Raw genomic sequence first — 144179 nt, forward strand, 5'->3', positions numbered from 1 at the left:
ACCCTTGCACCATGGTGCACCAAGGTACCTGCGTTGGTGCACGGCAGAGCATTGTGCCCCGGAACAGGGGAAATGGACAGAAATGGGCCGTGTCATACAGATACAGCGCATTCCTGCCCTTTCCTTTTGCCATAGGGCATGGCAGCAGGAAGGCCAGCGGCACTGTCCCACGTCAAAAGCCCATAAATAATGCCCTAAAGAAGTGGTGTGGCCTTTTATGTATGTGAGTACCACTTAGGGAATCGGATTACTGTGTACTGTGTAAAAAACTCTCTGTCAATTAGGAGACTTAGAGGCATATGTACAAGGAGTCAACGTCGCATTAGAGGCACTTTTCGTACGGTTTTGCTGCAAGATTGTTATTGCCTTATGTAAAGCTGCCACTAACCTCTGTTGCAACAAGACAGCATTGCAACAATTTTCACTACTCCCTTCTTGCAATACCATGGATGTGCTGTATTCACTGGACAGCACCCCATGACACAAGTAATGACAGATACATCTGGAATCCTGATGCATCTGTCTGTGCTAAAGTCTCGCATTGCTGCAATAGTGTCACAACCTTGATGCAACTCCAGCAATGCATGGGGCCAGGTGGAAATTGAGTTTGTCCAGTAGGATGCCGTCAGTGAATGGGAGAGCCTGGTGTGCAATGAGGTCGACAATGGTATCGGAGAACGGGTGTCCTTGGCCCGGGAGGCCCGCAGATGAGGGTGCAACAGAGGCTGGAGTTGGAGTTGGTCTGGAATTGGAAGTTGAGGTGTTCCATGGTCAGATAAGGTCATTAGAGTTCATGGCCAGTTGGAGTGTGCTTCTGTAGGCGATGGCAATGCCTCTTCCTGGATGGTGGGGATGGTCTTTGCAGGTGATTTAGTAGCCATCAGTTATGGCAATGTCCAGTCCGGAGCAGATGTTGGTCTTGGCAGGCGATGTGGCTTCCTGGGTTCATGGCGAGGAGGGTGCTGACGTTGTAGGGTTGGAACGGTGAACAGTCAAAATATTGAGTCCAAAATATCGAATGGACATAATGTCGAGTTTTAAATATAGAATGGACAAAATATCGAATGGACAGAATATAGACATCAAAAATATCGTTTTGAAGGTAAGTAATGTAATATCGAATGTTAAAAATATAGAAAGTTAAAATATCGAAGTATATAATATAGGTTATTAAAATTATCGATTTTCTAATAATATCACATTTTTTATAGTGTTTTTTTATGTTATTATATGTGTGAAAAGTGTGTATTTATGTTATAATTAATTTTAATTAATGAATTTTGTTTTTATAATTTTTGCGTAATTTAATTCTGTAGCGGGTTGTGGGTTTAAAGGGGAATAGGGTGGGAAGTAATTTAATTATAATTAATTAAATATGTAAATGTATTTATTGGTATTAATTTTTAATTAATTGTTAATTAATTTATATTTGGTAATTAATTAAATTTTAATAGGTAATTAATTTTAATTATTTGATTAATTGCTAATTATGTTAATTTTACTAATTTATTTTCTGTAGCGGGTTGTCGGTTTATAGGGGAATTGGGTGGGAACTAATTTAATTATAATTAATTAAATATGTAATTTTATTTATTGGTATTCATTATTAATTAATTGTTAATTAATTAACATTTGGTAATTAATTGCATTTTAATTGGTAATTAACTTTAGTTAATTGATTAATTGCTAATTATGGTAAATTTACTAATTTATTTTCTGTAGCGTGTTGTGGGTTTATAGGGGAATTGAGTGGGAAGTAATTTAAATATAATTAATTAAATATGTAAAATTATTTATTGGTATTTATTTAGAATTAATTGTTAATTTAGTTTTTATGGGCAATTAATAACATTTTAATTGCAAATTAATTTAATTTAATTGATTAATTGCTAATTATGTTAATTTTACTAATTTATTTTCTGTAGCGGGTTGTGGGTTTATAGGGGAATAGGGTTCGAAGTAATTTATGTGTAATTAAATAAATAAATACATTTATTTAATTGTATTTAATTCGATTTAATTTTTAATTAATGTTTAATTATTAAATAATTAATTGTTAATTTGTAATTAATTTGTATTAATAGGTAACTAACTGTTATAATTAATGTTAATTAGTAAATTTAATAGATTAATTATTATATTATAATAAATTGGTAATTACTTTTAAATAATTTTTTATAGATATTAATTTATATTTTTTTAAATAATATATGAAGTATTTACTTTCCCTAATGTTGCATTCTCTGGAGTGGGAATAGTAATTTTAACCCTTACGCTATCCAATGCTTTCCCTACTGTTGCACTCTTTGGAGTGGGAATAGTAATTTTGACACCTTCGCTATCCAACGCTTTCCCTACTGTTGCACTCTATGGAGTGGGAATAGTAATTTTTACCCCTACGCTATCCAACGCTTTCCCTACTGTTGCACTCACTGGAGTGGGAATACTAATTTTTACCCCTACGCTATCCAACGCTTTCCCTACTGTTGCACCCACTGGAGTGGGAATAGTAAATTTTACCCCTACGCTATCCAACGCTTTCCCTACTGTTGCACCCACTGGAGTGGGAATAGTAATTTTTACCCCTACGCTATCCAACGCTTTCCCTACTGTTGCACCCACTGGAGTGGGAATAGTAATTTTTAACCCTGGGCATTGTACGCGTAGTCCCGCTACGCGAAGCTCCGCGAAGAGGTTCTCTCACTACACGAGCTTCGTGAGCGTGCGTAGTAGCTTGCTGGTCCCGTTCGCGAGCCGTTTTTTTTTCTCGGGAGCGCGTTGTGCGTGTTCGGGGCGCGGTCTGCGTGTTTGGGGGATTGTAGCGTGCAACCTTACCCATGTGGTGGGCTATGGGCTCGGCCATCTTGTTTTTTTAAATTGTCCCGCCCGCCCGCGTCGCCTATTTCCTCTTCCAGGTCACGTATAACGTGTTCGCGCGGTGCACGTCTTGTTCGGGTACACAACTACTTGTTCACGCTGACAAAGTGCGTGTTCGCGTGAAATCGAGCGCAAACTTACCTACGTGGTCGCGATGGGCGCGGCCATCTTGTTTTTCACACTCTATGCTATGGTTCTGGGCCTAGTTTTCTATCCACCTTATATCTGTGCAATCTTTACCTATTTTCACAGTTTTTCTTACTTTTTTTTACTTATCATCTATTTCTCTCTGTCCCTAAGTTTATATTTTGCATTTTATTTCTACTTTTACACCTTTTTTTAAACTTTTCTACTGTTTTATTTTACTTCTTTATTTAAGCTCCTACTTCTTCCCCCTAACTTTTTTCCTTTTGTTCTAACTTTTCTTTTCCACCTCCACCCTAGAACCATGGCAAAGGGGAGCAGCAGAACCGGCTCGAAGGGCAAGGCGCCTGCGCCCAAGAGCCGGCTGCCTTGCAGAATGCGACCTGCAGGGGTGCAGGCCCGGAATCTTTTCGGGGAGGCGGAGGTGGCCGCCCTGGTTTTTTTCATCCAGCGCCGCCTCCACTTGACCTTGGCAGCAGGCGGCAGGCCAGGCTCCGGTTACCTCCCAGAGGAGCGTCACCGCCGGTGGGCGAAAGTGCGCCAGTCAGTCTACCGTCGCTCGGATATCCGGCGCACCCACCAGCTGCTGGACCACCGGTGGGCAGACATTCTGGACAGGGAGCAGGACCTATTGGAGCTGCTAGGTGTCGAAGTCGTGGGGCTTGGTGAGTAGCTAGGAATATTAATATTTTAATATATATTATAGTAGTATAAGTATTGTGTATAATTCTTGGACGAATAAGTAACACGGTTACTGGTGTGCTTAGTTACATTGCAGATCAATTCCGTCTCAAAATCTTCTGTTATTGTATGACACAGGTGCTGCTCGCCACTTCTTTTACTGGTTTGTAACTTAGCGCTAGCTTGGGCTGCTGATTATTGATGTTAGAGTTTTTAGAGAACTGAAGTTAGTTAATGCTATTGCTAGAGTCTAGTCCTTACATTGTCCTTTAGTGAAATAGTGGTGGATGGATAGTATTTTTTTAAGGGTCTGCATGACGCCTCCTCTGTCACTGAATGCTTAGTTAGTTCTTACTTACCCCACCGCTCTATAGAACCGGTTTGAAGTTTGTTTACTGAGTGGTAGGCTTAGCAGCAATAGCATGGTCAGGTGAGTCAGTAGCAGTTCATATGACGCAAGCAACCAACAATTCCGTGTATGCACAAATTTATGCATGTGTCCTCCATCTCATCATCTATGCATGTTTGCGGGCAAAAATAAAATTGAAATGCCGACTTACTGAACAATTGGCCCTTCTGGATTCTTGAATAGGTGGTGTAGGTCAGGTGGTACTAGCTTTGTTTGTATATTCTGCAATCAGAATGTTTATGGAACATTTGATTAGTGTTCTATAAGTAGACGGTCTGTGGATCCTGCAAGCCAGTAGTCATTTATACTTCGAAGTCAATTTTATTGGAATTGTTGTTCCCTAAAATGTTTGAGAGGATTTTTGAATGAGGTCTTTGTTTCACAAGCACTTAATGTTTCTCTTTCTTTATTATTTCTTACATGAACAGCACCACCCAAGGGCAAGAAGACGGGGTCCGAGTTGACGGGGCAACCGCAAGAGCAGCGCTCCTCTACCGAGGATCCTGCTGCTGGCCCCAGTAAGTCCTACAGTGCTTATATTATTAACAATTATATTTCTCTAACTTTTTAACGCACCTTATTTTTTCCAACCTACTAAGCCTCCTTCCTAATTCAATGTTAGCAAAACCTTCTTTGGTCTTAAATTTGTTTTCCAAATTTTGGGTAACTATCCAATGCCATCCCTGACTTTCAGTTTCTTCAAACTGCCTCTTCCCTAAGACTCTCTGTGCTACTACTATTAGACTGTGTGTAGCTAAGCTTGCCCTGTTGGCCACTGTTTAGTTAAGGTATTCTTTTGAATAAAGCTGTGATAGAATAGCTGTAGCCACTGGGTCCACTCCTGTCTTTTGCGTTGTCCTCTATAATCTCCAGTCTTTGTCAATTCCCACCAACAAAATGCACAACCAGATGTTTAGCTACTAATTTTTGTTCAGTTAGTATACTACTACTACTGTTGTGGTTATTATTCTCTGCACATACACATACAGAACTATGCACAAGAAAATAGGATGTTGATGTTGGTGATAGGGAGGTTGGACCTTACACCTTACACCCTAGTCACAGAACTCAGTCAGAAGAACCCACAATCCAATGACCGTCTACCTACCTAAGTGGTAAGTTATATTCATTACTTATTTGCATTACTAGGTGGAAGGGGGACATTTTGTTCCTCCCTGTGCTCTGAGACTTATTAAGAAAGTATGAATTTGAAGTTGTACTGGACAATATACAATGGTTGAAGAAGACACCCTTTGTAGCATTACCAGTGTGAGTTGAGTAAACAAGGCCTCTTCCATCAGACTCCAACTCAGCTGTGAAAGTTATGGAGAAGACTAAAAGTCAGATCAGATGACCTTGAGGGATGTGTTGAACAAAAAGGGAAAGAAGTGAACTAGGGTGGAAGGAGGAAGGACTAAAGAGATGTAATAATAAGACTAACTACCATAGAAGGATACTTTGGAAGGTTCATTCACGTGGCTGATATGAATCCGAGGCATGGGTTGTTGAAGGATGGGTAGAACTGGAAGGTCAAAGAAAATGCAGGCCTGGTTGGGCAAAACAATATGGGTGCATGGATACAGTGGATAGAAAGAATCATGAGCGGAGTTTGTGTCAATGAAACCCAAGGCAAAGAAGGAGTGGACGCATGGGTGGTTGCTGGTGAAAGTGAAACCAGCTAAGCCGATAATAAAGAATGATAGACATTTACTTTTAATGGGTGGATGCCCCCTAAATGTATTGTATTCATCATAGGTGAAGACTGTCACTGGAAGCAGAGTCTTACTTTGATAAAATAAAAGGAGATACAAAAAAGACTTTTGTTCTTATGTGTACTCAAGGCCACCCAGTACTAGGGCAAGTATAATGCCGGAAAAAACTTAAACAAATGCTACAGGCAGGGTAAGCAGGAGGATAGATTAGATAGATACTAAAAGTTGACACCAATTGTATGTACTGCGCTTGGTAGTGCTACCATGCCACAATGTACTGTTGAATTAATTTTGAAGAGTTTCAGTTACAATTCTGTTTCTTTTTTAATAGATACTCATACTCCTTTCCCAAAACCATCACGGAAGGAGTTGGCAGCCAGGGCCCGGCAAAGGAAACTGCAGGCCATTGTGGAGGAGTACCGCAAGCTGGGGGCTGAGGCTAAGGAGGAGGAGGAAGAGGCGGCGGCAGCAGCTGCTGCCTCTTCCAATGCGTCTGGCCCCAGCAAGGCCCCACCTGCAGCAGTACGGCGCCGCGGCCAGGCAGCCGCTCACCGCCGGCAATTAACATCTGCCACCCCCACACAGCATGGATGCAAATGCAAATGTAGGTGCCGTGCATTTCGGCAACAACTTCTCCTCCGGGTGACCAAGCTGGAGGACCAATTAGAGGAGCGCGTCAAGATTATAGTGGACAAACACCTCAAAGCCCACCAATTGTAATGGACCCTGTTGATTTGCCCCTTTTTGAATACTTTTGTTGGTGGGTGGGAATTGAGTGTTGGGGTTATTTTTGTGGGACATTCTTTGGACTTGTACATTGGTTGGGGTTAGGGTAGGGATAGGGGTGGGATAGGAGGACTAGGAGGATATTTTTTGTACATGAATAAATGTTATTTATTTTCAACTTACACATATGATATGATGTTGTTTTGTGGTGGGGTTACTGTTGTACATCACAAGGTTTACTCTAGATGCAGGGCAGCGGCCAGTGTTTGATTGAAATACTTTATTAATTGACCACATGTGTAACATGCAAACAGATAGATGCTGTACCCCTCACTCAGTTATATTTGTCCTATTAGTACTACCAGCCTCTCCTCCATTATACCTCCCAGCAAACTTCTCTTCTTACCTGTGATTGATGATGATTACGTTTGGCACCGCATGGGCTGCATGGTTTTCCAAGACAACAGAGAATATGCTGTGGTTGTGTGATAGTAGTAGTAGACTAGACACTGGCACTAGCATTGGCAATCAAAAACAAAGAGACAGTCATTTGCCTGAGAGAGAATGTGAGAGAAGTAGAAAATTACAGTACATAATATGAACAAAAAAATACAAACAATACTGCAACTGCTAAACGAACTCAAGGAAATCAATGGTGTCGGGGACTGTGCCACGTAGAAGATAACTGTAGTTGCATTGGAGTCATTAAAACACAATACAAATCGTAAACTTAAATGCTCTAAAATTAAATTTAAACAATGCCAGCAATGATTTACATTTATTCGTTGGGTCACTTTGGGAAATTAATTGCCTTGTACACTAGTACATAAAGTGAGCTTGGGTGGGCAAGCAGAAGAAGATCCTCACCCTGCCTCGTTGACATTTGATTTCATTAGTGTTGGTTTCACCACATCTGCCCCAGCAAGCGTGTGATCAATTGTTGGTGTAGATTTAATGTAGTAACATAACACCTCAATATAAAACCACACAGCCCGTGGGAAGAGGGTTAGGGTTTGATGAATGGATGGGAACGGGGGTTTGGGGAAAGGTTTGACAAAGAAAATCAGTACGCATGGAGACAACAAAAGCAAAACAATGAAGACGATGATTGCTGATCCACAACTACCCAATAAATGTAAAGTCAAGTAAGAACAACAAAATGGATGCATGATGAAGGTTTATTATTAACTTGATGGTTAATAATAAGTGGTAATTACTTAACTACTACTACACAATTCAAAGGAAGTACTTCTTATATATGTTATGAATATGACTTTTGCCTAGGCTGTATGCCCTCTGAGAAACCGTAATACCTGATGTAGCGGGCTGAAAGTTAGCAAAGAAAGTTAAGAGATAGTTTAAGTGAACAATCAATTACTAAACACAAGTGTAAAATAAATGAAGAGGAAAAAGGAATCAAAGAAAAATATGAAAATTATACTAAAATTAATGTATTATCCAGGGCCAAATGTGTAGTTGTATCTCGTCATTCATTTTTTTCCTCCCTTCCATGGACACTGTGACTGATTGATTATATCATTCTTGGGCGCCTCTGGCTGGATGATGATGAGGAGGATTGGTAAGGCAAGTGTGAGTTGTTGCTCCACGTATAATAGCGCTGGTTGAAAGGCCGGCCCGTAAGTGTTGAGGAAAGTAGAAATGGGGTATTACAAAATAAGTTAACAGAATGAAAACATAAAAATCAATTACGGTGTAGTGCAAAAAAGACAAGACTCGTGAGCGAGAAGATTTTCAGACTGAGGCTGCTTGGATACATTGATTAACTCTACTCTTCTAGTTGCACAGCAGTCATCGAAAAGAACAACAAGATAGGAGCCAGCACAGAACAGTTACAGGGCCACACCACAACACCGGGCCGTGAGTCTGTGGCCCAAACTCCATTTACCTACATTTTTCACAGTTTCAGACAAAAGGCATATACATCAACCTAGCATTTTCCAAAACAAGTGATTAATTTAAATCAATGTGCCAATGTCAGTCAATCATACCACTATTCTATTCCACCACTGCACACACATGTAGCCTAGGTCTGCAGTGGTTCTTGTTGATTGGTTGTGTGTTTACCTTGTATTCCACTTCCTGAATATATTCAATCAATCATCTCTGATCAAACTGACTGACAGCATGCAAAGATGGTATGGTGGTCATCATCATCATCATCCGGTGTGGCACGTGTACGTGTTCTCCAACAGACCACCAACAGCAACTCAGTCTGTAGTGACTGACTACGATTAAGTCCAGACTGCACCTGCAGTAGTAGGAGTACAATTGGATACATATTATTAAACAACATGGAAACATTGACCATCACTTGAGATACAAGTACTTTGTTATTATATTAAACTACTAGTACATTTCTACTTCATGCACATTTGCTCTGAGTCAGCAAGCAGCCAATGCAATGTATGGCATCATTCATTTCATATACCTGTCTTTCTCTTCTTTGTGGCTGTCAGATCACAGATGCAGCAGAGTCTTCTGAAAGTGATGACGAGTTTACTTTAATTTTGGAGCCCTGCTCAAGTTCTGACATTGAAGAGTTGTGTATGCCTGCAGACAGAGGTGTAGCCCCTTAAGACAGTGATGCATTTCAGATTGGAAACAAAACAGAAGATGGCTATAGTCGCGTACGTTTCACTTGTTATGGAGGGACTGTTAGAGGCTACATTATTGCACTATTGTCCATCTACATCCAAAGTATGGCAAAATAGAAATGTATTTAGGGTGAGTCAGGAAGATGGAGCAGGACTCTGATGAGTGGAGTGCACAGTAAATGCTCAGATGTGCAACTCCAATAGGTAATTAAAAGAGAAAGGAAGATGGTGTAGGTTTTGAAGTTTGAGTCAGAAAGACAGATACACACAAATAAGGAAGGGAGAAATAAAGGAAGGGAGAATGTAACAATTTCAAAGCCTAGTTGTCAGGGAAGAGGAGCTCGTCCTCAAACCCTGGTAGTTCTTCTGACAGAAGTAGGTCCTGTAATCGACTACTTATTTCTTCTGACTCGCTCTCCTCTTCCAGCTCTGATTCACGTACTTTGTAGTCTAGTGGTATCAAGTGCTGATTCATTTTTATCATGGTTAACCTCTCCACGCTTTTGGGCGAGAGACTGGTCCTTCTCACAGTCACATTGGCACCAGCAGCACTGAACACACGCTCAGAAGAGACACTTACAACAGGGCAAGCTAGATACTTTATCGCCAGCCTGCTGAGCACTGGCCATTGGCTTCTTGTCCTACACCAATACACCAATGGGCTTTGCTCCATGAACACCTCTGTTGTGTCATCCAGATAGGCCTGGGCCATCCGCTCAATGTTCATTGGTGCTCGGGTTTGCTCGTCCTCCTTTTGCTTTGCGACAGCAACGGACTTACCCATCCATTTCTGTAGAAACAAAGCAGCTATTTTTTAGCTTGTGTCTGATGAATCAGATCCTGTTGGTGTGGTTGTTGTTATTGTTTGTGTTGGTGACTGCTGGGAAGCAAACGCACTGCTCACATGCTGTGAAGAAGAACTTGACTCTGTAGGATGCTCAGTAGTACTTGCACTGTCCTGGGCTGGCACTGGCAGGCCTCTAATTGAGAGCCGTTCATTTTCTAAATCAGTGGCTTCCTCGGCTATTACAGTTTTGTACTTGGAAACATCCCCTTCTGAAAAAGGAATTACTGCATTACTGTTTACAAATAATTTGTACCGTGGATCCAAAATTGTGGCAGTAATGTTATGTTGATGTGACACAATCTTATTTTGAATCCTTGTATTCTCAGATAAGCGGCCAGCTAAGGACTTCGCCAAATTACATGCTTCAGGTTTTCCTTCAACACCTTCGTATGTTTCAGACACCTCCTTCAGCTCTTGCTCTAGCATGTACAACAATGGGATAGCTTGGCTCATAGTACAGTCCTCCCTGCTGACTGCACGTGTGAAGACCTCAAAACGAAGTAGCATCTCTGTCAGGCATTTAATGAGGTCCCATTGCCACATCTCAACTGTCATGGCTTTAATAACACTTGGATCCCCTGATCTTCTTGACATTGTCATGACATAAGCATTAAGTGGTATGTACTGCTCAAAAAGCCGATCAAGCATGTAATAAGTAGAGTTCCAACGTGTTGGTACCTCCTGGATGAGTGCTTTGACTGGCATTTTATACTCACGTTGAATGACCCGTAGCTGCTTCCCGGCATTAAAAGAATGATTGAAATGCGTGCAGACTCTTCTGCAAATGGTCAGTAAGTTGCTGACTTTGCTTTCATTTTTCAGAAAGTCTTGAACCACAATGTTAATGCAGTGTGCCAAACACTGGACCCTGAAATAGTGACCATCTTCCATGGCCTTAACTACATTACTGCCACTGTCGGTGGCAACAAAACCAATATTGAGGCCTCTTGGTCACAGCCATTCAAAGACCTTGCTGTTGAACTCATCCAAAATGTTTGCAGCAGTATGCGATTTCTCCATAGCAAACATGGCTACAGTAGCATGTCTGCGAGTATCATTAAAAATCTCAGTAGTGTCAATGCCTGTAGATATCTTGTCTCTAACACCTGAAAAAGGGATCCAGTGTGCAGTGATGCACATGTAATCAGTGGCTTGGCAACTGGTCCACATGTCTGTTGTCAGGTGGATACTATGCACAGCACTCTGCTGCAAGGCTTTTCCAAGCAATTCCAACACGTCGTGGTGTAGTGCTGGAACAGCAACTCTGGCAAAATAGTAGCGGCTGGGAACATTCCATTTTGGGCAGAGGGTTGTCACAAATTCCAGGAAACCAATCCCTTCAACAAAAGAAAAAGGGAGAAGGTCCAGAGCTAACATTTTAGCAAGCTTAGCATTGTACAAACGTGCTATTGGGTGGTTGCGCTCGTACTTTCCCTCCTGCCTAAACATGCTAACAATGGTACGCTGCTTGGTATTTCTTTCAGTTATGCCCAATGCTGTCATTCGTGTCGCAGACTTCGCACCCGTACTCCTTGGTGTCTCCGGGTTACTACTCTTACTCTGGTGCCACAGAAATGTTGCTGATGCGGAGGATGTGGGATCTACCACTGCAGTGCTGGGGAGTGGGACAGGGGTACTTAGTGTACCACTACCAGATAGAATGTCTCCCTCTTCTTCCTGTTTGACCCGTGGACCTTCTACTGCTTCCCCACCAACATTAATGGTTCCTGATTTTATGATACATAGGTGGTCCTCCCACCTGATTGCGTGGTGTTTTTTCATATGGGTCATTTGGCCTCCGGTACCATAGTTTGTACCAAGCTTACCACGACTAACAGAGGAATGACAAATGGAGCATATAACAATGTTCTCCTCATTTGCGATAACTGTAAAGAAGTCCCACACTGGGGAGCTTAACTTTTGTCTCCTGCTAGAGGTGCCACTTCCAATGCCGGATGAACTGGAGGTTGTGTGGTGAATTTCACTATGTGGCTGCGCAGTAGTACCACTACCTACTTCTGCTGAGGTGGAACTTGTGCTGGATGTAGGACGCTGCCGGCTGTGTGCAAATGTAAAAATGGAAGCTGGAGGTAGTTTTGGTGTGGCCTGTGTTGGTGGTATGTGTGCTACATCCCTAGTCGCAGCCATTCTTGATAGGGTTAAAAATGTTGGTCTCCATGTCCTCCGGGCCAGGAGTAATGCTTGTGATGACTGGGTCTGACTCATCATCACCATCATTATCCGGCTGCTCAACATCGCACTCCATAAGTGGTAGGCTTCCTGGAACCTTCCTTTTCCCTAGCCTGGTCTTCTTGGGATGTCTCTCCCTCTCATGCTCAGATTGTTGTGGCTCCCAATTGAGGTCAAGATCATCAGAAGGGATGCTTGGCGAAGAACTCGATGGACTAACCCTCCTTTTCCTTGGTGGGGATTTGGAAAACAATAGATCTCCTGCATGAGGTGCTGCCTCTTCTTGCTCTGCATCAGGCTCAATTTCCTGAACTGCCCCGACTTCAGGAGGAACAACAACTACTATTGCCGGTGGTGGTTCTTGAACAACAACTATTGCAGGTGGTGGTTGTGGTTGTTGTTTTCGTTGAACATCTACTATTGCGGGCGGTGTTTGTGGAACAACTACTATTGCAGGCGGTGGTTGTGGTTGTTCTTTTCGTTGAGCATCTACTATTGCGGGCGGTGGTTGTTGAACAACTACTATTGCAGGCAGTGGCTCAGGTTGAACATCTACTATTGCGGGCGCTGGTAGTTGTTCACCACTTTTCTGCTGTGTTCCCTCTTGCGTGGAATATGTACTACTTTGAGAAAGCGATAAGTTCAGGTCAGGCACAGTATCACTGCTTTCCACCATTAGGCTGGCTACCTCTTCCCCACTCATCTGCTTGAGCCTGGGTTGGTGGCTTGGGCCCACTGATTCGGAGGTGCTGGCCCCAGCTTGGACCCCGGTCACTGCTGCTGCAGGCGTACTTGTTTTTTTCCCAAAAAAGGTTTTCGGATCAACACCAGACTTAAGTGTCACTTCCTTCTTCTGTTCTTTTTTCTTCTCAGCAACTTTCTTGGTCTTGGAGGACCTGGTACCTGCTTTCTTTGGGCCCATCTTCTTCAGATGTCTGCAGCAGCACTCAGTTGCACACGTTGCTGAGAATGATGTCTGGTCAGGTTAGTCACACCACACATGACGTAGTACAGAAGGACGTCCGTCTGGCAGCAGAACAGGCGATGAATGATGACAGACACCTCCTCTTCAGTCTTGTGTGCACCTACAAGCAAAGAAGGCAGAACAACATCAGTCAAATGTGGATTTTGTTTAGCTTTAATTTTATTTACTACTAGAAGTATTAGTACAACCAGTTAAAGTAAGAATAGCGAAGAACTAAAATGCAAATGTAGGGGAAGTGGAACTTGTTTATCCTTAATTTGTGCATCATTTTGGATGGATGCAGCATCAGTGACCTGCAGCAGATAGCAATGGGATGTGAACAGTAGTAAGCCAACAGGAATAATGGCAAGACACAGGCCAATTTGTCAAAAACAAAACAGCACACTACTACTACCACCACAGCTCCACATGGGCACTCTCATCACAGGTACATGGGTAAAGGCCAGAAAACAATAAACTCAAGCAGGCCTATATCCCTCCCTATATGGCCAGAAAAAGGAGGATGCCTGCATCACAGCTTAATGCAAAAAAGAAAATCCCCATGGCTACAAGGTTTGAAAGTTACACAACAACACAAACAACAAAGGCATGTGGAGTTTTCACCCAAACAGTTAACTACATCCCAAACACCACATTTGAAAATTCAATGCATTGCCACCCATGCCCTAAATGATGTTAAATTCAACAGACAAAATTGAAACCGCTACATAAAGCATCCCCGCTGACTATCTCTAGGACTCTAGACCTACTGGCAGAAAAAATCACACAAGTTTGTAGGCCTGCGGCAAAAAAACTAAACCAGGATGGAAGGTCACACAAAATGGCCGCCCCCACATGGCCTGGCCACCCCCAAAAACATAAAAAGAAAGAGAAGACAGACAATACATTCCTATGGCAAAAGGACAATGCTTGGCTTGACAAAATGGCCGCCAAGCCGCCCACATGGTCAGGCCACCCTCAAACAACTAAGTACATAGAGGACAGAAACAGTAAGTGGTCCATGCTCCAAAAAGTACAAGCAAATGACAACCTGAGGAGTTTCTTTTAGCAAAATGAACAGCATCTACATTTTCGGGAACGTTTTAGGCAACTCGAGAGATATTGCTCGCGAGAATGCAAATTTGGCCTGTTCGGCAGCGCGAACTGTACAAAACGTCGTGATCGCACCCCGAGCACACATATTGAGCGCGTGAAGAAGACAAAAACTGTAAGGTCGCGTTGTAGCACTGTGCAAAGTTACCAAAACTACGCGAGCTGAATTCTAGGGTTACTTAGTGCACAGAAAAAGCCATATTATTCAACACACACCCAAAACCTGCAATTCAACACCAAAAACACATTTTTCTAATTAATCCAAAGCCATCCATGACCTACATGATGTTACACTTACAACTTAAACACCCCTATAACAGTTGAACAACTTTCATGCACTCATGATGATGAGGACTCTAGTAGTACCCTTGGGCCTACTGGCACAGTAGGCCACAAGCTTGGAGGCCCATGGTAAAAACACAGAGGCCACTACTAGTACCAGGAAATGGCCGCCACGACATGGACAGGCCACCCCCAAAAACATGAAAAGAAAGAGAAGACAGACAATACATTCCTATGGCAAAGGACAATGCTTGGCTTGACAAAATGGCCGCCAAGCTGCCCACATGGTCAGGCCACCCTCAAACAACAAAGTACATAGAGGACAGAAACAGTAAGTGGTCCATGCTCCAAAAAGTACAAGCAAATGACAACCTGAGGAGTTTCTTTTAGCAAAATGAACAGCATCTACATTTTCGGGAACGTTTTAGGCAACTCGAGAGATATTGCTTGCGAGAATGCAAATTCGGCGTGTTCGGCAACGCAAACTGTACAAAACATCGTGATCGCGTGCCCGAGCACGCACATTGAGCGCGCGAAGAAGACAAAAACTGTAAGGTTGCGTTGTAGCACTGTGCAAAGTTACCAAAACTACGCAAGCTGAATTCTAGAGTTACCTAGTGCGCAGAAAAAGCCATATTATTCAACACACACCCAAAACATGCAATTCAACACCAAACACACATTTTGCTAATTAATCCAAAGCCATCCATGACCGACATGATGTTACACTTACAACTTAAACACCCCTATAACAGTTGAACAACTTTCATGAACCCATGATGAGGACTCTAGTAGTACCCTTGGGCCTACCTACTGGCACAGTAGGCCACAAGCTTGGAGGCCTATGGCAAAAACACAGAGGCTACAAACACAAAATGGCCACCACCACCTGGCCAAGCCACCCACAGAAAGTAAATGAACTCAAGCAGGCCTACACTAACTACATGAACTACTAGGGTTACCTAATTTTACAAAAAAAAAATTAAATTCCACTACAACAGAGTATGCAATTAAATCCAATGCCATCCATGATGTTTTACAGACACAACAGAAACATGGGTGGACCCGTGGGTACCTCTAGGCCTACTGGATGAAATTTCAAACACATACAACTTGGCCCCTCATGAAAGTACAGGCCTCCCTCAAAATTAATTTTTAAGAAAGATTGAGAAGCACAGAAAACTGTAGTTAAAAAAACCCAAACCAAAAAAACATTTACAGTACACCAATTCTCATTTCTCAAACTTACTTGTAAAAGAAAAGTTCAAATCCAAAATTCCTCAATAAATGCAATTAAATGCTATGATGCAGCAGACAAACACAAAGAGTGATCCTTCCAGCTCCAATTCCAAATGAAAGTGAACACCACATGGACAAAGCACTGGGAGGAGCCTGGTGGACAGGAACAGGAAGTTGGAGAATCAGGGGCACTTCCTTTCTCTTGAAAAAAAGAGTAGAAACAAAAAGAGGACTCCTAGCCCAAAAAAATACAGCCAAATCACAATCTGAGGGGTTAAATGAACATTTTTGAGTAGATTTTAACATGCTAGAGAGATATTTTGTGCCAGATTGCAGTTTCTGCGTGTTCGGAAACGCGATCTTACCAACATGGCGCTGCAAGGAGGATCGCGCGTCCAATGACATGTTTGCGCGTCTGAATGACGTAATCGCGTTCTCAAAGTCACATGGGATTGTGCGGACAGATTCCAAACATCGTAGCGAATGCGACCAGGAGAGAAAAGCGAGAAAGCAATTGCAGAACCATGGTAAGTCATTACCGCGCACGCGAGAATGCTATTGAGCGTGCGAGGAAGAAAAACTACTACGCTACGGTGTAGATTGCGAAGTAGTCGACAGCTTTGCGCTCTCCGCGAAGTGCGAAGTTGCCGAAAATTCGCAAACTCTGCGAACGGAGCGTAGTTCTCCGCCCAGGGTTAGTAATTTTAACCCCTACACTATCCAACGCTTTCTCTACGATTGCACTCTTTGGAGTGGGAATAGTAATTTTTACACTTCCGCTATTGTACGGTAATAATATTGGATATTATTTAAATATTTTATGTTACTATATATATATATATGTTTTAACAAATATGCTAAAAAAAAAATTTTTTATAACTTTCATTAATTATTTCATTATTATAAGTTAATTTAAGTATTTGTAAGTATATTTTAGAAATTAATTTTTAATTTTAATTTAATTTATCATTGTTTATAATAAAGTTGATATTTTTATAAACTATATTTTAGTAAACGATATTTTTTACTAGATATTTTTGTACTTACCTGTTTGAAGATACAAACTCGATATTCTGTCTGTCGATATTTTGTCAACGATATTTTTATAGTTGATATTCTGTCCCTCGATATTATGTCAGTGATCCGGTTGGAACGTCCAAGAAGATGGGTCCTTGGTGCACAGCGCGGTCCAGGGGCAGACGGACGCATACGGGCTTGCCTATGGCTTGCCTTTGGCAACTGAGACTTCCATCACAAAGCAGGCATTACATCATAATGTCTTTACAAAGCAACTTCAGCAATGCAGGTGCCTTTACATCGCATTCCAATACAAAGTGGCTTTTGACACGTTCGACCATCGTATTGTGATCGACCGTGTCAGGAACGCTGGTTTCCAGGGTCCTGCCCTTAAGTGGCTTTCCTCCTTCTTGAGCAATCGGACACAAGCGGTGCAGTTTGCAAATTTCTCTTCTAACAAAAGAGACATTACCTGTGGGGTTCCTCTCTTTCTCCTCTTCTTTTCAAACTTTATCTTCTCCCCCTGATTCACTCTTTGAGGGAAAGGAATGTCAGTATTTTTAACTATGCTGACGACCTTCAACTGGTGTTTAATGTTGATTCATCCCCATCATCTGAGTCCAACATCCAAGACACAATGGTTTTTATAAGTGACTGGATGAATAACAACCAGCTGAAGTTGAATCCTGATAAAACTGAGGTTATCCTCACCGGTGGGTTGGCTAACCCTTGGCACTCCAATTTTTGGCCCCCTAAACTTGGTAATCCCCCTACCCCAGCTGTCTCCTCAAAGAGTCTGGGGATTATTATTTGTAATGATCTGTCTATGAAAGCCCAAATCAGCTCAGTAGTTTCTGCTGGCTTCTTTCAGTTGCGGAAAATAAAGAAGATCAGCAGATTCCTGAACAAGGAAGCCATGATTGCGGTCATTCTGACTTTAGTGATTTCCCGTCTGGATTATGCCAACTCATGATTATACATGGGAATTCCAGCTTACCAGCTTCAGCCTCTTCAGCTAGTTCAAAATCAGGCGGCCAGGCTGATTTTTCATCAGCCTAAATGGCATCACGTCAGCCCTCTAATGAAAAGCTTACATTGGCTCCCAGTGAGCAAGCGGTGCATTTTTAAGATGGGCTGCACTATTTTTAAAGCATTACATGGTAATGGTCCATCTTTCATCTCGGAGTGTCTCCATTGTTACACTCCCTCTGGTAACCTCAGATCTTCTCATCTCAATCTGCTGCAAAATCCACTTAGCCAATCGGAAGAAGTAGGGTGGACTTTGGTTCTCTGTTCTTGCACCGCAACTTTGGAATTCCCTTCCTGTGGCGCTAAGGTCTTTGCCCTCTCTTGCCCAATTCAGGAGGCAGGTTAAGACCTGGCTGTTTACCCAAGCATACCCTGATTGAGCTTCCCTCTTGCCATGGCTTTTATCCTCACTTGAGCGCCAAGAAACCGTTGGTGTACGTGTGCCTAATATGTGCTTTTAACATAACATAACAAAGCAATGTGAGGTCAGTAATGGGGTATTTTCAAGTTTTAGGGTGGGTATGAGTTTCGGGTGTCAGAGATAAAATGAGGGGTGTATTATGGGGTACAATTAAAAATTTGGTGTGTGTTTTGGGGTCAACCATGAAAATTGGAGTGCGCACTTGGGTCAAATATGAAAATTGGGGAGTGCATTTGGGTCAAATATGATTTTTAGGGTGCGGTTTGGGGGCTCAAAGAAGAGTTTTGGGGTTCAGGGTTTACTTTGGGCTGTAAGGGTTAGTTTCAGAGTTGTACTCACTGAAATGCGAATTGTAATGTTTACAGCGACGGCTCGTGGAGGGAGTTACGGTGGGGCAGGAGGGTGGGGAGGGGGAGGGGCAGGGTGGAGGTTGCTAAAAACTGGCATATGGATAATTGCAGGTAAGTAAACAATTTAATTAATAAAACGAATTTCGTAGTGCGCCTTGCATCGCAAAATGCAATGCAGTGCGAGCTACGAAATTCGTTTTATTAAGTAAATTGTTTACTTACCTGCAATTATCCATATGCCGGTTTTTAGCAACCTCCACCCTGCCCCTCCCCCTCCCCACCCTCCTGCCCCACCGTAACTCCCTCCACGAGCCGTCGCTGAATGTTTACATCTCGCCAGTCCAACACCTTCCATACTGTTGCAATATGCCTAGTATTAGTATGCGTTGTAATGGAATGCAAGGTAATGGTAGGGATTGTGATTCCATATATACCTTTGGCACACCAGTGGTACGCCCGTTGCGCATGGCCGCACAGCAGCCGCCATTGAGAAGTGCAGCGGGGGGGACTGGACAGCTGGGAGGTGTGAAACCCCAGAAAGAAAACCGGATTGATCTTGGACACGGGGGGGGGGTGTGTGAGCGGGTGTTGTAAATATTTAAATGAGAGAAAACTAAGCTTGAGGCCGGGTCCTATGTCTTTGTTGCTCCTGCTCTCCTGAGTCTGCTTCTAGGAACAGGAATTAGGCAGCCAGGCTCCCTCCACAAAGCCAATCTTGATGCTGCAATGTGGCATTGGGATTGGTCATTGGCGCTCGGACGAGGCTTTCAGCAAGGGGCTGGAGGGGTGGACAAGTTGTCCATGCAGGCTGTAATGCAGGCTGTAATGCAGCCTGCATTGTGAACAGGATAGTGTGCATGACTGCTTTGGGCGGCCTGAGCGGGCCGACAAAACAGTCACTGCACACTTGAGTGTGCATGCCACTCCGCCCCTGCCCTGCTCCGTGAGTGGAGCGGCCGTACCCACCCTCTCGCCTGCAAATGAAAAATGGCACTATTACATCAGGAAGTTATCATCATGTGATGATTGTTCCTCTTTTTGCACTGCTTGAAAGCAGTGGAGCGACGCTCTTTCACCATATCGGATGAGCCGCCACTGGAGGTGCGTCATCAACAGGTGCTAGGCCTGGGCGACTCGAACCCTGGGCCTCCTCAGCTACGCATCCCACCTTCTCCTTATCTGGACCTTGACACTGTGGCACAATCCTCTAAACTCTCTCTAAATCTGTGATTCAACCAGCAGGAGCCTCAGCCAGGTGGGATTTAACATGCCTGGGTGCAGCAGTTGCAGCCAAGTCCACTGGTGAGCCTCCCAATACAGTTGATGCAGCAGGGCCCCCTTAGGCGTGAAGTTGCAGCACTCCCGACACACAAGTTTGGCGCAGCTCAGGATCCTCATCCTCCAAGCGTCCAGCCAGCGCAACATAATCCGGCCTGTGATGTAGAGAGGCGCGGCACACCTTTGGTAATCCCCTCAGAGCACATGGATGTAGTGGTGGATCGTAGTATACATTGCAGACCTCGCTACATTGGTGCGCAGGAGCGCCTTTACCATTCACAGCTCCAAGGGGTGCAAGGAAGTCTTCTCACACAGGTCAGCAACGTGTCTCCATGTGACCGGCCAGACTTCACCACCATGTATAGGCGATCGCTGCGCCTCAATGTCTACTGCCATGGCTCATCAACTCCTCAGCTCCTCCCCATCCCACTCTAGGCTCAAGACGCAGGTCCAGCAAGGCATCCAGGCTCCAGACACAGGTCCAGTGAGGCATCCAGGCTCTCATTTGGTCATCCTGGACATTGGGTTGCTGGAGGGGGTTGCTTATGTGTACTGCACTTGCAGGGCCGGACTGGGAACTGAAAGCAGCCCTGGCTAATTTTCCCAGACCAGCCCTCATCTGGCGCGTAACGAGCGAAAGCAACGGGCGAGTAGGCATGAGCGAATTTTGCGGATCTCGCGTTCGCGAATTTTGCGGATTTGGGGATTCGCAATCCGCAAAATACGCGAATTCCCGCGAATTTGCGGATTTTTTTTTTTGTGTTCGCCCGTGTTTCTGCCAGTTCGCGAGGGTTTTGTACACTTTCGCAAATTGCGAACTTACCTGTCGGGTCGCAAGTTTCGCGAACTTGTTGTTTCTACGTGTCCAGCCTGTTTGGGACACTCTTCTTCATCACTGCCACTCTCTGTCACCACTGCCACTCTCTGACTACTCATGCCACCCTCTGGCCCACCCATGCCACCCTCTGTTTCATCACCACACCCTCTGGTTGTCCAGTGTACATTATTTTCGGCAAAGCAAAGCACACCTTCCCTGCCTCAAGTGACCTGAATTAATTTGGGGCTGATTAATGTGTCACAGAATATTTTTTTAGCTGGCACCTGCTTCCTTAGTGCGCCCTGATTAGTGATCTTTTGCACTTGCTAAGTGCTTTCATTGTTGCAAAATTAGTTACAACACCTGCCCTGCCCCAACTGACAATAATGAATTAGGGGCTGATTAATGGATTTTAACTTCCAGCCTGGCTCCTGCTTGTCTCCCTTAGCTGTAATTCAGGACCTTTGTGGCATATGTGTAACTATTCTGAGGTTCAGAGCAGGGTCACATAATAGTTTCAACTGGCAACTGAACTCTGGAGGGGCCCCTCAGGAAGCACTACAGGAAATGGCTACTAATGATGAGCCTGAACTTTTGAACCTGGTAAGTAGTTACTTTCAGTTTTGCTAAGATCGTATTTCTGCAATTTTGCACTTATTCGCGGGGCGCGAACTCACGCGAACAGTGCGAGCAGTGCGAGCAAAATCCGCTGCTCGCGGATTTGCGGATTTTGCGGGAGATTCGCAAATCTCGCGGATTGCGGATTTCCCGAAAATCCGCAAAATCCGCGAGCGGAACGGATTTTCCGCCCACCCCTACGGGCGAGCCTGACAACTACAAGGGGGTTTGAGGATTTTCTGCCCCCAAGAAAAGTTTGGAAAAAGACAGACTAAAATGGCCAATTTTACAGCACATTTTCTATTACATATTCAATTGTATGAACTTTCAAAGCACCGTAAATAGAAGATGATGACCTTAAAGAGCACCCGGTTACACCCACGCAGTCAGATCATGTACCCATAGACATTCTTTCAGAGAGCACCAAAAATAGACACGAGTAGTGAATCAGAGAGAACAAAGTAAAAGTGAGACTAGCCCCCACATGGTGTGTAGCGAGCAAGCGCAGTGAGCAAGCCCGACGACAACTAGGGGAGTTTAGGGGGTTTTCCCCAAAAAAATGTTTGGGAAAAAGATCAAAATGGTGAATTTTACAGTACATTTTCCATTGCATATTCAATTGTATCAACTTTTAAAGCACAGTAAATAGTGGAGGATGACCTTAAAGAGCACCAGGTTACCCACCCAGTCACAATATGCACCTGAAGCACACATGCTGTTTCCATGAGTTTTCACATTAAAGCTAGGCCTGCTGACTTTATCAATGTTTGTTATCAAAAATGTGTCGTAAAGGAATTGAGAAAACTCATCTTAACTGGATATTTTCATACCTTGCTGCCAGAACCAGAATACCACCAGAAATAACAGTTTGATTCCACAAGCTAGCTGACAGACAACCCAATATGAAAGTGTTCTCCTTTTCCAAGCTCTTTAAAGAGAGACTAATGATTACTAAAGAAACGTACATAAAGATGGTGCTGAAACAAGGATAGACATAGGCAGTGCAGCTCCCACAAGATATGTGGTGGGAGTAGAATAGAGATGCTTTGAAGAACCCAGGGATGCCAACTGTGCCGTTTGCACATCTGACTGTCTCTTGCTTGATCCATCTGACCTGTCTGCCCACCTCTTTCCTGTGCAGTCCTAAAATCTTTAGATGTCTCTGTTGACCATACAGCTCTTTCCCAGGGGTGGTCCTGGGCAGCTGTCTTGAAAGTGGCATTGTCTTTCCAATGAATGTGTGTGGTGTGACCTCTGAGGGTCCAGTTGGGGTGAACCAAGGTCTGTGGGAAGCTGGGACAGTGCACAGTGATGAAAAGCACAGTTCCTTCTGGTCCTGCGGTTTTCCAGTATGACAATGTTTGTGTGTTTTGAACAAACCTGAGACTGGCAGGAGGTGTCCTGTTACCACATAGGAAAGAAGACAGATGCATCTAAGACTGGAACGAAAGAATAACCAATACACAGGAAGACACACAAATAGGTAGGTCTGCCTGAAGACCTGCTTGACATGCAATCACACAAGAAGCCACACAAAGAACAAATAAAAAACACAGGAAGAGAGAGTGAGGACAGGTAAAGGGGAACACAGACAGAGACGCAGATGACAGACAAAGAAGGCAGACTGACATAGAGAAACGACCAAAAGACAAATCTACAGGACAGATACAGAGGAATACGGACATAATCTCAGATTATAGACTGGTGCAAAGGTTATACCAATCTTTTATTCACAACCTAGGGGGAGGTGACATTTCAGCATAGAGACAGGCAATTCTATGAGGAAGCGGCAATTTACTTTAATACACATCATGTGTCTTTGAAGTTTGAACAGATCTTGATCCCAGCCATCCACATCCAGGCGACAGCCAGGCAAGAAAGGGCGCTGTGCTAACCGCTGTGGGGTAAGTGACTGCCCTAACCCTGCCCTTTGTGTTTATGACATGAAGCGGGGTTAGGACTAGCATAGGCAGACTCTCAGAGTGGCTTAATCATTCTGTGCTCGTCTGTGTGTGTCACCGTCTCGGCTCCGGGAGTCAGGACCGGCAAGGCCCAGGCAACAAGCAATATACGACTAGTCAAGTCCCGGCCAATGGCCATCCCATTCCAATCTACCCTAACCCTCTCCACCTCAAACTAACCTACTCCAATCTATATTGAGATGAGTTTACAATGATAACATATAATTGACAAACACTGCCGCCATCTCCTTATTGGGCATACAGATCTGGATATGGCAATGGCATGGATACCTTGCGTAATCTGTATTGCCTTATTATGACTTGATTTCGTACCAATTGCAATAAAAACAGTCCTTAAAAAAGCCTACTCCAGTCTACTGCATCTAATTCCACCCACTTCAATCTACACCACTCCAATGTATCCAAATGTCCTCCAATTTACTTTTCTCCAATCTACCCCATCCTAACCCAATCTTATCTACCTCACTCCAATCTACCCCATTCCAATCTACCGCACCTCATCCATCACACGCCTCTCTATCCAACTCCACTGCAATACAATCTACCCCACTCCATACCAATCTCCCCTACAATATACCCCACTTCAATCTACCCCCTCCACTTTACTCCAGTCGACCGAACTCCACTCTGGTATACCCCACTCCAGTCTACCCCACTCCACTCCCATCTATCCCAATCGACCCCACTCTTCCCAATCTACCCCACTCTTTCCAATCTACCCTACTCTTCCCAATCTACCCCACTTCATCACAATCCACCCCATTTAATCCCAATCCACCCCACTTCATCCCAATCCACCCAATACAATCTACCCCACTCCAATCTACCACACTGATCTACCCAACTACCTAATGCCTCCCCATTACAATCGACCCCAATCAACCCCACTCCCTTCTACCTGACTCTACCCTCACTACACTCTACGCCAATCTTTCCCACTCCACTCTACCACAATCCACCCTATTCCACTACCCCAATTTACCCCACTCCAATCTACCTTACGCTACTCCACACCACTCACTTTTAAACATGTTGAACAGTAGCCACACTGGTATACAGCATGGCTGAAACACATTGCCAAAGCAAATGGCTCTTGCATAGGCAAGACCTATTGGCTTTGCCAGTGCTTGTCTATTAGTGGCCTGTGTACAATGCATATGCAGAATTTCATGGTAAAACGGAGGAACGTCTAGTTTTTAAGATAAAAATCTAGCAGCATTAAGAACTTTTTGGAGTAAAAGGCATTAACCTAAGTATTTTAAATGTCATGCTCCGTGTTAGACTAGCATGCTAATTGGTGCCAGATTTTGCAAATATTAAAAACATGTAGGAATTGTTTTATCACATACCAAGGCATAACGTGCATGGGATCCTAATGGCGACCGATTTATACGTTAGCCACTAAGCTAGCTGACTATGCCTTTCAATGTATATATTATGTTTTTTTTTGTTTTTTTCTCTGCCTTTTTTGGCAGAGCTGTTCATCTCTACAGCCTCATATACCATGAACATGAACACAGCGCTGTATTTCCTCGTGCCGCCAAAAGTCCCATATTAGGCCCAACTGATCATTTTCTGGCTCCGATCCGGACCTTGCCATCCGAACTCGGCATTCAAGGTGCTCTCGAATTCAGCAGATGTTTCTACTTTTGAAACCACTGGTGGCACTGGGGCTTGAATGAAGATTATCAGGGAGCATTATACACCATGGAATAGAGAGGAAATACAGGGTCAGTTAGCTTTGGTGGAGTAACCAGCACCAGAAACCCAACCAAATTCAAGCTACTGATGAATCTGTGGGGCCCAAAGGTGCACCAGAGAGTTCCAAACCATCTGTAAAAGCTGCAGCATGGTCACCTTGAAGTTTGAGATTTGCTGCAGAGCCTAGTGTGGCCGGTGAACTTGCAGGACAGTGGCTAGAAAAACTGGAATGGGATCAGTCAGATATTAAAGCTAGAGTTATTTTATGAGACTATTTTAGAGATACCTATTCTCTTTAAATTGGGACACATCTGTCAAGGTTACTAAGACAGCCAGGTGTTAACTGAGTCTGGTATTTGTAGGTAAGTTGGGCTTCCTTTTTAACTGTTGAGCTTAACAAACGTCTGTGGTCCTAGCCTGATTCTGGAGCCTCACTTATGCATGCCAAGGTTTTGGCCACACCAGGAACAACTCTCTTGGACCCTTAGGGCCTGTGTTTAGGGTCTATCGAGCCTGCAGTGAGGATACCACCGGGATCATCAAAGGCCCTGCCATGGTCAGTAAGGAAACATGGAATAACACCTGCCGAAGACCCAACAAGGAATCTGTTGGTAGGTTTTCATTTTTCAACCCCCAAGTCAGTATACACACAAAGGCCTGCGTCTATAGTTATTTAATATGCACAAGCCTGGCACAAGCCTGGCAAAGAAAAGATGCAGCATGATTATAGCAACACCGAGTATTACAACTTCTATGTGGTATTTAGCTCACATCTCTATTCATGATTATTCTCTTTGTAAGCAATTAAGATTCAGAAAAGAACACATGAGATACTGAATCAGAAAAAAGGGCCTGCCTCCTGCACCCGTTCGTATTCGTTGCAGAACAGTGAGAACATGGGCATTTGACATCTGCACACTCTTATAAAACCCCACCCCCCCTCCCTGCTCGGATCATTAATTCAAATGGCATCAGCACCTGTCTTCCCAAAGTGAGTTCATGATCTTAGTCCATGTTTTCTATATGTACGCAACATACGTTGTCATTGTAACAGACCCCCAAATGCAGCTAAGTGTATCTGTTGCAGCAAAGAGGCCAAACTCTGAATGGGCACGTAAACAGGTTTATTGCCTTAGACCTGAATAGGTGTGACGCACATTGGCTCACAGTGTGACAGAAGGATGAAGAACTGATCCATTCCTCCCCATGTAATGCCTGTATCTCTTTGGTTAGGAGAGGTCACACAACTGCCACTGGTGTAAGCGGAAGCGGCCCTCTCCACCACGAACATGGGTCCATATTTTCAAAATGTTTATCTGCTGGCACAAATTACAAATCCCCTGAAATTGTGGGTAATTTGAAAATCACACAAACATATGTGTTCTTACACGGAGAGAAGCCATTAAGGGCCATGTCGCATGTTATAAGGGAGGGCAGTGTGAGCCATTATTCCCCAGGGGACATACTTCTTCGGGGCCCCATGCCCGTGCTACATTTGTTTATAGATTGTAAAGTAAGCCTACTTTCTCTATTTATGAATAACAAGTCAACTAACATGGCTAATACCAGTAGACAGTGCCAGATATTCCGAGTTTCTTGACCCGGGCTCCACAAAAACATCTAACATACCTGAGGGTCATATCTGAGACTCCACTTTAGACCTTGAAATTTGAACCACAATTGCAAAGTATTAAATAACTCTGTTTTGGTGGAGTTCGGTTTCGCAACGATGGCGAGTACCCAGGCTTGTATTAGGAAGAGCTGTGGTCTCAGCCAATAAAATTCCTTGGCAGACAAGAGTTCGACGGCAGTCAGTGTTGGGGCAGGAATGTCTCGTGCATGGTAAAAAGATCAAATGCTTCTCTGCTCTAAGTAATCCAATTGCATATGAAACTAGGATCTTGATTTTGTATTGACCCTAGCAGGTGTGAAATCTTGCATACACACAAACCCATCCTCCTCACAGCAATGCACTTGACTGCAGTACTTCCTAAGTGGCTGCAGGCCGCCTCTATACCTTTTGTTTTAATCCCGGCCCGGCCGCGACCCTGCCCACAGACTTGTGCCAATGCCATGATGAAAATGCAATTTGCAAAAATGCACTCACCTGCGGGCGGCGGGCTGGCGGCAGTCTGCATACAGTCGGCAGCAAGCAGCAGGGAGGGACAGTGGGACAGGCAGGCAGGGGCTACAACAAATAATTAAATTATGGGGTGCGTGTGGTAAGCGTGCCTAAATCTCTGGCTGGCTTAGTTGTTCTGGAATGCTCTGACTCACGGGTCACGCGTGCGAACCCTAATGCGCATGTCATGTTACCACCAATGCCGCCCCTCCCCACCCTATGGTGCGTAAACTGAGACTGCGCAGACGCGGCAGCGGAGACATCTGCGCCGCGCACTGAGCGCGACTCACCCCCTATTTTAAAAAAATTATTGATATTGATTACATTTGCACTAGTATAGAAAAGAAAGTCCAGATTTATTGATGGTGTGCTTTTTTCCCCCCTGCACGAAGCGCTGAGCAGCGAGGAGAGACGCAGACTACTACTACTGAGCTTCAACTTCTCTATTTATTGACTAACGCAGCACGCACGCCGGACCAAAAACAGGACCAACAACAAAAGGGGCCCCCTGACAAAAAACCGGCCCCCACCCCTGGTAGCCTACCGGGGGATTGCCCGGTGCCCGGCATTGCCAGTCCGGCCCTGTGCACTTGGCCCTGGCTGCTCCATTCTGCATTTCATTGTTTTTTTTGCCTTTTTTCTATTGGCGGTTGACTGATAGGCTATTTTTTCCATTAGAGTAAAAAAAACTCATGTTGGTCTGACTAACGTGCATTGTTTGCCGCAAAGGGGCCTTTCGTTGGTTTTCGCCCACTAACGCCGGAATTCCTATCGCCATCGTGCTAATGTTAGCAGCAGTTTTCAATCCCTGAAGTTATTGCCATGTAACAACAGCTTGTACATACGTCGCTAACATGACGATAACGTTCAGCAGTATATGGTGGTAAGAAAACTGCCGCTAGCTAAAGTTAGCTATAGTTTTCACAATTCGTTGTACATATTCCACTTAATGTGATAACAGTAGTCAAAAGCAGATGTCAAAAAACAAATAGTTTGGAAGCTCTGTTAATGCTTGTTCAAAACCTTCTCTCATTAGTTTTTAGAATTCTGAGTGCTACTTATATGTTTTTTTGGTCTGTGCTTTCCTCCATCTGCTAATTCCTGCTTTAGATGAAGGGCATTTGTTTCTTTTAGCCCAAATTGTATGCATAGTTAGGGTAGGAAAGTGCATTTTCTGTTTATCTTGGCTGGATCTGCTGCCATTTTGACTCTAGGGTTGAGAGCCTGATACAAAGTGTTCTGGTGCATTTGGTCCAATCCATAAACATGGTGTAAAATTGGATTACAATTGGCATATTTACCTTTTAAGGAAGGCGCAGTAACATGGGTCTTAAATGCACTAGTGGCATAGGTGTTATATTGACTGTAAAAGTATTCCTTTCAGGCCTGCCACTGCCGCCCTGCAGTCACTGCAGGCCTCATGGCAAAGGAAACGGTTTTAGCATGTATAAACCTAATTTTGATATTGGCTAAATTGCCCATAAAAAGCATGTTGGTGGTCAGAAGACCTAAGCGCAAAATGTGAAGAAGTGGGGCATTTCTAATATTTAATTTGGCATAGCTATGCAGTGAAAGGACAACACGACTCTTTTGGCTGCTTAGGCTATATTAAAACTTTGTCATGGCATATGCTTCTAGGCTAATCCAAGACATCATGAATCGCAACTAATGTCCAATCAGCAACAACCCTTATGTTATTATCTTCACATTTCCCGGTTTTACTAACTTAGTTTTGGTAATTTTATCGATTTGCTTCTTGTTATTGTTTTTGTGCTGCTTAAATAGTTAACAAACTTTTCTGGGGAAAAGGGTCTCTAATGTAATCATGATAATCCAAATAAGTTGAGCAAGTAAGCTTTATTGAAAACCCACCAGGGAGGCAAGTCATCCAGCAGCTACTCCAGCCAGTCCAGGTTGCAACTGCATGGCTTGAACATCAACATTCCCCAAAACCCTTACCAACATTCTTCACAAGGAATGCTGCATTTAAAGGAGAAAATACAACACATCTCCCTTATTATAATAAAACAAGTGAATTGAAACAAAGAAAAACAAAATGGCTAAAACTAAACTTAAGAAAAATGTAAGAGAGAAAACAATAAGAATATAACAAAGAAACATTTAGCATGCTATGAAAATGGAACAATGAATCATAAACAGAACAATGAATCAATGAATCATTAACACAAAAAGAAATCTTGTGAATACAAAGATGAGCCATTTAACACAATAATCTTGTAAATACAAAGGAGGTCTTCTGATTCTAGTGCCGCGTGAAGAAGTGTTCCACGGCAAGTTATCAAAACAATTCCTTTTCATAAAATTATCAGGACAAACCCTCTTACCATCCTCCTTCGCCCAATGCGATAAACGAGACATGCTCCATACATCACCCCCTCAATCCTAACAACATTTCTCATGACTTCCACAATTCTTTTTGGTCCAAAATATTTTGATTCACCCTTTGGTGACCATACCGCTTTCTTTATAAAAACAGAATCACCAACCTTCCAAGAAACTTTTTTAGCTCCTTTTTTAACCCCTTAACTGCTGCCGACGGCCAACGGTCGTCACGAGCACTACCTCCCCAGTGCTGCGCACGACCGTTGGCCGTCGAGCCAGCATTCGTTCTTCGAACGTTCAGCACTGGGCGCTGAACGTTCGAAGCTCTGATGAGGTTAAAATCAAATCTCCTTTTGTAATTGTTTTGGTAATTTTTAACTCTCCAATTATTTACAACACAACCTCTGTCTTTCACACTCAACCATAAAGGATTCAATTTTGAACCAGCCACCCTCCCCTTTAAACTTTTAAAAGGTGATATGCCTCTCACACTGTTAGGAGTGTTCCTGTGTGCCCAAAGTTAAAAAAATTGGTCATCTCTTGCGATGTAAATTGTACCCCATTGTCAGACACAGAACATCGGGAACCACTTCACATGTAAAAGCATCTTTCAAAAACTCAATAACATTTTTACTTAATACAGAACTCATACAACATGCAGATAACCATTTGGATGTATAATCCACTAAGACAACAACAAATCTCTCAGAAGGCGCTAAATTATCAAAAGGACCAACAATGTCCAGCATTAATTTCGACCAAGGACGTTCTGGAATAGCACCAGGAGAAAGTGGGGTGATTCTCACTTTCTTTGACTTATCATTTCCTGCACAAATGTTGCAATCTTTGACAACAATCTCCACTTCATCATCTAATTCAGGCCACCAATATGACTCTCTAACTCTAGCTTTGGTAAGGCTGCGTCCAAGATGTCCCTCATGAGCCAAATTTACTATCTTCTCTCTCATCAACAAAGGAGGAACCAATCTATCACCACGAAACAACTCTCCTTGAGTAATGTGTAATTCGTCTCTAACATTCCAATAACCTCTTGCCACGTCACTAACATCTTTTAACATCGGCCAACCATTTATAGTAAAATCCATGACTTCCACTCTAGCTAAATCCTTAGAAAAACAATTCTTCGACTCCTCTTCATTTAACGCTGATTCTTTCACCCATGCTGCACAAAATCTGAATCATGCACCATGATCTTTTCCAACGGTAACCTTGAAAGAAAATCAGCAGGTATATTCCTAAGACCAGGAAGTATTCCACACAAAAATTGTAGTCCATAAGTCCTTCAACCCACCTCTTGATCCTGGGAGTGGTGCACTCAACATTCCGACAAGCGAACAATTGTACAAGAGGCTTATGATCAGACCTTACAATAAAAGGTAAGCCCCAAAGATAGAACCTAAAGTGTTTAATGGCCCAAAAACAAACAAGAGCTTCTCTCTCTATCACTGAGTAACGCTCTTCAGCCCCCTTAAGTGTCCTAGAAGCAAAACCTATTAGTCTCTTTGTGCGATAGATAGGTACCAAGGGTTAAGTCCATTGTATAATTTGTAATATAATGACTGCTGGAGCCCAAAGCACTACTTAGAAGCTCATGCCTGGCACTATTACATGTATTAAATGTCAGTGCCCCCTTTACCAAGGTTGTAAAGTCCTGAATCCACCTCAGTCTTCTTTCATCCACTGCCAGACACTTTCTATCCCGTTATCTCATTCGTGCAGGTAGGTTCCTAGTTTCTCCCTCAGTGACGGTTTTCTGTCTTTCGATTCCTCTTTTTTGTTTGTGTGTTTTTTCTTACCTGGATGTAGAGAAATGTCTGATAAGGAAATGTTCCGGTTCTCAAAAATGAGTGCCGGTGGCCTCCACGGGTGACCGCCGGCTCAAATTAAGTACTAGTTAAAACCACTTTTTTTTCCATCTAAACTGTGTTTTGAATAACCCTGGGCAGAGCCGGCTGAGCGGCACTAGACGGAGTTCCACAGAGTTGTGGACCAACTCCGCTCCACCGGCCGCCTCCACCCCCCTAGGAAGAATTACATTAAATATACATTAAAGGTAAACAAAAATAAACACTTACCTTGACTGCAGCGTCCCCGGGTTGCCTTTATATGCATGCGCATTTCTCGCAAGGACACATACATTGTCACTGTCATCAGATTTTATTACCAGACTTTTCAGAAGTTTTTTGAGTCTTGGAAGAACAACCACTTGTGTGTCCACTCTCTGGTTCCCCTGAAGCAGAGACAGCATATTCAAAATCGAACTACTGCATGCTTGGAGGTTACTTTACTTAATGTGTGCTGCTGTTTTTTGCTTCTTTATGAATATATGACCAAAGCAGGATGCCCTGATGCTGTATAAATTCATTTTGCAGTGTGGACCTGAAAAGTGTGTGGTTTCAGTCAAATAATCCCCCCCTGCCCTCCTTTGTAAAGCCCCTTTCTATGATTCACATTGCTTGGTACCTTCCTCCCATTATGACCGGTTGCCTTTTGTCATGAAACAACTCAATTATAGCCATTGTTCATATGAGAGAATTTCTGGTACCAACAGAAACAGCTGTAGCCGATGTCTTTGTTTCAAGTCTGGCCTGTATCATTATTGTGTGCGTGTGGCCGGGTCCAGTAGGTAACTGGCTGTATGGGTTTGGCCCGCTGCACGATGGTCAATGTTTGACGTTTTCTTACGAACTACAAATTTCTCAAAGTGAATGCAATGAAATCACCTTGTTACCGGATTTGACTGAGCACTGGTGGGAAGCAGCTCTCCTAACATTGTTGCCTGACACTGAAGGATTTTGGAGGGACAACCCCACAACTTGCCGGACCCACTGCGCGGGTCCCGCTACGCCTGAGGACCCTGAGAGGCTCTGGGAGGGGTGTTGTGCATCTTGGGGCACCTTCGTGTATCGGCAGGGCTGCGAGCAGCCTAGCAGGGACTCCATTGCCCAGGAGTCCCTGCGTTCTACACCTGTGGCCGCTCTCACTGCCGGCCACGCCCCCTGACTATCGCTGAAAAGTGCTTCGCTTTTTCCACCCAGCGGGACACCTTGTTACCGGATTTGACTGAGCACTGGTAGGAAGCTCTCCTAACATTGTTGCCTGACACTGAAGGATTTTGGAGGAACAACCCCACAACTTGCCGGACCCGCTGCGCGGGTCCCGCTGCGCCTGAGGACCCTGAGAGGCGCTGGGAGGGGTGTTGTGCATCTTGGGGCACCTTCGTGTATCGGCAGGGCTGCGAGCAGCCTAGCAGGGACTCCATTGCCCAGGAGTCCCTGCGTTCTGCACCTGTGGCCGCTCTCCCTGCCGGCCACGCCCCCTGACTATCGCTGAAAAGTGCTTTGCTTTTTCCACCCAGCGGGACACCTTGTTACCGGATTTGACTGAGCACTGGTGGGAAGCTCTCCTAACATTGCTGCCTGACACTGAAGAATTTTCGAGGAACAACCCCACAACTTGACGGACCCGCTGCACGGGTCCCGCTGCGCCTGAGGACCCTGAGAGGCGCTGGGAGGGGTGTTGTGCATCTTGAGGCACCTTTGTGTATCAGCAGGGCTGCGAGCAGCCTAGCAGGGACTCCATTGCCCAGGAGTCCCTGCGTTCTACACCTGTGGCCGCTCTCCCTGCCGGCCACGCCCCCTGCTCTGTCCAGGCCCTATTTTACTGGGCGGAGTACCCGCTGCGCGGAAGCGCGCGGGTGCGACCGGGGCGAAGACCGGGCAAAGAGCGGGCCGTTTGAGGCCGTTCGAGGTCTAAGAGGTCTGGGCTGGGCCATTCCCCTTGGTTGGACCGTTGAGTATTGCGATAAATCACACTTGTGTCACATCATTTTGTTAAATATCCATTATGAGTACACGGGGGTAGTCGCAGCAAAACTGCTAAGGGCCTTAATAAACCCAACGAGACCCTAGATGATTTCCTCACAAAGACCAATCTGGCCATTGAAGTGGAAATCAGTAAAATGCAACATAGGGTTTCCTTAGAATTAGAAGCTGCGAGAAAACTTTCCCTCAACTTAGCTTCCTCCAAGAAATCATCTTTAGGTGACCTTGCCCTAGCTCTCACCCCTGAGCGTACGTCAGGCCCCCGCCCCTTGCTAACATTGGCAGATATCCACCATCCCCCAACCACATCCCTACCGAGCCTACTCTGAAACCAATATTACCACCTCTAAAGCCCTTGGAGGAGCTTGTACCCCCCACCCCGGTGGCCGGTATAGGCTCCCCCTCTAAAATTGTCTTGCCCAACACTGCAGTAAATGCTAAAAAAGTTGCCTTACAAAAGAAGAAATGTCTTGCTAGATCTACTTATGCTCGCAAAAAGGCAAAAATTGCGAGATCTCGGTTTTTTAATAGTAGACGACCATTGGGCACATTTGGGGTAGGGGAAGAAATATCCAAAATCAACACTGTCACACTGGGCAAGGATAACGCCTATGATTTAAACTGTGTTTTGCTTGATCCCCCGGTGGTAACTCTCCCAGACAAGAGTAAGGAAGGGTCAATAGAGGGTGGGTTGAGTGTAGTGGAGGGGGATAGGAGGGGGGACGAGGAATTCCTTAAAACTGTTTGGGACACACTAAAACAGTTACTTACCCCCCTGGAACTTAGACTTTCCCGAATGGAAAACCACCTGTTAGAAATGGATAGGACTATAGTTGCATTGGCTAGCTTTAGTCTTAAACAAATGGAAGCTAGGTTTTCCCAGGGTGAGGGTTTTACCCCTCAGGTGCAGGAGTCAGAACCCCCGGCCCCTACACCCCCAAGACTGAAACCTATACCTAAACCCCGTACCAAAGTTGGTGATACCGTTGCTACCATTTTAAAACCTATGACCACCAGCGTTTGTCCCCCCCAGAATGCAGCACCATCTAAACCCAGGTCACAAGCTGTCGTACACCAGTCTAATCAATTGGCAAACAAGAAATTACCACCTCATGAATCTAGTCATCCAAACTTTCGCGGTGGGTATATTGATCTACCACCTGAGGCTAGCCCTTATGTCATAGTACTAGCTGGTGTACCTGTTCTTGACCCCCAAACCAAAGAGAATCATTGGTCCTTAAAACACAAGGTCATACATTGGCTTAATACAAACAGACAGCTGCCAAATCACCAAAGAAGTTGGGTATTAATGGTGCGTAGAGTACCATGGGTTGGGCCCACGCGTAAATCCATTGCTGGCGATTGTATAGTGGTGTCATTTGCAGACCCCCATACAGCTCAGCATCTCTGTTCATGGGCCCTACATGAAGAAGACCCCTCTGTTGTTGTTAGACCCCTCACCTTTTTCTATCCTCCTCGACAACAGTTTGAAATGGGGGGGTCTTGGTCAACGGTTCAAAAATCTAGACAGAGGGGACGTAGGAATGGTTGGCAAAACCAAAATAATTGGTGGCAAGGGGTTCCTACTACTAATATGTTTGGTTGTCTGGATGAGGTTGACTGACTTGGGGGGATTGATGCCTTCATATACTCCGTGGAACCAATTCCGACTGCCCCGAACACCCTGCCAGTATCCTGTATGGATTGTTCTATACCACAATTAGGTCCAAAAACAACACTGGATCATGTTATTACTCCCATTCCGACTGAGTCAGGGGCTCTAGGACAATTAGAGACTATTACCCTCAGTAGTCCAGGTAATGCAATCAAGGTGGCCTCATGGAATATAGCAGGATTGAGGGGTCGCCTGGATAGCGACGATTGGGTAGACTTCATTATTACACATGACATCGTTGTCTTTCAGGAGACTTGGTCAATCGATCCCCTATTTAGGGTAGGCTTCCTAAATTATTATAAACCAGCCACACAGGGCCCCAGGGGTAGGGCTTCAGGAGGTCTTACTATATGGATTAGAAACTCCTTGGGCTTCAGCGTTAAGGAAATCCTGGTGGAGAATGCTGACCTCCTTTGTATTTCCCTGAGTAAGGACAATTGTAAGGATATTGTTTTAATTAACATCTACGCCCGAGGTTGTCAGGGTGGGAGGAAGCAACCCATTCTTAATGACCTGGAACACCTCCTGAATAAGTATCAAAGTGATCATCTTGTCTTAGTGGCTGGTGACCTGAACTGCTCATTCGAACCCATCCTGAGTCTAGCCGAGGATGTGGGGATTGATGAAGACACCGCCTGGAATATCCCCCCGTTAGCTATAACCAAGGGTGTTAGGGGAACGGAGGCTGCCCTCCACTGGCTGGGGCTCTGCCTGGAGTGGGGACTTCGGGCAGTGAATGGCCGTAGTCCGTCTGACAAGCTGGGGAAGCCAACCTTCGACAATGGGATTAGTGCAAGTCGTATTGACTATATATTGGTGAATATAGAATCCTGGTCACACGTAATAGATATGTTAATAGAGACCAGGCCAGAGAGTGATCATAATCCTCTCTCCCTGGGGCTCAGGGTTCCTGGATTAGGTGTCCCCCAAACAGAAACAGCTTGTATAACATCAGACCTAGTCCTGTGTGATAACAGAAGACGGGTCAAATGGTCAAGAGCCACAGCTGACCAAGAGCTCATCTGCCAAATAGAGGAGTTGGTCCTAGACACAAGAAATAGGATGACTGCATTATCTCCCAATAGCGGGGAAGAGTTCATTACTATTGATCTTCATGAGAAATGTTTTGCGGCTCTTAAAAACCTTCTCACTAGGCCATCTAAAAATCAGAAAGTCAATCCACACAAAAGATGGTATAATAAGAACTGCAGAGAAGCCCACAGCAAACTAATAGCAGCTGTTAAAACCAGAATAACCCCTGATATCAGGAAAGCTAGACAGTTTTATAAACACACCCTTTGGGAAGCTAAGAGGGATTGGGACGATTCGTACTGGCTAGATCTCCTCAAAGCCTGTGAGTCGTCTAACCAAGTTAAATTCTGGGAGATAGTTAGATGGGGCAGGGATTCGGATTCCCAAACCCCTGTAAATCATGTTTCCGCTATGGATTGGGTGGAATTTTTCTCCGCCCAATTTAAAGATACAAATACTGAACAGGAGCTGGCAATTGAGCCTACAGTGGGGATAACACCTATATTGTATGGGGATAGGCTTACTTTCTGCACCTCAGACACTGTACGTGCCCTAGGTTCTGTCCAGTCTGGTAAAGCCCCAGGTTTAGATGCCATACCAGCGGACCTTTTTAAATCGAACCTTGATCTGTGGGTTCCATATATCATAACTCTAGCAAATTCTATCGCAGCAGGGGCAAGGGTACCACAATCCTGGAAAGGCGCTGAGATACTTCCAGTTTATAAGAAAGGGGACCGATCATCACCGAACAACTATCACCCCATTAGCCTGATCGACTCTATTCAAAAAGTTGTGTCAAGAATGGCCCTAGCTAGAATACAGGGGTGGATCGAGCAGAATAACATACTCTCCCCCATGCAGGCAGGGTTTAGATCAGGCACCAGCACCCTAGATCAGGTGTTCCGACTTACCATGCTGTATTGGAAGGTGGTTTTCTTGGGCGGTGGGGTCATCTATGCCGCCTTTGTTGATCTTAGGTCGGCCTTCGACTTGGTCCCTAGGGCAAAACTATGGGAAGCCCTCAGTCTCATGGGTCTCCCACCTGAACTTTTAGAACTAGTCAGGCGTTTACATGAGGATAATTTTGCCCAGGTAAGATGGGGGAGACAGGGTCAGGTGACCAACAGCTTCCCAGTCCAACGAGGGGTGCGCCAGGGCTGCGTGTTGGCCCCTACCCTGTTTCTCCTATTTATCAACCAGGTGGTTGCATTCTTTAGCGATACGCAAACAGACACACCTGCCCTGGGGGGATTAAAATATCCCATGTTAATATTCGCCGACGACACCCTGCTCCTTTCTAAAACCCGGAGCGGGTTACAGGTAGCCCTGAATAGATTTGCTGAGTTTTGTATAAACAATGACCTACAGATCAATGTCAACAAAACCAAATTCATGGTTTTTAACAAAAACAAACCAATTAAAAGTTCGGTTTCTTTGAATGGTGCCCCAATTGAACAGGTCAAGGTCATGACATATTTGGGCGTGACTCTTGATCACCAACTTACATGGAACCCCCAGTTGGAGGTTTTAAAACTTAAATTTGTTCGCCTTACAGGATGCTTGTTGCAGGAACAAAAAAAAACCTTGACCAAACGCATCATACTAGCGGTAAAAATTTATGAGGCCAAGGCCAATGCTGCTACCCTGTATGGAGCGGACATATGGGGTCACAAAGACTTGTCAGCACTAACCACAGCACAGAATAGGTTTCTGCGGAACCTGGTGGGGCTTCCACAATCATCACCAATAAAACCATTACTTTTAGATCTAGGCTGTAGACCTCTGAATGAGATGGCGCAGTATCGTCTCGTAGCACTCTGGCGTCGCCTTTGGACGACCCCAGAGCTTAGTCTTTTCGCTCATGAATTGGGTGAGGTCAAATCATTGTGGGGTGCTCACAAAATCCCATGGCTCCGGGAAGTAAAACAAATTTTGTATTCAATGGGCCTCCCCGAATTATGGCTACATCCTGAATGCTCTAGGTTCCCATCCAAACAAGAATTTAAAGATCAGTACTGGGCTGCAAAGTAATCTGCACTGGTCACTCTTTCGTCAGACAATAGCTTAACAGGACTTTTTTTAACACATAAGGTAACACCGTCCCTTGAGCCCTATTGGGACTTGATCTGCAAAACCCTAGACCGTAAACTGTTTCATCAGTTTCGGGTGGGCACTTTGCCGACCAACTCCTTTACTGCAAAGTGGGCGAAGAAAACAAGTAATAAATGGTTTTTTTGTCCTGACCAGGTAGAAAGTATTGGTCATCTGTTTTTCGCATGCCCAGCATATCGATCGCCTAGATTGAAATGGTTGAAACCTATTTGCAAAACCTTAAATTGTGGGGGAAATCGTGAAGCCCTGTTGAAATTACGTGATATACGTATTGAAATGTCTGTGATCTGTGTAGCCAAATTTTTGGGGTGGGTGTGGCTGATTCGTGCAAAGAAATCGAAAACTCTTTTAAATTAACTTATTATGAAATGATTGTATGTTGATTGAGACACATTCTTTTTTTTAAATTTTGGGGGCTTGTTTGTAAAGGTTTTTTAAATATTATATTGTGTATGCTGTCTTTTATGAATTTTATTCGAAATAAAGACAAAATGAACAGAACTGAAATCAGTGTAGGCAAGTGTGACACCTGTGATTCGTTTCACTCTTCACAGTACCAGTTGTCCCTCAAAGTTCAGTTCATTATTGCAATGTCTAACATTCATGTGTCACTTTTATGCAATCTCATCAGAGCACCATAGCAGTTAAAGATGTAGCATTGTATTTAGTTCACTTATTTGAAATAAAAGTATCAGAGTTGACTGCACTGAAATGCCTCATCTTGCGCAAACTGTCAGTGCCCGAAACACAGATTGACAGAGTTTTAAACAGGTGGTCTGGCCGCATTCAAACAAATTAAGCTTTTTAAATTATGGGACCCCAATATATATAACTGTGGGCAGAAAGTGTAGAAAGAAACTGACATTATTATGTAATACCCAGAAGAGGTATAGAGCAGCCCTTCCTAAGTTACTTTGAAATAGAAAGCAGGATGTTGGTTGAGCTTTTTCATATTTGTGAGCTGTAAACTGTAGTGGTACTTGAAGAAGCGGCTATCCCAGAGTTATGGGATGATGTAATTATCTTGCAAACAGGCTTGTTTTCCATTCTCTTCTGACCTGCATATGCTCCTGAATGCTTCGAATCATTGCCAGTAGCAAATTCCAGGGATTGTTCTTTTCCACTGAGAAAGCAGAGCCTTCTTTAGATTCCTTATTGTGCAAACCTGGAGTAAAATGTCCTCTTTTGTTTGAATTGCTTGAATTTAACTTGTAGGCATACTGGTTGAAATACTTGGGAGGTTCTGTGACTAGTGGACAGTACATTGAATATTGATATTCTAGCTGTTGATAGTCTGTAGAGTGATTACAGGACTGGAGTCAAGTGTTCTCATTGGTGAAGGCGGGCACGTTTTGCAGCATTTTGAATTAGTTGTATTTTACGGATGGTGAACCTGTGTATAAGCTGTTAGCATAGTCAAGCTTGGACATTGGTCAAGTTTTTTTCAATTTATTTGTATAATTTATATTGAATAAAGAGAACATAAGGAAGTAAAACAAGACGTGTAAAGAGAAATATAACAAGTACATATGACCTAGTCAAGTATGAGGATAGTTTGTAACATGATGCTATCCAAGCTATGAAAAGAAGCATAATGGTTTCATTGTGTAGAAGGTGCTCTTTGTAATCTTACTGAAATGTGGTACCAAGGATATGTGAAGATGAATAATCACGAAGGTGGTAAATTTCAATAATATTTATTCTTCTTAGACAGCAAGTAAGATGAGGTAACGGGCCCAGAGATACAGCGTCAACTGACACATAAAGAATGCCCAACATTCCAAGTCCAAGTAAGAACATAATATGAGAGCACTATGTACTAAACATTCTTTACCATATATAATTGAATAGTAGGGACAAGGAAAATATACAAGTACAAGTAAATACAACCATTTCACATTAACATACCACAGGATAGTTCCTTGGGCTGTATACTTGTAGGCTATTTATATATGTATCATTTAAAATATATATGTTAAACAAATTACATATACGTTTGTTAAAATATTTTATTATTTAAAGGTTCCTAATAAGTTAAATATAAAACATAAATTACGTATTTTCAAAAAATTACAAAATAATACATTTTTTATAACTATTTAGTATATAATTAATTTAAATTTTTTTAGGTGTAAATCCACACTAGAAAATAGTGACATATATTGTTATGCTGAGGTTTAGTAGCAAATATAAACAGAAATAAACATAAACTTGTATAGTTACCCAGTGGCAGCTCCTTCGCTATGGAGGTGGAGTGTCGCCCCGCAGCTTTAAAGCAGTGCGCGAAGTAGAAACATGACATGATAATAAAGTTCAGTTATTATCATTTTTTTGTTTTTGCTGCTCTGCAGGTAGGCTTGTGGGCTGTGCTGCTCTGCTCTTGGAGCAGGGGAGGAGTGGTTTACCCACTGGTAAGTGCGTAAGGACTGTTTGGTCGGCCCCCTCGGGCTCCCCAAATTAGTAATGCGCACTTTCCCTGTTCTCCATGCAGGCGGCATTACAGCCTGCATGGAGACCATACCCAGGCTCTGATTCCCTGGTTGAGCATCGAACCAGGACACTCAAAACCAAACTCAATGCTGCATTGCAGCGTTGTGATTGGTCAGGGGATACTGGGTGCCTACCAATCACAACGCTGCATTGCAGCCTTGAGATTGGTGTGTGCTTCCTGTTCTTCAAGGAGAGCAGGAGCAGACACACAGGACCCGGTGGCAAGGTAAGTTTATATTTGTTTTTAATTTTTAATTATGCGCACACTCTCACAATCACAACCCTCCCGTGACACCCCACGACACCTCACCGCCCACGAGCCATGCTGGAAGCCACTGTAGTTACCATTGGGAAAAAACCCTAAATGTGGATTCCGGGAATTAAGTGTTGTTTGTGACACCCTGACTGTGACACCCTGACTTTGTGCCTAATGTACTCTCTCCCCGTAGAAATAATAACTTTCGGAAAGTGAGCATTGAAGTAAAACTGGACTTCCCTAAGCAAGATTGTTAGTATTTAGGAATGACACACTGCTGGTGAGGTGGGGTAAAATGGCTCAGAGTAGGGTTTTAATTAGAGCCTCGAAGGTTTCAAAACTACATACAGAATTTAATTATAAAATGGTAAGTTAATTCCTCACAAACTGTACCAGACTTGAACAGAGGAAAAATACCAGAATCTCTTATCAAAGCATAAGCGCTGTTTTCACTTGATCACAGTGTATCCTGGAATGAATCCTGCCTAACATAGCTGGGACAGTTTGTTACTAGATTTACTCCCAGGCACAGTGAGTACTTTTCATCTTTTATTTTTCTATGATGCTGATATAAGGGATGTTAGAACATTTTAAAGAATTTTGCTTAAGTGCATTGTTTCATTTTGTACATTGGAAGAATATATACAGAAACATTTACATTATTGGCAGCTCAGTGGAAGTTTGCATATACACTATATGTATTGGTGATAAATGTACTCCATGAGGACAAGAGAAAGAAATAATCAAGTGTAATGGTCATAAATATGAAGATTAACAATACAGTTGGATGTATTTAATTGTTAAGGGGAGAAAATGTAGAAGTTTATGGATTTGCAAACATAGGGTAGTCTCTATATGAAAGGAGATCAATGAAAGAGGAGTATACATGTACACAAGATGATCAAGAAGACACCATGATCTAGGTAACAAGCAGGTGTGATGATGAAAGCAAAATTCATGGTTTATCAATATTATTCTGGAATGAGTGGATGATTTTCAGTTGGTTGTTCACAGATGTGAAAGATACGTCCTGACTTTTCATGACAATCTCCACTTGTATCGGCATTATCAAGATCCTGCAGAAGATCAAGCACTCTCTGTCCCTGCAAGCCCGGAAGCAAATTGTGGTTGCACTAATAGCCTCTCGGCTTGATTACTGCAATGCCTTATATGCAGGAATAAATAAGTGCCTACTACAGCGACTACAAACTGTGCAGAACGCCACGGCTAAGTTTGTGTTGGACATGCCTAGGAGGTCATCAGCCACTGTCACTTGGAAATCCTTGCACTGGCTTCCGATTGAAGCCAGGATCTCTTTTAAGGTTCTCTGTCTGGTTAATGGGGCCTTGACCAGAAAAGAGATGGGAGGACTAAAAGATCTGTTGGTTCCATATGCTCCTTCTAGAAACCTCTGTTCTTCCAAGAAGCTTTTTCTATCAGTCCCCCGAGTCCGAAGAGCTAAGTGGGGAGGCAGGGCTTTTTCCAGCCTTGCTCCTAGATGGTTGAATACTTTACCCTGGGAAATTAGGTCCCTGCCATCGATGCAAGCTTTTAGAAAGGCCCTGAAGACATGGCTTTTTGCCAAAGCTTACCCTTAGTTTTTGGGATCTGCCTTTTATGATTCTTTTTGATAGGCGCCTTGATGCCTCTGGGCAAAGTTGCGCTACATAAGTTTTTATTAATTTCATTTCATTTCATTTCATGAGAGGCATGTGTAACAAGGAATCAAGTGCTTCGATACCCCTCTAGGGTCATCTACATTTCCATTTTGCAAAACACAGGACAGGGAAGCAATAGGGTACTTGCTGAGGTGGTCATTTCCCTGAAAGGTGTAAAGACCGATTGTGCGTAGCATGCTTGTTGCATTTGTTCCCCACTGTGCCAACTCCCATGGCATGAAGAGGGAGGTATTACAGAGAGTCTTTTACCTCCAATGGAACCACCAGAAACCAAGTTCTAGTTCCAATGCATTATTTCAAGGGAGGGGAAGAGCTTTGGGACAACATCATTTACCCATAGAGTTTGCTCTGTACCACTTAAGAAAAAAGGGGAAAGTCTATCTTACAATAGTGGCTGAGCTGCACAGGTAAGACAGCTAGATTCAACCAATCAGGCATCCAAGGCTGACCTGGAGGAGGTGCCAGGAATGTCCTGGTTTTGTGAGAGAAAGAGATGGAGTTGATTAAAATTCTAATCTTGTGATTTCAGTGTGCTGATGTCTCTAGAGGTAACTGAGTTTAAACTACCTCATACTGTATTTTGTGTGTGAGGAAACATAAAAAGGGTCTAATGATGACTTTCTTGCCAATGTGATAGTTTCTATATCTCCTTTACAATTTATTGCCCATGGCTGTTTTTCTGTGTACTGCTGGCCATCAATTCCCTATAGGAGGACTGGGATTAGCGGAATGGGAGACACTTTGCGGAATTCTATATATAATGTCCTCAGGAGAACAGTATGCAGGAAGATGTATTCTCAAGTGAGCATATGTGTTACTTCTCCGAACAAATGGAATACATAAAACTGTGTTTAATACCATTTTCTTAATTATTTCTCTATATGCCTGAGCTAGAATGTATGTAATGGTCAGGAGGGATACAGGGTCCAACATGTTCACATTCAGCAAGAAGCTGCCTCGCTGATTGTAGATGTGCTGATGGGGAAATTGTGATTATGGACTGGTTATCCATGATTGGCATATTTGATTTACTTTTTGGTCCCTACTAAAAGTCCACAGAGTGTGCCCCGTCCTGTAAATTAAATGGTACTAGAGGGCATGCAGCACTGTTTGTGCCACCCACATAGACTTAGACTACCACGTTGACCTGGCAAGTACGCCACTTGCCAGGCCCTAACCTTCCCTTTTTCTTACATGTAAGGCACCCCTTAGGTAGGCCCAAGGTACCTCCAGAGGCAGGGTGCTGTGCATGTCCAAGGTAGGGCATGTAAGGGTGTGTGTTACATGTTCTGATAGTGATTTACTGCAATTTTCGTTTTTCACTGTTGAAATGCTGGTTGTCCCATAGGCTATCATTGGAGCAGCACTGCAACATTTTACATGCTTTATTTTAAATTGGGAACAGCTAGATTTTCTGAGCTCAGAGACTCTTCCAACAAAGACTACAAAGAAAAAATATGTTATAAATATTAGACCTTTGAAGGACTGGGTTCTTTAAGACCCAGCGGTGCCAGGGGACAACACCTGAAACCTTCGTGGGTAACCTACTCCGGCGTACGAATGACAGAGACACGGGACACTTCCTTCGGCGTCAAAGATTCAAGGTTTATTTGCTGCAGGGAAACACAGAAATCACGGAAGTACAACGAGTGTAGTTCGGGGAGACTGCTTCAAATTGGTTCTTTGGATCGCTCCTTTTATACACGATTCTCCCATAGGTTTGCATAGCAGACAAAGGTTTACAACCCGGTTCCCACAATTATCCCCGAGAGGGGTCGCTTTGGTCACTTTGATACTCATAAGGTCCGGAACATAAGTGCGGAAACATTTGGCGGTTCCCAACTGTAAAAACCCATCTTCCCACCATTAGTACATTCCAATCAGCAGTAAAACAGATCAAAAAAGGAACAAGGACAGGTGCAGAGGAAGATGGAAACAGTGGGGAGATTGGAAAGGGTGTAAAAGGGGAGGCATCGAGAAACACGAGCTACAGGCATCAAAGGGACGTGCCTAATGAGATGCACGGCTGAGACAATAAACCGGCACGGCGAGATGAGCCTCGAGCGGGGCCATCTGCCTTACAGTATCATCCCCCTCATCATAAAGACATTTACAAAGGACATGTGTCTTCCGCAAATATCTTGGGAGTCCCAGGGTCGCGGAGCGGACAACGTCCGTTCGCTGGCTACTTGAGGGCAAGAGACAAAATGGATGCCGTATCTAAGATGGAACCCGTGGGTACAGATGAAGAACCCACGTAGCAAACGAACGGTTTAAGTTAGCACAGCGAAACTGCGCACACTTACTAAACTCGTCATTTGCGGTTCGTAGATACCAGACTCGACTATATTCGTACGAGTCGAAAACACCACTTACAATTGTCACGGAACCTCAGACGCTCCTTTTGCCCTCATGTAGGCAAGCACTAGTCGGAATCATACTCGATATTCATCAGACCATCTAGATGTTGCTGTAGCATAGCTCTGTCCAACCGAGTTCCATTGGTAACAGGCGGCTGTCTCATACACGCTGTAGCGCAGAGGCCACATAAGGCAGGACCGCACTGCACACAAAGGCAACACGTGAACAGGAACGCCACAACAACTCCGATGATCATCAGAATCTTCCAACCCCAAGTCGACATCAGGCCCCAAAACCACCCAAGTAGCGTCCAATCCCCTAAATCCACGTGTATGGATTCAGAGATCTTATGCAACTTTGAGATGGCTTGATAAACAGTCGGAGCGTTATCAGGAATGAAAATACAGCAGCTCGAATGGATCACCTTACATACCCCACCTCGATCTGCTAAGATCACATCTAAAACCATACGGTTTTGCAACATCATAAGTCTATCCGCCTGAAGTTCGGTGGTGATATTACCAAGGGCACTGGCAGTAATATTAGCTGTCGATTCTACCACTCGAGTCAACTGTCTCAGGTTCCTACTATTAACCATAGGTCCCCAAAACGGGAGAAAACCCTTGAAAAAGTCTCCTGCCTCTTGACCGGCAGTATCCTCTTCGCTAATTACGCCTCTCACAACTCTAGTCTTGTGATAATCTGCATCTACAGTGAACGTTGGAGGCAACAAGTTTGCGATAAAACATGAGCCCATGAAGTCAGAGGGCAACCATGCATACGCACGATCATGACAGACAAAGTAGGTACCCTTGGCAGCCAGAAACACAGGGGACGAGATCATCGGCAGCATGTAATTTTCAGCGCAAGCACTCTCTCCAAGTCAGGCTTTCGATCGTCGGCCACGACCCATGAGACAAAAATTACCAATGTGGGGTACGACCCATATCGGAGGCGAGCTTTTAAGCTGGTTATCACTCGTGAGCGCACTGTACTCGACCTTACTCAGGACCCTATAGGCTTGTACCTCTTCCACTGGAATGAGCGACGGCTCATAGATATCTCTATCTAAGTCTTCTATCGCTATAGACAAAGGCTTATAGTACGAGCCAGGGCCAAGGTAGGGAGAACGTGGCTCTCGATTGGGTTGAGAATCTAGCGCGCTTCGAAACATTGTTTGAAATGCTCGAGCGGACCCTTGGGAACTATACGGTAACACCAGATATGGAATTCCCTTATCCGTGGTATGTGGCATCAACCCACACACCCAACAATTAGTAGTGTTAACCACTAACTGATGCTGGTGAAGGAGCTGAATAAAGGAATTGTTGCGGAATTCTGCACGTCTAGCCTGTTCGTGTTCGGGTAAGAAGTGAAAAGAATGGGGAGATGCAACAGTGGTAGATTGAGGATTAGAGGTAGGAGTAGGTATAGCAGGAGATAAGAAACAAGACATCATGTAATACACCCCACCCGCCAATAATGCAGAAACAATCAAAAGCAATACGAATATTTGGAACATAAAACATTTGGTACGACTAAGTTGTTGCAACTTGAATCTTTGCGCTTGAGCTTCTTCCAAGTCCATCAGCTTCGAAAATGCCATCCCCTACGACCGTCCGCAACGTTTCTTGATGCACTTCGTTCTGTGTAGCAGTAGTCAATCCCTAGGAGTTCCCAGGAACCGACGGTCTTTAACCTAGTGTCAAGACCTACTAACCAGAAGGAAGTACACGCGCGGCCCTACGGCCTTTGTTCACAATTATGTGTATGCAAAGTGTCTCTCAGCTGTGGAAGCAAAAATATGAGGAACGAAACTCAGTGTATATATACAAAAATGATTACAATGATACGAGTGTTCAAACTGATCGTGGAAAACGGGATAATGCAATTGTCAAGGGACAGAACAGGATCTTTTATTAGTCTTTAGTGCTGGATCGCAAAAAGTATCGGGTTTTCCCAGGACGTGTCTGTTCGTCAAACAAAGGATCCGTTGAAGAGACAGCGTTCTGTTGATCAGTTGAATGTTCTGGTCTTGAGTCTTTTGATGACAAATGTTCAACAGTGTCTTTCTGCTGCACTGAGGATTCTCCGACAGGTTGTGCGTCGCTGAAAGGTACAAACGCCGGCAATCCTTCGGTTTCAGTTGATGCAATGCCTCTCCTCACCCACGAGTCTGCCGGCAACGGAATAGGGACCTTTTTGGTATGGGTGGCATGCACCCAGTTTTTCCGACCCTCTAGACGAACAGCAGTTCTTGTGGCAAGGAGGACCTGGTAGGGTCCAGTGAATCTTGGCTCCAAATTCTTCTTGCGCGAAAAATTGCGCGTCACCACCCAGTCTCCGGGCTGGAGCTGGTGGCCTGGACCCTCCGTCTGCGTCGGTAATGCTTCGTAAACCTGTTGGTGAATTAACCTCAGTTTAGCAGTCAAGTCATGAAGATAATCGATCAACATTGGATACTCAAGGTCACAGAACACACCCGGTCTAGGGACCCCCCAAACATTTGCAGGACGACCGAACACTATTTCATAGGGACTGAGCCCTACTCGGGAGTGTACAGTTGCCCTTGTTGACAATAATGCTAAGGGTAAAGCGTCAGGCCACGAGAGACCAGTCGTAGCCTGAATCTTCGCTAGCTTCAGTTTAAGGGTGCAGTTGTACCCCTCAACCAAACCAGCTGACTGGGGATGATTGGCGCTATGGAATTTCTGATTAATTCCAAGGCCCTTACACACACTCTTCATCACACTCCCCACAAACTCACTTCCGTTATCGGACCACACAACTCTAGGCATTCCGTACCGAGGAAAGTATTCCTTCAGTAGGATTTTCGCAGTGGACAAGGCAGTATTATCTTTGAGGGGATAGGCCTGGATCCATCGGGAGAATGCGCAAACCACAACTAAAACGTATTTCAGGTTATTGCATCGCTCCATATGGATGAAGTCTAATTGGATCACCTCAAAGGTACATGAAGGGGGAGCAAAACTACCGGGAGGAGTTGGGGTTCCCTTACCAGGATTGTACAACATACATACCATACAGTTCTTAACCAATCGTTCAGCACATTTCGTGATACCATCATTCTTCCACACAGGAGACAACAACTTGCAAATACCTTTCGCGCTAATATGTGCTAACCCATGTGCCATTGTCACAACAGCTAGCACATATGCATCCGGTAGCATCCATCTTTTCTGATCCGATAAGTCAATCCAACAACCATTCGCATCCAACTTTCCCGTACTTTCTTCCCACTTCATCTTTTCAGTCTCGGTGGCCTCATTCTGAATTGCTTTCACGCTCTCGATAGTGTCCTCACACATACTCGATTCTGTAGGCCACCTAACCGAACTCGTCACATACATTCGAGTGCTAAGATTCCGGGCAGTCTCTTTAGCAGTCTCATCCGCAAACGCATTACCACGACCAACATCATCCGTCACCTTACGATGCGCACTACATTTAACAATCGCCACTTGCTTATGCAACGTAAGTGCATCCAAAAGATCATTCACGAGCTGGCCATGCTGAATCTTCGTACCATGCGATGTCAGAAAACCCCTCTCTCTCCACAATCGTCCAAAGCTATGTGCGACGCCAAAAGCGTATTGGCTGTCGGTAAACACATTCACACGTTTCCCTTTCGCTAACACACACGCTCTGGTGAGAGCGATCAGTTCTGCAGCTTGGGCAGAATTCTGATTTAATCTTGCAGTCTCAACAACAGTATTCAACGATACAACAGCATATGCAGTAGTCACATCGCCATTCGGTAGTTTAAAACATGAACCATCCACATACAGCGTTCCATCTGGGTCTTCCAAAGGAGTGTTTTTAAGGTCCACTCGACCTTTTGTTTCCTCTTCTGTCCTCAAATAACAGTCGTGTTCTGTTATTTCATCTGACTCTGAGCTAATTGGTAACAAAGTCGCCGGATTCAGAACATTGCAACGTTTTATCTGAATGTGGCTTGCCAGCAGCGTCAGCTCGTACCCAGACAATCTCGCACTCGTCAAGTGCTGGGTTTTCGTACGATTTAAAAGAGTGTCGACTGCATGCGGAACCATCACCGTAAGCATATTATCCATGACCAATCCTGCTGATTGTCGGATGGACACCGCAGCTGCCGCTGTTGCTCTCAAACAACTCGGCAATGCTCTAGCTACCGGGTCCAAGGTCGAGGAAAAATATGCACATGGACGTTGCTTACCACCAAAAGGTTGCGTTAGGACACTCAACGCACAACCTTCCCTCTCGTGAACATATAATGTAAACGGCTTGCTATAGTCAGGAGTACCTAACACAGGAGCCGAACACAATGAGTCACGTAATTCAGAAAAACTTTTCTGACATTCTTCCGTCCATGGTAAAGGAGTTGAAACATCCTTGCACGTGAGAGCTACCAATGGTTTCGCTAGCAATGAAAAATTTGGAATCCATTGCCTGCAGTACGACGTGATACCTAGAAAGGCACGCACATCTCTTTGGGTTGTTGGCACAGCCATTCGCGCAATTGCTGCAATTCTCTCTGGGGCCAACCGCCTTCCCTCCTTTGACAATAAGTGACCTAGATAGGTTACTTCTTGACAACAATATTGGAGTTTAGAAGGTGACACCTTGTGATTTAACTCGCAGAGATGTTGCAGCAGCGATACCGTAGCAATTTTGCAAATGTCCTGAGTATCTGCAGCTACCAATAAGTCATCGACATATTGGATTAAGGCCGCACCAGCCGGCAATGAAAACGCATCCAGTTGACCCTTCAAGGCTTGACTGTAAATCGATGGACTCTCACAGTAGCCCTGAGGAGCGCGTTTGAACCGGAAGCTGCGTCCACCAAGAGAGAAACCGAAAAGGTCTGTACTCTCTTCTGCAATGGGAATGCTGAAGAACGCATTCTTCAAGTCAATCACCGAAAACCAAGATGCAGAAGCTGGAATCAGAGTCAGTAGTGCCGTGATGTCAGGCACAACGGGGAACTGAGGAATCACAATTTTATTCACCTCCCGTAAATCGATAACAAAACGATAAACAGGTGGTTTCGAAGGATCAGTACGTTTTAGAATGGGCAGTACAGGGCTGTTGCACACGTTTCCCCGTGTTTCCTCGATAACGTCTTTCTCGATCAAATCATAGATGATCGCTAACAATGCTCGTTCACCATCAAGAGAGATACGATACTGGGGAATACGAGGCAACCGCACATTAGATTTCAACTGAACAACATAAGGGGAGATGTCAAGCAGGCCCACATCGTTGGGACCTGTTGCCCACAAAGATGCAGGAAGAGAACTCAATTCCGGTGGAAGCTTATCGAGAGACAAGTACATAGGAGAGACAACCCTCTCTCCCAACGTAAGCTTTACACCCGCAGGGGAACAATACAGAGTTGCATACAAACGTTTAAGCAAATCCAGACCCAAAAGATTTTCACCACAACTCGTGGTCAAAATCATCGGAGCTTGCAGCTCACGAGGCCCAATTGTAAGGGGCAGAGGGCGCGAAACTGGATTGCTAACGGGGGCGCCAGAGAATCCAACGGAAACATTTGTTAAGCCAGACAAAGGTGCGCCAGGGAGTTTCGAATGCTTTATGGAACTTTTCGCTGCACCAGTGTCCAACAGAAAAGGCTCAACGACGCCCGATGTAGCAACCGCGACGTAAGGCCCTCTCTGATCAACCGGAACTGATACCACTCCCTCTCCTTGTCCATGGCTGTCCTAATAATTACTGTCGTCAGTTCCCTGATCGACGTAATAATCGTCTACATTGTACTGCGCAGATCGTCCTTGCGATGATCCACGTTGATCAAAACAATTATCGGAATTTGATGAGTTATCTGAACGGTCATTCTGAGCACCACGACCCCTACCGCGTGACGTCTGCTGTGAACCACCACGACCTCCTCTAGATGAATTACCACTATTACGATCGTTTAGAACAGGACAATTGAATTTGATATGACCCTCCTGTCTACAATAGGCACATTGATTGTACCCTAACGAAGATCTTTGGGAAGAGGAGTCATTACGAGATTGTGATCGGTTCGATTGCGGCTGCGACCTATTTTGTTGTGAAGCATTCTGATTCGAACGTGGGGGATAGGCTTGCTGTAACAACACTTTAGTTTTGAGCTCTTTCGTCTTTTTATCAGCACGGTCGTTCTCTTCTTTCTCTCTATTCTCATAATACTGTGCCGTAGCCAATATTTGAGCTGAAGTAGAAACGGCCCACGCACTTTCTGAATTCTTTAATTTATTGCTCAAATCAGGCAATAAGTTTGAAACGAATTTGTCCACAAACAACCGTTGACCACCCTCAGTGCTCATATCCTGGCCACTATGGTCGATGAATGCCTCCTCGAATCTCGTAAAGAAGTCGGAGACACTCTCGTCCTTCTTCTGTCTACAAGCTGACAATTTGTCCCAATTCACCCTCATAGCTGGCATAAGAGTTTTCATAAGCGTAATTATTCTTTGAGGAAGAGCAGCAATCAACTGCTCGGGTTTAGCACCACCAGTTTGCAAACCATCCGCCGCTACAATGGCAGCCCAATCACCACCTAATTCGTTTGGATGATTCTCCTGACGAATCTTAGCCCATACCGGTTGAGGCCCGACATTGCCGAACAACATGTCGATATCGGCAAGATTCATTATCGTAGCGTCTACGAGCTGCGATAATTCTTTATAGTACCCTGCAGGATTTTTGCGAGGGTCAGGCAAAGATTGCTTCACCTGTAACACTTCTGATCGTTTCCATGGGAGATGGATCCACACTCTCTGGAAATGTGGCAGAATAATAGGAATAGCATTAGCATCACCTGGCATCCATACTGGTGGAACTTCACGCATAGGAAATTGACCAGACTCATCTGGCTGTCTTTCAACATCCTCAACAAACAAGGCTTGAGGTATAGGAGTGGGACGAAAAGATAGCAACCGTTCAACCGCACGTCGAACGTTGGTATCCACTATCAGTCCAGTCGAGAACTGAAGCTGCAAAACAGACAAAGCGGTCAGCACCTCGTCAGGTGCGTCGGCCGATATCTGATCGCAAAGAACCTTACACATTTCTTCGAACACGAATCTTTGGGTTGGTATATTGAATTGACAAAACGTATCGAGTACAACACGTGGTGGATTTCTAAGGGGATGAGTCATCCAACCCATCGCCATATTATATAGCGAAGCGCGTTCCCTGTTACCTGGAAGCTGACTACGTCTCTGAGGACCATCGGAACCAGCGGACCCAAGAACAGGTCCGAGCGAATGGAAGAAGCTAGCCGCAAGAGGAGAAGTACGACTATGAGCAGAGGGAGAAGTATAGGACACAGGACTAACAAGCGAAGGAGTAGAGACAGAAGCAACAGCAGGAGTCAACAAAGCGGGAGCAGTAGCGGGAGCAGGAGTATGTGGAAGCGGAGGAGCAGTAGGGATAGCAACAGGCAAAGGAGCAGGAACAGTCGGAAGAACGGGTGCAGGTTGAGGAACAGGTGGAGGAAGAATAGGTGGAAGAATAGGTACAGGGGGAACTACAGGAGCTGTGGTACCCTGTACATACGGAGGTGGCGACTTCATAAGATAGGACATTAAAGGATCCTCAACTGCTTCTTCCTTCTTTTCCGACTCCGTAGGCAAAGCAGGATAGCATTTATCTATAGTCATGTGCTGTAGTCTATCAAACACTTCCTTTTCCTTAACCTCCTTATCACGCTGAAATTGTTCTGCTTTCTTAACAATGGTAGCAACACCATCTCTCTGATTTCGTTTAGTCTGTCTGATTTCTTTCTGTCGGGCTTCTTTACGCCACAACCGAAAGGCATCAAACATCGAACAATTTAGCCTCTAAGTTATCTAGGATCGGGGTCTCAAAGCTACCGTGAGGTGGCCAACTAAGGACACCGTCCTTCTTTGTATAGCGAATCCAATATTCATTAAAAGTAATCGGGCCTAGCCCGTGTTTGCTGTACAGTTCATAAGTCGGAGTTCCAACCGGAGGTATCGGACACGAGTCCTCCAGTTGGGAATCCGCACCACAACGTCCGAAACAACTAAACAAAGTACTGCGACTAGGCATCTTGCACACTAGTCGAGTTTCACAAACTTCAAGGGTTACGGGATTTACCAAGTCCCAGTAAAAGCAAAAACCCTCGGTTTTTGGCGGCTGCAGTCGTCAAACAACACAACAAAGTACCAAGACTACAAATGCAATGGAACCATGCAACCACTAAGCAACCACAACCAAGAACTCTGGGAGCGACCCACAAATACTTAACTCAAAGATCGATGGCGTCACCAGGAAGGCCCGTCAATTGTCTCGCTCTACCAAGGTCTACGCCAGGCGCCAAAACAGGTCTACAGTCAGGGCAGCAGTCCGTCGCAGCCGTCAGGAGGCGGGAATCTTCGCGGGAAAAGTCTTCGGGCCACTTGTTTCGACAACGGGATCGATGAAGCGGAGTGCACCTTCCCTCGGAGATTTCACACGAAGTTCCTCACGATCGTCGGGCTTGGACCGGTACCACTGATGCAGCCCCAGGTTGGGCGCCAACTGAAGGACTGGGTTCTTTAAGACCCAGCGGTGCCAGGGGACAACACCTGAAACCTTCGTGGGTAACCTGCTCCGGCGTACGAATGACAGAGACACGGGACACTTCCTTCGGCGTCAAAGATTCAAGGTTTATTTGCTGCAGGGAAACACAGAAATCACGGAAGTACAACGAGTGTAGTTTGGGGAGACTGCTTCAAATTGGTTCTTTGGATCGCTCCTTTTATACACGATTCTCCCATAGGTTTGCATAGCAGACAAAGGTTTACAACCCGGTTCCCACAATTATCCCCGAGAGGGGTCGCTTTGGTCACTTTGATACTCATAAGGTCCGGAACATAAGTGCAGAAACATTTGGCGGTTCCCAACTGTAAAAACCCATCTTCCCACCATTAGTACATTCCAATCAGCAGTAAAACAGATCAAAAAAGGAACAAGGACAGGTGCAGAGGAAGATGGAAACAGTGGGGAGATTGGAAAGGGTGTAAAAGGGGAGGCATCGAGAAACACGAGCTACAGGCATCAAAGGGACGTGCCTAATGAGATGCACGGCTGAGACAATAAACCGGCACGGCGAGATGAGCCTCGAGCGGGGCCATCTGCCTTACAGTATCATCCCCCTCATCATAAAGACATTTACAAAGGACATGTGTCTTCCGCAAATATCTTGGGAGTCCCAGGGTCGCGGAGCGGACAACGTCCGTTCGCTGGCTACTTGAGGGCAAGAGACAAAATGGATGCCGTATCTAAGATGGAACCCGTGGGTACAGATGAAGAACCCACGTAGCAAACGAACAGTTTAAGTTAGCACAGCGAAACTGCGCACACTTACTAAACTCGTCATTTGCGGTTCGTAGATACCAGACTCGACTATATTCGTACGAGTCGAAAACACCACTTACAATTGTCACGGAACCTCACCTTAAACCCCAGAACTTTAGATTACTTCCGCACTAAGAGGACCCTGCAAAGCAGAAAAGCTGATGAGCTGTCCGGAGGAGTACTACCCTTTTGCTGTGTATTGCTTTGCTACGTTGGCCTTCAGTTGCTGATTCTGTCTGTGGGCAGTAGAAGGACTGGACGTTTGCCTTGCTGTGGTATCCTGCTTAAGAAGATTCGCCAAGGGCTTGAAGTAGAGCTTGCTTCTTGTTGTGAAGTCTCAGGAACAAAAAGACTTCACCTGCATCTTGCTGAACAGCACCTGGACTCCTCTGCTGGACTCCTGGTTGCCAAAGGATGCCAATTGCAGCTTCTGAGGCCTTGACATCATGTGGTGGGTGCTGCAACCCAAGACAAACAACACCAACGCTCTCAGTGCTTCCCGCTGATGCTGCTACCTGCACCGAGGTTGTGGGCACCACTTGTGAAGTGCATAGTGCACCGTCATGCCTGCATCGCTGCCCGATGCCTGCAGAAGCCTGCAAGTTATCGATTTCTCCGACGCCATCACTGGTCACCGCCAGCACCTACATATCAGCATCGTGGAGCCGATAACCAATGTGGCTGACTTCCCAAACTCATTGACACCTGTACTGTGGGACGGAACAGGCACCTCATTGCTGACGCAGCCTAACCCTCACTGTCAGCCCAGATGCCACGCCTCACCTCCCGGCAGACTCAACACCTTGCCTCCCCTGGAGTTGGCCTTGCCTTTGCCATCAACATTTCAACTCCGAGACGCCTAGCACTGTCTTTTTACTTTGTTTTCCAAGTTACTGTTGTTTGGGGGTCCATGTGACTCCGTGGCTGGCCCGTGAACCTCGCGGTTGGTGCTGTATTTTGAATCTGTGCCTGTCACCACGTTGGAACTATATGTTTCTATGAGCTGTATTCTTCCAGTAATCCTTTTAAAAGTCGTATTTTGAATTGTGTATGTTGGATTTTTGTCATTTGGTCTTGTTTGGTTTAGCTAAAGTTGTCTTATTTTTCTAAACTGGTGTGTTGCCCATTTATATTGTTTTCACTGTGTTACTATGTGTCTGGGTGCAAATACTTTACACATTGCCTTTGGGATAAACCTGTCTGCTCATGCCAAGCTGCCAAGGTGGTAAGCAGGTGTTATCTAAAGTGTGTAACTCCCTCATCCTGACTAGAAGCAAGGGTCCATACTTGGACAAAGTTGCATACCTCTGCCAGCTAAAGACCCCAATTTTTAACAAGCTCAAAAAGAGCAGGTGTGATCATGTAGTTAAGGAGAAAGATTCAAAAGTGACTGAAGGTGTGATGGTGGGAAGTAATGGTGGGATCCTGCGTCTCTACTGTGGAAACCTGGGATCTTTACAAAGTAGAGTGGGCTAAAGTTCAGAGCTTTTGAGTTGATAGATATTGATCTTAGAATGTAACAGACTTGGAAATTAAGCTATTTGAGTGTAATTTCAATGGGGGTAGGGGGGGAAGTCAATGAGTATGGACATACCACATTCCAAGCAATTGATAACCACTACTTTGACTATTTATTTTAAATTTATGCTAGTCATAAATTCCTTGACTTACTGTGCATAAAATTAGTGGGGTTGCAAGTCTAGGTTAAGACTGTTGTGAAGCAAAAGCCAAATGATTTGCCCATGGCTATTACGTATGACGGTATGAGCAGAAACCTTCATACTTTAAGTCAGTCTGCATCACTTTGGACTGCTACCATTTTGGTCCATTGTTGATAAAGAGAAAAACTCAGTTCAATTACGAATCAGCTTTATTTGCTGAGTAATCATTCAGTTTTGTATTTGAGTTAAACAGTCCATGATGTATTCGGTAGTTAAATCATTTTAGTTTTTTAAGTAAGATCTGCATGTGTAGCATGTAACCATCTTAAGAGAGCAAAACGTTTTAACAAAAGGTTGAGGATATGTTTCAAAGGATGATAGATAGTACTGGTCCTTTAAGGGCACTAAACTGTGACTTTTTAGGCTAGAAGTAAATGTTGTTTATCTTGGCAATTTAGCTGTGTCGTTCAGATATGACTTGAATCATTGTAATATCATCCAACACACAACACCATTGCCAAAATTATGTTAAGAAGCAGATCATGATTAATCTAAGGTTAATGAAGGATCCAGAACGACCAGAACGTTGATCATTGTCGTTTCTGTGCTGTGGCTTAGTCCAGAATGAAAGTTATTTAGTGGTTCCTTTTCATGTATGTATTGATTTAGTTACTTAGCAGCAAATTTTTCTACAATGTGTCAAGAAAGATTAGGTCAGTAATAGGACTTAAGTTGCAACTGTTGCCCAGGTCAGCTTTTGTGTGTTTTTAAAGATATTTCTCTTATGTTCTCTTATGGGTCGTCTTTAAGGAAATATGAAGTGTACTTTGCCTAATGCACACTGTCATCATCTTTCCATGTAAAAAGAACAGAGAAACAGAGAGATGTTGGTATGTTAGGACATAGAGGGTGAAGCAGTTACCTGCCAAAGAAGATTATTTCTTTCACAATTTTAGAACGGAATGGTTTGATAGTGGCTACATATTGAAGTCGATTCTCAGGCTTGAGGCATTAACATTATGGAGGTGGTATTTCATTCTGAATTATATGCACCTTTTGTCAAATAAATGTGCCAATTCTTTGCAACTTTCAGCAATTAATAGAGAAGACTTGGTTGTATTATTACCATGGCAAAGGATATAACTGGCTAGTTTTTTCTGCTTTAATTTGATCTTGGGGAATGTTAACTTGGGTGTTTGAAAAGTTGGATTGGAATTTTATCCAGATTTTTTTTTCTAAGGCTGGTGTTGGGCATTTCTTACGTGTGTGCAGTAGAAAGTATATTTGTTATCTCTCTGAATTTAATTAGGATATCAGACATCTTAGGTATTTCCTATCCTACTTACTTTTCTAGGACAGAAATGGGAGCTAGAATGTCTATAATGGCCAGGAGAGAGGAATTGTAATGCTCAAGTTAGGAGGTATTTTTCTGTTTTTGATATATAGGAGTTAGTGTCGTGATTGAATAACTCAGTTCATCTGAGGAGATATATATTTAGTGTCCCTGACTCAGTCATGTTAGGGTTTAGATTAGGTTTTTCATAGCGATCCAAAGGGATTTCATGACAAAAGGGTGATGAAGCGATCAGGCCAGTCAATTTTGATAAGGGTGTCTACTGTCATGCCTGTATGTTTAGAAAATCTGAGGTCTAGAATAGATCTCAAGCCCTTGAGCAGGCTTTGGCAATAGTTGCATTAGTTAGTCTTCCCTCAGAACCTAGAACAGTACTGTTAATGGATAATCCATAAAGCCATTCCAATGGTTGTTAATATGTGTTAAAAGCCCTAGAGTTGGAAGAAAAGTCGATGAGTTCCTCAAATAAGGCTTTCTTATTACTCTTCCAGTTTTTTCAATAAGCCAGTAGATGTTTTTAGTGGTAATCTAATTTGGTCTGGTGAACAGAGAATTCCCTGGGTTTTTTTTTATTCAAAGTGCTACACATATACACTGTGAACATGTGGCAGCTGTGAACTAAAGGCTGAGCCATTATTGGAGATATACTATGAGGTCATAGCTTGAAGACTTGACACTGTACATTGAAGTATGCCATCTAGTATACCATCATTATCTGTCTGACCAGAGGGGTCACAGGTCCAGAAACGGAACCAGTAGATGGAAAACTTGTTGGAAAAAGTTGGGAACTTGTCTCGTCCTTTACATAAAGATGTTTGCCTTGCTTCCCACATTACAGTGTGTTATTTTATATGACATACAATGGCATGCAATTGTTGTCATTATGAAGGACAGAATAAAATCCCATTCAAAAGAATATGTGAATATCTGCAGTGAAACTGAAAATGGATGTTTCTATTGCGGTGGAAGGCTCAGTGGGCATGGGAAATGGAAACACATGGTTGTTGATAATCGTTTGTAGATGTACTTGTTGATCACTGGCCAATTTTAAATTTCCAAAGCACAAAAATGGAGCCAGTGGGAATTGCAAATCCTGCATGACTTGATGTGTCTTCCACTACTTCCCCCTTAGCATATGTCTCAACAAGAACAGTAAAGAGCTAGGACATAAATTATTGCAATCATCTTTACTGGCAACTAGGCATCCTTTAAACTTACTTTTCCAATATCTCCTTTGATGTGTACATTAACAGGCTGAGTCCTGGTGACAATTATTTGAACAAGGACATGGGGTATTGAGCAAAGACTTTGTGTAGAATATGGTGAGGATGCATATATTTTGGAACACCGTCCTTCCTCCGAATCCAGTGGTCTATGCTACTTGTTCAATTTAAACTCTTTCGGTGGACTCTGCTATACCACCAATGATTACTATCACCTCTGTGGTAACAAACATATGGATTATTGTATGGGGCAATCAGAATGGTACCTGTGATTGAGCTCTTACTGGTATGTCCCTAAACCTGGATTCACCAGGTATGCCATACCATCCAGAAGAAGCTAATACCTGTGATGCCAGCCCATGTCAATTTGATGGTATTTTTAGAGGTGGCAGTTGAAGTGCTTGGCTTCTTTGTATCATATTTTTTAAGGGCCATCATGAAACTCTCAGTTAAAAATTAGGATCAAGTTAGGAACCCAAAAAATGTTCTACTCAGAGATAACATTAAATAAAGAAGCCAGTTCATTAGACTTGAGCACTGCTTGTACATGACATAATTTGATGTAGACATGTTTAAGATTTACTCCTAGATATGTTTCCATTGGAAATCTCCCACATGAAATGACCTCTATTTATCTAATCATGACAAGTCTAACATCGAGTATGGGATATGGGGTTGTCAACACCCGCTCAACGACCCACAATAAAGCTCACTTTATCAGCATGTAGAAATCAAGAAAGTGACTTGTGGCCCAGGATGCCTTACAGATAAACAACACACAGACATCTAGTAAATGCGGTAGAAAGAAGTCTATGTAATAAATAATCTTGGGCCATCCCTGGGCTTCTTAAACCCTCACATCTCTATCACACACACACAGACCCAAGAAAACCAGGAAGATAAGTGATCCAGCGGGTTACAAGAAACAGGTACTCCAATACCATATATTCACCTTGGGACATAAACACACATTCACACTACCTGGTTTTAAACTGTTGAGGTCAATTGTTTTTACTTTTTATCATTTTAGATTAGCTTTCTCTTTATTCTCAAATAATCTTTCACTGATCAAAAAGTTCTTTCCTGGGAGGTGTAGCTAGCAGCTGAATGGAATGGCCGATTGTTAGTGTGGCTCCAAAACCCCAACCGTCTATCCTGTACTTAATCCGACTACAATCCTCTAAATCTTGTCCTAAGCAGGATGATCCCCGCTTGGAGTCCTATGGTGCCAGCAGGCAGCGAAAATCCACTCGTGGGAGTGAAAAAGGTGCCAGTATCCCCGAGCCTTTCAGGGTTCGAACCCAAGATGGCCGCACTCCCCTGCATTAACGAGTGATTCGAGAGATGCGCAAGGGGACTGGCGGAGCACGATCGGGGGGGCGGCCGTCCCCGGAGAGACGCTGGAGGTAAAAGATTGATGTTAGGAACGGCAATCTGTGTTCCTTCTCTGTTTCCCAACTAATAGCTTACAGGAGAAAACAGCTGTGTTATCCCTGGTGCAGACTCCATCATTTTCCTTCCCTGATACGCTCCAAATAAAGATTATTGTTCGTCTTCACCCCATCCAATATGGCGTCTATTCCCAGTGCGATCTCGTAGGTTAGCGGTCTAGTGCTCCGCAACTATTTTCAAGTTTGTGCTCGCGTTCCCTGAATGCGATGCACTTCAACTGAACATTTCAGTGAGGAGGTTGTGTTTCGTTATTCCTTTCACAGCATCGAAGTATTTTCCTCAGGGGCACTTTAAATTCCGTTTATTATCGCCGCCTGACAGTCTGGAGATTTGAAGAGTTCAACGACATTCCTAGTCCTTCTGGAATTCGACCTCATGAGCATTTTCAAGGCTATCTCTGTGGTGTCTTGAGTCCTGTATTTGTACTCCGCTATTGGTGAGTCAACCTTTGTTTATACTCGCCTAGCTATTGGGAAGACAGTGCATAGGAGTTAGTAGCGCTGTTTCAGGACATTTAAGAAAGAACTTTGCAGTGCTCCACAAGAGAATTGTCTCTTCCATACTTTCTGGTCACTTTGAACTTTTGAATGATGTGACTGGCAGCTACTTAGGCAGAGCAGTCTTCCATGCTATAAAGCATTTGCTGCGCAGGAAGGCAATAAGGAATCTCTAGGCAGAGTCTGCTGTTGAATTGATGCTAGCTTGTATGTAGGAATATATATATATATATATATATATATATATATATATATATATATATATATATATATATATATATATATATATATATATATATATATTATGGTTACCAACAACCTTCAACTGCCTGTCTAGAAAGTACCTACAACTACTCCTTTAGCTCTGCATATCCTTCTGTTCACCAGCAGCATTCAGAGAGAGGCAATTCCACTGTTCAGCTCAGGTAAAGGTTTAGAGAGTGTGGGTGGTGGTGGAAGTTATGAGTCAAGGCTAGAGAGAACCAAAAAAGTAAATTCTGTTATTTTGTAATTACAGATTCCAGGAGAAGCAGGCATTGTAGTGGAGCCTCTCTTGTTATCCCATTTTTCCCCCTTCTCCCGTCCTGCTGGTAGTGAATTTATTCCGAAGGGCGGTGTGACGAGGCTGCATCGGCCCCAGCAGTAAGAGAAGGCTCCAACCTCTATGTTCATCTGGTTAGAGACCCAATACACACCGACGGTGAGTGCTGAGCCACAGAGGGGCCCCACCGATAATGATGACTGGTGTCCAGTGCAGAGCACGAGCCCACTGAGAGTCTAATTGAGACCCCGGCTCCTAGGGGTGCAGTGAGCCTGCATCATTACTGGCATTGGAGCATGGCACTGAGACGTGGGCGTGAGGAATCAGCTCTGAGAGGAGGCTGAGCTCTGCGAGTATCGGAGCGGAGCCATGGCACATACCGGTGGTGAGTGTTGCGACACGGCGAAGGCCCACCAGAGACCGAGGCTGAAGGGTGCCGATGGGAGGCAAGCTGGATAAGTGACTAATTGAGGACCCGGCTTCTAAAAGTGGGGTAGGCTCAAATGCAATACCAACCCAGGGAAGAGGCGCAAAAGGAAATGGGCACATCAGCTCGGCTCTGCACGTCTCACATGGGTATATAAGCCTTCACATGATTCCATGATGGACTATAAGTGGATGAAGGTCGTTGTGGGTGTTTTCTCAGAACTAGCATTGGAGTTCAGAGCATCCACCAGACGCACCGACCAGGCCAGGCAGGGGGACTCGCCTTGATCGCTCCGGAGGAGCCTCTGGGGTACAGAAGGCAGGCAGCAGCGCCATGTGTTGAATGTGCAATCCTGCGCCAAAGCAGGGTTCAGATAGCAACATTACTGATCCGGCGGCTGGGGGGCAGGAGCAGTACCCTGGACACAGCATCAGTGTGCTCCAGCTGACTATGAGGCACTACCACCTACTGGGGTGGTTGAAAGGGCTCACCAGTGTGATGGGTTGAGACAGGAGCCCCCTACACAATCTCGCTGGAATACAGAGGTTCTTGGCCCTTCCCTGGGGCAGAAAAGAAGGGTCACTGGCTTAGGGAATCTGACAGGCCGGCAGTGGGGGAGGTAACCCCTGCATAGGCGAAGGCAGGTACTGGACCAACACCCACTGGCAATAAAGTCTACCATAATACGTAACAGCCCAAGATGGCAAGTGGGAAAGGAAGCAAAACACCTGTGCAGGCTAAGCTAGCTAAATTTGCCAGGTCAAAGACAGGGGAAGACAGAAGTGCAGACGTGCATGGATCTCCGGCAAGCCCAGACCAACAAAATCCACAGAAGGATCGAACACTCCAAGACATCTTGGCAGCCATCACAGGAGTACGTTCTTCCCTAGAGACACTGTAAATATGGAAGTATCCCTGGTAAGAGATGACCTCAGGAAAATGGATTCCAGGCTTAAAGAAGTAGAGACAGCTACAGCTGCTCTGAATTTGTACACCACCTTGTTAAAAAAGCAGGTGAGTCAGCTACAAGAAAAGTAGATAAAGATGGAGGGCCTACTGAATGAATACAAAGGCAGGGCACTTTATAATAACATGAATTCTAGGAGTTCCAGAATGGGCAGAAGGCCCGGCGACAGACTTATTTGTAGAGGAGCTAATTTTGAAACAACTACAGCCAAAAATACCATCAAGCTACTTTTCCATAGAACGCCCCCGACGGGTCCCCGGAGGTAGGCCTCGGCCTGGGGCCCATCCAAGACCAATTATAGCCCAAGTCTTCAGTTTCAGTGATCGCAAAGTTATTCTCCAAAAGGCTCGAGCAAACCCGCCGCTTAAATTGGAGGATAGCCAGATAACCTTCTTCCTAGGCTTTCCCACCAAAGTACAAGCTCAAAAACGTAACTTCATGGTGATCAAACCACCCCTTAGAGACAAAGGAATAACATATGCCATGCTCTTCCTTGCAAAACTCCGTCTTGGATCAGACGGCAAGACATGGTTCTTCTCTTTCCCAGAGGATGCTTGGGAGTGGATAGAGGGCTGGCGCAGAGTGGAGAAACTAAATAAAGTTCGCAATGGAGGACCCAGATCAGGAAGATCCGACAACAATGCTCAGCAAGGGAACAAAATCCACCGTAGAGAGACAGAATCCACTTCACGCAGATGAGCAGACAAGAATGGAAACACGACGTTGGCTACCTGTAACCCTCTCGGGGGATCTTGAGATTACAGTGACATAAGAGATGTATATGGCGTTTTTCACTGCTGCATAAGAGTGGAAAACTGAGAATTGGGCTTTAACAAGAGGATGGGGAAGGACTGCCTCTATGACGCTGTATGGCTGTACCGCGGGGCGGGCGGGGTGGGGATGTCTCCTAGATACCCAGTATACCATGGATGCATCCTTACACAATGGCGGGGTAACATAGCTGCACACCAAGTTCCTCTTATAGATTAGGGAGAGCGACAGGCACTCTGCCTTGTTAGGGAGTGGGTACTTCGAAATCCACTTGCAGGGGGGCAGAGAGAGAGGAGTATGGGAGGGATATAGGGGGCAGGAAGCCACAGGGAGGGAAGGGGGGAGAATGGGGGGTATGGAGTTGAGGGTCCACAATATTTTTATGTTATGAAGATTACATCAACAGACAATGCTGACATTTATACGGAGGAACCTAGGACGTATTTTAGACTTATTGAGTACACAATGGGACAAAAGTGCTAAAATATTAAGCTGGAATGTCAACGTGCTTAAAGATAAAGTCAAACTTAATGTCATCCTGCAATATATCAAACGGCGGGCCCCTGACAATATTTTGCTTCAAGAAACACACTTGGTGGGAAGTTCCTGTAAGGAGTTAAACAGGTGGGGTTACAAATTGGTAGCACATGCAGGATTTACTACTAGCTCACGAGGAGTAGGAATCATGGTAAGAAACTCCTTTCCCCTTGCTGTGAGCTCCGCCTGGGCAGATGACCAGGGTAGATACATAGGAGTCACAGGTTTGTGAGAAGGACTCACGCTAACACCTATGTCGGTCTACGTGCCACCTGGCCTCCAAACCACCATATTTAGAGACCTGGGTACTCTCTTAATTTCACTACCAGAAGGTCTACTGGTGATTGGGGGGGGCCTTCAGCTTAGTAGTCTTGGGCACATTAGACCGACACCTACCATGTGAGCTTGGATCATTTAACAGATAGCTACCTGACTTCCTTCAGGCGCTAGGGCTGGTGGATGGGTGGAGGACATACAAACCAGAAAGAATACAGCACATTTTCCACTCCAGGGCCAATCATAGCCTTTCCCGCATTGACTATATCCTAGTGCCCGCCTCACAAGCCGCCCACATCCACGACATCAGACATTTTAGCTAGAGAGATCTCCAACCATTCCCTGATATGGGAACAAATGAGCCTCAGTCATGCAAAGGTGGGGAACATTGCCCCCATCAACCCGTGGTATCTCCGAGATCCTGAAGTTCGTAAAGCACTACACACAGCTATTGACAATTACTTCCAAGAAAATGAGGGGTGCGCGAGCTCCAGGAGCCATTCGTGTCCCCTCTCACCTGCCCTGTGAAGAACTCCTGCATGTATTGCTGAGCCAGCACCCTCCCCAATAGCCACAAGCTGAGGAGTGGGAGCGGGCCCTCAGCAGGCCCCAGAGAAACCTGAAGAAGCCGTAACATCGCCGGATGGGGTCTTAAAATACGTGACGTTTCCTCAGGTACCGGGGGGGTGGTGGATGGGGGGAGGAAGAGGCGAGCCTCCACTGTACTGTCGCTGTAGTCTGGGCGACTTTGGACAGTTGCACTGAGGCTGCCGGTTGCCTGTGAGCAGCGCTTCTTTCTGAGGCCATTTTTCATCCCCTCTGACTGATTGTAGCTGAATTTACAATGTCCCCTGCCTGAGTTCCAGATGGCCGACTCAGTGAGACCCTTTGTGATTTTTTTGTTCCTCCCCTGGTCTTTAATCATTGATCTCCCCAGGACCTCAACCAGCCTTCACCCGTCCCTGTCTCCGCCTACTCTCCTGGTCCTTTTCCCTGCTTACTTCCCTAGACAGCTGAGACCTAGCTACTTTTGTATGATGCCCGGTAGAGCTACCTTTTGAGCTATAGGGGAGGCTGACTTTTGACTCCCTCCTTTGACTATCACCTACCCAGCCGTACTTCGGGCAAACACTCCTGCGTTTCTAGTGACCTTATCTTCCCCCTCTGCCCTTACCCCCTCCACTTCCACTCTTTCCAGCTTCTGTCCTCTGCCCTCATCTGCCCTTGCCCTTTGTCCCCACGCTGTTTTTCTGTGAACTTATTCCCTCGCCACTTGAGACCGAACTATTTTGTCGGATGCCCGATGGAGCTACCTGGTTTGGCTATAGGGGAGATAGGCTGTGGATTCCCTCCTTGGCCATCACCTACCCAGTCGGTCTTTAGACAGACTTCTTTTCGTCTCTACAGTTGTCTCCTCCCTTATCTTCACTTTCTCACCTCCCCTACCCCCCACTACCTTTCTCTCTCCTTTCTCTCCTCTCCTAATGTATCGCTGATTATTTGATGTAATGTGTAATTGTTGATCTTTTTCTGTTATGCTGTTGAACCACATTGTTGAACTTCCTTTCGTCTATCCTGTCATCTCCTCCCTCACCCTCCCTCTATTTATGTCTCTCCCTCTCTCCTCTCTCAATGTACTGAGACTGAACTATTTGTTCTGACGCCCGATGGAGCTACCTGGTTTAGCTATAGGGGAGATGGGCCGTGGATTCCTTCCTTGGCCATCACCTACCCAGTCGGTCTTTAGACAGACTTTTTATCGTCTCTACAGTTGTCTCCTCCCTTATCCTCACTTTCTCACCTCCCCTACCCCCACTACTTTTCTCTCTCCTTTCTCTCCTCTCCTAATGTATTGCTGATTATCTGATGTAATGTGTAATTGTTGATCTTTTTCTGTTATACTGTTGAACCACATTGTTGAACTTCCTTTCGTCTCTTCTGTCGTCTCCTCCCTCACCTTCCCTCTAGTTTTGTCTCCCCCTCTATCCTCTCTCAATGTACTGAGACTCAACTATTTTGTCTGATGCTAGATGGAGCTACCTGGTTTAGCTATAGGGGAGATGGGCCGTGGATTCCCTCCTTGGTCGTCACCTACCTAGTCAGTCTTTAGACAGACTTTCTTTCGTCTCTCCTTGTTGTCTCTTCCCTTATCCTCCCTTTCCCACCGCCCCTCCACTACTTCTCTCTCTCCTTTCTCTCCTCTCCTAATTGTATTGCCTATTTTTGATGTATTGTGTAATTGTTTAACTTTTTCTGTTACAGTGTTGATTCTCATGTAAAGCGCTTTGATACCATCAGGTCTAGCCAGCGCTAAATAAAACTCTTTTAAATAAAAAAATAAAAAATAAAAATAGACTCCTCCCAGACCTTGTGGGAGGCATTTAAATCTGTTATACGGGGGCAGACACTGTCGCTGATTGCTGGGATGAAGAAGGACAGGCAGAAAGAGATTGTAGAAGCTGAGGCAGGATTTAGCAGACTAGAAGAAGAATTAGAAACAGAGGTTATACATGAAAAACTCCACTCACAGCACCTTATACAAGGCGAATATAAAGCTCTAGCAACTGACAGGTCCAGAAGTTGGTACTGACATTAATAAATACAGATAGCAAACTGATAACCAACCCACAGGACATTGCAAATCAATTTGCGACTACCTTCAAGACGATATACATGGCCAGTCCACCATACACGGAAGATGACTCATGCTGTCTACTACGTGATATAGCATCCCCCACCTTATCGGAGGAAGACTGTTACTTTTTAGAGAGCGCATTGACAAATGACAAGATAGCACAGGCCCTTCGAACACTGCGCCCTGGAAAGTCACTTGGCCCCAATGGCATACCCATTGAACTGTACAAACTTAAGCCAGACAAATTTGCCCCGTACCTGAAAGCCATGTTTGAAGAGAGTAAGGAGCTAGGGACACTGCCAATAGATCAGAGGGTGGCCACGCTGGTCACTGTACATAAGGAGGGTAAACCCACAACCGATTGCACCTCGTATAGGCCAATTTCCCTTCTAAAATGGCGAGCCCAAAATTCTGGCCAAGTACCTCGCAAACCGTCTAGTCAAAGTAATAGGCGATCTAGTCCACTCTCATCAGTCGGGCTTCATACAGCACCGTAACACGGCACTGAACCTACGTAGAGTACATGGGGTACTTGGGAGAGCAGCTACGATCCAAGAAGAATCCATAATCATATCATTAGACGCGTCTATGGCGTTTGACACCATTGAATGGCCCTACTTATTAGCAAGTAGATCGTGGTCAATAACAAACAGTCGGGTAAATTCACACTGAGTCTGGGTACCCGTCAGGAATGCCCTCTCTTGCTTCTCCTATTTGCTCTTGTCTTGGAATTAATGGCGGCATGGATTCAACAGGACCCAGCACTACGAGGTCTGCGCTGGTCCCCTGATTGGGAGGACCGTATCTCTCTCTTTGCCGATGACATTCTTTTATTCCTGGCTTCCCCGAGAAAACCTTTAGCGTGTGGCTTGGACATCTTGGCAATCTTCCAAAGGTACTCTGGATTCTCCATCAACTGGAGTAAATCCCTTGTGTATGTGCTCAATGGAGACCCACCCATTCCACCACAGAGCTGCCCAATTCAAATTACCACAGTGGGCTTCAAATATCTTGGTATTTTTATCTCCTTAGATCTAACACTCTGTTGTAATTACAATCTTCACCCGCCACTGCAGAGACTTAAATGTGGTATCGCAAGTTGGAAAACTCTTACGCTCTGGCCATTGGGCCAAGCAGCCCTTTTTAAAATGATGTCACTGCTGGCTTTCTGTATGCATTACAGAACTCGCTGGATCCTGTCCCATCTACAAACTTTAAAGAGATTGAGAGCCTATAGAGACTTGTTATGGGACAGTAAACCCTACATAGCATTGACCAAGCTCACTCTGAATTGGTACGATGGGGGGATTAGCCTCCCAGACATCAAAAAATACTACTGGGAAGCACACCTTGCTGCCATCAACCAGGGCACCTATTGTCGACCTGACAATCCGGGCTATGCTATGGACAGATGGCTACTGCCGGGAGGGAATTACAATAGAGCACTCTCTTCTAAACTCAAATGCTACCCCTTAACTGGACCAACTGACCACTCAGTCTGAATATGGCACATCGTTAACAAAGCAATGAGATGGGAGAAAACACTGACATTGGCAACCCCCCATGGGACTCTGAAAAACTATGTAACCTGTGGAGATCGAAGGGATTAGATATATTGGACCTCATTGGGATCTCACAGGTCAAGGATATGTGGGAGAGGACAAGGTGAAAATATTTTCCTCTCTACAACAACAATATGAGCTAGCTTACACAGAGCACCTTAGATACACCCAGATCCGCACGCACTACATTCCCACTTCCCGAAAGGCTCCTACCCGCCAGCACCCTTCCCACTGCAAGATCGACTGTTAGATGGTTACCTACCCGAGAAATCCATATCGGTAACCTATAAGAAACTGATTAATAATATGGCAGACCTCCTCAGCCCATTACGCGAGAAATTGGTGAGGGATGGCTTTAAGTTAGATGATGAAGATTGGCAGGAAGTGGTGTCCTCCCCGAGAGTAGTAAGAATATCGTCTAGGCTCAGACTAGTGCAACTCAAAATTCTCCACAGAGTATATATTGCAGGGCCCTGTCTGGTGCACATGGGCAGGGCTGAAAAGGGGGATTGTCGGCGACAGTGCGGTCAGGAAAGCATATGCCTACACATATTATGGGAATGTGAACATATACAGACATATTGGCGTAAAATTCATGACATTCTAAGCAAAATGCTCACACTCGTCCTCCACCCAGAGACACGTAGATACCTCTTGAACATATGGGAACCTATTGACCTAAATAGACACCAAATGCAGTGGATCACATTGGGATACATGTTGGCAAAAAGAAACATCGCACGATTGTGGGGAGCGTCATAACCACCAACGGAAGAGGCCTGGAAAGAAGACCTAGGCAGGTGTATGTACAGAGAAAAGACTATGGGCTCGATTCCGATTCCGTTCGGAAATCGGATTTACGACTCGTACTGGGAACGGAGTCCGACTGACACCTACAGGCACCGTCCGACCACTGCAGTATGATGTAAAGCCCGTGACCTACAACCGAGCCATACGGAAAACAAGCCATACGACCGAGCCGTACAAAAATCAGCTATCCGGCCGGAAAATGGATACTAGCCTTACCGCCTGACACGAACCCGCAAGGAACCCGACCAATGACGTCGGACACGCACAGTACGATGCAAAATGCATGAAACCCGACCGATTCGCATGGAGCCCAACTTGCACGGCCCGAAAACGTACCTGAAGCGAGAGAGACCACGGCGATAGACTTGCATGCAACACAGAACACAATCAGCGTGAAAGGCACAGAGCACCCTGCACAAGCTGACATGAGCGTCCGACTTGGTCAGAAGAACGTCTCCTAAATGCCCACAAAAACACAAAGGACCAGTCAAGCAATGACAAAGTCAATCAATAAAAAAACCACAAAGACATACCCACAACTCCACCTATAAAAAGGCAAAAATACACTACCATTACTCTTTTCAAATACAATAGAGCAGCCAACACAGAACAACTTGAGACACCAACCACAGACACACACACAACTTACCCATCACACAACCCACACACCATCAGCACCCCTCCAAAAGCTCTCACACATACACCTACCAAAACAGACACCCACCCACCCACCCTCACTTGCACCCACACACCCACCCACATCACTTCTCACCACCACCCATCACCAAGCCCTCTTAGAAGAACCCACAGTTCACAGACACTGAGTTAGAAATATTGGTAGATGATCCTCAGAGTGGAGCGACATTTCTTTGGCACATTGGTACCAAGGACCCCCATGCCACAGAAAACCAAGATGTGGGACAGTATCGTGGACAAGGTGAACGCACAAGCACCAGCGTATCGCACAAAGACCGATATCCAGAACAGGTGGAATGACGTGCGCAGGAGGGTCAAGAAGCTCCTCCAGAAGGAACACACTTTTGGCCAGATCACTGGCAGTGACCCTCCTGCCAAACCAGTCTACTTCAGGTCCTGGGAGGAAAAGGTGCGGGACACCAGAGGGCATCCATGGCCTACCAGACATATCAGAGCCTGGTGAGTATGCAACCAATATACCCAATATTGTGTCGCAATACACACACATCATCATTAAGGGGACAGTGAAACCATGCACTGATTGCAAAGGCATAGTACACAAAAGTCAATCAGCCCAAGAAGTGTATGCTAGTCACACAAACACAATAATGGCCACATCATAGTGATTTGTAGGTGTGTCATAACATGTACAAACCTACCAACAAATAGGGCAAGGCAGTGGCACTAATCTGAGTAAACACTGTCAGACATCCCTGCCAGCACAACCAATATCTCACAGTGAAGCTGACTGACAGGAAAGAATAGTGGGTGTGCTGGTGAAGTGAGTGTATACAAAAGCATGATGGGGTTGTTGTCACAGATAATGCCCCCCTCACAATTGCACCATCAGCACCTCTCTGAAGAATGCTCACCTCAGAGGGGCTTGAAATAGGCTCTCAAGTACCCTGGGACTGGGCTCTGTTGTGGGGAGCACAAGGCCCTTCTGGGAATTGGCCACCACCAAACACCAGAACTCTACTGTCAGTCATCTTGTCAGAACAGGCACATCCCCTCACAAGGAAGCAGAGTCAGAAAGAGGGAAGTGAGGGCATGCTGGGAAGGGGGGTGTAGCCCAGAGCATGCAGGGAGTGGCAGTCACTCACAAAACCCACCCACCCACATGGCCCAGCAAGTTCACACTGAACCATGCTCACATCGCAGGGGGGGGACTGACAAGATCTCTCTGACTGGGCACTGTTGTGGGGAGCACAAAGCTCTACTGGGAATTGGCCACCAGCAAACACCAGGACTCCACTGTCAGCCATCTTGTCAGCACAGCACACACCCTCACGGGGAAGCAGAGTCAGAAGGAGGAAAGTGAAGGCATGCTGGGAAGGGGAGTATAACCAAGAGCATGCTGGGAGTGGCAGTCACTCACAAAACCCACCCACCCACATGGCCCAGCAAGTTCACACTGAACCATGCTCACCTCACGGGGGGAGAGGACTGACAAGATCTCTGTGACTGGGCACTGTTGTGGGGAGCACAATGCTCTACTGTCTTGTCAGCACAGGCACACCCCCTCACAGGGAAGCAGAATCAAATGTAAACAGGGATCACACTCCTGTGTCAGACACCTAATGGCCCTTGAATACCAATGACCATGTACATCGAAATCCATACATGAGCTGGGTATGCGCATACATCAGCATGCACACTGAAAGGCCTAATGTTGACAGGACAATGTGCTACCACAATATCAATCTGTCTGTGACGACTAAAGACAGTGCAGTGTTCATGCATGCATCCTGACGTTCCATTGCAAATGTCATGTATATCAAACATTGTTACAAAGTTCAGGGAGGGGTGAATAGTCCACCCTTCCTGTGCAACCTGGTTCATTACTTATTGCGTTGCCCCCATTGAAAGCCTGACATATGTACACATGCGTACTGTGTGATATCATGCTTTTCCACATCAGTATACTGTAGCAGCAGCATCATTGGCTCCCCATTGTTGCAAATGTGCTGTGCATCCCCCTGGAGGTTACCTGGCTTGTTCCCCAGCAGTGCCCAGAGATGAAAACTGAGAGTGTGTGTCTGGGCTCAATGGCTGTGAATTAAAATCACACACAACACGCAAAGGCAAAGGAAAAATGTTGAACATTGTGATGTATGAAGTTACAAACAAAGGTGTTGTGTGTGTGGATACAGCTACTTATCCACGGCACCAGGGTCGGTCACTGTTCGTGTACATGTCGCAGCCCCATTTGATCCTAGAGCTAATACCTCCTCTGTACATTACTGGGAAAGCAGCCAGTCTACCTCCAGTTGGAGGCACATCATATTTGCAATAATGGTGATCCAACGTAAATGCTGCTACAGTATACTGAGGCGGCAATCCAAGAAGCACCGCCCCATTCCTGTATACGTATAGGAGGGAATTTACTAAGGAATAAAATCATGTACATACCATGGCTACACAGGATGAGTGATACTTGCCCCCTCCTTCATTGTTAGTACTACCCATTGCAAGATAAATGTATCAGTACCTCTCCCTACCTCCCTGTTGCAATATATATAGGTTAACCATTGATGTCTGTAGTAACATAACTGACAATGTCTGTCTCATCCAAACTGTTAGACCTGGCACCTTGGCGTGAGTCTCCCTTCCACTTTTTTCTGATGTGCCTCAGATGTTTTTGCTGGTGTTCGATGCTCAAGGCACTGTGCCATGGGCAATCCGTGCCGCAGTGCAAGTGCTCCCAATATAAATTGTATCCATAATTGACTGCTTGGTTGACTGTCAGTCCCCAGTAACGTGCACCAGGAGTGCCGGGGCTTGTAGATACAAATGCCCCTAGTGGGCCTGCATCGCTGGTTGCGCCACCCACCGAAGCGGCCTCGTAAAAGGAGTCTTGGGTCCGCCATCGCAGACCCTACGTACAGTCTGGTACTGTTACGCTGACTGCCTATGGTAGGCCTACGGGCCGGCTGCATTGTAAGCGTAAGGTAGGACAAGCCCTGATGTGTGTGGCATGTCCTAATAGTGAATTACCGCCCTTTCCCGTTCTTCACTATTGTAGGGCTGCCTGTTCTCTTAGGCCAAGGTGAGCTGCTGGAACTATTGCACGCTATAGTCCCGGCCGGCTCAGGGAACACGGTGGCATGTCAAGTTTGGTATGCCTGAACTCAGAATAATAAAATATTTCCTTTAGCAAGGTTTATTTTAATATCCTGTGTTTGCAACTGCTACTTTTAGAAAGTTAGCATTTATTCGCCTGACTATTTCAGCCCGCCTCTGCCAGGATGTGTATCTGTTGTCTGGGTTTGTGTGAGTGACAGGGCTGGGGAATTCCCGGGGACAGTCGGGGTTGCCAGGTGGTGAATAGGGTGCTTACATCAGGATGGGTGGGCGGAGTAGTCCTTGACCATGAATAGGGTTGTGCTCCACCATCACAATACTGGCTCCACCTCCTGCGGAGCGTCTGATGTCCCTACCCTGCACCCTGAAAGAAGACGGGAGCTTCCTGTCAACAGAGTACTCCAAAACCGGGTTGAACCAGGCTCAGGCCCCCTGGCCTGCCAAGACAAAAGAAACCAAGTATAAAAGTAGGAGCCCTGCTCCTAAGAAATTAGATCCAGTTTTGACCACGACGAACCTCTGCCTGACTAGAAGGAATAAGAGAAGCTGAGGAAAGGAAACCTGCAGTGGTGCCTTGCTGAGGACGGAGAGGAAAAGACCAGAGAGGACTTTGAAGACTTGTGCCTGAAACTATCTCCAAGGGCTTGATCATGAGCTGCCCCCTGAACAGAACCCCAGGACCATTGGGTTCTATTCTGCCTGTGCCCGTCTGCTGTTTGGCCTTAATTACGTCTTCCCTCGCCGGAGTTGTGACTCGGGTGCCTTCGCCTTCCAAGGTCGTGACAGCTCGGAGCCTGGTCGCCCCGCCTCAGACAGCCCCGCTCAAGCTTGAGTCGCTCTCCGCTTCAGAGCGGGCCGCCCGCTCTCCTGTCACCTCGCCTGCTACGGAGCACGCTGTACGCCCCTCATCTTCTCCCACCGGAATCTGCACGGAGTGCATCTGATAGCCTCCGACGGTCCGTATGTCGTAACGTACCCGACTGTCTCGCTTTGCCCTCCTGCATACCAAGGCCGTGCCGTGCTTCAAGAAAGGCCATTTGTACTGTGGTACCGAAGGCCCGATGCTGCACCCGTCTGCCCGAGAACACAATGCCCCCCACAGATCCACGGGTACGACCTGGTGTGCTAAGACGTAGTACGCCCCGCAGGCCTGAACGGCGCCTTGCCCCGTGAGCTGCATCCGACCCCGGATCGCCACAACCCTCCACACCGTCCCGCTCACCCGCCTCGCACCTCGAGGGGGCTCCGAGCCGATAGATCCTTTGGAGAGCCGTTGGCCCCGTCCCGGGTCCGCCCTCACCAGTAGTCGCGCCTGAAACGCCTCGGACACTCATCGCAAGGTACATGTGAACTCCATCCCGAGTTTGCATCGGATCCAGGGTCCGCAATGTTTGTTTTCCCTGTCATCGTACCCTGCTAACCAAGAACACTTAAGAACAATCGCCTATTTAAATCTGGTGGCCTTCGATCGCTAAACGTTATATGGTCTTGTGATAATTCTGCATATATTTTTACATGAAGCTTACGTATTCTTGATACAATCCTACGACTGGTGTCCATCTGTGGTGGGTCAGTGGGTTTCCTGTATGTGCTCATAAATGCTTAACTAACTATTGCCCTGAAGATTAGCCTTGTCTGCTCGCGCCACACTACCTAGAGGGTGAGTAAGGTTTATTTCTAAAGGAGTAGTTCTCTTACCCTGACTAGAGGAGAGGGTCCCTGTTTGCCACAAGTGCATACCTGTGCCAACCAGAGACTCCCGATTCTAACATTGGAGGCAGCGGTGAGGATTTCGAATTTGCATTTATGATTTATGTACAGTAAATTACTGATCACCACGTAGTGAGAGCAGACCTATAACGAAGCCACAGATTTATTATCTTGCCGAGAGATCTTGTATATTCAAACCATGCCTGGTTCACTCCCCGTGAGAACACCCTCTATCATCTCTGGACTAGATGACGTCGACTGGGAAGGGCTTGAAAATTACAATGTAGAGCAGCTGAAGAATTTCTGCCTAAAGTTCAGAGTCGCCCAAACCGGGTGCAAAAACAAAGCCCAAAACATCAAGGCACTGAGAGCCTGGAAAGAATCGAGAGAGCCATAGAATCAGCTGGTGGTGGATCCACCAGATAACCTTGTTGAGGTGCACGGAGGCCTGTCACCAGAGGAGCTGGCGGACAGGGCCGCAACCAGAGCGCATGAAGTTGAGATGGCAAGATTAACCGGACAGATGGCAATGGCGGAGAAGAAACACCAGCTAGAGCATGAGATACGACTGAAAGAATTGTAGCTGAAATCAAAAAGCTTGGACACAGCTCCTGGTGGCAGCACAACTCCAGTGCAGGTAGAGTCAAGGGTCTACGTACCGAAAGATGTGGTGAAGGAGTACTTTAAGGGGGATGACATAGGGCAGTGGTTTCGGGCCTATGAGGTAGCCATGTCATTCCACCGGATCCCTAAGAAGGATTGGGGAGCGGAGTTGTGGGGGCGGTTCCTGACTGAGGGGCGGGACACCCTGCTAGATCAATCAATCAATCAATCAAGGCGCTGGGGGGGGGGGGGTGCCGCTACTGCTCGAACAGCCAGGTCTTCAGCTTCTTCCTGAAGGAGAGGTGGTCTTGGGTCAGGCGCAGGTCGGTCGGGAGGGAGTTCCAGGTCTTGGCGGCCAGGTAGGAGAAGGACCTTCCTCCTGTAGTCACTCTTCGGATGCGGGGGACGGCGGCGAGGGCGTGGTTGGCTGATCGGAGGTGGCGTTTGGGAGCGTAGAAGTTGACTCGGCTGTTGAGGTAGCTCGGGCCTTGGTCGTGTAGGGCTTTGTGTGCGTGGGTGAGGAGGCGGAAGGTGATTCTTTTGTTGACGGGGAGCCAGTGAAGGTCTCTCAGATGTCCGGAGATGTGGCTGGTTCGTGGGATGTCGAGGATGAGTCTGGCTGAGGCGTTCTGGATCCGCTGGAGTCTCTTCTGGAGCTTGGCGGTGGTACCGGCGTAGAGGGCGTTGCCGTAGTCCAGTCGGCTGGTGACGAGGGCCTGGGTGACGGTCTTCCTGGTCTCGGTGGGGATCCACCAGAAGATCTTCCGTAGCATGCGTAGGATGTTGAAGCACGCTGAGGAGACGTTGTTGACTTGCCTGGTCATGGAGAGGGAGGGGTCCAGGATGAAGCCCAGGTTGCGTGCATGGTCTGTCGGTTTGGGTGCGGTGCCCAGGGCGGGAGGCCACCAGGAGTCGTCCCAGGCGGAGGGTGAGGAGCCCAGGATGAGGACCTCCGTCTTGTCCGAGTTCAGTTTCAGGCGGCTGGTCGTCATCCACTCGGCTACCTCTTTCATCCCTTCGTGCAGGTTGGCTCTGGCGGCGGCGGGGTCGTTGGTCAGGGAGAGGATCAGCTGGGTGTCGTCGGCGTAGGAGATTATGCTGAGGTTGTGTTTGCGTACGATGGCCGCGAGGGGGCTCATGTAGACGTTGAAGAGGGTGGGGCTCAGAGATGATCCTTGGGGGACGCCGCAGATGACTTCGGAGGCCTCTGACTTGTACGGTGGTAGGCGGACTCTCTGTGTTCTTCCGTCGAGGAAGGAGATGATCCATTCCAGCGCCTTGTCCTGGATTCCGATGTTGCTGAGGCGCCGTCCTAGGGTGCAGTGGCAGACCGTGTCGAATGCTGCGGAGAGGTCTAGGAGGATGAGGGCCGCTGTTTCTCCATTGTCCATCAGGGCTCGGATGTCATCGGTGGCGGCGATGAGGGCGGTCTCGGTGCTGTGGTTGGCTCGATATCCCTTCCGAGGTATATAATTCCTACCCACACATGAAAGAGGCCTTAACGACTAGATTTGGGTTAACCCCAGAGATGTACCCCCAGAAGTTTTGGGGTTGTACTAAGATTCCTGGGGGTACGTATGTGGAGTATGTAATGTGACCTTTTTCTGCAGAGCGCCGGATGGTTGGGTGAAGGGTAGCAAAGTGGATGATTTTCAAGGGCTTCTTGATTTAGTAGCCTGGGAGCACTTGTCCGCTAACTGTTTTCCTGAGCTACGCCAGCACCTGATCCATAGCAAGCTGTCCAACCTGAGGAAGCTTGCTGAGGAAGCGGACCGTTGGCTCAGCACTAGAGTCCACAAGGGTCCAGTGGGAGACTCAGCCAAAGGTAGGCAGGGTCCCCAGCAGAAGAGTGGGGGGGACAGGGGAAAACAGAAAGGGTTCCAAAGAGGTCCCCAAAGTAATCCCCAAGTGAACCAAGGGAAAGGTTCTCACCCTCCTCCACCCCCAAAGCAGAACGGGGCCCGACAGGTAAACCTGTTCAAAGAGGGCCCATCACCTGTTTTAGGTGCGGCGACCAGGGTCACGTAGCCACAGATCCTAAGTGTTGCTTATTTGGAAAACCCGGACCCACTGGTGATCCACCCCGGCAAATAGCTAGTGTTAATTTTGGGGAGGAAGTAACCGTCCCAGGGGGTGGGGATCCCATACAGATGACCCTAGTCTCGCTAGGAGACAGTGAGATGGTCCCTGAGAACTACCTCCCCAGTAACACTAAAAAATATGGGCAGGAAGTGACCATCAACGGTAAGAAGGCGGAGGCTCTTCGAGACACAGTAGCCAGTGTGACTGCTGTCCGGCAGCACTTGGTGTCTCAGGAGCAGGTGGTACCGCGCACCTACTGTAGGGTTGTCAATGCTGACAATTATGAGAGCCAGTGTCCGATGGCTCAGGTTCCCTTTGAGTGGGGGGGTCTCTGGTACTCTGCAAGTCGCTGTGAGGACCTCCATGCCTGTAGATTGTCTGCTAGGGAACGATTTGGAGAACTCCCCTTGGGGAAAGGTCGAGAAAACGACCCATCAGGGGATGGTGGGTCTACCTGACTGGGCATATGTGACTACCCGGTCCATGGCAGCCAGTAGGGGTGTTAAAGAAGTCCTGGAGCCTGAGGGAGAGGCCCAGGAACCGGCCTTAGAGAGAAGACGCAGGGGGCGCGGACAGCCGGCCTCCTCTGTTCCCACGGCCCAGGAGGAAGCAGACCTCAAGGGGGATGCCCTGGAGCCTACTGGGGAACAGATTGCTGAACTGGGAGACCTGCCTGAGCTGACCCATTGGCAGCAAGAAGGAGGTACCTCCAGGGAGGAATTCTGCAAGGAGCAGAGAGAGTGTCCTTCTCTCGTGGGTATGCGGCAGCAGGCTGCAGACCAGTCCAAAGGTGTTCAGTCCGGAAAACACTTAGTCTACTGGGAGAACGATCTCCTGTATTCAGAGCCTAAGGCGGCTGAACCTGGGTCAGCCAATGTGCTGGTGGTACCCCAGAAATTCAGAGCCTTCCTACTGGGTCTGGCTCATGATGTACCGTTAGCAGGACATTTGGGGATGGACAAGACCTTTGACAGGCTTGTTACCCACTTCTATTGTCCCCAAATGCACAGGATCTCAGATGCTTACTGTAGGACCTGCCAAACTTGCCAGGTAAGTGGTAAGTGTGAAGGGAAGAACAAGGCTCCCCTCCAACCATTCCCCGTCGTCAGTACCCCATTCCAGCGAGTGGGAATTTACATTGTGGGGCCTCTGCACCCCAAGACAGCCATGGGCAACAGGTTCATCCTGGTCTTGGTGGACCATGCCACCCGGTACCCGGAAGCCATCCCTTTGAGGACAGTGACAGCCCCCGCGGTGGGACGAGCACTGATAGAAATTTTCTCCCGAGTGGGATTCCCTCTAGAGGTGGTATCTGACCGGGGCACCAATTTCATATCGAAATATATGAAATCCCTTTGGCAAGAGTGTGGTGTAACCTACAAGTTCACCACCCCTTACCACCCCCAAGGAAACGGGTTTGTTGAGAGATTCAACTGAACCCTAAAAGGCATGATCATGGGCCTAGAAGGACCAATGAGCCGTAAGTGGGACGTCCTATTACCATGCCTGCTCTTTGCGTACCGAGAGGTGCCACAGAAGTCGCTCGGGTTCAGTCCCTTCGAACTTTTGTACGGTCACCCGGTCCGCGGACCTCTGAGTCTGGTTAGGGAAGGCTGGGAGCAATCTCCCAGGAAACCTCCCCAGAATGTATACAGTTACGTGCTGGCCTTCCAAAACCAGACCCAGCGATTCAGGCAACTTGCTGAGAAAAATCTGGAAGCCAGCCAGGAAGAGATGAAGCGGTGGAACGACCAGAATGCCACTCTGGTAGAGCTTCAGCCTGGACAAAAGGTGTGGTTCTTGGCCCCAGTGGAGCCTTGTGCACTTCAGGATAAGTGGACAGGTCCATTTGAGGTTGTGGAGCGCAAGAGTCTTGTCACCTACCTGGTGAACTTGAAAACTCCCAGGAACCCTTTAAGGGTCCTACATGTTAACCGCCTTAAGCCCCACTTGGAGAGGTCCGAAGTGGGCATGCTCTTGGCAACCGATGACGGAATGGAGGAGGAGACCGAACCCCTTCCAGACCTCTTGGTAGCCTCCGAGCATGATGGGTCAGTGGACGGAGTCAACCTCTCACCCTCCCTGACCCCTGAGCAACAGGGTGACTGCCGCCAGCTGCTGGTGCAGTTCCCTGACTTGTTCTCCCTGGTTCCCGGTATCACAGATTGGTGCGTCCTTGATGTGGACACGGGAGACAGTTTGTCGGTGAAGCACAAGGCTTACCACGTGACTGACAGGGTAAGAGCCTGCATTAAGGAGGAAGTCTCAAAGATGTTTGCTCTCAGGGTGATTGAGTCCTCCAGCAGTCCTTGGGCCAGCCCAGTGGTCTTGGTCCCAAAGGCTGCAGCGCCGGGTGCCACACCCGAACTCCAGTTCTGTGTGGACTATCAAGGACTCAATTCGGTCACGAAGACCGACGCGCACCCTTTCCCCAGAGCTGATGAGCTCATCACTCGGTTGGGGGCTGCCCGGTATCTAAGCACGTTTGACTTAACGTCTAGGTATTGGCAGATCGCCTTAACTGACGGGGCCAAAGAGAGTTCAGCGTTCTCAACCCCAGACGGGCATTACCAGTTCCGGGTTATGCCATGTGGAATGGAGAACGCCCCTGCCACCTTCCAGAGGTTGGTCAACGAGGTGTTGGTTGGACTGGACGCGTTCAGTGCAGCCTACCTGGATGACATTGCAGTTTTCAGCGGTACATGGAAAGAACACTTGCGACACAAATGGGAAGTGTTGACGGCACTGCGCAAGGCAGGCCTCATGATCAAGGCAAGCAAATATCAGATCGGGCAGGGTTCAGTGGTGTACTTGGGACACCAAGTTGGGAGCGGCCAGGTGGCGCCCCTTTAGCCCAAGATTGAGACCATCCTGAATTGGGAACCCTCCAAAACCCAAATGAGCTGAGGGCCTTCCCCTGACTCACTGGGTACTACAGCAGGTTTGTCAAGGGGTATGGCAGCATCGTTGCCCCCTAGACAGACCTGACTTCGAAGAAGCAGCCCCGGAAAGTGATCTGGACTGACGCCTGTCAGGAAGCATTTGACACCCTGAAAGCGGCCATGTGCACGGCTCCCGTGCTCCTGGCTCCTGATTTCTCCAAAGAGTACCTTGTTCAGACAGACGCTTCAGAGCATGGGGTAGGGGCTGTTTTTTCACAGATGACTGAGGAGGGCTGGGGCCAATCTGTAGCCTTCATCAGTCGGAGGTTACTCCCACAGGAGCGAAGGTGGAGTACGATTGAGAGAGAAGGTTTCGCTGTGGTCTGGGCCTTGAAGAAGCTGAGACCCTACTTGTTTGGGTCTCACTTCTGAGTTCAGACAGACCACAGACCCCTCAGATGGTTGATGCAGATGAGGGATGAAAACCCGAAACTGTTGAGGTGGTCCATCTCCCTACAGGGTATGGACTTCACAGTGGAACACCGCCCTGGCATAGACCACGCCAACGCTGATGGTCTGTCCAAGTTTTTCCGCCTTAGTGATGAGGAACTCCCTCAGGAAGGGTAGTTCTCCTCACGTTTCAGCTGGAGGGGACACGTGTTAGACCTGGCACCTTGGCGTGAGTCTCCCTTCCACTTTTTGCTGATGTGCCTCAGATGTTTTTGCTGGTGTTCGATGCTCAGGGCACTGCGCCACGGCCAATACATGCCGCAGTGCAAGTGCTCCCAATGTAAATTGTATCCGTAATTAATTTCCATGATTGGCTTATTTGGTTTACTGTCAGTCCCCAGTAACATGCAACAGGAGTGCCGGGGCTTGTAGGTACAAATGCCGCTAGTGGGCCTGCCTCGCTGGTTGCGCCACCCACCGAAGCGGCCTCGTAAAAGGTGTCTCGGGTCCGCCATCGCAGACCATGCGTACGGTCTGGTACTGTCACGCTGACTGCGCAAGTGCACACACTTGCCAGTCCCTAAACCTTCCCTCACCTTCATATCAGTCACCCCTATGGTAGGCCTACGGGCTGGGTGCATTGTAAGCGCAAGGTAGGACAAGCCCTGATGTGTGTGGCATGTCCTAATAGTAAATTACTGCCCTTTCTTCACTATTGAAGGGCTGCCTGTTCTCTTAGGCCAAGGTGAGATGCTGTAACTATTACACGCTATAGTCCCGGCCACCTCAGGGAACACGGTGGCATGTCAAGTTTGGTATGCCTGAACTCAGAGGAATAAAATATTTCCTTTAGCAAGGTTTATTTTAATATCCTGTGTTTGCAACTGCTACTTTTAGAAAGTTATTTACAACAAGGGGTGGTGAGGGACAGAGTCTCTGAATTAAACAGAATACTCTCACCCAGTCAAGAGATCAGGGCTAGATCCAACACCGTTTTTTAGCTCACTGCACCATCCCAGTTTCAGAACCTGGCTGTATGCAAATTAGTCTGTTCCTGTCCCAGTGCATGATGGGAACAGGGCAAACCAAACTACAAAAGCCAATTCTTACACTGGGAAGGAAACAAGCTACCGGGGACCGGTTTCTGGCATTTCAGCCTCTTCGGCCCGGCTTGCATGAATCCTGATGGTGCAATGAGCAAGGGACTCACATCTGAGTATACCCTTCCACGCTTAGGGTGGACAAAAATATTTACAACAAGGGGTGGTGAGGGACAGAGTCTCTGAATTAAACAGAATACTCTCACCCAGTCAAGAGATCAGGGCTAGATCCAACACCGTTTTTTAGCTCACTGCACCATCCCAGTTTCAGAACCTGGCTGTATGCAAATTAGTCTGTTCCTGTCCCAGTGCATGATGGGAACAGGGCAAACCAAACTACAAAAGCCAATTCTTACACTGGGAAGGAAACAAGCTACCGGGGACCGGTTTCTGGCATTTCAGCCTCTTCGGCCCGGCTTGCTTGAATCCTGATGGTGCAATGAGCAAGGGACTCACATCTGAGTATACCCTTCCACGCTTAGGGTGGACAAAAATATTTACAACAAGGGGTGGTGAGGGACAGAGTCTCTGAATTAAACAGAATACTCTCACACAGTCAAGAGATCAGGGCTAGATCCAACACCGTTTTTTAGCTCACTGCACCATCCCAGTTTCAGAACCTGGCTGTATGCAAATTAGTCTGTTCCTGTCCCAGTGCATGATGGGAACAGGGCAAACCAAACTACAAAAGCCAATTCTTACACTGGGAAGGAAACAAGCTACCGGGGACCGGTTTCTGGCATTTCAGCCTCTTCGGCCCGGCTTGCTTGAATCCTGATGGTGCAATGAGCAAGGGACTCACATCTGAGTATACCCTTCCACGCTTAGGGTGGACAAAAATATTTACAACAAGGGGTGGTGAGGGACAGAGTCTCTGAATTAAACAGAATACTCTCACCCAGTCAAGAGATCAGGGCTAGATCCAACACTTTTAGAAAGTTAGCATTTTCTCGCCTGACTATTTCAGCCCGCCTCTGCCAGGATGTGTATCTGTTGTCTGGGTTTGTGTGAGTGACAGGGCTGGGGAATTCCCGGGAACAGTCGGGGTTACCAGGTGGGGAATAGGGTGCTTACACCAGGATGGGTGGGTGGAGTAGTCCTTGACTCTGAATAGGGTTGTGCTCCAGCACCACAATACTAACTCCACCTCCTGCGGAGCATCTGATGTCCCTGCCCTGCACCCTGAAAGAAGACGGCAGCTTCCTGCCAACAGAGAACTCCAAAACCGGGTTGAACCAGGCTCAGGCCCCCTGGTCTGCCAAGACAAAAGAAACCGAGTATAAAAGTAGGAGCCCTGCTCCTAAGAAATTAGATCCAGTTTGACCACGACGAACCTCTGCCTGACTAGAAGGACCAAGAGAAGCTGAGGAAAGGAAACCTGCAGTGGTGCCTTGCTGAGGACGGAGAGGAAAAGACCAGAGAGGACTTTGAAGACTTGTGCCTGAAACTATCTCCAAGGGCTTGATCACGAGCTTTCCCCCCGAACAGAACCCCAGGACCATTGGGTTCTATTCTGCCTGTGCCCGTCTGCTGTTGGGCCTTTAGTTCTTATTCCCTCGCCGGAGTTGTGACTCGGGTGCCTTCTCCCTCCAGGGTCGTGACAGCTCGGAGCCTGGTCGCCCCGCCGCAGAGAGCCATGCTCAAGCTTGAGTCGCTCTCCGCTTCAGAGCCGGGCGGCCCGTTCTCCTGTCACCTTGCCTGCTACGGAGCATGCTGTGCGCCTCTCATCTTCTCCCGCCAGAATCTGCGCGGAGCGCATCTGATAGCCTCAGACGGTCTGTACGTTGTAACGTACCCGACTGTCTCACTTTGCCCTCCTGCATACCAAGGCCGTGCCACACCTCAAGAAAGGCCTTCCGTATTGTGGTACCGAAGGCCCGGTGCTGCACCCGTCTGCCTACGAATGCGACGCCCCCCACAGATCCACAGGTGCGACCTAGTGTGCTAAGACATAGTACGCCCCGCAGGACTGAACTGCGCCTCGCCCCGTGAGCTGCATCCGACCCCGGATCGCCACAACCCTCCACACCATCGCGCTCACCCACCTCACACCTCGAGGGGGCTCTGAGCCGGATAGATCCTTTGGAGAACCGTTGGCCCCGTCCCGGGTCCTCCCTCACCAGTAGCCGTGCCTGAAACGCCTCAGACACTCATCGCAAGGTACACGTGAACTCCATCCCGAGTTCGTATCGGATCCAGGGTCCGCCACATTTGTTTTCCTTGTCATTGTACCTTGCTAACCAAGAACACTTAAGAACAATCGCCTATTTAAATCTGGTGGCCTTCAATCGTTAAACGATATATGGTCTTGTGATAATTCTGCATATATTTTTACATAAAGCTTACGTATTTTTGATACCATCCTACGACTGGTGTCCGTCTGTGGTGGGTCAGTGGGTTTCCTGTATGTGCTCATAAATGCTTAACTAACTATCGCCCTGATGATTAGCCTTGTCTGCTCGCGCCACACTACCTAGAGGGTGGGCAAGGGTTATTTCTAAGGAAGTAGTTCTCTTACCCTGACTAGAGGAGAGGGTCCCTGTTTGCCACAAGTGCATACCTGTGCCAACCAGAGACCCCGATTCTAACACAAGCACAGGTGCAACTGGCGAAACAGCAGCAAGTGAAGAGGAGTCCCTGTCCCAGACTCTGGTGGAGGATGAGCTCTCTGGTGTGGATATGGCTCTGTCCTTTATGACGAAGATCAACCTGCCACCTCTGGTGTGAGTCATCATGCAGCCCCACCATCAGAAAAACCTGCACTCCCTGCACTTTGGATTCTAAACCTCATGTACAGCACTATCGCCACACATGTATGTAAATAAACTCACTATTATACTATAGTTCAGGAGACTTTCCGCCTTAGTGATGACGAACTCCCTCAGGAAGGGTAGTTCTCCTCACGTTTCAGCTGGAGGGGACACGTGTTAGACCTGGCACCTTGGCAACTGCTACTTTTAGAAAGTTAGCATTTTCTCGCCTGACTATTTCAGCCCGCCTCTGCCAGGATGTGTATCTGTTGTCTGGGTTTGTGTGAGTGACAGGGCTGGGGAATTCCCGGGGACAGTCGGGGTTACCAGGTGGTGAATAGGGTGCTTACACCAGGATGGGTGGGCGGAGTAGTCCTTGACTCTGAATAGGGTTGTGCTCCAGCACCACAATACTGACTCCACCTCCTGCGGAGCATCTGATGTCCCTGCCCTGCAACCTGAAAGAAGACGGCAGCTTCCTGCCAACAGAGAACTCCAAAACCGGGTTGAACCAGGCTCAGGCCCCCTGGTCTGCCAAGACAAAAGAAACCGAGTATAAAAGTAGGAGCCCTGCTCCTAAGAAATTAGATCCAGTTTTGACCACGACGAACCTCTGCCTGACTAGAAGGACCAAGAGAAGCTGAGGAAAGGAAACCTGCAGTGGTGCCTTGCTGAGGACGGAGAGGAAAAGACCAGAGAGGACTTTGAAGACTTGTGCCTGAAACTATCTCCAAGGGCTTGATCATGAGCTTTCCCCCTGAACAGAACCCCAGGACCATTGGGTTCTATTCTGCCTGTGCCCGTCTGCTGTTGTGCCTTTAGTTCTTATTCCCTCGCCGGAGTTGTGACTCGGGTGCCTTCTCCCTCCAGGGTCGTGACAGCTCGGGGCCTGGTCGCCCCGCCGCAGAGAGCCATTCTCAAGCTTGAGTCGCTCTCCGCTTCAGAGCCGGGCGGCCTGTTCTCCTGTCACCTCGCCAGCTACGGAGCATGCTGTGCGCCTCTCATCTTCTCCCGCCGGAATCTGCGCGGAGCGCATGTGATAGCCTCGGACGGTCTGTACGTTGTAACGTACCCGACTGTCTCACTTTGCCCTCCTGCATACCAAGGCCGTGCCACACCTCAAGAAAGGCCTTCCGTATTGTGGTACCGAAGGCCCGGTGCTGCGCCCGTCTGCCTACGAATGCGACGCCCCCCACAGATCCACAGGTGCGACCTGGTGTGCTAAGACATAGTACGCCCCGCAGGCCTGAACTGCGCCTCGCCCCGTGAGCTGCATCCGACCCCGGATCGCCACAACCCTCCACACCATCGCGCTCACCCACCTCACACCTCGAGGGGGCTCTGAGCCGGATAGATCCTTTGGAGAACCGTTGGCCCCGTCCCAGGTCCGCCCTCACCAGTAGCCGCGCCTGAAACGCCTCAGACACTCATCGCAAGGTACACGTGAACTCCATCCCGAGTTCGTATCGGATCCAGGGTCCGCCACGTTTGTTTTCCTTGTCATTGTACCTAGCTAACCAAGAACACTTAAGAACAATCGCCTATTTAAATCTGGTGGCCTTCAATCGCTAAACGATATATGGTCTTGTGATAATTAGGCATATATTTTTACATAAAGCTTACGTATTTTTGATACCATCCTACGACTGGTGTCCGTCTGTGGTGGGTCAGTGGGTTTCCTGTATGTGCTCATAAATGCTTAACTAACTATCGCCCTGATGATTAGCCTTGTCTGCTTGCGCCACACTACCTAGAGGGTGAGCAAGGGTTATTTCTAAGGAAGTAGTTCTCTTACCCTGACTAGAGGAGAGGATCCCTGTTTGCCACAAGTGCATACCTGTGCCAACCAGAGACCCCCGATTCTAACACAAGCACAGGTGCAACTGGCGAAACAGCAGCAAGTGAAGAGGAGTCCCTGTCCCAGACTCTGGTGGAGGATGAGCTCTCTGGTGTGGATCTGGCTCTGTCCTCTATGACGAAGATCAACCTGGCACCTCTGGTGTGAGTCATCATGCAGCCCCACCATCAGAAACACCTGCACTCCCTGCACTTTGGATTCTAAACCTCATGTACAGCACTATCGCCACACATGTATGTAAATAAACTCACTATTATACTATACTTGCCTATGTTGTGGTTAAAACTTGGCATGTGTCAGAGATGATAAAAAGCCGAAGTACACAGTGCATGCCGACTACTACAGCAATGTCATTACCGGTATTTGACTCATGTTGATATGACACCTGTGAGGGAGACACACCAATAGGGTACCACAACACATACTCACCATGGACATGTGACACATTGCCTACCAAGATGTTTGCCAGATATACGGTGGAATGCACAGACATCACACCTTTCCACAGTCACTGCTAACAAGCCCACAGGTGAGGTAACAAAATGTCAGTCAGATGTGTGAAGACAGACGACACACATAACTAAGTGAAGCACGGGTTCATTACAAATCAGAAATAAGTTTATTACACAACAGTATCAAGGTGAATCCACATGACAGTGGGCACACAGTCACCAAGTGTCGTCAAATGGCGCTTCAGGGGTGTCAGGCACATCACATTATGGCATGCTAGAAGTCCCACCATGGCATTAGATTCTGGTTGTCGGTGTCAGACTTGACCAAGCAACTGCCAAAGTATCTTGGGAAGGACAGACATGAGACACAGTCAGGAGCACACCAGAACAGGATGGAAATGCAATAGACATGTCACAAGAAACCTACACAGTAACAAATTGGCATGTCAATACCATTGTGGACTGCAGACCATCTGATAGGACACATCACTGCACGCATCCAGTCAAGTACCACATGGACAAACTCAAACAGCAAATGAGCTGAACAAACACATCACAGGCTAACTCAGGACATTGACGTGACAATCCTGTGAACTCACATTCAGCTGAAGAAGTTGTTGATGAGCTGTGGGTGGACGTCACCCTCATCATCATCATCACTGGCCTCGTGGCCCAGGCGACGATTCTCCACAGGTGGTAGATGTTGGTCGTCGTCGTCCAGGATGAGAGGCACCTTCTTCCGCACAGCCATGTTGTGGAGCATGCAGCAGACGATGATGAGCTTGCACTCCTAAGCAGGTTCATATGGGAGGGCCCCTGCGGTCTTGTCCAGGCAGCGAAAGCGGCTTTTCAGGAGACCAAAGGTACGCTCAATAACTCTCCTGGTTCTGCCATGTGCCTCATTGTAGCACATCTGGATGCTGTCACAGGGTTCCTCAGGGGTGTCAGCGACCAGGGCATGTTGGGTTATCCAGAGTCACCTACATACAAAGAATCACACATTAGTTGAGTATTGTAGGGGGGTGCAAGACAACATTGCAAAACACACATAATGGTAAACAGTACACACCAAAAAGCCAGGCGCGCTGGTTTGGCATCTGTGACATCATCAATGGTATGCAACTCCTCCTCAAGATGTACGCATCGTGCGCCGAACCAGAGAAATGTACACACACATGTGTAATCACTATGTCCGCCAGACATTCCACCAGAGCATTGATAGAGTGGAAATGTTTCCGGTTGCGGTATGTCTGTTCTGTGCCTTTGGTGGTATCAGGGCCACATGTGTGCCATCGATTGAGCCAATCACGTTTGGCATCCTCCCCAGTCCATAAAAGGCATCCTTAATCTCTGCGAGTTTACTCGGTCTAGGAATCTTGATGTAGGAGTCTAGGTGATTCAACATACCCTCCAAGACATCTTGAAGCACACGGCTGAACATAGTTTGTGACATACCACCAACACTAGCCACAGTGTGTTGAAAGGTACCGGTGGCAAAGAAGTGCAGGGCTGCCATCACCTTCACCTTTGGTGTCAGTGCTGCCGGGTATTTGTGGCCAGGTAGCAGATGTGGCGCCCACTGCTCCACCAACTCATCGATCGGTGAAGCAGTAACGTCGGATGCTGTCGTGTTCCACCATGGTCTCAAGGTAAGGAAACGGTCTATGGACTGCTGGCACCCTGCAGTACAGAGATGGGTAAAGTAACATTATAAATTCAGCTACCCATGTGGCACTCACCTTGCAAAACATCACATGATACATCACAAAAATACACAGTAACTGAGGTGTGTGCTGTTGGTTATGGACACATATGTCACCTTCATGTCCATTATCTCACATATCAATGACACATGTGTACATGAGTTCCTTGGGGTGCAATGGCAAATCATTGGGTTGTGGCACAGTACATATGGACTGCTGTCACGTTCAAAACACACAACACAGTGACAAGTGAGGACTGATTTTTCACAGGCATCACAAATCCATGTCAGGGAGGTAGCCATGGTCCCTGTATTGCCACATGATCACTGGAATGACATGTTGTATCATGGGCATCCCACAACCAATCATGAGTCCCACAGTTAGTGGCCCCTGTGGTCCCTGCAGGCCATACGTGGATGTCCCTGAGACACACACACAGCATAAATGTGAATGCACATGGCACATGGTAGACCCTGTCTCTCATTGGGCACATGGAACCACAAACATCAGAGACACAACATGCACACAGCCTGTGTAGGTACATCATGATTGTGGCCATGGGTCTGGCTGTGACATACATGACATGCAACCCTGTACTCATGGTGTATGTGACAGGTCATACACATCAACAAACTGGTACTGTGTCCATGACTCATGTCCATAAGCCAACACTTGGACATTACATTTGTGAGTTGCACCACAGCAAAACTAATCTGTCCCCATGAACCACTGCCCAGCCTGGGAGTGGCTTGACCTAAGTGCCACTCAAGAATAGAAATGTTGTACCCCCATACACACACAGGTGATGCAGCCTTATATGCCATGTGATGCAGTGTGGGACATGCTGTGGTGTTGAAGGTGTGGCCATGGCAATTAAATCTGTATGTAGACCGTCTGCAAGTCACACCAATGTGATCCAACGCGGGTGATTTGTATGCAGAAGCACCGTACATGCATGGAGCGAGTAGTGCTCACACCTTGTCCATTGACTGCACGATGCGTATGCATTACAGTCACCCACACCGGATCACATTGATGCCAATGGGCAATGTGTGCGCACGGCTCGGTTCATGCATGTTGGACTTGTATGCAATGTGACCCGATGCGGGTAACTTCTACAGTGACGCGTTGTGCAGTTCTGGAGCGAGCCGTGCGCTTTGCTTAGCCATTGATTGCAATGTGAACCGACACGGGTGACTTGTAAGCAGACGCGTTGAACAGGCATGGACCGAAACGTGCGCAAGCATAGCCCATAGAATCGTATCCAGATGGATGTGTTTGGTTAAAAAAAATGCGTCGTATAGTCAGTTTACCGAGCGCTGCGCACTTATTGGTAAGGGGCTGTCATGGAGACGGACGAGAATTCAAAAATCGTTCAAGTCATGCACTGGAAATTTAGTTGGATGCCTACAACAATGTTGCAATCCTAGTGTCTCCTGAAGGTGAGCGTTTTGAACGATGCGGAAGACGTGTAGGAGTCTTACATTTTCATGGATTGAACAGATTCATAGAATGCAATCATGTCTGGCCTATCAGTAAGGGTCAATGTCACAGAATCTGCCTCTGCAGCACTGATTTGAGGCTGTCAGGCCCCCAGGGAGCTCATTTGCCTGCACTACATGCTACAAGACCACTTTTCAGAATCCACTGCTGCTGCTGTCTATGCTTCCTCTGGATCCTGCAATGGCACAGACTCTGGAGAGGGCGCCAGCATTCACAGAGGAGGAGAACCAGGCCCTGCCGGATGGTGTAATTCCCCAGTACAGCAAGCTGTATGGGAAACCAGGGGAGCAGGTGAGTGTGCAGTCCACTGCCTATCATTTTCTGCAAGTTGTCTGACTAACAGTAATAGAAGTGTGCACAGCAGTGAGTCATATGCACTGAGTATTTTCAGCTACCTATTTATGAGGGTACATGTGATGAACAGGTGTCTTGCTGCAGTAGTGCAGTAGTACTAGCTTTAAATTCCTAGCCAATGTTACCATGTCAACATGCAGCACAAATGCACATTTATATGAGTGCACTACCTGTGTAACTCTTTTAGCTTTGTGATGACTACATGTATTTTCAACTGTATGCAGCACAATTATATGGCATGTGTGGTAATGTCCTCTTCACTTTGTCATACTCACAGGTTGATGCCCTCCAGAAGCAAGAAATCTTGCTGACCATCGCCCGGGCAGTGAGAGATTAGTGGGGGTCTACAAGCGCCGGATCTGCAACTGCCAGAAGAGGTGGCAGGACCTGCATGGCTGGACCCGGAGGATCACGAGGGTCCAGCTGAAGCTGTCACCTCCTCGCCATAGGGGCGGACACTGGACCCTGCTCAGGATTCCTGCCGTGGTCTTCCCAGACCTGGATGGACAACTGAAGGCCAGACAGCAGCAAGGGGGGGGTAAGTCCATGCCTGATCAGTGAACATGTCTGACATGCTATTTGCAGTCTTTTAGCCTGTTCATACTCCCACATTACATTGGTCTTGGACTCCAGGACTCATGGACTCTCAATTGTGTAAGTCACACTCCTCATCTGATCCACAGTTGTGGCCCCTATAGTCTGTGACTTTTTTCACTTGGGCACTGTGTCCCTTCAATCAGCTATGCTGACGGTCCTGCACAGCATATGTTACTGGGACTCTGATGTGTGCATCGTGGGTGGGTCTATTTTTTTCACTATGCCTGGTCTCTGACATGTGTTTTGTGTATGCCTTTCATATGTGTTCTAATTGCTGGTCTGGGTCACAACATGTGTGTGGGGTTCTTAAAACATAGTCGATAATCCAATAAACGGAGTATGGAAATTGCACTCTTGTTGTGTTTATTTGAACACTTATTAAGTTGCTTTTCTGTGGTGCAGTTGAGGTGAACCCGCCCAAACCCGAACAGCAGCCGCGGTAGCGGCTGCTGTTCGGGGCTGTAGAAACAAGAGAAAGAATCTTCCGGTTTCACAATCCAGAGTCATACACCAGCACCAACCTCTACGAATACGGAACGAATTCGGAACACAGATACGAAGTCCCCTGATGAAGGGCAGAAGCCCGAAATGCATTGGGCACAACCTATGATCAATATCACAGGATAAATACATATTATGAGGATAATAATATGAAGAATGTGAAAAAGATACGAAAAAATGAAATAAAAAAACGACACTTCAGAATAAAGTGAAGAACTTTTATTGAACATTCATTGAGTTCTTAAAACATACCCATGCAGCAGGTGAGTCCATGTAGTGTCCCCAGGACTATATATAGGAAGTATGTCACACTCGCCCAGACACCTGCCTACTGACCAGGCCAATACGCTGTTTTAGGTTTACCTGGTTAGTCATGCCCACTCCACGGCATTGGGAGACTCTGTACTCAAACTCACGTGTATGGACCTACTGATTGTGCTCCTGAAATGTGCCATCAGGTGTCTGACACACTATCATTGTCATGTGGCTTCCTTTTTGTGACAACTGGTGTGTTGAGGATTTTAGTGTCATCAGGAAATCTGATTTGTGACAATGGGGATGATACCTGTGCAACATATAGGGGTGTGTTCAGTTGAATGTACACAATGCGGTATGCAACATTGACTTTCAAGCAGCTGTGTGTCATTATCAGCAGACAGTGAGAGGCTCATGTTCAGGTAGTTGTGTTTGCCGTCACTCATATGTCAGTGATGTAGGTTCATCATAGTCCAAGAACAGTGTGTGGCAGGGGACAGACTGGTGCACTTGTCAGCTGTAGAGTTTGGTATGGGCATGACCTATGAATGTAACGCAGTGCAGACTGATGATGTCCGGATGCATTGCCCCATGACATGTGACAGTGAAGACGGACTTACCATGCATGTCTGTGCCAGGGCATTGACTTGAGAAGAGGGATCCTGCTTTGGAGTCAGAGGTGCTCCATGCACCCCATTGTGCCATTAACCACTTGGACGCTATTGGAATCAGGCCCATCTAATGAGATTTCCATTGAAATGAATGGGCAGTGCATGACGAGTTACCCTTGTCATTAGCATTGAAGAGGTTAACTTTTAGGACATAAGGACATCATTGTTTGTTGTGCTGCTAGGCATCACAAGATTGTGAAATGTGAGTATGGGCATACATTCATCCAGACACCTATACTGAGTGATTGGCATGTGATGTGATGTATGTCAATAGTAATGTACTTCTACATGGTCATTTGCATGTACAACAACTGTGTATGTAGTGCATGTGTGTACTTTGAGGTATTATCAACCAGCATGCAACAGACATATGGGTACAGGTCCAGCAGGGATATGGGTGCCATGGTTGATGTTCAGGCTGACTATTGGCCTATGTACATCTGTGTGTGTATTTTGAGCAAATATCAGCTAAGGATGCCAGTGCATGACCTGTAAAGTGGTGTATTGACAGTGTTGTGTGCAGTCAATGCAGGCGACTAATGTGGTCCTTCTTTTCCTACTTACATGCAGATACAGCCTATGGCACATGAGACAGCGCTAAAGAACAGGAGGAGCCGCAGAGCCAGCCTGGGCCAGCAACTGAGGAGTCAGAGGGACCAGTGGCACCGAGGGTGAGGGGAGCCACACCGAGGAGTCCTCAGCACCATCTACCTTAGCTGAGGACCACAGTATCTCTGAGGATGACTCCCCTGTGGGGGCAGGTGTCAGCAGCCAGCAAAGCACAGATAGTGAGGCTGTTCCCGCCACCACCACCACCATCACCACCACTACCCTCCCCTCGGCTCCCATCCCAGAGGTTCATGGCAGCTCCCGTGTTCGGGAGCAGGTCTCCTTCCTGCCAGGCACCGCTAGCCCTGCCCCTGTGTCCCATGCTGCCCTAAGTGTGGAGTCTGTGGACCTGCTTAAACAGATCCATTTAGGGCAGACATCAATGCTGAGTGTCCGCCATGCACACACCAGTCTGTTGACTGGTGACGTTCATGGAGGGCATCTCATCAGGCATGTCTGCCCTACAGAGGACCAATCATTCCATGGCCTCCTCCCTGATGGCAGCAGTATCCCTCCTCCAACAGTCACTTACCCCTTCAGCCTCTACCCAATCAACAACTCCTAGCACCCGACCTGTCCCCAGCACACACACACCAGTACAGTCACCCAAACATACAGACACACACAGCACACAATCACCCAAACAGAAGTCAAAATGTACACGCAAACAAAGTCAGGGGACTGATACCACACACAGGGGATGTGTTGCAAACACACACACATAGGCATCCACAAGCTCTCCGCAGTCCTCAGATCCATCTCCCTCCAAGAGCCCTTCCCTTGCCTCACCTGCAACCCCATCTCCTAAGAAGCTCTTCCTGTGTGACCTAGGCCTCTTCCCCTCAGATCCAGCAGATCCAGACTACAGGGTGAAGAGAGAAGAGTGCCCCTCACACCCGGACAGTCTTCCCCAGGCACAGGCAGACTGAGGCCCCCACCCGCAAGTCACCCCGTACCCGGAAGAGCAAGACCCCACCCCCACCCCCCACACTGCACAGTCTCCTTCCTCCATCCCCCAGACCAGCATACCACAGATTCCCCCACCACCCCCTGTCCCAGGTTCCCCCACCCACAGATACATCATCCCCAAAATGCTCAGGCCCTCCCCAACACCCACTTGCTCTTCCACTGACCCCACCACCAGTCTGTCTGTTGCTGCAACTACTGTGGGGACCCTGCCCCCCCAGCTGTCCTGTGAACCTCACCTGCACCCCTTTCCACTCCCATGGGGTTAGGCACTGCTGTGGAGTCCACGACCACCCAAGCTGACATGGGCACTGCAGTGGGGACCATGTCCACTACACCTGACCTGCCCACTGCAGTGGTTCCAGCACCCACCCCACCAGAGTTGTTCCCCACAGTTGTGACGGCACAAACCATGTCAGACACCTCCACTGCAGTTGCCAGTGACTCTCCTGCACCCACCACCCCTTCACAGCCTCCTTCTGATGAGCCCTGATCCTGTCCCTGTGGTGCCTGCCCTGCCCCATGTAGCTCCTCCGAGTGGATTTCCCCAGTCCTTATCAGTGCAGGCAAGCACAGTTGACAGGTGTCACTCACACCCTCATTGGTCTTTGTATTTTTGGATGGACATTGGACTAAATTTCATTTTGGATTTTCCCTTTCAGATGTCAAATTGCTGGTTAAAGCATTTTGTGTTATCCTTGAGCATTTGATTTAACTGTGCATATTGTTGATGCTGTTTACCCTGACCTTGCTGTGGTGATGGAGGATTTACAAATGTCTGAGGTGTTGATGTGGTGTACTCCATGTGGACCATGAGATATGTTTCCTGTTCAGGTTGGTGTCCATGTCCTCCTTTGCAGCTGACTGGGTGTGTCATGATTAACTAATTTAGCACAGGGATTTCATTGGCATGGCCATATCTGTGGCTTGCACACATGCACATATGATGTACAATTTGACACTTTCCCTGACTGTTGTCCCATCTCCACTGTACATGCAGGTGTGGACATCATTGGTGTAAAGTCAACTGTGTCCTCTGTGCAACTTGGTAGACATATGTATTGCCTATTTGCAGGTGACTTGAGGGGCACTACCGTACTCAGGGGTATGTCACCTGTACCTACATTGGGTGGTAAATGATGGCTGACTGAACAAGTGTTGTGTTGACATGTCCAGGAATCATACATACTATTTGGCATGTGCTGCTATTTCCATGATGACACTTACCTTGATGTCACTGTGTTGATGGGGGATTTTCACCCTTTGCCACAATGCTCAACTTTAACTGCAGTTTGTGTCCACACATTTTACCTTGGATGTACACACTGATGGGGGTTTGTAACACATTGGCCCAGTGCTATTTCAAAGCTTGACTTGTGTAGCCCACACTCTGGTGTTGATCACACATGTGATGGTAGTTACATTGTGTGTCATAAATCAAATTCACCGTTGGGGCTATTTGTCAGGCACTACACGCTGTTGGCATGATGTTGTGGTGAAATGTATTTGGCTGACATACCTGTGGTTGATGTTTGATGGATGTGTGGCGCATCTTCCTCCCTATGGGTAGGGGTGTCAATATTGTCTGCCACACTGACCCCTATGGGTGGGTGAGGCAGTAGTAATGGCATCATGCCACATATGGGTGGGGTGGCATCAGTAATAGGTAACATGCCCTTATGGGTGGGGTGGCATCAGTGATAGGCAACCTGACACATATGGGTAAGGTGGCATCAGTGATAGGTAACATGCCCCTATGGGTGGGGTGGCAGTGGTGGTGGACAACATGACACATATGGGTGGGGTAGCATCAGTGATAGGTAACATGCCCCTATGGGTTGGGTGGCAGTGGTGGTGGGCAACATGAAACATATGGGTGGGCCGGCATCAATGATATGTAACATGTCCCTATGGGTGGGGTGGCATTGGTGATAGGTAACATGACCCATATTAGTGGGGTGGCATCAGTGATAGGTAACATGCCCTATGGGTGGGGTGGCCGTGGTGGTGGGCAACATGATACATATGGGTGGGGTAGCATCTGTGATAGGTAACATGCCCCTATGGGTGGGGCGGCAGTAGTGGTGGCCATGGGTTCCTTAAGGAGGCGTGGTACTGGTGGACAGGGTGTGGACCCCCTGGGTTTTTTTGTAGGGTGGGTGTCACACTTACCATCTACGCTGTCCACGTCTGTTCCTGATCCGGTCATATATGTACAGGACTGGTATGACCTGCGCAATTGGATTCATTCTCCGTCTCGATCCGTTACTAGCTGCCGCGTTTCAAATCAGTGGAATGGGTTAATGGCGCGAATCGGAGTTGATATGCAGCTCTTATGGGTGCTCTGACGTAAGTGGTGACCCATCCGTAACGTAGGAAGAGCGCATCGTACTTGACCGGCCGGAAGGAGCAGTGTTTATGGTGCTGTGCGGAGCAAATTGAGTGTTTCCGGGTCAAGCTCGGATGGAAATTTTGGATGGTTTCGGAGCGCGCGTGTCGGTCGTGACTTTTGTACTTTTCCGCATCCTACTTCCTCGCCCAGACGGTCCCACACCTGGTACGGTTCAGCCGTAATGTAAGGCTACTGACACGTCTCGGAGAGCTGACTGACCGAGATCGGAATCAGCCCCTTAATGTAGCCCGGGGCTGCCCTAAAAAGTAGTCCAAAATATGGGACCTCTGGAACTCACACAGAGGAAATATTTGTAATACGTCATACAGCATATATTCGGAAAATACCCCCACCCCATAACCTGTTCCTATAGTACTCTAACGCAGAATCTGTCTATTATTGCATTTGCCAAATGAAGAGTACTTAATTCCTCTATATTGTATAATATATGTTGATGGCTGTTTAATAAAAATTATGAAAAAAAGGCCCAAATTAGATGAACCAGTTGATGGTGAAATGACATAAATATACATTTGATGAAATAACCACAGACTCAGGAAATATTTTGAATCTTTATCTAGATGAATTTCATGTGAACCACTTGCAAAGTACAGTACATGACGATATATTTACCAAGGATGGTGTGAAAACCTGTCCCCTGGCCAAGGAGCTGGGAAGGGTCTCTCTTTCTTGTATATATGATGTTGTGCATAATAATTTTCACAAAACACAATTAATACAATATTAGAAGTTAAACGAGAGGATTATCTTTATCTTCGAGCAAGTCTCTTTTCTAGGAGTCCTTGCTCCATCATATGTACCAAAGAAATACATATCTGTCCACCCAGAACTCCATCACCCCCAGTTTCCTAGAACATGGAGTCTGGAAATGCTTAAAACATCAAACCATAAATCTGAGGCCAGGCAAGGCATCCTCCAAGCCCCATAAGTCCTGCACAAACAAATGAAAATGGTTAGCACTTAAATAAATTCTGGGTCCCTAGACATATAACTTCAACAAATACTAGACTACTAGCACACACAGAAGGTCAAATTCGTAGACTGAAGCGAGATCACCCCAAATTCCCCAGGGTATAACCGTTAAAAAAGGGCTAGTTGAGCCAGCATATACACACCATTACGTTTCGACGGAAAACACTATTTGCCCCTATGTGTCAGTGAAAAAAACTTCTGCACAGCAAAGATCTAATAGTCTTTGTTCTCTCTTGTTCTCTTTTACTGCAAGTAATAGAAGCCTAACTGCCAGTTTTAAAGGAACCTCGTACATCGTTTGACAAATCACTTGAATAGACACATTTTACATTTGCTGTCCGTCCATTTTGTTGTATAGCTTGTCTTACAAAGATACATATATCGAATATACCATTTTAAAGCAAGCACAGCCAGAGGCATTTTCAACTTGTGTGTACTACAAGTGCCTGTTGACAACATTGCAAGTGAAATTAGAAGCAGACTTGGAACAGGCACCAGAAACTCACCCCTGAGGCATATAAAAGAAGAAATATACCAAACTGTCTGAGAAGATGTACTGTTCTATAGTATCTAAAAAAAGACACACATTATTCAACCGATATGCAATTTCAGGGATGCCATTTTGAGCCCAGTGTGCCCTGAAGGTGCAGTTATCTGTAGCAAGTGAAGCAAGGTCATGCTTCGTAATGGAACTACAAATGCCTTATGATAATTCGTAGCCTATTGGGGTTGAGAAAAATGTGGCTATTTCTTTCAACAGACTGAGAAAGTGGGCCCATGACAATTATCAAAATGCTACAGACACACACACCCACACACATCAATCAATAAGAGTTTTTCCGATTATTAAAAATAATCATAAAAGAGCGTCATAAATTTGTGATCATAAAAAAATATACAGGGGCATATTTACAAGTCCCTTGCGCCACCGGTGTGTCGTTTTTTCCCTTATTAAAAGTGACGCACGGGCAGTGCAAGAAGCTTGTAAATAAGCCCCATTATGTATAAAATGTTGAACAAACAATAAAAATTAGACAGCTTAAAACAACATAGCTCTATCTACTACGCCTGACCACCGAGTTTAAGAAACAGCCCACAAAGTTAAATATTAGATGGTTGTTCAGAGATGTACAAAATAATGTGCAGGTTTAGAGTTAATACAAATATAGGTCTGGAAAACCAGCAATAAAAATCAATGCGTAAAAGGTTGTTAATATTTACAAACAAAGTGCAACAATGTTTGAGATGAGAGTTCATCGTAAAGGAAAAAAAGAACGACGGCTGAGTGGGTTATTGCTATGTGGGATATAAGCTCAGCAATGCAGTTAAAAAATTCTCTATGCCAAGTCACTCAGGGGTATATTTACAAGGGCCATATCTCCGCCTTTTTGGCTTTTAAAACCATAAAAATGGAGATAAAAGTATTGCCCTATTTACAAGAGGACCCTTTTGCCCGACGCCTCCCTTTGCATCTCTAATGAGATGCTAAGTGGGCGTCACTGGGCAGTACAGCCTTGTAAATATCGCTGATGTGCACATCGCAATATTTACAAGGCTGCCCACGCATTTTAGCAGACGCTAGTTTTTGGAGAAAACTGCTGTTTTCACCAAAAGTAACGTCTGCTAAAATGCAGACTTAGCTATACTTATCATTGGGGTGGATATGCGGATACGAGCGTAGGGTCTTATCAGCAAAGTTATCGCCGTTTTCCATGGTTCATCGCTGGAAAACCAGTGGTGTTCCATGCAAAACATCACTATCGCTGGGAAATTATCGCAGTTGCGATATGCGTTGTGAATACAGCGCTAGCATGGCGATAATTTTCTGCGATAACTATTTTCTCGCTAAGCGCGACCAGCGATAATTATCGCTGCCATTTGTTAATATGCCCCGAAGTTTATAGAAATAGGATTTTTTTCAATTTTGTCATCCACAGATCACAATTTGTGGAGAAATAAAGTTTTAAAAAAAGTTCTTTGGACACAAAATGCTGGAAACGCCCTGTTTTAACGTTCTATATCCCATTACGTTAAAAACAAGTCCAGGTTGGATATGTGAGTACTTGTAAAATAAAAAAAATAAAAGATGCCCTTGCAATTTACAGCCTGCTAATTGAAATAGTGCTAGAAAATGTATGCAATAGTCCAAAACATACATTTAACTGAAATCAGTTTCTGAACAATGGGCTTAGAATGTATTAAACATGCTCCTAAACACGTACCATTCCACAAAATGGTTTCTGCCTCGTCAGGCGGTTTAGTTGCTGGCGAGAAAAATGCCTACATTACTTGGGTGGAGCTCATGCTGAAAATCCCTTGGCAATGCATCAGCATTAATTCTGCACATACACATCTCGCTGCCTCCTTTAAAAATTCCAACTCAGTGTTTTGTTTCGCACATGCCTTCTCTTCAACACTGTGCAAACGACCACTTGATGTGTGATGAAACATTGACTATTTTCAAAGTGTTACCCAATCTGTTAAAACAGCTTGGTGCAACGAACTTGTTGTTTTAGCTGCTAATTTGTAATAGATTCAATAACTTAAAGGCTGGGTTGACAACATGGTAACATTTTTCATTTTATATTAAGAGCTGCGCCACTGGGTTGAGAGAAGGCTTTTGCATTTTATGCTGGCTTTTGTTATTTTAAGGGCAGCTGCCTTCTCTGACCTCTACCGGGGGTTCTCTTAATTCATGGGTATTGAAAACTTTTAATTTTGTTTCCAGTCTAAACAGCTTGCGAGGTGGGCGAATGTAAGTAAATCAATATGCAGCAAAATGGAAAGGTAAACATCCTACTGTCTTTCGCTGCTCGGCCAAATTGAATATCCCCTCCTGTCATAAAGATGGTGACAAGAATAGAAAATGTGTTAGGAATCAATGGCCGTGACAACGATTTTCAAAAGACAGTGAAGGCTGCAGTGTTTCCCTTCCTCACATCCTTGAGTTATCAAACTATTGCTGTACCACCGAAGAAATCCAGTGGGTCTGCAACAGTCAATGCAGGGCATATAAGATGTTTAGGTCAAAAGGGTGAGAGTGTGTTCTTTAGGTTATCAATGTTCGCTAAGTCAACAACTATATTTGGGCCCCTTTCTCATTCTCAGTAAACCTATTCTTTTCAAAACCATCGCATGCCGCATTATTGCCAAAGCTGAAAAATATTCTATATCTAAAGTAAATACCTAAAACTGTCCTACGCCAAATTACATCCTTTGACTGAGCAGCAAATAGAGGGCCACAATCATGAAAAAAAAGTACAGGGGAGATATCCGCCTAAGTGTACTGTATTCTATTTTTTTTTCTATTAGCACCCATTACCAAAAGTACGTCTGTAAATGCATGCCAGGTAAAGGTTTCCAGGCATCAGTTTGGGAATGCAGTGCTACATTTTGCGATGAATCCTTTAACCCTGTATGGAGTGTGCCCTAGTTGAGAACTCCACAATGGTGAAAAGGAGTAACATGTAATCACGATCTGCAAACCAAGATCTAGCTTCCTGCCAAATCTGGTCTAATTCCGTTCTTCAGTTTTTGAGTTAGCACTGCTTAACCCCTTCACTGCGGCGGCTATTCCGCCGCAGTTCTAAGGGGGGAGGGCGGCCGAGCGGCGGGCACATGCTGGTGATGGAACCGCTCTGTCACCAGCGCCGGTTGCGCTGTGCTCATAACGGAGCGGTTCCATCACGGCCCCGCCCGCTCAATAGAACGCGCCGAGCAGGCGCAAAATCAGCGCCGAGCAGGTGCGGCGGCCGGGCCATGACGGAACCGCTCCGTCATCAGCACAGCGCGACCGCGGCTGATGACGGAGCGGTTCCGTCATCATAAGGGGAGGGGTTAAAGAAGTCTACCCTCGCTTGAGGGATCACCCTGAAACCTTTCAGGAACGAGTTGAAGTGAATTTGATTTGTTTGCAAAGTTTCATTAAGATTTGTCAAATGGCACCAAATTTATTATCAAGCCCAAAAATGCCTTATCTCTGTAATATGTGGGAGAGTTAGAAGTTGGGGGCAAGGATGCGAGTTGTAGTTACCTAAGTCAGGAGTTATAATTACTATAATATGCCTGCCGCAAGGCACGCAGGACCTGTGCAATACACCCCCCCCCCCTCATGGCCCAAATGCCAAATCTACACCTTGCAAGCCAAAGGCAGTCAGGCCGTGGGGACGCCATTCCCCAGGGATTCTTTTTTAAAGGGGAGGAAGTTGTTTGGCCCCTCTCCTCAGGTCATTTCCGACCCAGGGACCCCATCCCAGGGTCAAACGATATTTGCAAAGGTGAAGGGACACACAATCCTACCTACCTGGGCCAAAAGGGGCCCAGGGACTTTATTCCAGGGAACCCATCACTCGGAGCCAAACCATATGTGCTGGGGCGAAGGGGACGCACAGCTCCCCTCCCTAAGCCAAAAGTGGCCCGGGGACCCCTTTCACCGGGGCAAAAACTTATATATCTTAAGAGGAGGGCTCACAGCCTCCTTCCAAGCCTTAATAGGTCTGCTGACCCCATCCTCCTAGCTGAATTCAAAAACAAAGAGGAGGGGGGTCACATGAACCCTCACCCTAAGCCTTAACCCCTTAGCTGATAGACCTTTTCCCCTCCTGTGCTAAGCCTTTTTGGGATAGTTTGCGCTTAGGACACTGTAACTTTTTGACCACTTAAGGTATCCATGCCAAAATTGTGTCCCTTTCTTCCAACATCATGCGGATTTTAAAGGTACCCAGGGTGTGTTCATTCCCCTTGAGAGAACACAGAAATTAGCCACAATACAGCAATTTATTTTTTGGAGGGGGTGGGGTGGGAATGGGAATAAAGAGCTGCAGATGGAAGCGTCTGTTTTTTCCATGCAAATGGTATCAACAAACGGTTTGTGGTGCTGAAATCAGCATCTTCACAGATTTTAGGGACTGATAGACTTTTGTCAGAAAACAAAAACATTTTACAGAGTTTTGGCATTTTACTGGGACATAGCCTATATTTTTCTATTTAACCCCCTTCCTGTTAATGGTGAAAAAAGGTATGAAAGAAATAATGGATCCTGAAAAGCTATACATTTATGACAAGTAGACTTAATTCGGAAATCAGCAAGGTGTTATTTGTGTAGACCTTTCAAGGTATTCCTAGAGAAGCTAACAGTTAAAAATAGGAAACATTTAAAATAAGTGGCAAAAACAGGCATTTGTGCCAACATTTTCACCTGTAACTTCTTCTAAGTAAGACAGATTTTTTTAAAGCAGTATACTGTTACATCTGCTGTACCCTTTTGATTGCTGAGATATATAGGACTTGTATGTTCAATAAGAACCCGAGGAACCCAGAGCCAATAACTGATCAGCATCTTGCAATGGTTTTTTTTGTTTCCCGGGTATATAGCAATTCATTTGAGAAAATATAATTAGTGAAAAATTGGTATAAAATACACCTATGTATTTCTGAAATGGGAACAAAACATAGAGTTTAGAAACAGTAGCTATTTGCACATCTCCAAATTTGTGGGCGTCCATACTAGCATGTGAATTATAGGAAATTTTTCAAAGTGACTTCTTTTGTACACATTGTCTTACATTTGGAAGGCAGAAATGCATCAATAGGTAATAACAGTTGCTCTACAATTCTGTGTTCCACTTAGTCTTCCAATCAAAATGGTACCTTACTTGTGTGTAGGCTTACTGCCAGTGACAGGAAACGGGCCAAAACACAACTTGGGCACACCACATTTTTACAGTGAAAAGAAACTCTTTTTTTCAAAGTACCTCGCTGTGGATTTTGAACCCTAGCCCGGCTGGCACTCAGGGAAACCTAGCAAACCTTTACATTTTTTAAATCTAGACACCTAGTGGAATCCAGGATGGGGTGACTTGTCTGGCTCTTACCAGGTTCTTTTACCCAGAATCTCTTGCAAACCTCAAATTTTGTAAAACAAAAACCAGAAATTTCCTCACATTTCTGTGATGGAAAGTTCTGGAATTTGCGTGTATCCACAAGATTCCAGCAACCTTACATTCCCCAACATCCTCAGAGAAAAATGGCATCTAACTTGTATGGGTAGGCCTAGTTCCAGCGACAGATATCGGCCCAAAATGCAACATGGACACACCACATATTTACATTGGAAACTGACCCTTTTTTTCAAAGTGCCTAGCTGTGGATTTTGAACCCTACCTCTGCCAGCACCTGGGGAAACATAGCAAACCTATACTTTTTTTTAAAACTAGACACCCAGAGGAATCCAGGATGGGGTGACTTGTCTGCCTCTCACCTGGATCTGTTACCCAGAATCCCTTGCAAACCTCAAACTTTGTAGAAAAAACACATTTTCCTCACATTTCTGTGATGGAAAGTTCTGGAATCTGCATGGATCCACAAAAGTCCACACAACTCCACATTCCCCTATGTGTTCCGAGAAAAATGGCACTTCACTTGTGTTGGTTGGCCTAGTCCCCACGACAGGAAACGGCCCAAAACACAACGTGGACACATCACATTTTTACAATAAAATCTGACCCCTTTTCAGCAAAGAGCCTAACTGCAGATTTTGAAGCCTAGCTCAGCCGGCAGCTAGGGAAACCTAGCAAACCTATACATTTTTGAAAACTAGACCCCCAGGGGAATCAAGGATGGGGTGACATGTCTGGCTCTCACCAGGTTCTGTCACCCAGAATCCTTTGCAAACCGCAAACTTGGCAAAACACCAACATTTTCCTCATATTTGTGTAATGGAAAGTTCTGGAATCCTCGTGGATCCACAGAATTCCATCCACCCCACATTCCCCAAAGTCTAATGAGAAAAATGGTACCCCACTTGTGTGGGTAGGTCTGGTGCCCGTAAACAGGAACCACCCCAAAATGCAACATGGACACATCACATCTTTACAGTGAAATCTGACACTGTTTTTGCAAAGTGCGTAACTGTATATTTTGAAACCCTAGCTGTGCCGGCACCTAGGAAAACCTAGCAAACCTATACATTTTTTAAAACTATACACCCAGGGGAATCCAGAATGAGGTGACTTGTCTGACTCTCACCAGGTTCTGTTACCCAGAATCCCTTGCAAACCTCAAACTTTGTCAAAAAAATACATTTTCCTCAAGTTTCTGTGATGGAAAGTTCTGGAATCTTCGTGAATACACCAAAATCTACCCACCCCGCATTTCTAGAAGTCTTGCAAGAAAAATGGTACCTCACTCCAGGTCATGCCAGCCACTTTATAGAGACTTTAGAGGAATGTATAGTGAGTTATCCAAAATTCCTCCTGGTCGGTAATTTCAACATTCACGTAGATGACACTGAGTCTTTGGAAACGCGCCGATTGGGGGAAGTTTTTGATTTGGCACAGCTCAAACAATGGGTGATGTCTCCGACCCATGTCGGAGGCCATCTCTTAGACTTAGTGTGCTCCAATTTTCCCATCAAGGTGCTAGGCGTTGCAAAGGTCACCTGGTCGGATCATGACCTCGTCAGTTTCTCGTGGGAGGTGGAAAACGCAGGCAGATCAGACCTGGCACTGCCCGTTAGCCACTCCCTGAAGATCAACCTGGCTATGTTTGGCCAGGAGCCAATTAAAAACTTGCCTGAAGCTTACCCCTGAGATGGACAAGGCGGTTGATGATTTTAATGGGAGGGTGCTGCAGGCGGCGAATGCTTCCACTAAACACGCTACTGTTCTTAGGTCTCGACACAGCCCCTCTCAACCTTGGTTCTCGCCTGAGCTGAAAGAGTTAAAATTGGGTTGTAAAAAGTTAGAGCGAGCTTGGAGGTGGGGGTATAGTCTTGACGCAAAGGCCGCCCTGCGCACAGCTCAAAAAAACTATTACGCTGCAATCAAAACTGCCAAAGGGATTTATTATGCGGGGAGAATCGCCAAAGCGGAAATTAACAGCAGAGAAATTTTCTCTATTGTTAAAAAATGTGTTTCCCCAGTTGCAGAAACCGCCATACTCCCGTCCTCTGCGGAATGGTGTGAAGTTCTGCCTAACTTTTTCATAGTCAAAATAGCAAAGATTCAGCAGGACTTGCTCTCTGTGTTACCGGCGGATAGTTTAGGGAATGGCCCCTCTATCCGGCCATGCCATTGTGAAACTCAGCAGCTCACTAATTTCTTGCCGGTGGCAGAGTGTGATGTCTTGCCTCTTCTTCAGTCCCTTAAATCAGGCTCTCCTTCTGATCCCTGCCCTGCCCGGGTACTTTCGGAAGTGGCCAGCATTGTCTGCAGGGATGTCACCCAGATAGTGAACCTTTCTCTTTCTTCGGCAGAGGTCCCTGTTAAATGGAAGCAGGCAAAGCTCCTGCCGCTTCTGAAGAAACCAGGCCTTAATGCTACTGTTCCAGGAAACTATCGCCCCATTTCCCTTTTGCCCGCATTGGCTAAAATATGCGAGAAAGTAATCTTTCGCCAATTGGAAAGCTTTGTAGAGACCTCTAATGCTCTGCACCCAGCTCAGTCAGGCTTTAGGGCGGCCTACAGTACTGAGACGGCGCTGGTAGAGATGACGTAGTCGATCCGGGAGTGTCTGGACGGGGGCGGCAGAGCGGTCCTGATTTTATTGGATCTCTCTGCCGCCTTCGACACCGTCCCCCATGCGCTCCTCACCGCCAGGCTATCCACAATTGGCATTGGCGGCAATGTCCTGGCCTGGCTGTCCTCATTTCTTTCTGGCAGGACACAACAGGTCTGGATGCCACCTTATGCCTCTGAGCCTAAACCACTTCTTACTGGTGTCCCACATGGATCTACCCTCAGTCCCCTACTGTTCAATATCTACATCACCCCCCTGGTTTATCTAGCGGAACAGTACGGGGCTAAGATTATAGGGTATGCGGATGATACGCAGCTACTCTTTACCTGGCCAGACGATCATCTGGACACTGCAACGGTCCAGCTCTGCCTGTCTTCAGTTTTTCGTTGGCTAACCTTGGCCCAGCTAAAGTGTAACGAGGACAAATCGGAGGTCCTCTTCTATGGTTCCTTCCCCCTCAGTTTCAAGAACTCACTGTGGCCCCCGAATATTCCCTGCCCTAAGGCGAAGGGTGGCCCTGCGAAAAAGCTTGGGATCTGGTTTGGGGAGGATCTAAGATTTGAGGACCATATGAAGAAATTATCCGGGACATGCTTTGCCACTTTAAGAATGCTCAGAAAATTTTTTCTACTGCTTCCTAGAGAGGCTAGGGAGACTGTTGCCAGAGCACTTATTTTAGCAAGGCTGGACTATGTGAACGCCATGTTTAGCGGCATTCCTGCCTACTTGGTTAAGCGTTTGCTGGTTATCCAGAATGCCGCTGTCCGTCTTCTTTTTAATGTCCCGAGATGGAAGAGCGTTCGGTCTCATATGTCTAGCCTTCACTGGCTCCCAGTACCACAACGCATTCTTTTCAAATCTCTAGTGCTCTCATTCAGAGCCACTCACGACCAAGGTCCAGCCTATCTGAGGAAGAGATTTACTCTCTATGCCCCTACAAGAGCTCTTAGGTCATCCTTGTTGTTTAAAATGACCCTCCTCCGGTTCAAACAAACCAGGTTAGGAGGTCAGTCCATTGCAGTAGTAGCAGCCCGAGCCTGGAACGCCCTTCCCTTACATCTGCGTTCCAGCCAATGTGTAGCCCAGTTAAAAAAAAAACTAAAAACACATCTGTTTAGAAGTGTGACATAAGTTGATCCTTGTATGTTCTCCTTTGCTCTTTCCCATCGCGCCAGGATACTCCCAAGTAACAGAGCGCGTTACAAAACGATTTATACATACTTGTGTGGGTAGGCCTAGAGCCCACGACAAGAAATGACCTAAAAGACAACGTGGACACACCACATTTTTACAGTGAAAACGGATCCCTTTTTTGCAAAGTGCCTAGCTGTGGATTTTGAACCCTAGCTCTGCCGCCATATAGGGAAACCTAGCAAACCAATACATTTTTGAAAGGTAGACACCCAGGAGAATCCAGAACGGGGTGTCTTGCTTGTCTCTTACCATGTTCTGTTACCTAGAATCCCTTGCAAACCTCAAACTTTGTCCAAAAAAAGAATTTGGAAAGTTTTTCAATATGCGTGGATCCTCAGAATTCCAGCCACCCCGCATTCTCCAAAGTCTTCTGAGTAATATGTTACCTCACTTGTGTGGGTAGGCCTAGTGCCCACAACAGGAAACGGCTCAAAACACAATGTGGACACACCACATTTTTACTGTGAAAACTGACCCTTTTTTTCAAAGTGCCTAGCAGTAGAGTTTGAACCCTAGCTCTGTCAGCACCCAGGGTCACCTAGCAAAACTATACATTTTTTTAAAACTAGGCACCCAGGGGAATCCAGGATGTGGGGACTTGTCTGGCTCTCACCAGGTTCTGCTACCCAGAATCCCTTGCAAACCGCAAACTTTGTCAAACAAAACACATTTTAGTCACAACATCCACAACATTTTACCCACCCCTCATTCCCCAAAGTCTTCTGAGAAAAATGGTACCTCACTTGTGTGGGTAGGCCTAGTGCCCATGACAGGAAACAGCCCAAAACACATAGTGGCCACATCACATTTTTACAGTGAAAACTGACCCCTTTTTCTTCAAAGTGCCTAGTAGTAGGTTTTGAACCCTAGCTCTGCCAACACCCATGGAAACCTAGCACACTTATACATTTTTGAAAACTAGACACCCATGGATTCCAGGATGGGGTGACTTGTCTGTCTATCACCAGGTTCTGGTACCCAGAATCCCGTCCAAACCTCAAACTTTGTAAAAATAAAACATGTTTTCTTCACATTTCTGTGATGGAAAGTTCTAGAATTTGCATTGGCATGCCCATTTGGGGCAGCACCCACCTCGAACTTTGAAAAAAGTAAAATCCCTGGTGCTTAGTGGGCTATTGCCCCCATTTACCTCCTGGGGAGGGGGGGCATAAAGTATTTTGCCTATTTTTGGGGGGCTGGGTGGGGGCATTGGCATGCCCATTCTGGGCATCTCCCCCCCTGGCCTCTAGGGTGCTTTCTGCCCCCCCAGGGGAGGCAGAAAGCACGGGGGCTACTTCCCCCATCTGCACCCCAAGGGGGCAGAAAGACTGTCTGGGGCAATTTTAGAAGGGGGTGAGCAAAGGCCCTTGCCCTCGGGGCTGCTCCCCCCTCCTTGTGATTAGTGGGTGGATCCCTGCTTGGGGATCGCTTTCCTGGAGATTCTCCCCTGTCCAACTATACCTATCCGAAGTGTTTCGTTGCTCGGGGGCTGAGATAGCCCCACAAGTACCAAAACTGTGAAACTGACCCAAAGTTTCAATTTTGTTTTAGTTGTAATGACGACAGCGCACCATGCAGGCGATTGTCATTGAAAGGAAAACCCCAACATTTTTTGCAACTTTGCTCATGATGGAATGGTTCCGTCATGGGCACACTTGAACTTGTGCTCATGATGGAACCATTCCGTCATGAGCACAGCAGCGGTTAATAGGCCCGTGGACCCGATTCTTTAGGCCCAAATTCAGATTAAAAAGTGAAGGAGCCACCCAGCCCCCTCTCTGATCCTCTGTGGCCCCAGGAGACATATTACTAAAGCCTGTCCAAATTTTTAGAAGAATAGACTTTGTGTTCTTTATGTTCTTGCACTACAATGTAATACATAGCCGGCGTATCTGAGATACATATAAGTATCGACACATGAGAAACGGTGGCTCCTACCCCATTTGTCTTAAGTTTAACCCACCCAGTCCTGCTGGGTAATAATTGGCATTTATTTAATTGATTACCTGAGGTCCTACCCAGTAGCTTTCGAAGACACTTTTAAAATGCTTAGGGGCATATTCACAACGCGATATCGCTGCATTAGAGGCACTTTTCCGCCACTAAATATTTTTATCGCCCCATTAACAAGATGTTGCTAACGGTCGTTAGTGACAGCATTCTATATATAGCGGCCGCTTACAACATCTCCAACGATGTTAGCGACAACTATCGCTAATCATATGCAATGTAGGCGTTCCCGTGCTAAAACACACTATAACCCCCACTAGGCGATATTCTCAACAATCACCCGGACCAGCGATGTGAAAAAAACAGCTGTTGAGGCCTGTTAGCTGCAGGAACTTAAGACCAGACAAAAGGAGGTCCTAAAATGTTTGAAAAATAGCAGTATATAAGGGAGACTAGCCCAGAGCCTCATCCGATGATCCACTGATGCCATGGAGGTACTAATCATGCAGCTTTGTGCACCAAGAAGGCCACAACAACCACCGCCAATGCCACATCCCCCCGAACCACCACTAAGGCCGCGCCGAATAAGACAGCGGGTCTATCACCGGTGCACCATTGTCACAGACCTAATGCCAGAGGATGTCACTGCCCACTACAGGCTCAAAAGGACATCCATCCTCCGTATCCTCAGACAGATAGCCCATAGGCTGACGGCACAAACACAACAGATAAGCAACATCCCTCTGCAAATAAAGGTGCTAGCTGTGCTGCACATGTTGGCCTTAGGTACATTCTAACCAACAACTGCCAGAGTCGGAGCAGTCTCACAGCCAGCCCTGTCAAAGTTCCTCACAACTGTTTTGGATTGCAAACTCAGCCTAATACCCCAGCACCTTCACTTCCTTAACACTGCACAGGAACAGCTGGAGACCAAGCAAGGGTTCTACACCATAGCTGGCTTCCCGCATGTATTGGGGGCAAATGACTGCACACATGTCCTACTTATGCCCCCTGCGGACACTGCCCACATGTACCGCAACAGAAAGCACACGCATTCCATCAAAGTGCAGGCAATAGTGGACCACTGGGGCCTGTTCACCAATGTCAGAGCCAAGTTCCCAGGCAGTGTGCATGATACCTACATCTTCCGTCAGTTCATCATTAATCAGAGCTTTCAGGATGGCACATATGGAAATGCCCTGCTTGTTGGTAAATACTAACTGAACACACCACACAACTCAATTCCACAATCGTAGAACACATAACTGTGAGAATGCACACATTCCAAACTCACAAACAACATGACAATCAACATGCCCACCTACCAGACACAACAACACAAGTTACTGTGGTAACTGGGTCCAGCCATGTAGACAAACCATCCCCAGGGGCATAGCCCCTCTGCCACACAATTGAAAATGTGGTGAGAGGTGGGAACTAAGTATGTGCGATGGAGCAGTTGAGTACATTGCCTAGGTTCCTGGAGTTGTGGTGGGGAGGGCTTCCGAAGGCGCTGGCCTACCAGGTGTTCCATATGCTGATGGTGTGGTCTCCAGGATGAGGACTCTATGTAAAGCACATCCCAGCTGTTAAACATCCATGTTGCAACTTGCTGCAATCCTCCCTGGAACCCGAGTCGGGTGTGTGTGGGTACCTTGTTGAGGGAGAGTGTGAGCTAGGTGTCCTTGTAGGTGTAGATGTCGAATGGTTCCCTTCATGTAGCTCCTGTTCTACTCAAGGCGAATGCAGATGCATCTGTCATCTTTGCTGTTGTTGGTGACCGATGTGGCATTCATTGCACGCTGTATGTTGGAGTTGCATATTGGTGCAAGTGTGTATGCTCAGTTGAAGATACATGTGTTGAAATTCAGGACAGTACTATTGGTGTTCCTCCCTGGAACCCCAGTCTGGTGTGTGTGGGTACCTTGTTGAGGGAGAGTGTGAGCTAGGTGTCCTTGTCGGTGGGGATGTTGAATGGTTCCCTTCATGTAGGTCCTGTTCTACTCAAGGCGAATGCAGATGCATCTGTCATCTTTGATGTTGTTGGTGACCGATGTGGCATTCATTGCACGCTGTATGTTGGAGTTGCATATTGATGCAAGTGTGTATGCTCAGTTGGAGATACATGTGTTGAAATTCCGGAAAGTACTGTTGGTGTTGCCTGCAGTGGTGTGGCTGTTGCTGTTGATGGTGGAGTGTACCAGATCCTTTGGTGACTCAGCTCCTGTAACTCTGTGTGGCGCCAGCTGTGGGTTTGGGTGTCATGGGGTTTCACAATGAGGAAGTGTATGCTGTGCTGGTCACACCATGGGTATTGAGTGTTGTTGATGAAGTAGATGCAGTTTCCACATGTGATGATGGAGTCAAAGGTGTGCCCAGCCTTGTGGATCAGTGTTGAGAAGAGTTGGCTCAGTTCGATGTTAGCAAGCATCTGGCATAGGTAATGGATTCTGAGTTCTTGTGATATATGAGGTGGAGGCTCCGCTCATGGATGAGTACGTAGTCCATGGAGTAGATGAAGTGGCATGAGATGAAGTTGATATTGATTGCAAAGTGTTCCCGACCTTTGTGGGCCCTGCAGGTGATGTTGCTGCAGACTGTTGGTTTTGGGCAGGTCTGGATCGGAAACTGCAGGTGTTGTGCGATGGGGAAGGTCCAACAGCAGCGTCAGCAGCTGAACAGTGAGTGCAGATGAGTGGTAGCGCTAGAAGTTAGGAGAGCCAGGGACCCTGCTCGTGTAGGTGTCAGGCTTGCGGACATGTGCAGACAGGCCTGACATTGGTGCATTGTTGGAGTGCTAGTGATGCAACCACACAGTGCAAATAAGCAAATAGGCTCGGGGGAGGGACAAGCAGCTGTGAGACAGTGTAATTCGCATAGATGCTGGTCATTCTGTCAGAAGCTACACATGGAAAAGGTCAATCCCAAAGTAGCACCAATACCATACCATAAAAACTATTAAAACTACCCACACAACATGCATAACTACTAATGGACACATCTCTCCATTACATGTTACAGGTGATCAAGGATATGCACTCAACCCCTGGATGATGACACCCCTCCGAGCCACCAACACCCAGGCCCAGGGGCAGTATAATTTGGCCCTTGGACGCACTAGGGGCATAGTGGAGCGCACATTTGGCTTGCTAAGTCATGTTTATAGTGTCTTGACATCACAGGTGGAAGGCTGTTGTACAGTCCAGAAATTGTGTGCAAGATGATCATAGTATGTTGTGTATTGCACAATATATGTGTACGCACAAATGCCTCATAGATCCAAGTGACAGACGCACCAGAAGATGCTCAGGATGATGAGGATGCAGGTGGAGCACACCCCACAGCTTCTGCAGCAGGAACTGCCCAAAGGAACCGAATCATAAACAATTTCTTCACCTGAGCACGTCACATCCTGAGTGTCTTCCACAATCACATATACGTTCAAAATGACCCCAAGCACAGTATATGCAAATAAAAAATACTACACACATACCCTGTATGCATATTTCTCATCCTCATTATTACATCACTCTGACAAGTGTAACTGTAACATTAAGTGTTAACAATATCCCAATTTTAAAATTAGGGTGGGATATATCACCTCTGAACAGAGATGCTGTTTAGGGTGAGATATGTTCCAAACTAGACATGTGAGTGTGTCAAATGTGTTACAAAATTCTAATGTTCAGCGCGCCACCTGTGGCAAAAAAATACAAATAGGTTGTCAATAGTGGTAAACTATGAATATCAGGGTGTCATTTGGGGTAAATCATGAAATTAAGGGTGTCATTTGGGGTCAATTATGAAATTAAGGGTGTTGTTTGGGGTCAATTATGACATTAAGGTGTCAATTTGGGTCAAAGCAAGTTTTTCATGGTGTTCTTTGTGCCAAGAAATTAAATTTCAGCTAAAACTGTTAATCTGTGTAAAAACTTGCACTTAGCGTGCAAATCTGCGCGCATTTTTTGAGTTTGCGATGTATTTTTCATATCAGCGATGGAAAATACATTGCTAAACAGATTGAGCTGTAGGAAATGTTCCCCCATAGCCTTTTTGCATGCAGATTTTCATCGCTAAGTCAAAAAATGGTCCGCAAACATACAGGAAGAGATGTCTGCATGCTTCCTGTTTACTGGAGAAGTGCTGTGCACTTTCACTTTCTCTTTTGAGCACATTGTTGGTGATTGTGGCGAGTGTTGGAGGTGTTTGGTGGTGTGTGCTACAGATTTGAGAGTTTAAGAGTATTGCTGTGTCCTGTGTATTGTCGATAGTGGCTCTGTTGTGTGGTGTCCTTGTTTATATATGCTTTATTGTCTCCTGTCCTCAATCTTGTCCGGTGTTTGTCTTGGTGTAGTTATCTTTATTTGTAGGTGTTGGGGATATTATCTAAGGTTTCTTTTTTTTTGGACAGTGGGGTGTTATATTCTCACTTCTTGGTATTTCCCTTTTAATTATTCCCTGTACATATTTCCCTTTTTAATAGAACCTTTGTCCCATGTTGCACATGCACACTATTCAGGTAGTTCCATTTAGAATTGTTATGATCTAAAAATGTTATACTGAATCTGGGAGTTTGGGAGTTTGGAAGTACTGTGCTGCAGCTGAATAAAACCTGGATTTATCTACATTTCCTTGGATTTCTATTGCTTTATTACAAAATTGGCGACGAGGGTGACCAGTACCTACTACTTCTACATCAGCAGCACAGGTGTGGTACAAAACTGGAACTTTGGGAGATTTTGGAGCTGTTTACAGCATTTACCCATTTTCCAGAAGCTTTTGGATTAAGGATTTATTCTCCAAAAGTACTTGATTTGCCTCCAGAATCTTGGATGTGTAGCCTGGAGTGTGTCTTGTAAATCTTTTGGAAAAGATTCAAGAAAGAATTCGATTTTCTACCTTTTCATTGTGGATTTATTACAAGAATTACAATTTGTTCAAGTTGCCTGATTTACTCCGTTTTTACAAAAATTGCGCTGTCTTTGAAGATTTTCTATGTAACTCTGCAGATTTTAAACCAAAACCTTACTTTTGCAAGTGTTTGTCTTCAAAACGGAGTCTTCGGTTACAGCGTGCATGCGCCGGTGAAGAGGCTGTGTCCAAGGTAACAAACCAAGCCACACGCATGCGCTGCATCTATGGCAACGGAGGAAGCTACACGCAACGCATGACGTAATGCGTATTGCGTAGGTAGCCGCCATCTTTGTTTACATTCACTTCAAGTGCTACGAAGAGCGAGTTTCTTTCCAAACGGAAGGTGAAAAGCGCCGTTTGGGTTCCACAACGAAAGGTAAAAAATACTTTTAAAAGGAATACTTAACTCATACTGCTCTCTACCGAAGGGTGGAAACCGATTTACATCGTAGAAGTACTTTTAAAACGCGCCTATCTATAACTGTTTGCAACGCGCGTAGAAGGTGATTTAGACAACGAGATCACTGCACAAGAAGAATTACCTCATGGAGCAAGTTTAAATTCCGCGCTGACTTATTTTCAAACTTCGCTGATGTACACAGCTTGTGTACTCATATATTTATCTGTCATTAATTTATAGCTATTTCCTTTTGTGCATTACCACTATTTATATAATTTATTTTGCAAATATTTTGGCTTTTACTAATTAACATGCAGTTCGACCCTCCATCTAAATTCTTACAAAGCAAAGGCGATCCTCCAATCCCGTGGAACAGATGGAAGGAGGAGTTTATGACTTACCTGAAAGCTATTGATGGGGAAAGGATGGGGAATGAAAGGAAGAAAAATATTTTCTTACATTGCCTGGGATCTGAAGGGCAGGCCATTTTCAGAAATTTACCACCCATTCCTGGTGATAATGGGGTTTTTGATGAAGCCATGCTTCGTGTTGAAACACGTTTTAAACCCACCACTAGCCTAGCTTTAAATCGATATAAGTTTTATACCAGAACGCAAAAGGAAAATGAATCTTTTGATGATTTTCTGACAAATTTGAGAGCTTTAGTTATGCCATGTAATTTCGGTAATATGACAGATGAAATGCTTAGAGATAATATAATTGTGAATGTCAAATGCAAGAAGACACAAGAACAGTTGTGGATTGTAGGAAATCCAACGCTGTTAGAGTGTATTTCTACTGCTAAAGCCTTTGAGCAGTCTAACAAATGGATGAAAACGATAGAAGAAACAAGCAGTAAGAGTGGTAAGAGTGACAAGCTAACTGAAGAAGTATGTGCTATGAACAATTTTGGAAGAAGTCCCCAAAATCATAAGTTTGGACCACGTAACCGCATTGTTTGTTTTAGATGTGGGAGTTACAATCATGTTGCTACGTTCAAATTTTGTCCTGCTTTAGGCAAGGAGTGCAACAAGTGTGGAAAAATAGGTCATTTTTCCAATTCTTGTAGAGAAGACAAGAAGAAGGGTGGGGATAAAAGTAATTATTTCAAGAAAAAGGAAGTTTCTTGTGTGAGAGATGAAACAGACTATGATTCAAGTCTGGTTAGATATGAACATGCAGTGTCTGATGAATCAAACAGAGTAAGTGGGATGATTGTGTCCATTATTAGCATAAGTTTACTTGAGGAAGATTATTTGGAGTCCCCAAAATGTGTTGTTAGGTTTAAGGGAATAGAGTTAGAGTTGATGGCTGATTCTGGGTCTCCTTGGACTATCATAACTGAAAAGTATTTTGATGAGAAGTACAGGGACATAATTTCCAAAAGCGAATTGTGTCCTCCTGACATTATGGCAAAAGGTTTCAATGAATCAAGTATTGATTTTGTAGGATATATTGCCTCCATGATTTATTTTAAAGATCAATCTGCATATATTAAACTGTATGTGGCTGTGAAGGGAGTGAATGTGTTGGGGTGGCGGGATCAATTCAGACTTCACATTACGTTGAATCCACGCAACAAAGATCCTGTCATGGTGTCATATGATGGTGATATGTCAGAGGATAAAGTCAGATCTGTTGAGGAAAGTAATGTTTGGAAGACTCTTTCTGATGAGTTTCCTAGTGTGTTCTCGGACAAATTGGGTAGATTAAGTGGGTTCACCCATGTTATCAAGCTTAAACAACGAGCCATACCGGTAGTACAAAAACTTAGGCCTGTACCACTTAATGTCAGAGAAGAATTAAGTGATGCACTGAATGACATGTTAAAAAATGATGTTATAGAAGAAATAGAGTCGTCCGAATGGGTTTCGCCAATGGTTTTGGCACGCAAACCTGATAAATCTTTGAGGTTGTGCATAGATTTGAGGGCACTCAATGCCAACATAGTGGTAGACTGTCATCCTTTGCCTAATATCAACGAGGTCGTGAGTATGCTGGGAGGTGGTATGATATTTTCCACGTTAGATTTGAGATCGGCGTATCATCAGGTGGTGTTAGCTGAGGAGTCACGCCATCTCACAGCTTTTATCACACCTCAGGGTTTGTTCCAGTTCAAACGGATGCCGTTCGGTTTGGCATCGGCAGCCTCAGTTTTTCAGAGGTCTATGTACCATATATTTAAGGACATGAGTGAGTACGTGAAGTGTTTCCAAGACGATATCTTGGTTTTCTCCAAAAATGACGAAATACACATGGAGCATTTGAGGAATGTGTGCAAGATGCTAGATAAGTTTGGACTTACCATTAAGAGTAAGAAGTGTAAGTTGTTTCAAAAAACTATAGAATATTTAGGACACACTATTTCTGGTAAGGGTGTTGCTCCTAAAAGATCCTTAGTGGATGCTATCTTAAAGGCTCCTGCACCAGATTGTAAGGATAAGTTGTTATCGTTCCTAGGACTGTGCGAATATTACAGTAAGTTTATTGCAAACTTTGCTACAAAGATGGAACCGTTAAGGGAGTTGACAAGGAAGGAGGTAGAATTTTTGTGGGGATCAAAACAACAGGATGCTTTCGAAAGTGTCAAACTTGATATGGTGTCAGCACCAACTTTAAGGCCATTTTGTTTGAATAAGATTTGCATTTTGACAGTGGATGCCAGTCTTTATGGTTTGGGTTGTGTACTTTCTCAACGTTCTGGGAAGGAAGATTGGAATGTTGCGTTTGCGTCCAGATCTTTGAATCAAACTGAAAGACGGTATGCGGTCATAGAGAAAGAATTGTTGGGGTGTGTATGGGGTGTTGAGCATTTCCGTAATTACATCTGGGGTGCAAGGTTCCTCATACGCACTGATCACAAGCCTTTGGTGAGCATTTTATCACCTGGTGGAGGTTTAAATGCAACAGCTCGCATTGCAAGATTGATGTCACGTTTGCAAGAATATAGTTTCGACATTGAATATGTGCCAGGGAAGTTAAATGTTACTGCAGACTGTTTGTCTAGGTTGCCCTGTACTAGTTCTGGGATTGATGAAGATACAGAAGTAGTAACCAGCATTTCTGAAATGTTTCCAGAAAAATACAAGGTCATATCGGAGGATATGTGGAAGAGAAGTATGGATGAGGATGATTTGCTGTGTAAGGTCAGAGACTATGTGAGTTTGGGATGGCCTTCCAAAGAACGTGTTCTATCTGAGATCACGCCTTTCTACAACGTTGCTGATGAGTTGGCCATTGAGGGAGATCTTTTGTTCAGAGCTGGTAAATGTATTCCACCGATGGCTATAAGGAGTGTGATTTTACAAATGAGTCATGAGTGCCATATGGGAATGTCTTCTATGAAAAGACTTATTAGGTCCAATTTCTGGTGGCCAGGAGTTGATAGAGTAGTGGATAAATTTGTCAGGGAATGTCCCGAGTGCATTGAAAGCGATAAATCGTGTAAGTGTGATCCAGCACCTTTAGTTCCTGTAAAGTGGCCAGATCATCCGTGGCAAAAGTTAGGAATTGATATAGCTGGCCCTTTCAATTTTTTACCACAAGAATGTAGATTTGCCATTGTTGCTGTAGATTATCACTCAAAGTGGCCAGAGGTCAAACTAGTGCCTCATCCAAATACTGAAAGTGTTATTCTGTTTTTAAAGGAGATCTTTTCCAGAGAAGGTCCTCCGGAGTGTATTGTATCCGATAATGGGGTACAGTTCAAGTCCTCTCTCATGTTGGAGTTCTTGAGCACGTATGGCATCAAGCACTGTACTACAGCCCTCTATGAACCACAAGGTAATGGTCTAGTGGAGAGGTATAATAGGGTCCTCAAGGAAGATCTGGTTTGGGCTCGCAAATCAGGAGGTCTGTGGAAAGATAAGTTGAGAGAGAAATTATGGTTATACCGTATCACGCCTCATGCCACTACTGAAGTCTCTCCTTTCCGTTTACTAAAAGGTAGAGACCCTGCTTCAGGATTATGTCCTTGGTGGTTTAAGAAAAGTAGTAGTCAACAAATGACTGATGTGAACATTAAGGATGTGGCTAAAAAAGTGGAGCTCAAACAAGACAAGTACAAATGTAATTACGATTCTAGGATGAAAGTTAGACAACCAGCATTCATGGTTGGTGATGTTGTCAGGATTCGAAAACCAGGGTTGGTTGCCAAGGGAGAGAACAAATTTGGTAAGCCAATGAAAGTTATGCGTGTCTATCATAATAGTGTTGTTACTCAGGATGGAAAAAGATGGAATGTCAGAAGAGTTTCGAAATGTGTACCATAATTTATATTGGTTGATTCTTTACATATCTTTATATGTAATCAATTTTATGTTTGAATGCATTTCTTTTCTTTAAGGGGGGAAATGTGTTATATTCTCACTTCTTGGTATTTCCCTTTTAATTATTCCCTGTACATATTTCCCTTTTTAATAGAACCTTTGTCCCATGTTGCACATGCACACTATTCAGGTAGTTCCATTTAGAATTGTTATGATCTAAAAATGTTATACTGAATCTGGGAGTTTGGGAGTTTGGAAGTACTGTGCTGCAGCTGAATAAAACCTGGATTTATCTACATTTCCTTGGATTTCTATTGCTTTATTACATGGGGTTAGGTGTGTGCAGGGACATGGTAGGTGTGGGCAGGGAGGGCAGTATGTCAGATGGGGCATTTGGGGGCTTCCTATGGATCATCCAGTTTAACCTGCTCTTGATGGTGGAGAGGGGAGGCCGTATCCTTGCTGGATACCTATTCAGTGTGCGTAATCAGAGGTGGGAGCATGTGCAGGCACAGATGATGCACGTATTAGGAGTTGTCCACACTGTGCGCCAGTGGAAGCACCGCTGGCAGGATAGCCTGGCCCGGGAGAGTGACCTCTTGTACTACGTGGGACTCATCGGTGGCCTAGATTGTGGTAAGTTCAAACTCTGATATTTATTCATGAATACTGTAACGAATAACAAACTATGCCGTGTGGGACACACTGATGTCCAAGTGCAAAAATGTTGCAGAGTGAGGCGGGAGACGTAATGCGTTCACGGATAATGTTGGCACATCAGAGACACAATGCTGCATCATATTGGCAAGCATAGGGTGCAAGTTTGTGTTACCCACTGCGCTGGAGCAACACTTAGCACTGTTGTGCCAAAGCTGGAACACCGGTGCAAAAATGCATGCAGGATAAAGATTGTTTGGGTACAGGAAAGTTGACTGTACATGAACAATCCAAGGCATTGTTTCTGTGACCTGTGTGCTGGCCAAAAGGAAGTGTAAAAATGCTGTCCTCATAAATTGTGGAACGCTAGCTACGCTGCACTTGTACATAGTCTTTGTGTGACAATGTATAAGATAGGAACAAATGCTCAAAGAAAATAGGACATCTCCAAAGTCTCATACAACACCAACATCTGTGAAACTGCAGTGTGCTATCTGCAGTGATGCATTTGTACACAGAGCATGTATTACATCATGTTGCATGTAGAAAGGGTTTGCTAGCATTATTGTCTTGTTTGGCCAGACTCAGCATTCACAGGTCTTGTGTGAATGGCAGGCAAAGTACACCCAATCACTTAGCCAACATAAAAAGTTGCATTTTCAGTAATGGGGATGATTTGTATGATGAATATGACACGTGTGATTTAACGTATGATACCAACACAAATTACTTTTGTTGTCTCACAGCTAGACAAACTATGATCACACAGGGGGACATCGACAAATTCCAGGACCCAAATGGCACTGGTGAGTTTGGACATCATATATTGGTGTGATAGATGTCTGTGTCAAATGATTAACTTTGCAGTATACAGTATGGGTGTGTATCATGTAACCATGACTACAGTGTGATGATGTATTGTGGAAGTCAGAAGTGTGAACAAATCTGTAAGTGAAGGTGGAGCAATGCATTTGTCTCCCAGTTGTAACTTTGCACATTCTGTGATACACGTGGAAATTAGGTCTATCGGTTCGGTCACCACAGCACATGCATGTGGGTTACAGAGTGCACTGATAAAAGAGGAGACATGTAAGTGGTATTGCCGATGAGTATCAGCAGACATGGAACGCATGTACATCCTTGACTGAGATGAGTCCGATCATGCACAAGGAGGCAGTGGTTTTCAGGCCAAGCGTGGTCAGACACAGGTCTGCACTGCAACTTCGCAGGTATGCTGCATACCAGCTTCACAGAAGTGACAGTGCATAGCTTTGAGTCAAGCATATCAATGGCATGTACCCCAAACACCTAGCAAAGATGGCCCTATGAATCTCATTGGCATGTTTGGCCACTGCAATGGTGTTGTCAAGCTGTCCCCTTGGGGTTATTCGGTGACGGACTCTGGATCAGGTGCATGAGCTCCTCTGTCCCAGTTGTTGACATTATTCCGCATGCATTTATCCTGCATGCTTTAGCTCTGCATTTATTGCTGTGCATTATTTTTTACAATGCGGGCCTCTAGAACGCTATCTGTGAGAAAGAGTTACCCATAACAACACTATAACCATTATGATTCCAGGGTGCTGTTACAATGGTGAATGTATTGCAACATTTTGCATTGTAAAGGCCTGCGTATTTGGCTTTACTACGGAGTGATAATAGCGGATCCAAGACCTGCATGACTGACAATTTAGAGGAAAGGGTGTTTCCACTTTTCTAGCAGCAACACATCACCCATTGTAAAGTAGTGGTAGAGAGAGGGACAGAGCCTCATGTACAAGTCAGTGTTCAGCCACCCAACGTGTTTCCATGTGTGCTGCATGATGCAGCACAGATGAAAGTTTGGGTAGGGCTGTCCCAGGATTGCACCTGTGCAGGTAGGGTAACCTTCCTAGACATTAACAAGCCCCCCTAAACACAGACACCTTTGCACTCTTGGCATGATGAATTGCAGACAGTTGCTGTGGGATACACAGGGCTGCACATGAGCATTTTACATAGGGTGTAGCAATGTATCACAAGAGAGGTTCAGTGTGGTGCTACACACAGAGGGCTAATGCCTCCCTCCTCAGATTCCTTGTACATGTCACCCTCAGTCAGGGAATGTCATGGCAATATAATTTAACACTGTAGTCTAATTTGTCTGTGACAGTACATGTCCCATGCCATGCACTGTCATGTCATTCGCCCCAGCATGTAGTCAGTGATCCAGGATTTAACATTTAGTTGTGAAGGTCACTCTCTGTCTTCTGATAGTTACGCTAGAGTGTTGAAGTGATCTTGTATTATAGATTTGAATGGAGAACATTGTCATAATCTAAAGGACTCACAATTTTCCATTATTAACATTTTCCAGACAACATGATGCCAGCAGAGTCACACGCCTTCCAGGTGAGGAAGGAGCAGTACCTACATATTAAAAAGGTCACAAAATGGTACGCAACAAGGCACAGAGGTACCAGGAGGACTGGGCGGCTGGTAAGTGAAAATTGCTGACCAAGGTAGCAACACATGGCAGACGCAGTGGCACACAGGCCATCCCAGGCCTCTCTAGAGTCAGTGGTCCCAGCATGGACAGTCAGTGCCCCACCCCCTTCCAACAACCCCCACCCAAGGGACAATCCCATCTACTCCTGCAAATCAGGTGCTGCCATTTACTGTCCAGGACAGGAAGCTCATTATGGACAATAACGTGCTGCTGGCCATGATGAGCAGGAAATGGCCGATCAGACAAGGCACATTGAGGACATAAAAAAGCACCTTAGACTACCATAATATCTGGACAGGTTGTGCCCTATGCCCCTCTTCCCTCTTACACCAATGTTTTATCTTGTATTTTAGGTAGTGCTAGGTAAGTATTTTAAGTGTTAGGTAATGTAGTTTGAGTATAGGTATATTTAGTGTTTGATTTTAATGTATTTTCAGATTTTAATTATTGTATTGTATTTGGGGATAAGTTTCCTTTTCCTTTGGGTGGGGGGTTGATGTCTTTTTGGAAAAAATAAAAAAAATAACAAACATAAATATACATCTTTGTGTAGGTTAAATGTGTAGTTATGTATATCTTAGATGTCTTTGTCCTGTCTCGTGATGTGCCTTAAGGTTGGGAGGGGGTTTGATGTTTTAGATATTATTCGCAAGTTTAGGATTAGTTAGGGTAGATAGTTTAAGTACGTTTGCTCTTAATTCTAGTTAGTTTATTTTAGATTAGAAGTAGTTATGATTATAGGTAGTATAGGAGAGCAACATTTTTAAATTTGATAATAAATGGTTACTAGTTTGGATTTCTGTTTGCACATATGTCAGGAGTGATGTGGTGGAGTGTGTCTTTTTACCTTGTATGCATCTCATATCATCAATGGACTCTCCGTTGAAGTGTGGTCATGACATGTTACTTAGCAGGATGGATTGTGTCAGGATACCTTAGATATGTGCACAGTAAACTTGCATGGATAACAGAGTCAAAGTAAGATATATGGCCTAGTCTAGGGGCAGTCATTTGGGAAGATATACATCTTAAGTGTGACTCACAGAGTTGGCCAGCACATTGTTGCACATTTACAACACAAAGTAGGGACATGGCATTGAGAGGATATTGTAGTAGCTACTGTTATCCATCATGGAGATGGATGTATGCACCGGGTACCACAAATTGCGTCATAGCCCTGCATCTCACATGCTCCTTGCGCAAAGTCCACCTACATTGCACAGACCTTGGCACACTTGCTGCGTAGTGCAGGTATGTCAGATTACATTAAATTACATGTTCCAGTCCATGGAGGCTGAACCTCCGGGCCATGCCAGTAGGAGTCTTTCTTTGGGTCCGTTGAGAACTGCATATGGCAGAACAGTGGGTCTGATTGACATAAGTCATCTGACAGTAAGTCATGAGTTTACATTTTCTGATATTCACAACTGGAATTGAGGAGTAGTGCCGTTAGATGTACTGACTTCACTTCTCCTAAATCCCTTTTGTGAATAACAAAAGTTGATAGGTCATGATTTTGTCACCGTTAAAGTTTTTGTGCGTGTACAGTGTTCTGCTGAACCCAAAAGGGAAAATTGCATTGCTCCCTCTTGTCCCAGTGTCATGGCATATTCTCCCAGCTGTTACCTTTTGACTCATAGTGATGCCACCCTTAAACTTGCACTGGGGTCGAAACATCAAACTTTCTCCCCAGTGGGCCTGTACCTGATGTCAACAAAGATTGGTACGCAGTTCCCCAATGAGGTATACCAAGGGGCGAGATAGAAGGGGGCCAGGTCCCCACGTAGGAAGGAGAGGAAGAAAAGGAGGAGGGGAATCCTCCCTTTCTGGACTAAATTCCTCACACACCCAGCAAGCTAGGTGTCATGCTTCATCATCTCGGTTTTGCTCCTCGTCAAACTGGCGGTGCAATGTCTGACAGGCACACAGATAGGGCTCTTTAACAGAGATATTCTGTCCCTGCCATTTGGTGAATTTGGGTATGAGGGCCCTAGTGAAAAGTGTAGATGTAAGGAAGTAGTGGTGATTTAAAAGGTTAGGTAGTCCACTATGTGGCTTTATTGGTGTGGCTATCTACCTTCTTAAAAACAGTGAGGACAGATGACTTTCTGGTGTGAGGATCCAGAAAAGTATACTCTACCTAGTGGTCGGTCAGTGGTTGATCAACATGTTTCATGCATTATGTTCGGAAGGATACAGCGCAATTCATCAGGACCTAAATGCTAAAAAACGATCTACATGCTGTGGAAGGAGAATATTACCTACTCCACAGGAAATTCGGGGGTAAGCCGGGGGTCCTACCACTTCTTAGTGGAACGTGGGGGGGATGACAAAGAATTACAAGGAAAAAATAGAGAAATTACTGTTGAGTCCCATGTTAGCTCCTAGTGTCTCAGAAGGTATAATAGGCAAGGATTAGGACAATAGACCCCACCAAAACAAGTGCATCAATGAAATAAATGGAATAATTAAAAAAAACAAGGGGAAATTGAAAACATATCATATAAGCAACCTGACGAGAGGAAACATACCACTATGAAACTCATCCTCACCCTAATATGTACAAGTGTATAGCTTCAGCGGTCTCCACCCGTGTGAAAGGCACTTCAAGTGTAAGTACCCTAATGGGAGACAAGAATGGGGAAAGAATGGGGAGAGTGAGGAAGGCGGCCGACCCTTTGTCGTAGTAGGGAGGGAGAGTAACCAGCTCCAGACGGGTGGATCAGCATCCCCTGTGGTCCTAACACTCTGGAGGTGGGAAACGGCTCAGTGAATGAGGCACCAGTAAGTGTGCTGCTGGGTGCAAGCAATGTCAATACCCAGTGTATCAATGGCACAGAGGGCAACAGTGTCACGAGTACCAGAAGGACATGGGTGGGGTTGCAGTGATGCTGGGAAGGGGCCCTGCGACCCCCCAGGCCCCGCTGAAAGATAATCGCGGGCACAACTGATTATACTGCGGTTACCAAAGGCTCTACTGAATGATTGCCGAGTGCATGTAATTGGGCGCTACTCCCGGGAACCCAGACACCGGGAGGGGAAACATTGGCACCCGGGGTGGCAGTCCGTTGTCAGGACCAGTACTCAGGGTCATTTTTGCGTAGGTTCACACTTACCTTGTTCGAGTGCAGGTGCCGTTGGTCAATCTACCCTCACGGTACATCGGTGCTGAGGAACTGTAGAAAGGAGGCGTGGACGTGGATCATCTTAAATATACATCTTTAAGCTCCAGCTGCCTGCAGTTCCGTGTGAGAGGTGGGAGGCCGGGGTGCGCGTGCGCGAACAGGAGCGTAGGCGCGGCTTACGGGCCTTGCATAGGCGTGAGGGAAAAGTAATGCAACAGCAGTTGCCATTTTGAAATGCCAAAAGGCCCACTGGAGTCGGGAGCGGTAAAGGGCAACGCAATTTAGCGGGAAGGCAATCTGATGAGGAGGGTGGGAAAGTGGAGTGCGCTTTGGTTATGACTCCTCTGTGGGTGATGATAAAGGACTGGGGACCTCTATCGAACTGGGACACAATAGTAATGATAAATATCAAGGAGCAAGCAAGTAGTGTAGAGGAAGGTGCTTCAAGTGTTACAAGGACACAGTCAAGTGTAAATATCTTTTAAGACGCCGCTGTCAACTATTTGGTTCAGGAAGTGGAAGGAAGTGTCTTCGTCCACCTGACGGTTAGTGATGGATCCCAGGCAAAAGAAAGGGGGATCCAAGGGTGACTATGGGGCGTTCCAAAGACAGAGCCACTTATGAGTGAGAGTGGTGGGCTAGTTAACCCTGGCTTGCGTGGCCCAGGGAATGGAGTCATTGAGCCCAGTTATGTCAGTACCCAGACGGTGCACCCATCTCTGCTCTATTGTGAACAGAGCCTGTGGTGTAATGTGTGGGTGAGATTCCAGTACAAGCCATTTCAAGCTTTCTGCAGAATGGTGCATGTCTTTGTAATGAGTATATAATCTGGTGTGAGTTTTCAGGCACCTAATATTGCTCTTTTGCTCGGTGATGCGCAGTCTAACCTGTCTCATGGTCAAGCCCACCTATCATTTTTCGCAAGGGCATGTGAGGAGGTAAATGCATCTGGGTGTATTGCAGTTCGTGTGTTTCTTAAGGTGCCATGTAAACGTCTCAAGGAGTTTGACCTCTTTATGAATGCTTGTCTGATTACAGACAGCGCATCCCCCACATGGGTAATGCCCAGTGACTGGTGGTCGGTCCCACAGGGTGCCTTGGGTATTAGGCTCTTTTCTCATTGGCCTTGTGTGTACAAAATTGTCCTTTAAATTCGCCGTGCGTTTAAACGCAAACCTAGGACGCCCGCGATTATCTTTCATCGGTCGCAGGTCCCCTTCCCAGCATCACCGCGTCCCCACCCATGCCCTGCAGGTACTCGTGACACTGTTGCCCTCTGTGCATGCCATTGATACACTGGGTATTGACATTGCTTGTACCCGTCAGTACACTTACTGGTGCCCCATTCACTGAGCTGTTTCCCACCTCCAGAGTGTTGGGACCAAAGGGGATGCTGGTCCGCCGGTCAGGACCCGGTTACTCTCCCTCCCTACAATGACAAAGGGCCGGCCGCCTTCCTCACTCTCCCTATTCTTTCCCCATCCTTGTCTCCCATTAGAGTACTTATACTGGAAGTGCCTTACACATGGGAGGAGACCGCTGAAGCTACACACTTGTACATATTAGGGTGAGGATGAGTTTCTTAGAGTTTTGTTTCCTCTCGTCAAGTTGCTTATATGATATGTATTCAATCTCCTGTTGTTGGTTTTAATTATGCAACTGTTTTTATTCATGCACTTGTTTTGGCGGGGTGTATTGTCCTAATCCTTGCCTACTATACCTTCTGAGACACTAGGGGCTAACATGAGACTCAACAGTAATTTCTCTGTTTTTTCCTTTTTAATCCTTTGTCATCCCCCGAGGTTCCACTAAGAAGTTGTAGGACCCCCGGCCTACCCCCGCATTCCCTGTGGAGTAGGTAATATTCTCCTTCCACAGTGTGTAGATAGTTTATTAGCATTTAGGTCCTGATGAATTGTGCTGTATCCTTCCGAACATACTGCGTGAAACATGTTGACCAACCACTGACCGACCACCAGGTAGAGTATACTTTTCTGGATCCTCACACCAGAAAGTCATCACTGTTTTTAAGAAGGTAGATAGCCGCACCAATAAATCCACGTAGTGGACTACCTAACCTTTTTTAATCACCACTACTTCCTTACATCTACACTTTTCACTAGGGCCCTCCCACCCACATGCACCAACTGGCAGGCACAGAAGATCTCCGTTAAAGAGCCCCATCTGGGTGCCCGTCAGTCATTGCACCGCCAGTTTGATGAGGAGCAAAACCCAGATGATGAAGCGTGACACCTAGCTTGCTGGGTGTGTGAGGGTTTTAGTTCTGAAATGGAGGATTCCCCTCCTTCTTTCCTTCCTCTCCTTCCTACGTGGGGACCTGGCCCCCTTCTATCTCTCCCTTTGGTATACCTCATTGGGGAACTGCGTACCAATCTTTGTTGACATTGTCCTAGGGCCTGTACGCTGGACCCCGGTAAAAATAGCACTACATTGTCCCTCTCATTGTTGATTGGCCTGTACCTGATACCATCCCAGCCTTCTCCTTGCTACAGATAAAAACGCTCAGTGCGCTATAAAAAATCGTCAAATAAACTCTTGAAAAATCCATGCGAGACAGGCCTATTTGTAAAATTGGTGTTACTATGAACTACGACCAGTTTACTAAGGATATTAGAATGTAAAACTACTTGTTTGTTGGAAATGTTTTTTTGGATTCCCTTCCCTTTCTGTCTTACGTCCCGAGCACTTTCCTCCTCCTTTTTCACACTCCCATTGGAGCAACCTTGTCTATTGGAACATTAAATATAGTTATCTGTTATAAAAGTAACTGAGCAATAAACAGTCACTTTTTGAGCGATATTGTGTGCATTTGTGTCTTTTGAGGATATACATACTTAAGTGAAGAAATGGGTGGTACATTAGTGATCATATGCTAGTTCTATATGTACCTGATGTTTTTCACTGATGAAGGCTTTCATAACTAATCTGTAGCGTTAAAAAGTCTAGGGCCATTGTTTTCTATGACAATCGTTACCCAGGTCCGTGGACAATTGTGGGTTACACCATTATATCATAATGGCTATCTTGTGCAGGTCAAGGCCGGCTCTAGGGTGCCACAACCCCAGGCGCTGTCATGGGGTGGGGGCACGATTTTGTTGTTTAAGAATTACCAGATGCCACGTTCCTTGCCCCAGCAATTTTCAAGCATCAATAAAAAAGTCACGATAACTTTGGTGATTAATGTTTTTCCTGTAGGCAGACCGGAGCTTTGTCTGGCAGAGAACGTTTTGAGTCATCATAGCGCAGAGGTTTCATATACCTGCTGCAAAGAATGTGTCAAATTCAGATCAAAAACGACATACACTGTAAATAGGTCAATGGGTTATCGCTTTATTAGAGAGATCCTTTTGTTACCTGAAGTTTAAAAGTTAAAATCCTAATATAGAGCAGTGAGCTATTAACTGTGTTGAAGAGCTGAATGCAAATTGCAAGGAACATATTACAGCTACATGTTTTTTGCCCCGTTTTTCCTTATCCTAATATTGCAAAAATAGTTAATTTGGGTAGAAATCAGTTACTTTTATTAAAGAAAACCCCTAACAATGGTGTTACATTTTCAATCCTGAATTTGTGCTTTTCCAGAAAAAGCACTCTTAAACTATACCACCTACCAGTATGAATTACATGTGACTCCTACACCTTGTAGGCCTCTGTCTTATACACTGATTTACACACATATGATTGTCTCTGTGCAATATATGTGTGATGTAAAGTGTTCTGACACATTGCACTGGTATGAGTGGCACTATAGAACTAAATTAATTAGGAGACAGTGGTTAGGGAGACTTGGGGGGCATTATCAAATGGTGGTAGTGAGGGAGTCCGTGGCAAGGTGGCCATTGGAGGGGGGGCGCTAACAAACATTGTCGCACAGGGCGCCACCAGTACTAAAGCCGGCCCTGGAGCAGGTGATACCTGCAAAGGTGTATATATTTTGCATATTAATCTTTGTTATATGTTTTTTCACATCTATGATGTCTGTTTGACTGTTTATGCATTTATTTATACACTTATCACTCACGTAAGACATCTTACGCACATACGCTGAGGTTTGTGCTAGGTATGAAAAGAGACATTATCTTACAGTGAGGAGTACAGTTATCAACTTCTCCAAGCGCAGGATGAGGAAACCTTCCTGGGCTTAACATCAACCAGTATAGATCGCTCACTTAATGTGAAGATCAATAAGTTGGGGAGACTAGAAAAAAAGTTAATCAGAACAAGACTGCCTGACCATGTCCTTACAAATATCTACAGGGCAATGTTATCCCTGTGGGCCTACAAGTAAGGAATGAGTCCTCCATCTACCTAGACAACCCGAAATTCAAGGAAAATTTCAGTTTTGTCTCAAATAATTGTTTCCGGCACTAGATGGTGCTGGGGCTAGAGACTACACTTGAGGAAGTACAGCTCTTAATGAAAGAAATAGCAGATCTCAAAAATGAAATCATTGATGACAAGGCTTTGAGTAATACCAAGGAAGTTCCAGAATGTTTGGAGAGAACGAACAGGGATTTTGATTCATACATGCAGAACAACAAACTTGACATGTTAGCGAACGACTTGAAGTTCTATGACAAGAAGACAACTTATCCCTATCTCTTAAAAGGGTACTATAAGCAAGAGACAGAGGGGAGGTATTCCACCAGGGGACAAGGAGGGTACAGAGGGTACACCACCTACTCTGACTCTGCTGCAGCCAGTGGGTCTGACAGTGAACAAGAAAGACTAGGGACTAGCAATTCGGGGCACAGTTACCAGGAGCATCAGCCATTTTTAATAGTCATGGTCAGAGTAAAGGGGGAAAGGCAAACCCTGGGGCTGACTTAGGGGACTGAGAGAACCCACATGGAACAGAGGCAGGGGCCGGGTGAAGAAACAGTTGCACTTTCCGCAGGAAACACATGGAGAAATCCAGACGAGACAGCAGCACTACAGATGGTGATTCCTACCATCCCTGTTAGCCCACCCATTAATTTATCCAACTGTGTCTTAAAACCAGAGGAGAGAATGATACTTGAAAAAGGCCTGTCTTTTGTACCCACCATTTTACCTAACAGCTTCAATCTCAAAATCAAACTGCAGCAGTTCTTTAGGAAGGTATGCCTGAAGCATTAGTTCGACAAGTTCCCATACAATCCCACCTTCTCAAGTACAGGGTTATGACCACCGTCCACTTTTACCCCACCTCCCCAATGTATGTCACACAGAATCTTGGTCTATATACAAGTGGTCATGAGGGACATTAACAAGAGCCTATCACAGAGAAAATACATCAAATACAATATATCAAGACAGGAATGCTTGGCGTTAGAATCTCTCAAAAAGAATCAGGAAATAGTGATAAAACCCGCGGAAAGGGTGGAGCTATTGTCATTCAGGGTGTGGAGGACTACAAGAAGGAGATCATCACACAACAGGGTGTGGAAGGTAAATATACCAAATTGACAGCTGACCCCACGAAAGAGATCACTGACAACATCAGACTGATCACAGAAAAAGGATTTGAGGAGGGTTTTCTTTCCAAACATGAATATGAGTATCTGAACAATAAACAGCCTAGAATGCACACTATATACACCCTCCCCAAAGTTCACAAACGGCTCACTGACACACCAGGGAAACCCATTATCTTGGGGCGCAGCTCAGTATTGGAGCCGCTCTGCAAATACATGGATGTCCAACCTATTGAAGAAGGTACCACTGCATACCTAAGGGACATTATGCAGATGATTAAACTGCTTGACAACCGCCCTTTTAACACAGACGGTCAGATTTTAGTGACCATGGACATAACGTCCTTATATACTAACATCCCCCAGCAGGACACTCTTGACACTATGAGAACTGCTCTGGAACACCGACCCAGACCTGTCCAGTCCAGGTCCCCACAGAACTTATAATAAACCTTCTAGAAATCACTATTATAAGAAAAATTTCTACTTCTAGGGTGATTTCTATGCTCAAACCAAGGGAGTGGCTATGGGTGCCAGTTTTGCATCGGATCTGGCCATAATCTATATGAACACAATGTGTCCTTCATGACCCGAACCCATACAGGATTTGTACTGAACTTTGGAGACATTATATAGATGATGTCATGATGATATGGAATGGTAACAAACAACAACTAATTGACTTCCATATTTGGCTTAATGCCCAATCACATGAAATCCAGTTCTCACTTGAATACAACAAGATAGTGATCTGGGATATTTACATCAGTAAGGATGAGGGTAAATTACACACTACCTTATACAGGAAGGATAGTGAAAGGAATGCCCTCTTACGGTACTCAAGTCATCACCCACGCAACCTCAGGGACCGTCTACCATTCGGTCAATTCCTGAGGTTGTGGAAGAATTGTACCCAAAAAGATGACTACTTTGAGGAATCGGATGACCTCATGACACACCTCTTAGGGAGAGGTTATCCAAAGAACTAGCTAAGAAAAGCAAGGAAATGGGAATGGTTTTGCTATTGGGAATTTCTCCCTTCGAACCCAAACCTGAGAAAAACGCTGAACAGGAACTCCTTTGCGTGCACCACTACATTCTGCACCAAGAGCAATGAAATAAAGAAAATCGTAAACAAATATTGGTATTTAGTAGCAGACGATATAGGGATCACTGAACCTCCCATGCATGCCTTAAAGAAAGGCTAGATTGTGAGGGACCACGTGGTCAAATCATTATTACCTATCAAACTCAGGGAAACTTAACAGAATCTATGGAAAATCCCCCCCATCAAAGGGCACTACAAGTGCGGGTAGTGTAAAGCCTGTGCCATGACTAAAGAGATTCAACAGTGCACATATAATAACCATAGACATATAATGCAGAACCATGCGAATTGTAATTCCAGGGGAGTTATTTGCGCCATAAACTGCCCATGTGACGTTATGTACATAGGCCAGACTATACAAAAGGTAAAGGCCTGTATACTGCAGCATTGCAGCCGGATACGCTGCTGAGTACAGGGTGCCCCCTGGTGGAACATTTCAATTCATTTGGACACTCGGTTGAGAATCTTCAATGGTGGGTGATTGAGCAGGTCAAACTCAACCCATGGGGTGGCAATTATGCTAACACACTGAGTATACAGTAGTGGAAATTGATACATACCTTTGACACTGTAGTAACAGGTCTGAACGAGTATGAGGGGGTCGCCAGACAGGTGGCAACCCTAAGCAATGGTTAGATCTCCATACCATTTTCTGTACATTGCATACTACGTAGCATTTAGCTTATTGCACTGTTTTGACGTATACATAGGAATTCCCAGTCACTGTACATATTATACTGTAATTTACACATTGTTTTTTATGTATTTTATGTCAAAGTATGCATTTCATTCTATTGCAATGACACTTATGTATAATATGCTCTGTGCAAAAATGCTTCTCTGGTTCACGAGTTATACGAGATTGTTTGTATCCTTAAAAGTTTTGTTCACCCTTTTTGTACTTATGAGTGCCATCACACTCTGCATAATGCTCTTTGTATAAGACACTTTATTTAGTAATGCTTGCAACTATAATTGTTGTACCTCGAACCATTCTCTTACATACACGTTGTACAAGTTTGTATCTTTCACTAATGACCCACTTTTGCTTCTTGATACCGGACTATTAATTTAGTTTACGTTTATTCAGCACTTCATGTAAATATTGGGTCACGTTTCATGTTTCACTACTGTCGGTCATGGTTTGTCTTTACAATTTGCATGTTTGTGAGGCAGCAACCAATAACCGTCAATTTCTCGAGACCTGATTGATAATTGAAATTATGTTTATTCAGTGCTTCATGTAAATATTAGGTCACGTATCATGTTTCACCAATGACAGACAGTCATGGTTTGTCAGTTGCTATCTGAATATATATAGGGCGGCAAACAATAACTTTTATGTCTACTAAAATTGCTTTGCCCTTTAGTTTCTCTATACCAAATTGTTAATTTAATCTATGTTTATCCAGCACTTCTTGTAAATATTTGGTCACATTTAATTTTCACTAATGTTTGTCTCTACAATTGAAAGAACAGTCTGCCTTCCGTAACGGCCTCCGATTAACCAGGCAGCTACGTGTCACTTTGACACTGCACGTCTGCAACGTGCACGTGCTCCCGAACAGCCCCTTTTATCTATATTTAGCTCGCTGCAGTCTCTGACTCGAGGAGTTCAGCACTGATCCCCTGAGCTGCGCGTACAATAAGGAATGAGGTAATTTAAACTCTAGACGGCCACTATAGTCATCTTCCGCTCCTTCTTGACTCCTGGGACTAATTTTAGTCCTTTCTGTTTCAAGTCATTTTCGACGCTGTGGGCGATTCATTCACCCTTGATTGATCACTTCAACTCTGTAGACTTAACTATTGAGATTTAATATTAGCCATGCCGCAATTTCCGTGCGGGTAAGTAGACTGTAATCTACTGGGCTACTATATATAGTGGCAACTATCATTGATGCACAGTATATTTATGTATATCCTCACCTATTACAGACCACCGCACGAGGGGCTGTATCCTGACTATACCTCATCTTAGGTCAGTGAGCAGGCACGCTGTTTTTTAAACTATTTGGTAGTTTCTATTTAATGTCTCTAACTAGTCAACCTATTTGCACCTACAGGTTGTCTCTTCCCCCCTCCCCCTGTCCTGAGGAAGACTCGCCTGCAGAGGATGTAAATTACCCTCTATGCGCTAGGGTCGAAACGTCTGCATTTTTCCCCAGTGGGCCTGTACAGGATACCATCCCAGCCCTCCCCTTGCCACAGATAAACACTTGAAAAATCAATGAGGGATAGGCCTATTTGTAAAACTGGTGTCACTTTGAACTACGACCAGTTTACTAAGGATATTAGAATGTAAAACTAATTGTTTGTTGGAAATGTTCTTTGGACTTCCCTCCTTTTCTGTCTTACGTCACAAGCACTTCCCTCCTCTTTTTCACAATCCCCTTAGACCAATCTTCTCTATGGGAGCATTGAATATAGTGCTCTGTTATAAAAGTAGATGAGCAATATACAGTCACTTTTTGAGCGATATTGTGTGCCTTTGAGTCTTTTGAGGATATACATGCTTTAGTGAAGAAATGGGTGGTACATTAATGATCAAATGCTAGTTCTATATATACCTGATGTTTTTGACTGAGGAAGGCTTTCATAACTCATCTGTAGCATTAAAAAGGCTAGGATCCTTGTTTTCTATATCAACCCTTGAAATGGTGGCACTGATTCTGACTATATGGTCAGTGATGTGCACCACGCATCCCTTGTTACATTGCCCTACCCGCTCACAGTGGTCACACCATGTGGGGCTCCAAAGTCAGTAAGCATTGTTCGTCCACAGGAAGGAGCTGACTGACGCATTACACTTTAGGGTGAGTCCCGATTGCCATCTCTACTTCACTGAGGCAGACATTGTGGTTAAATTAGGGGCTGGTAGACATGTACCCATGCATATCTACATATGGGGTACAGTGGAAGGCGATATTCCTGGTGCATGATGCTCAGCCCAGAATGAAATAGAAACTGGCCATTTGGCATAGATGAATGCTACAGCTTCTTTATTTGCAACAAGGTAGATTCATCCTCATCTTTGTCCTCTGATGTGTCATGTGCTTCACATGTGGGTGGTGGTAGATTGGCTGCAGCACTGTGAGGCACTGATACATCAGGGGGCGGAGATGTGGGCAGTGATGATGTACTGCAGGGCATGGAAGATTCCAGCTACATCTTGCTGGTGTGCAGTCATGGCAGCCATTCGTTCCACCTGGATCCTCTCCATGTTCACCATTATCCTCCACATGCGGCCCAACTCCTGGCTGCCATCGCTGGAGCCACTCCGACTGGAAAGTTGTTCCTGTCTCTGAGTCATGACTCCAGAGATGTCAGCCATGGAGTGTTGTAGAGCGGTGAGTGGACTGTGGGTGTCCATGATGTTTTTAAGGTGGTCCCAAATGGAACTGAGACACCCACATACGGAATCAAGTTTGGCCGCCAGGCTGTGAAACCCCACCTGCACCTGAAGAGCCATCTCCTGCTGGACCTCTAACACACGGCGTTGAAATTCCCGATTTGGGTCCGGGAGGTCCTGGCAGACATCTGTGGTGGTAGGTGCTTGCTGCTGTGTGGTTTGCACAGAGGGTGGGGTTTGCACAATGCTGCTGGGTTGCCGTGCTCCTGGTGTTGGGGTGCTGATGAAGTCTAGCAGCTGTTGGAGGGTGTCCGTGTTGATGGTGGAGAACTCATCCTCTTCATCAGTGAAGATTGGGACAGTCTGCTGTTCAGGAAGTGATGTTTGTTCCTCTGCAATGTAAATGGGAGATGCATAATAACTGTGTGTTTCATGTATGATCATGCATTGGATGAGTTTACAAGCAGACAGCATGACAATGTACATTTTGACTGTTCGGGAGGGGCTGCCTATTTGTTGCTGGATGTTGACTTTTTCAACTACATCCCGGATGTGAGGTTGTACTTGTACATTGTCATCTCACAGTTTACAGCTATGACTAATGTGATTGTGCAGTGTTAGACCTGGCACCTTGGCGTGAGTCTCCCTTCCACTTTTTTTGCTGATGTGCCTCAGATGTGTTTGCTGGTGTTCGATGCTCAGGGCAATGCGCCACGGCCGAAACGTGCCGCAGTGCAAATGCTCCCTATGTAAAGTGTATCCGTAATTGGTTTCCATGATTGGCTTATTTGGTTTACTGTCAGTCTCCAGTAACGTGCACCAGGAGTGCCGGGGCTTGTAGATACAAATGCCGTTGGCGGGCCTGCTTTGTAACACTACGGAGTGAGGTCCTGGGACGTGAGGGCAGCTGGACCAAATAATTCAATATACACAAAAAAGTTGCTGGCCCCACACTTAACTTTTTATCTCCAAAGCTAAGAGAAACAAACCAATCCTAGTCTTATGTTTGTTGTGTATATTTATTTTTACCCCTCTGGATTTATATTTTCAAAATACTACTTTCAATTTTCATGAATGAGAAAGAACACTGTACATTAAATACACATTTACACATATATACAACACAATTTCTTTTTTTTTTTTTTTAAAAACCTTTATTGTAGCATTCAATAAAATACAAGCCTGGGCCTACAACCGCGGGGGCCGGCCGCTAGACAACTTAAAACCATCGATATTACAGTACTACACAGCTCATCAGCCGGCAACCCAGAGGTTCGGCACCGATTCAGGACAAAACTGGTATGAGAATGCATAACTAAGTTATAGAATGAGTCAGAGGTTTTGTTTTATATTATATGAGAGAGGATCAGGTGCCATACAATCAAACCAGATAATGCGGGGGACAGGGCAAGAAACAGGATAGACATATAATAACCACTATGATAGAGAATCGGCGCCAAAGCAGACAGATCGATGCAAATGAACACACAATATACATTCCACGTTGCGCCAAGTCTCGGAGCCTGCCCACCCAGAAATCGGATATCATAAAAGCATGAGCACTGGATACAAGCATACGATAAAAGTCTGAATGATTCGTAGCTATACTGATCCTTAAGAAAGAAGAGAAGGAAAAGAAAGGCCAAAGAAAATAAAAAAGGCAAAAAGAAAAAAAACCCCGTCCAGCTCCCCACCCTGCACCCCTGCAGATGGCTACAGCCTAACCCCACTAGCAGTGTGCCTGTCGCCCCTAATAACAAAAACCCTAAAGGAAGGAAAAAGAATGGAGGAGGGCATATTCATTTGGGCTCCCAGCCCCTTTAGACCGCCCGCCAGATACAGCCACCCCCTATCACTGAAAGAACACTTATGACAACACTACAGAAGAAAGTAGAAGGTACCGGAAAACACCGCCCAGCCTCTTAGAGCAAACAGTTACAGGTCGAACACTTGTGAAAGCCACTCCAACCCTTCCCGACCTAGTCAACCTTAACCTTGGCCCTTCCGAGCAAGAACACGGACCCCCCCATCAAGACCCAAAAGCACACAAAGAGGTAATAAAGGAGAAAAGAGTCATCAAAAATCAATCCATGGCGACTCGCAGGCAGAGGGTCCACGGTAACTTTAGACGCTAAAGAACTCTCCCTCCTGGATGAACAGTCCCAATGTATCCTGCACAGGAGTCGTAGAGTCACCAAGAAAGGAGAAGACGACCACAAAGTGAAAGGTAAGTCACAAACAGAAGTCTCAGGGAGGGGAACGCCTTTTGATATCTCCAGAGCCGATAGTGGTGGAAGGTTCGGTGATACCATGACATCCTCGGGAACACCGTCTCCCAGGGCACCATCCGATGGTTCCAATGCTTGTTTCCTCACGGGGCTCTCGCACGGAGTCAAAATGGCCACGGTTTGAATGGTTGCAGATTCCTCTTTCAACCGTAAGGCCGGGTCCGGTTGTACCAGGAGCATCTCAGATAGGCGCGAGTCCAATATGCTCAATAAGATATCCACCTGTGAGCGAAACGCCCAAATTTCCGCCAGTACTGACCTCAGCGATGGCTCATGCATCGGTCGATCCATGGTCTCATGCCCGACATCAATCCCAATCACCTCCCCGGGTGAATCCGGCATCCTCGGGGGGGGACAAACAGGATCGCGAACGTGCGGATGCGGAGGGTGACCGGTCTTTGTTCGCAGCCACGGTCCACACCGTTAAGGCCGCAGGCCAGAGGCCCCGAACCACGAACCTCGGCGGCCCCAATACCGGGTCCGCGGGACGGGGACCCCCACTCACATCCAGCAATAAGCAGAATCACTCCTCCATCGATAATGAGCAATAGAGACGATCGCCGCCAAATTCGGGCTTAAACAAAGCCTCCACTCCGGTTGACCGGACCCAGCCTGGTTCTTCAGGCCGATGTTGTTGCACTGCAGCCCGGCTGTGAAAGTACTCGAGGCCCCGGCTTCACCGCTGGAGCAGGCCGCAAACTTCAACACGACAGAACTTCATCCAACAAGCCGATTTCACCACGGAGTGCGGAACAGTTCATGCACACAGAGACCAGGCGTAAAGTCAGGATAATGTACAGGATATCGCGGCGGGTTACGGAGGTCGGCGGAGCCGGGAGCCTAAGCAGCCATCCTGTTTGCCAACGTACCTCCTCATACAACACAATTTCACATTATACATATATACACAATAGATACAATCTTGATCTGTACCTCACTACCTTTTATCCACAAATAATTCCTATTTGTAAGATAATTGTCAAGTAGTAATAGTTCAACAAAAAACCACAATAATGAGCAATGTCTTGCTATAAGAAAGGTCAAATAAGACTTTAAGGTATTTAGTCAAAATCACAATCAATGTAATCCTTTTCTCCTTCCTTTATGCAGACGCGTTTCGAATCCGGTGTTAACAATTGCCAGATTCTCATCAGGGCTCTGTCGTTTTGGGTTGTCTGTCTATGGGATATAGAAGAAGGGGATTTATTTGCTTAAAATTCTCTATTTCTACAAAAGCCCCTATCTATAGATGTCACATCTTAGCTTAAGAGTACCTGTTGTCTTGGACGGGCGATCCCGCAGGTCCACTTCCTTTTGTATTAACGAGACCTACTTCACTTTGTTTTTTAGAGGGAGGGATCTCCTAACGTGCAAATGAGAGAAATTAACTTATCTTTCTTGATCTTGAGTCAGTCAGAGAGTGACATGAGGCCCAAGGTCCCCATGTTCCTACCTCTTTTGTTAATGGCCGTGTGTGAAGACTTCTAGTGGTGATATATTGCATTCAGCGCGATCTAGAAAAATAATCGAAAACGGCCCTTAGTACTCTGTTTCAGTTACGGCATGTCTAGCCCTTAAAGAGCAACGTTCCTTGATTAGTACATGCAGGGCGCTAAACTTCTTTTGCTGTACACTTTCACCCCTCGACACACTGTTTTCACCAGCGGTTCATAGTTTCACGGCTTTCCTGTGTAAAAGCGCAGCCTCATTAGTTAAGCCGAAAACTTCACTCGCGATTGTTACTTTCCTTACAGAAGCGCTCTCTCACCTGTCGGTTTCTGCACCAAAGCGGAAATGCAAACAAACTGTCTAGGTGGCGGCCATGTCTGGTCCCTCCCATATAGTCAATCATTAAAGTGCATTCTGGTCAATGTAGTTCTGTTTATTGCAATCGGTCTATATGTCGGGGGTTAAGATTGAATTAAAGTCTTGATACTTCAGATAATGAGTTCAGCCCGGTCTGGGTACTGTTAAATTTTAGGATTAGATATGCCTCCTTTTTCAACAAGACTTTCTCTATATCTGTCGAGTGTTTTGATTTATTTACACAAAACAATACAGTTCACTTAAAGTCATGCTCTCCGTGATTGTTTTCGATGAAATGCTGTACCAGCGGCGCAGTTAAGACCTTATTTTTTAGGCGTGATCTGTGTTGGATCATTCGTGCGTTTACTTGTTGGTTTGTCTTGCCAACATAGATTTTAAGACATGGGCATACAATGACATACACTCTGTTTCTAGTCTTACAGTTGGAAAAGCCTTCATGTTTCCAAATAACGTTCGCATGTTGAAAGACTTTCCCCTCAATCGTGGTTTCACATGCCACGCAGTTGCCGCAACTATGATGTCCTTCTACAGCTTTCATTCCCCATTGTGACAAAAGATCGTTCTTGGGTTTGGGCAACGAGATTTCCGCTCGGGCAATCTGCTGGCCAATATTTTGATTCTTCCTGTATGCGAATATAGGACGAGGGAAAGGCACCTCCAGTTCTTCTAGAAGATGCCAGCTCTTAAGAACCATTTGTCTTATTTTGTGGGTGTCTGGACAAAATGTAGTGACACACACCATTTTTTCAAGCTCACGTTTTTCTTTGACTTCAAGTAGGCATTCTCATGGAGTGTAGCGTGCCCTATTATAGGAATATTTTAATAACTTCCTCGGGTATCCTCTTTGGGTCATTTCATCACAGAAATTCTGTGCATGTTGGTCATACTGCCCTACCTCTGAGCAATTTCTTCTTATACGAAGAAGTTGCCCATATGGTAGGTTAGCCCTCAAATTCCTGGGATGCAAACTTTTATAGTGGAGGATGGTGTTTTTATCAGTTTGTTTCTTGTAAAGGGAAGATTTTAGTTGGCCCTCTGCGCACATTATTTCAACATCAAGGAACGTCATCTTCACACAGCTAGAGTCTATAGAGAATTTTATGTCCTGGTGTTTCAAATTTAACCACTCATGGAATTCGGACAGCTCGTTGTGGCTCCCCTGCCACAGGAGCCACACGTCGTCGATATATCTCAACCATTGTAAAATGTGATGTTTATACGGGTTGTTCTCTTCCACAAATTTCTTTTTGTATTCAGCCATATACAGCACGGACATTTCTGGAGCATAAGGGCACCCCATTGCTGTGCCCTTGATTTGCATAAAGAATTCATCATTAAAGCGGAAAGTGGGCCTGCAGCGCTGGTTGCGCCACCCACCAAAGCGGCCTCGTAAAAGATGTCTCGGGTCCGCCATTGCAGACCCTGCATACAGTCTGGTACTGTTACGCTGACTGTGCAAGTGCCCACACTTGCCAGTCCCTAAACCTTCCCTAACCTTCATATCAGTCACCCCTATGGTAGGCCCACGGGCAGGGTGCATTGTAAGCGTAAGGTAGGACAAGCCCTGATTTGTGTGGCATGTCCTAGTAGTGAATTACCACCCTTTTGCGTTCTTCACTATTAAAGGGCTGCCTGTTCTCTTAGGCCAAGGTGAGCGGCTGGAACTATTAGATGCTATAGTCCCGGCCGGCTCAGGGAACACGGTGGCATGTCGAGTTTGGTATGCCTGAACTCAGAATAATAAAATATTTCCTTTAGCAAGGTTTATTCTAATATCCTGTGTTTGCAACTGCTACTTTTAGAAAGTTAGCATTTGCTCGCCTGACGATTTAAGCCCGCCTCTGCCAGGATGTGTATCTGCTGTCTGGGTTTGTGTGAGTGACAGGGATGGGGAATTTCCAGGAACAGTCAGGGTGACCAGGTGGTGAATAGAGTGCTTACACCAGGATGGGTGGGCGTAGTAGTCCTTGACTCTGAATAGGGTTGTGCTCCACCACCACGATGCTGTCTCCACCTCCTGCGGAGGGTCTGATGTCCCTGCCCTGCACCCTGAAAGAAGACCGCAGCGTCCTGTCAACAGAGTACTCCAAAACCAGGTTGAACCAGGCTCAGGCCCCCTGGCCTCCCAAGACAAAAGAAACCAAGTATAAAGGTAGGAGCCCTGCTCCTAAGAAATTAGATCCAGTTTTGACCACGACGAACCTCTGCCCGACTAGAAGGACCAAGAGAAGCTGAGGAGAAGGAATCCTGCAGTGGTGCCTGTAGGAGAGTAGGGTCTGCAATCCTATGATCACCCAGATTTTTTGCTTTTCTTTCACTGGTTTACGACTTTCTCTGGCTGTGGGCCTGCTAATCAGACCCACAGCCTGGCTGTTCTCTTTCTAAATTACGATATGTACTCTAAGTGCATCTACCAATTGGTACTGGGCCACCTTATCAGACCCCGTAACGCAGGGCATAGGTGTACCCAGGGCCGCCAGGGGCTGAAGCATGTATTATGCCACCCCTGGCTGGCCTCCTAAATTTGACACAACTGGCTGCACGACAGCTGGGGCGAAGACGTGTAACCACCCTTCGCTTTAGGTATAGTAGCTCTATATCTAACCATACAATGGACACCCGAGTTCCTATCAGTCACTCCTATGGCAGGCCTTAACGATCCTGAAGGCAGAGTGCGTGGGCTCGTGTGAGCTAGGTTCAGGCCCGAGCCGAGCCCGGTTGCAGCTTGCGGAATCAAGACCCAATAGCTGTTCCATGGTAACGCGTACCATATCGGTAACTCCGGTGTCGCGTTACCCAGGCATGTCGAGTAAGGTGTCATACGAATCGGGGTGCTGCCCTCTCACCAATGCTGGCGGCGAGGTTAGCATTCCACCCTTCTAGAGGGACACGACATGTACGTAACTGTGAACCCCGGTTAAAGTTAACTGAAGCCTCAGCTCCACAAAATGGATGCTGCCACCACAGACACGAGTCTGACCTCCTGCTGCTGGGAGTCCTTCCAGCGAGGAGCACTTGGACAAAGGGTTTCCTGTCGAGGGCGCTGTTCGCACCGTCCCAGACAGGGTTTGTGTATTCTGGGTAGGTAGGGCTTTGGCGAGAAGGTGACTGCGGAGTGGCACCCCGGTGCTCACTACGCATCTGCCGGTTAGAACCAGTTCCAGGGGCGACAGCCCTGGCCTGGGGAAAGTCCGGCAGGGGAGAGGGGTGTAACTACCCCCCTTCCTGGCCCCACCCTTAGGGCAGGACCTAGTCATGTACCCACCCCTTTCTTTAGAATAAAGACCGGAGCGGGGACCCTTCCAAATTAGATCATCTTTGATTCAAGAACTACTTTCTACGAAAGGACATTCAAGACTCTTCTCAAGATTTCTCCCTTGTGACTAAGGAGTAGTCACCCTGCATCAGCGGGCACCAACTAAGAACTCTGCGGTTTGCTGTAAGTCCTTCCTCAAGGAATCCGACGGCCCAGCTCGACGAGAACCGGCTTCCCTGGCACCTCTGACCTCTACCCACATCATCAGCTCAGCTGTGATCTGTGGGTGCGACGAGACCTCGAGGGACCGGCCATCATCAGAACCTGCACGCTCTTAAAACCAGCACGACCATCGAGGTAACTCTCTGGTGAGTGCTCTGGGGTCCGAGAAGCCCCGACCCTGAGCCGCTCCAGCACCGAAGTGCAGTCTCCCAGCATCTCCACGATCTGCGTGGGGCCCTTCTGCTCGCTGCTCAGCACGTTGTCTGGTCACTAGCCGCTGGCTTGTGCCCTTCTGTGACGACATCCGAGAATCATCACTGCTGGTCTGGTTGCTCCAGACTGGCCCTTGCTTCCATCTTTGCGAGAAGCACCCCGGACCCTCCTGGTCCACTCAAGACGCCATCTTAGGCCCACCACGTGGCCCTGAGATCTGCCAAGGCTTGTTGCCCCATCCTGGGCCCAGCGACGCCGACAGCATCATCCTTCGTGGGACAGCTCGCACCTCCACCGTGGTCGCCGACAACACCTCCTGGTTCGTGAGACTGCAGAGCCTAGCGTCGCCCACTCACCTGGTCGAGGTGACGGCCAACCGGTGCCTTCCTGGTACCTTCTGACTACTGGCTAGTAGTACGAACTTGGTCCCCTCTGCTTTCAGGTTTCATCAATCTCCGATCCAGGCTTGGATCTCTACGAACTATTCAGCACTGGTCGCCGGCCAGCAACTCCTTTTCTTCCGGCTCCTGGCTCGTCAGCGAAGACCCCGACGCCTGTAAGACTTGTGCAGCCGCAGCCCTCGTGGCTAGGTAACTCAGCATTTCGGTGCCTGCATAGCCTCCTTACTCTAGGGTCCTGAGTCCCTCGCTTCCGACTTGCCTTATCGGGTCCGCCCGAGACCTTAATCGTTCCGTGTCCTCGGACACTTGTTTTAATTGTGCACTTGAAGTATTTGCTAAAGAGATTTGGTTTGTGCTTAGTACCCTGTCCTCATAAAGAGTACAGGGCTGTTGTGATTCTTAATAAATATACTGTTTATTTTCATAACACTTGTGTGGTGTCCTTTCACTGGGTGTTCAAGGGGTACATGTGTGGTAAACAGCTGGCTTAACGCGCCCTCTCGAGTCTTTAGCCTTAGACTGCTCGTATCCACGCTACTAGGATAGCTGGTCTATAGGTTGACTTGCAACCAAACACCATAAGGGTCGTTGGAACGATACATAGCGGTCGCTAGAATAGCGAACGTTGCATATCGGGCCAACTTCTCACATTGGTGAGCAGCGGTTGGGATTTGAGCTTGCTGTTGTTTTACCACACGTATCCTAAGAATATCTTGTTGAAAGATCGCACAAGTACTGTTAGTACATATAACTAAAAGCTTAGAATACTCTGAGTTCTACTGAACCAGCTGTTGTAGCTCCTCAAGGCTTAGCACACCTTGGCTACAACTCTTAGCAGGGGTACAGTAGGTAAACACGTAGTGTAGGTAGGTGCATCACTTACACCACACTAGAAACAGTATGTCGGACAAAGGAGGAAACTCTGAGTCTCCCCTTGTGTCAGTTGACCCTCCACATGTCATCCCTTCAGGATATACTGTGCTGAGCTTCAAGGAGTTAAGACAACTGTGTCACTCCAGGAAGATTCAGCAGGGGTCTAACCCCACAACGTCCTTTCTGATTGGTCTCTTGGAGACTTATGATGCCAGAAGAGCTGAGAAACTTCGTAGCTCTTCTAATCCAGAAGGAGACATGCCTCCCCTCGAGGGAACGCGAGACGATCCTGACCTCATCCACCTCGCAACTGAGAACGAAGATGTGGAGGAGGATGAGGATGAGGATCTCTCTGGGGATGAGGCAGATAAGGGACAGGTAGAAGTCGTCAGACTAAGCAGGTCCAACTTAAGCAAACATGAT

This window comes from Lissotriton vulgaris, chromosome 3_1 (genome assembly GCF_964263255.1).
Source record: "Lissotriton vulgaris chromosome 3_1, aLisVul1.2, whole genome shotgun sequence".
Classification (NCBI taxonomy): Eukaryota; Metazoa; Chordata; class Amphibia; order Caudata; family Salamandridae; genus Lissotriton; species Lissotriton vulgaris.